Source organism: Callorhinus ursinus, unplaced genomic scaffold (assembly GCF_003265705.2).
Source record: "Callorhinus ursinus isolate GAN/ISIS: 27379988/994484 unplaced genomic scaffold, GSC_fseal_2.0 scaffold4, whole genome shotgun sequence".
NCBI classification, from domain to species: domain Eukaryota; kingdom Metazoa; phylum Chordata; class Mammalia; order Carnivora; family Otariidae; genus Callorhinus; species Callorhinus ursinus.
In genome coordinates, this window is record NW_027397066.1 from 98,598,316 (window position 1) to 98,734,147 (window position 135,832).

The 135,832-nt window shown below is 36.2% G+C and overlaps 2 protein-coding genes and 1 long non-coding RNA gene across 7 annotated transcripts in view; 2 read left to right on the plus strand and 1 right to left on the minus strand.

Moving 5' to 3' along the window:
- The window catches only part of LOC112825852 (uncharacterized), a 56,695-nt gene extending 38,276 nt beyond the window's left edge, over positions 1-18,419 (minus strand). For all 3 annotated transcript variants that reach the window (XR_003208801.2, XR_012378014.1, XR_012378015.1), the window contains exon 1: positions 18,289-18,419. This is a non-coding gene — a long non-coding RNA (uncharacterized lncRNA). The remainder of the gene's footprint in view (positions 1-18,288) is intronic.
- Positions 378-41,864, plus strand: MYOZ2 (myozenin 2). Its single transcript, XM_025873954.2, has 6 exons — positions 378-547; positions 1,105-1,193; positions 18,325-18,494; positions 23,964-24,093; positions 29,287-29,470; positions 41,436-41,864. The coding sequence occupies exons 2-6, from the start codon at positions 1,118-1,120 to the stop codon at positions 41,668-41,670; spliced, it is 795 nt and encodes a 264-aa protein (XP_025729739.1). The 5' UTR covers positions 378-547; positions 1,105-1,117; the 3' UTR covers positions 41,671-41,864.
- A 13,828-nt stretch (positions 41,865-55,692) lies between these two features.
- USP53 (ubiquitin specific peptidase 53) lies at positions 55,693-118,763 on the plus strand. 3 transcript variants are annotated; one of them, XM_073892188.1, is made up of 17 exons: positions 55,694-55,895; positions 58,484-58,577; positions 70,641-71,307; positions 82,938-83,030; positions 87,530-87,664; positions 89,821-89,934; positions 90,084-90,166; positions 92,808-92,913; positions 93,711-93,857; positions 94,654-94,803; positions 102,935-103,097; positions 103,677-103,829; positions 105,154-105,300; positions 106,343-107,081; positions 108,145-108,221; positions 115,693-115,795; positions 116,705-118,763. In XM_073892188.1, the coding sequence occupies exons 3-17, from the start codon at positions 71,164-71,166 to the stop codon at positions 117,687-117,689; spliced, it is 3,339 nt and encodes a 1,112-aa protein (XP_073748289.1). In that variant the 5' UTR covers positions 55,694-55,895; positions 58,484-58,577; positions 70,641-71,163; the 3' UTR covers positions 117,690-118,763. The 3 variants fall into 3 exon arrangements, with proteins under 3 accessions (XP_073748290.1, XP_073748289.1, XP_025729887.1); XM_025874102.2 differs by lacking the exon at positions 58,484-58,577; XM_073892189.1 differs by lacking the exons at positions 58,484-58,577; positions 94,654-94,803 and having other exon boundaries at positions 55,693-55,895.
- The last annotated feature ends 17,069 nt before the right edge of the window (positions 118,764-135,832 follow it).

A 135,832-nucleotide genomic window follows, 5' to 3' on the forward strand; every position in this document is an offset into this window, starting at 1 on the left:
CTTAAGGAATGGCTCTACTGGTTCATCCAACATTGCTTTCTTCATTCTTGAAACTCCATAGATATTATTACCCATACTTTCATTGTAATGGTTAATGATCTATCATCTGTTCTAATTCACATACGTGTCTCTTGCCACCTCAAGAAGATGCAGCACAAGATCTACATCTTAACAAGTTTTAAAAATCCCTTTTGGCTACTATCTCCTCATAGAGAAGGTGCTCCATAAAAACTTTCTGTATGTTCCTTCAACCATCTCACAAACTAGAAACACAATGGAAAGAACCTAATCTTTCTCTGTTCCTCCCTTTCGCCAGGAAGATATGAGTAGCTGAAGTATTTGGTGCTATATATAGTCAGTTGATGTCAGCTGGATGCCAGTCTCTTCAGAAAGGCTCAGTCCCCAGTTTGAGTCAGAGCTAGGGACCATGCCGTCCCAGGCTCAGGGATAAAAACCATCGGGCCCAAGTGCCATCCATATTCCATCACCACTCTTTCCTCCACAAACTGGGACTCATCCCCGCTGCAAAGCACAGCCTAAGAGCAAGGTGAGTATATTGTTTCTTAAAATGTTTTATTAGTCAGTTGTCCAAGGAGGTTCAGAGTGGTGACTCATAAATGGGCATTCTTTGCTTTAAAGGGCAGCTGTTGATGCTAATATTAAAATGCCACCACCAAAGAGTTCTGGTTTAATCTAGTGTCCTTTCTTCGTTCTTACAGTTTGCTGGAACTGATGTACCGTGATGCTGGTACAAATGAAGGCCAGTAAGGAAACGATGACAGATTAAAATAAACTGGAAAAGAAAGAGGGAGGGGAGAGGAGGCAGCTCTCTCATTGTTTCTCACTGCCTGGGGACCATTGTACAAGTGTATAGATAAGACTGGGACTGAAACTCTGAGTATTATCTTCTGTTCACTGTGACATTGCCTGTCAATGAATAACATGCTCTGTCACAAGATAGATAAGGCATATTAAAGTCACTCAGTAGAAACAATAATAAATTCCTAATAAAGAACGAAGATGCTCTCTTTCAAAAGGATGATTATAAAATACCCCAGAGGAGTTCTTCACATTGCCTCAATAACGTTCCTTTATTTTCCACAGGGAACGAAAGACCATGCTTTCACATAATACCATGGTGAAGGAGAGAAAACAGCAAGCATCAGCCATCATGAAGGAAATCCATGGAAATGGTATCAGTGAAAATCCTTTTTTAGCATTACTCTAGCTCAGCATTAACAAAGATCCTTCCTGATGATATTTAATATTCTATAGTTTACTTCCTTTAAATTCTTGCTATTCTGTCATAACAAACCTGGAGCTCTAGGGGATGTAGAAAAGCCTATGGTAACTAATCCTTTTGTAGTCATCCTTTCTCATCTGAAAGCTATTTTCAGATGAACAACTGCTCTAAAGGAATGAAGCAATCTGACAGCTGATGTACATTCTGCTTGGCTTGCCTTTCACATTTCACATTATAAGTTAATATCACTCTCAATTCCTTTTTTTGGACAGGTCTCATACTTGTCTTCATGGTCCAACCCACATGGCATATCTTGCTTTCTTTTACCTTATATATTACATAAAACATTAAAAATATATTTTATCATCTTTTTTGTACAAAAACTCTTAAGTTGGAATTCAGATTGTGAATTTCTATAACCCCTAAACCAGTCTTCATATTTAGTAATTGGTTTACTAAGATATTTTCAATAGAAATCTACTTTTATTTATGATGTCTAGGGAAATATAAAGTTTATGTAGTCTCAAAGCATATGACTCAAAAAATTTAATATAAATTAGATGCAAGATGATATTCCATTCTCCTTTTCCTTAAGTTCTAGCAAATACCTCTAGAAAGCAATGCTTTATAAATTGCATTTTGATTGTTATAAAGGAAACTTTATGAGCGAAGGATAGCATCAATTTTAAAAGTGAATGGGTAGAATATCCAGATGCTTTTAAGGGCTGATTTGAGCCATTCCAGATATATCTGTGGAGTTTTCAGAATGCCTCCTTATTTCCCCTCCATTGACAAGGAATGTAACCTTTCACCTGAACACTATTGAGACCTAGAGGCATGAGATCTGGTGGGGGCAGCCGGGAACAGGGGTAAGTATAGTGTTTTCATATTTCACCTTCCATAAAGCACACTGCATAGAACCAATCAAAGACTGCTTTAGATACTCTCCATACAATGTAGACATATCTGAAGAGTCCTGTTGTTAAGTTTCGTTTTCTATTTTCTGCAATATAAAATTAGCATACTGGATTCAACTTAGTTTTCATGTTTTACTATGATGTCAGACTACCTTGGAATAAAGTGAGAATAATTCTGAATCAGATTCCAGAACTAAACTTGTACCTGTCCAAAGTTCAGAAATTCACACTTCTTTTAAATTTTTATGCTTCTTTATAGTTCCTGGTTCAGGTAGTTTACTTGAAATTGCTTTTATAGTTTTCCTGATCAACAAGGAAAAACTGGATAACACTTGAGTTTGAGAATAAATTATTTACCTTAAAACTGGACTTGAGATAAGTTATTTTTTAATTGCATTCTAATCATTAATCAATTGATCCATTTAATGTATTCCCAGTTTAAATCATGTGTTGGATTCTACTCTATGTTAGTCCTGACATAGACCTACAAGGGTAAGAATATCTTTTTCTTTTTCTTATAACGTAAATTTTGTGTTTATGAAAATAAAGAAAAAATACAATTCTATCTCAAGGGGAAAAAACCCTCCAAACTATTATCTTACCACCAGTAGGTCCTGGCCATGTAAAGTCTGCTGAAGCCTCCCTCCCAAGTCATGGGTAGATTTCCAACCCCCTTAAGTGGAGTCACATGCTCTGCCTGTGTTTGGAGGTCAAGTATCCAGATAATGCAGAATGATAGCAGACTTTCTTAACTCATCCCAGATAAAATAGCTGTAGTACTTTATGAAACAGCTTAAATAATTTCCCTCTCTTATTTCCTCTGACATCTTATATGGAACTTTACTATTTGTGTATGATATGGTGTCCAGAGATCCAGAGCTAGGGAAGTGTCATGGATGCCAAGATGAGACAGACTACAAAGAAACCTTTTCGGGAATAATCCTCCAAACTTTCAAATACTTCACAGCAGTAAAAATCTGGATGTTTTAAGATAGAGCATGCAACTGTTTCGATCTTAATTATAACACAGTAAATCAAACTTGGGTTGGATCTTCCCTTATAAAACTGAACAGATAAGAATGTTTTCAAAGCCCTCCTTCTCTCCTTGTGCATCAGGACTTTTTTTCTTTTGTACATTGTAACTCCTTTATTTTTTATATCACTTCAAAAACATTTAGCCTGGAGAAGGATGAAACGTGACAATGAACTGACTAAATGGGTTGTCTTTTAACATGAACTGCAAGTTCACTCCAGTTCTTGTCGTTTGGGAGAGACACTATAGCTGGTGAAACTTTGAGATCAATCGGTAGGAAAATGTAAGAATCAAAAAAGGAGAGTTGTACATCAGAGCACTCATTCCATCTAAAGGAGAAATAACTGTCAAGAATTAATGAAAAATCCTACCCATCTAGACTAACATACATAGAACTGGATAGAATGAGTAAAAATGTAGATAACTACCAGCCTCTACTAACTACACCCCAAATTGTTACTCATTACAGATCCATTATGTTTGTTGTGTCAGATTATGTCCCAGCAGCAAATATACCACACTCCCAACAAATAATTAATAGAAAGTATCCCCTGACACTAAGGCTCTATTCTGTCACATCGTTACATCATTACCATTGTCATGATGATCATCATCAGTATTAGAAGGAATAGAGCTGATGGTAGCAACTGTCTTGCATTACTGCTGTGAAACAAAACTTCTGTCCTTTATACAGAAGTAAGAGAACTGTGTTGCTACCATCTAACAAGTGCTATTCTAAGACAGGCAAAAATACAAAAATATTTTGCCATTATCCGTGCATGAATTAGTTGTGGGGGCAAGAATAGTTGGCTTATCAAAGTTTCATGCCCACTAGCCCTGTGCCATTTACCTTTAGTTCGTACATATTCTCTGGTATTAATCCTGTTCCTCTTCTCACTAAATCTTTCAGACTTGAATACTGGAGGAGGAAGGAGAGAGATAGGGAAGCATAAAATGATAGCCAGTGATAAGTTGACAGAAAGAGGAGGGGGAGTAAGAAGAGAAGCAGGTGATGCTCTCTAGAGACACTGGCATCTGTCCCGACGTGATGGGGAGAAGGAATTGGAGTGACAATAACCATAAGAAGAACTGGGCATATGCTGACCCCCAGTCTTACACACAGATGTAACTGACAGGTTAGAAGAACTTCAGAAACAGGAAAGACCACAGTGCCTCAGAAGGCTGCTTCAGTCACCCTACAGTTTTTTCACTGGGGCTCTGTGAGGGCTTTTTGGGGATGTTTTTTGTTTATGTTTTTAATTTTTCCCTGCATGACTGGTGAACAGCTTTTCCCAGCACACAGAAGAGGACTGAGCAGCCTGTTTTTGTGACTTCAGGAAAAGAGTTTAGCTTTGTGGTCTGAAAACAGGAAGCCTGGGTTCTAAATGGAGTGCTGTTGTTGATATGGTACCAGGAGCCCTGGGTTCCAGACCAGACCTCAGATGCCTCATCTGAACACGAGGAGGTTGGATTTGCTGATCCATTTAATTCTAAAATTCCATGATTCTAATTTACTGAGCTCTGTGCTGCAGTCAAACATCAACATATCTGAGTTTCTCCAATAACAAAGACAATGCTAATACTGACATAAATTGCAAGGGCACTTTGAAAAGTATAGAGTGTAAAATCTAGAAATTCAGATGGAAGATTATGTGAAGACCCCTTTTGCTTTTCCTGCGTCGGCATACCTTAAACTATAATGTTTTAATCAAGCCATCAATGTTAAAATTAGGATACCGAGAAGGCCTTAAATACCACAGATCAAATATGAAAAGTTTGGGGAGAAAAAGAACTTAACCTAATGCTTCAGTGTACAAGTTTATTAGTCTTCCTTGGTTTAAATTTTCACATCAGCACTCCATAACCCCAAGAAAAAAGTGTGCTTTTTTGGAAAACTGGTGTGCAGTAACATCTTGTGAATTCATAAGATTTTTTGAGCATGCCATAGGTTTCTAAACTTCTATAAAGGTCCTTCTGGAAAGTAGCAGCAGAGAGCTAGAATAAATTCTAGTTACTGTCCAAGTAGAAATCACGGTATTAAGTCCAACCATACAATTCTATCATCCTAGTTTCTTTGTTGTCTTTTTCACTCTAATATGCTGTACATGTGCATTTCATAAACAGTACTAGATGACTGTGTAATTCCAAATTGTGTAATTCAATATATTGGTAATCTCATTTCTTAAATGTTTAAAAAGTTACAGTTATTAAATGATAATATTTTATAGTAAGTTTTTGAAAACTTTATAAAATAGCTGTAGAACTCAAATCAAAGCAAAGAGATATAAAATAGGAAATTAAAGAATCTCAGATGGATTTCAAAATCAACTTTTTAATGCAAAGAAAATTATTAATGACCTTATTATCAACTGTAGTCTTTTCAGGCATTATTCAAAATCACAGTCTGGACTATTATCTTTCATGTAATATGTATATGTGTATGTTACATTTTGAAATAAAGCATATTTTATTGACAATTATTCAATCCACTCAGGCCAACTATCTGTATACAAGCAGAAGAGACCTGTGCAAGTACAAAGAAAATCACTGGCCTCAGGCTTCTAAGTAAATCAATAGGACCACCCTAGAGCAAGTCAGTTTCGTTAACTCCCCTCCACTGGTTTTGCCCATTCTACCAGAATTGCAACTGCCAGGGAATTATGGGAAAATAGTTTTTTTTTTATTAAGATCTTTTGTCTTACTACAATTATGTGTAAATGAGTATCTTTATAAACTATGAATTAGATTCACTGATCTAAGTAAATATGTAACTTTTGGTAGGATTAAAATTTCACATTAAATATGTAGAACTACCTGTGCACACACAAATCATTCGATCAAGTTTCAGAACGTTAATGTATGAAATAAATATGAAAAAAAGAATGTTTCCTTTTGGAGGAACTTAAGTCCAGCATTTGTTCATAAGACCATGCATTAATGTAAGGTTTGAAAAAGGAACTCTTCACATTTTCAAAGATCACATGTTGTCTCAATAAAATGCCATTTTCCATTTGGTTTCTAATACTCATTGCAATGGGGCTCCACAGTATGAAAGGTAGAAGGAAAGTATGTACTCAAAAATAAAAATATTTGAACTTTTTAATGTAAGATTTTTTAAAATTTTTTATTGTTATGTTAATCACCATACATTACATCATTAGTTCTTGATGTAGTGTTCCATGATTCATTGTTTGTGCATAACACCCAGTGCTCCACGCAGAATGTGCCCTCTTTAATACCCGTCACCAGGCTAACCCATCCCCCCACACCCCTCCCCTCTAGAATCCTCAGTTTGTTTTTCAGAGTCCATCGTCTCTCATGGTTTGTCTCCCCCTCCGACTTACTCTCCTTCATTCTTCCCCTCCTGCTATCTTCTTCTTTTTTTCTTCTTAACATATGTTGCATTATTTGTTTCAGAAGTACAGATCTGTGATTCAACAGTCTTGCACAATTCACAGCGCTCACCGTAGCACATACCCTCCCCAATGTCTATCACCCAGCCACCCCATCCCTCCCACCCCCCACCACTCCAGCAACCCTCAGTTTGTTTCCTGAGATTAAGAATTCCTCATATCAGTGAGATCATATGATACATGTCTTTCTCTGATTGACTTTAATGTAAGATTTTAAACCTTAGTTTAACTACAGAAGTATTGCACATTTGAGGACACTACTGAGGAAGAATATTTCTAGTAGATTAAAAATTGTGGGTTTTTTGTGGAAATTAATTTGATTATGGCCAAGACCCTTAGATTATGTCTGTATCAATTTATAATTAGGTATTCAACTGTTCATAAATAATCATTGATTCTTGAAATAGTAGCCAAATACAATATATCAAGTCCTATAAAATCTTTAAAGAACAAAGGGAAAATTTTGGGTCACTATAAATGACATCAATAGGAAAGTATGCTTAGCAATATTATTTTCAATAGATGATCTAATGCCACAAAGACAACCTTTTAATCCATCAAGGCAAGGATATGTATCCTGAATAAGTTATATCATTTATCAGGCATCCAGATTAAAAACACTGTTAAGGCCCTGCAGAGGGGTTTGCACTCAAGGGCAGTGAACAGCTGGACTTGGATTCTATGTGTTCAGTTGACAGTGTTCTTCACTCTGTAAGTTTAAGTAATGAAAGTGTTCATACATTAGATTCCCCTTACAGATGGTTTGGAACTACTGCTCCAGTTATAAATTTAACTGTTGGAAGGGAAGGGAAGAAAACCCTAGAGAATTTAGATACGTCTTTTGCTATTTGTTTGTTTATGCAAAATATGTTGACTTAACATATTCCCCTGTCTAGTACCTTGCTAGTAAATACTTAACAACTGGGTCTTTGGGGCGGGGTGGGGGGGGAAACGCCTTGGTTTCCAGAGTTTGCCAATTTCTATGGTATAAATACACCCACCACGACCAATTTCAAGCTACCATCAGGAAGGCACTGAATGGAAATTTAGGAAAATATGTGCAATAATATGTTATACAGTATTTCCACCATACACATACAAACAGATAGAAATAACATTAGAAGCATAGGTAATAGCAAAATGCAGTAAGAAGACTTAAAAAGTGATACGTTTTGAGTATTTATTGCTTTGTTTTTAAATACTTTTTCTAATTATTAAATTTATATAATTTAATTTTAATTAGGGTTGTGTTTACTGAAGTTAACTACTGGCTCACAGAGTTCTTGAAAATTTATCAGTCAACGCTTGTGAGCCAGTAGAAGCTTGCTCTAGTGCTGACTTATCATCCAGTATTTCTGGCCCCAGAGGTCCTTAATACTTTCAGATGGCCACTCAAAGCCAGTTAACTCACTGTCTATCACAGAGTAGGAGGGAGAAAATGCAGGCTTAGAGGAAGTGGAATGGAGTATGATGAATAAGAAAAGAGGTTGAGTGCCCATTATTTTATGCACCTCCTCCTTTTTCCTTTTTGTCTCTTATTTCTCCTCTCTTATGATACAAATTTACTAGTAATAACAGACTGTGCCAGCTGATTAGTAGGTAAGTTCTTCATGGCTCTTACTGAACATCTATTCCTTGTAGGAGCTTGAGTCCCTGCTCGGTGGGGAGTCTGCTTCTCCCTCTCCCTCTGCCCTTCCCCAGCTTGTGCTCTCTCTCTCTCACTTGAGTGATGGTTCTGGTGCTTTGCTAAAAAGGAGTGAATGTATCTTACGAAACCAGATGAGTCCGTGACCAGCGGGATATCCATTTTTGTTATAGCCCTGCTCTCTGTTTTTTCCTCCTTGAGGCCCCTACTGCTGCGCTTTTAGGCTGGTCTTCCTCACTCTTCCTTATGACTCCCATCTTGATATAGTTTTTGGACCTACATCAGTGAAATGAAGATCTCGAGAGAATAACTATATCTGCATGCTTTTAGCTGAAAATAAGAGAAAGTCAGAAGCCAACTAGCTTAATAAAGGGAATTTATGGCTCATATATCTGAAAAGTTCAGAGGTGATCTGGTAGGGCTTCATCTAGCCACTCAAGTATGCTGCCAAGGAATCTCTGGTTTTCTGTCTCTGTTTAGATTTCCTTGGGGTAAGCTTCATCCCAAGCCTGGCTCTATCATTCTACCAAGTACTTGCCAATAGTTTCCTGGGCAATATATTTCCGTGCTTACATGCAGCAGGATAAAGAAAGCATCTTTGGCACAACATGCACAGAGAAAAGTCCTGATATTCACTCTCATTGACCTGGGTCAGGTCTCATACTTGTTTCTGAATCAATCACCAAGCTGATCAACTCTGGTCAAACACACCCCAGAAGACTATTGTAAATCACAGGGACCAGTGGGATGGAATCTACTTAAGTCATGTGGTTATTTCAGAAACGTTGGTGGAATCAGTTAATATCGGGGGGCCTTTAAAAGAGGGAAATGAGATAAAAACATTTTCTCAAATTTCTGTCTGGAGTCACAGAATTAAACTTATGCTATAGCTTAGAATTTAGAAGATATAGAAATTAATATAATAATATGTTATTCCTTTTTCTAACACCTCTATTTTCATTTAACTCTTTGTAATGACTCAAAACAGTAACAGAAATGGGGAGGAAGAAAAAAGCTGCATTTCTGTTTCAGTTTCTTTATGGAAAATCTTCGTAGCCTTCATTGTAAGGAGAAAGATTCTATAACTATGAAGATTGTCATCTCCACATTTTTTAGTGGTTGCCTGCTTTGGGGCATTTTTCATTTCCTGAAAATGTCCCATTAGAAAGGTTTTTCAGGAAAAACCTAAATGTGTTTAAAAACATTATTTGTAATATATCACATTATATAGAACATGTATTTCTAGAAAAGTTCAATGGAAAAAATCTGTAGATTTTGATTTTTTGTGTTACTATTTCATTCTCTCTCTCTCTCTCTCTCATTGCTAACTGAATTGTTTTGAGAAACATTTAAAGGAGATTCCCCCTTTCCATAACTGCACTAAGTATAAGCAATACTGTTTCTTCTATCCTTTGTATCTAAAGGGAACTTGCTATTTTGATTATAGAATCAAAAAGTTGGGCACCTAGGTGGCCCAGTTGGTTAAGCATCTGCCTTCAGCTCAGGTCATGATCCCAGGACCGTGGGATGGAGCCCCACTTGGGGGTCCCTGCTCGGTGGGGAGTCTGCTTCTCCCTCTCCCTCTGCCCTTCCCCAGCTTGTGCTCTCTCTCTCTCTCCTTCTCTCTCTCTCTCAAATAAACAAAATCTTTAAAAAAAGGATCAAAAAGTTGAAAGAGCCCACCTTGTCACTCTCTTTAGAATATGGAGGTATATATTCATAGGTATGTTGAAAAAGAACCTAGCTTCTCCTTCCATGTTCCAAGCACACAGTAACAAAGATTCCAAACACTTGCAAATAGATGAAGGCAAATATTCCCTGTAGAACTCAACAGGTTTGGCAAGCAAATCCCAGGCAACTGTTATAAAACACCCTCATTTATTTTGCTCTGTTCCTCCTATTCCTTTTTCGTAGGCAGTCCCTGCCATCCCTGGGGATTGTAAAGCATAGCTTTTTTTTTTTTTTTTTTTCATACTGGAGAGCAGACAAAGCTGCTCCTCTTGCATTAGAAGGGGCTATGAATTTTTTCAATTAAATTTTTTTTAATAATACACTTTTTTTAGAGCAGTTTTAGGTTTACAGAAAAACTAAGCAGAAAGTAGAGTGTTCCCATATACCCCTTCTCCTCCCAATACATAGTTTCCCCTATTATTGATGTGTGATGTACTGGTTATGGCTGATGAACGAATATTGATACACTATTAAACACTAAAGTCCAGGGGCACCTGAGTGGCTCAGCTGGTTAAGCATCCAACTCTTGGTTTCGGCTGGGATCATGAACTCGGGGTCCTGGGATCAAGCCCTGAGTTGGCTCTGTACTCAGTGTGGAGTCTGCTGGATGTTGTCTCCCTCTCCCTCGCTCTCTCTGTACCTCCCCTGCTCATGCACACACACACACTCTCTCTCTTTCTCTAAATTAAGTAAATAAAATCTTAAAAAAAAAAAAAAACACTAAAGTCGATAGTTTACATTAGGGGTCACTCTTTGTGTTGTAGTGTTCTATGGGCTTTCACGAATGCATAATGTCATATATCTGCCATTATAGTATCATGGGGAATAGTCTCACTGCCCTAGAAATCCCTTGTACTCTCCCTGTTTATCCCTATTACCTCCCCTCAAGCCCTTGGTAACCACTGATTCTTTTACCGTCTTCCAGAGTTTTGCCTTTTCCAGAATGCCATGTAGTTGGAACCATACAGTGTGTGGCCTTTACAGACTAGCTTTTTTCACTTAGCAATTTACACTTAAGGATTATTCATATCTTTTTATGGCTTTGTAGCTTTTTTTTTTTGAGATAATTGTAGTTCATATGCAATTGTAAGAAATAATACAGAGCTATCCCATCATGTACCCTTTCCTAATTTCCCCCAAGGTAACGTCTTGCAAAGCTATAGTATACTATCACAACCACAATATTGTCATTAATAGTCAAGAGACTCCTGCCAATTACTACTCTGTTCTTTATTTCTCTCTATATATTTTTTCATTTCAAGAATGCTATATAAATGATACACACACACACACACACACACACAGTGTATAACCTTTGGAGGTTGGCTTTTTTCCACTCAGTGTAATTCTCTGGAGATATGTCCAGGAGATGTATATTTCAATAGTTTATTCCTTTTTATTCCTGAGTACCATGATATGGATGGACCACAATTTTTTTAACCATTTACCCATTGAAGTACGTCCGGATAATTTCTGTTTTGTTTTTAATTAAGAATAAAGCTGCTATGAAAATAAAATTTAAAAAAAGAATAAAGCTGCTATGAATATTTGTACATAGCTTTTTGCGTGAACATGAGCTTTCATTTTACTGGAATAAATGCCCAGTATTACTGTTAGTTCTACAGTAGGTTTTTAACAGAAACTACTAAGTTACTTTCTAGAGTGGCTGTACCATTCTACATTTCCAACAGCAATATATAAGTGATCCAGTTTCTCCACACCCTCCCCAGCATTAGGAGCTATCGCTATTTTTCATTTTAGCCATTCTGATAGTGACATTGCCATTATGGTCTTAATTTGCATTTCCTTAATTTGAATTGACTGATGATGTTGAACATTTTTGTATGCTTATTTGCCATCTGTATTTCTTCTTTGGTGAAATGTCTCTTCATGTTTTGTCCCATGTTCTAACTGGATTGTTTGCATTTTTACTGGTGAGTTTTGAGAGTTCTTTATATATTCTAGCTTGTTGTCAAATACGCTTTCCCACTCTGTAGCTTGTCTTCTCATCCTTGTAAAAGTCGTTCTCAGAGCAAAAGTTTTTAATTTTGATGAAGTCCTATTTATCAATTTTTCCTCTAATGAATTGTGGTGTCAAGTTCAATAGTGTTTTGCCCAGCCCTCGATCCCAACGGTATAATCATGTAATTTTTCTTCTCTAGCCTGTTAGTATTGTGGAATATATTGATTTTTTGAATATTGAACCAGTCAGTATCCCTGGGATAAACCCCACTTATTCATGGTATAGAATAATTTTTATATATTGTTGAATTCTAATTATTAATATTTTGTTAAGGATTTTTACTTCTATATGCATGGAGAATATTGGTCTGTAGCTTTCTTTTTGTGTGTTGTCTTTAGTTTTGGTATCAGGGTAATATTAGCGTAATAAATAAATTGGGAACTGTTCTCTCATCTTCTATTCTCAGGCAGAGATTATGAATTGGGTGTTAATTTTTGAAATGTTTGGTAGAATTCTCCAGTGAAATTATCTACTCTAAAGATTTCTTTTTTGGGAGATTTTAAAATTATAAATTTGATTGTTTTGTATTTATAGGATTAATCAACTTCTCTACTTCATATTGGTGAGATAGGATACTTTGTGCTTTTCAAAAATTGGTGAATTTTTTTAAGCTTTCAAATTTATGTGAATTTATGTATACAATTTTTCACAGTATTCTCTTATTATCCATTTGCTATCTACAGTGTGTGTAGTTCCTGTAGTTCCTTCTTTTGTTCTTAACATCGGTAATTTGTGTCTTTTATATTTTTGTCTGTGTCAGTCTAGTTAGAGATTTGTCAGTTCTATTTATCTTTCAAAACTCAACTCCATGCTTAACTGGTTTTTTATTTCAGCGGTTATCTTTGTTATATCCTTCCTTCTGCTTGCTTTAGGTTGATTTTGCTCTTCTTTTTCTAGGGTTTTGTTTTTTGTTTTTGTTTTTTCTTTTGAGAAAGAGAGATAACACATGTGTACATGCGTGCAAACCAGCAGGTAAGTGATGAAGGGCAGAGGAAGAGGGAGAGAGAGAATCTTAAGCAGGCTCCATGCTCAAGGCAGAGTCCCCCTCGGGGTTTGATCTAGGGTCATGATCTGAGCCGAAACCAAGAGTCTGACACTTAACTGACTGAGCTACCCAGGTGCCCCCTTTATCTAGGTTTTTAAGGTAGAAGCTTAGATTATTCATTTAAGACTTCTTATTTTTTTTAATGTATACATTTAGTGCTATAAATGTCCCTCTCAGCACTGCATTAACTGTGTCCCATAAACTTTGACATGCTTTATTTTCATTTTCATTCAGATCAATGATTTTTTTTTATTTCCCTTGAGACTTCCTCTTTGACCCAGGGATTATTTAGAAATATGTTGTTTAGTTTCCAAATGCTTAGAGATTTTCCTGTTATCTTTCTGTTACTAATTTCTAATGTGATTCCGTTGTAAACAGAAATCATATTCTGCACAATTTTAACTCTTTTAAATTTGTTAAGGTTTATTTTATGGCCCCGGATATGGTCTACCTTGGCATATGTTCCACGGGCACTTGAAAAGAACGTGCATTCTATTGTTGTTCAGCAGAATCTAATTCTATAAATGTCAATTTGATCTTCCTGGTAAATGGTATTATTGAGTCCTCTTACAACCTTGCTGATTTTCTGTCTGTTGTTCTATCCTTTGTTGAGAGAGGGATGTTGAAGTCTCCAACTATAACTGTGGATTTGTCTATTTCTCCTTTCTGTCCTTTAATTCTTTTTGTTGTTGCTGTTGTTGTTTGTTGCATACACATTTAGAATTTCTAGATCTTCTTGGTGGATTGGTATTTTAATCGTTATATAATGCTTTTTCTGTCTCTGGTAATTGTCTTTGCTCTGAAATCCACTTTATTTGATATTAATATGACCACTTCTGATCTCCATGGATTAATATTTGCTTGATATATCTTTTTCCATCCTGTTAGTTTCTTTTTTTTTTTTTAAGATTTATTTATTTATTTGAGAGAGAGAGAAAGAGAGTGCATGTGTGCAAGTGGGGGAAGGGGCAGAAGGAGAAGGCAAGAGAGGATCTCAAGCAGACTCTCGCTGAGCACAGAGCCTGACACAGGGCCCAATCTCATGGCCCTGAGATCATGACCTGAGCCAAAATCAAGAGTCAGATGCTTAACCGACTAAGCCACCTAAGTGGCCATCCATCCTGTTACTTTCAACTTGCCTCTATTGTCCAACTCACAGCATATAGTTGGATCATGGTTTTTAATCCAATCTGCAATCTTTGTCTTTTAATTGGTACATTTAGAGCACTCATATTTAATGTGATTTTTGATGTGTTAGGGCTTAACCCTATCATTTTATTTTTTTGTTTTCTGTTTGTTGCCTCTGTTTTTCATTTGTTTTCTTTTTCCTATTTTTCTACGGTTTACTTGAACGTTTTTAAGATTTCTTTTTTTTTTTTCGTTTTTAAGATTTCCATTTCTATTTATCTATAGTGATTTCAAGTCCATCTGTAATAGCTTTTTTGGGAGTTGCTTTAAGAATTACATTACATATGCGGGGCGCCTGGGTGGCTCAGTCATTGGGCTCTGCCTTTGGCTCAGGTCATGATCCCGGGGTCCTGGGATCAAGCCCTGCATCGGGCTCCCTGCTTTGCGAGAGGCCTGCTTCTCCCTCTCCCACTCCCCCTGCTTGTGTTCCCGCTCTCACTGTCTCTCTCTCTCTCTCTCTGTCAAATAAATAAATAAAATCTTTAAAAAAAAAAAGAATCACATTACATAGGCATAACTTATCAAAGTCTATAGATGTCATCACTTTATCAATTCAAGTGAAGTATAGAAAACTTACTTACCTTCATGTCCCTTTATCCTCTTCTGTTTGCAATATAATTGTCTTAACTATTTCTTCTATATACATTTATAATTATATCAAAGAGTGTTACAGTTTTTGCTTCTAACGTCAAACATAATTTAGAAAACTCAAGAGGAGAAGGGAAGCTTATTGTATTTACCCACCCTGTTGCTCACTGTATTCTTTCTTTGCTCCATATTTTATTGTTTCCCTCCTGTTTAAAGGACTTCCCTTAGCTTTTTGCTATGGTCTGAATGTTTGTGTCCCCACCAAATTCATATACTGAAATCCTAATGCCCCTGTGATGGTATTAAGAGATGGAATCTTTGGAGATGATTAGGTCATGACAGTGGAGTCCTCGTGAAAGAGATTAATGCCCTTACAAAAGAGGTCCAAGAGCGCTATCTTGTCCCTTCCACCATGTGAGAACACAGCAAGAAATCTGCAATCTGCAACCCAGAAGGAGGCTTTCACCAGAACCCCAACCATGCTGGCACCTAGATCTCAGACTTCCAGCCTCCAGAACTGTGAGAAATAAATTTCTGTTGTTTAGAAGCCACTGGTCTTTGGTATTTTGTTATAGCTGCCCGAACCATTGTTTTAGGATAGGTCTCTAGGAAACAAATTCTCCTAGTTTCCCTGCATCTGAAGATGTTTTAAATTCTGCCTCATTTCTAAAGGATATTTTCACTGGGTTGACAGTTTTTTTCTTTCAGTAACTTTGTGCCACTTTCTCCTGGTTTTCATGGTTTCTGGTGATAAATTCACTGTCATTCTCATTTTTTTTTCCCTCCCTATAGGTAAGTTGTCATTTTTCTCTGGCTGCTTTCAAGGTTTTTCATCTTTAATTTTTAGAAGTTTATAATATATCTTGTGAAGTTCTATAAATTTATCTTGTATAAGACACTCTTAGCTTCTTGAATCTGTAGATTTATCTTTCTTGCCTAATTCGGGGAGTTTTTAACCATTATTATTTTTTTAAGATTTTATTTATTTATTTGAGGGAGAGTGAGAGAGAGAGAGCATGAGAGAGGGGAGGGTCAGAGGGAGAAGCAGACTCCCCACCAAGCAGGAAGCCCGATGCGGGGCTCAATCCTGGGACTCCAGGATCATGACCTGAGCCGAAGGCAGATGCTTAACGACTGCTTCACTGATTGAGCCACCCAGGCACCCCAACCATTATTTCTTTGAGTACTTTTCCAGCTCCACTTCCTTCTCCTCTCCTGGGACTTAAGTGACACAAATGCTCTATCTTTTGTTCTAGTCCCATTAATCCCTAAGGCTCTCTTCATCTTTTTTCAATTTATTTTTTCCTCAGTTTTTCTTATTGGATGATTTCTATTATTCTGTCTCCCAGTTCACAGATTTTTTTTTCCCATTCTGCCCTCTATTCTGCTACTGTCTCCATCCATTGAACAGCCATTTTTATCGTGGCTGCTTTGAAATCTTGGTTGTGTAATTTTAATATCTCAGTCATCTCATGTTGGCATCTGCCTTTTTATCCACTGGGTTTGAGATCTTCCTGTTTCCTGGTATGAAAAGATTTTCTGTTTGAGCTTGGAAATTTTCCGATTATGTTCTAAGACTCTTGCTCTTACTTAAGCCTTCTTTTTCATCTATATTGGTCTGACACTGCTTCAGCCAGGGAAGAATAGTACTACCTCATCACTGTCAGGTGGAAGTAGAAGAGCAGGCAATTTTTATGATTAGTGGAGTTCTCTTCATGTAACATCAAAATATGTGGACAAATTGATTTTTTTCCAAAACAAAATAAGGAGAAAATTCAAGTAATTCTGTTATTTCATCCCTAACACCCCCAAAAGCTTAATTATTAGGGTTAATTTGTCACATCATCAAAGAATGTTGCCCCAATCAATCAGAATAATGAATTATTTATTTTCTAATGGCCCAATTTTTCTTCCTGTGATTTACGAGCAGTCTACAATGGCAAGAGAATTCTGTGGGTTCCATAGAAATATATTCTTGATTAAAGGAGAAAATAGAAGAGTTTCATCTATTTTCAACTTTAAAAAAGTCCTTCAGGGGCGCCTGGGTGGCTCAGTCGTTAAGCGTCTGCCTTCGGCTCAGGTCATGATCCCAGGGTCCTGGGATCGAGCCCCACATCAGGCTCCCTGCTCAGCGGGAAGCCTGCTTCTCCCTCTCCCACTCCCCCTGCTTGTGTTCCTGCTCTTGCTATCTCTCTCTCTGTCAAATAAATAAAAAACTCTTCAAAAAAAGTCCCTCAGTACTAAAAATAGAAAATAACAGTCGTTTACTGGACATCTCCTCTATGTAAGAATGGGGGACACAAAGGCTAAAACAAAAACAAAAAAATACAAACCATTAAGTAAGTAAAATGGAATCAAGTAATTGTGGTTCATTGCTATGGAGATATGAAAAAGGCATGAATAGGGGCACCTGGGTAGCTCAGTTGAATTAGCAACTGCCTTCAGCTCAGGTCAGTCATGGTCCCAGGGTCCTGGGATCAAGTCCTTCATCAGGCTCCCTGCTGAGCAGAGAGCCTGCTTCTCCCTCTTCCACTACCCCTGCTTGTGCTCTCTCTCTCTCTCTCTCTCTCTCTGTTAAATAAATAAATAAAACCTTAAAAAAGAAAAAGAAAGAAAAAAGCATGAATAATTATGAATAGAGATTTAGTGAAGGGATTCACAGAAATAGCATTAAGCTGAATCGGGAAGGATTTGTCCATTCAGTACTTACCACCTGCCTACTTCATACTAGGCTCCTGGTGGTGGCTGCAGAATGAATGGTATTTTGACAGAGGTAAGGAAATGGAGTGGCATGGATGGAAGGGTAGGCATTCAAGCAACAGGGATAGCTCAAACACATAAAAACGTGGGGTGCCAAACAGAACTTATTAAAACAACTATAAGCAGTGCTGTTTGAAAACTCATTAAATTTGGAAACACTAAATTATACTAATAGTGTTATTAGCTAACTTTCATTCACTCTTTCTTTTTTTTTTTTTAAAGATTTTATTTATTTATTTGACAGAGAGAGACACAGTGAGAGAGGGAACACAAGCAGGGGGAGTGGGAGAGGGAGAGGGAGAAACAGGCTCCCCCGAGGAGCAGGGAGCCCGACGCGGGGCTCCATCTCAGGACCCTGGGATCATGACCTGAGCCGAAGGCAGATGCTCAACGACTGAGCCACCCAGGCACTCCTCATTCACTCTTTCTATGTGCCAGGTACCATAGCTAAGTGATTTCTATGAAGCATTTTATTTAATCCTCATATCAAGCATATTCAGTAGGTATTATCTGAACTTTAGAGATGAGGAGCCTCAGGCTTAGAAAAATAAGTAACATATCTATAATCATACATTCCCTTAGAAAGTAAGGGAGCTAGTATTCAAGCCAAACTCTGAGTAAGTTGTCTCTGTCTTACCCACTACACTAGCATATAGCAGGCAATAAATTATGGAATTTAGCAAAGCATTTAAAAATGCTTACCTTGGGGTTTTCATGCACATGAATGTTGTTTTACAGATGTAGATGGCATGCACCTGGGCAAAAAAGTCAGCATCCCCAGAGACATCATGTTGGAAGAATTATCCCATCTCAGTAACCGTGGCGCCAGACTATTTAAGATGCGACAAAGAAGATCTGATAAATACACATTTGAAAATTTCCAGTATGAAACTAAAGCACAAATAAATGTAGGTATAACTTGGTTATGTGGTATCTAAATAAACAGGTAGTACTTCTAAGTGTCTATGTATCACTAGATTCCCAAACAAGTATTCTACATATTCATTCAACATATTTTTTTCTGTTGATTCTGTTAGATTTTTTTTTATGATAGTAAATAGCTTAGATGAATAAACAAAGGAAGTATTATATATGTTATGAGTATCTTTTTAGTTCTGTAGGGACATTGCAACCCCGTAAATTTGGCACTGAAAAGCTGGTATGCTCTGCTAAGAGGAGGGAGAGGGAGTGGAGATTGGTGGAACTAAAAGTTTCCATGGTTTTATCTCTACTAGTTAAATGTTTGGGATGGAAACACTTCCAAAGCACACAGCACTCCACAAAGTAAGTGTACGCATTTTATTGGCTGAATACATCCTGGCACTGAAACATGCCTGAGAACTACAGACGTAGTTGAGCTTCTCTCACTCAAAGCATTTACGCCACATCGTGTAGGGAAGTCTGATTCCTATTAACAACAAAACCAAGGTGGGCAAAATTCTTTAGACAAAAGTTTTCCTCAGCTCAAAGTTAATAAACAAATGAATAAGTTAATTACATCATATTTTACATATTGCATTAAGACTATGTTCTTTTAAACTGTTGTGCAGAGAGATTGTCGAGGAAGAAGCTCATGGTAGAAAACAGCTAGCTTTGGGGAATTGCCTTTAAAAATAAAATACCAGGCATGAAGAATCAAAACGGAATGAAACATTGGTTCTAAATTTGAAGAGGTGGTGGAGACTACAATAAATTTCAGTTTTATTTACTGAGGGTTTCTTCTTACAGCTATGGGAAGTCTGTAAGTTTACTTGTGAATTTGAACCCAAACATTTGCCAGCTTCCATCACTAATAAGTTGTTTTGAATGGACATCTCACTTCTTTACAACAAACAGACTAGTTTCACTAAGCTCTTTTATCATAATTACTAAAATACATTATAGAACCAACAACTACACCTACAAACACAAAAATGTTAGTCATTCAAAATGTCTGTTTCTCTGGTTAACAATAAATATGGGGGGACAATTTAAATGAAATAATTTCTTTTTCACATTAATCAGCTTCCTTCAACATCCATAGATAAAGTTTAGTTATAACTATGAATTCAGTTAGACATTGTGAAGGATGATTTTTTGCTTGAAGTCATGGATAGATATAATGTTATGGTACTCTATAATTATGTCTAATATCTAGTTATTAAAAAATGTCTATAGCTAATACAGTGTGAGTCTAAAATAATCCCTATCCCAGCTGATGAAGTCTAATTACAAAATCATATTCTTTTAATAATGACAACAGCTTTAAGGAGTAGTATAAAATAAGGTGGCTTAAGGAAATTCTTTGAGAAGTCAACTACAAGTCTAGACATCTGAATAGATGAATAAATCCAGTTTTCATAACTTACACTTAACATCTCTAAGTCTATGCTTTAACTACAGTTCTGGAGGAAGGGACAATGAGTTTTTAAATGTCCTTATGAACACGACATATTCCCTCATCACCAGTATCTCAGATTATTGTCACTAACCTGTGGCCAAATGTTCTGATTATACATAAAATGTAAGAATATGCCTTGATAGTTTTTCAATATTCCTAGAAAGTTGAACACTAAATAAATAAAATAGTCAAAAACAGGCATATTGAAATAAATAAATGTTGATAAGTAACAGAGCAATAAACAATAATAATGTATGCAATGAACTAGTATGTCACTGAGCTACATAACATACTGTGAAGTCTGATGAAATCTATTCTTTCTTTAGAAATGAGGAAAGTAGTGTTCAAGGAAGTATATTATTTGTCTTAAGCAACACTATAATAAAGAAGATTGAAACCCAGCTCTCAGAATTCTAGAATTCTTGGTACTGACACTTAACATGGTGTAATCAAAGGAAACTGGGCTGGAAACCAGAAGACCAGGGTTCCGTTCCAGCTGTTCCACAAGCCACAATTTGAAGTCAATTTAAAAGTGTCTTTGCTTTCCTGGACCTGTTTGCTCATTTAGAAAATAAGAAAATGGACTCAAATGTTCTTTAAAGTGCCTTCTTTAATGATCTGTGTTTAATTCTAAAAATGACCTGTATAATAAATCATTGAGGAAAAGAGTGAGCCACATTATATAATGATATATTTGCTTTATCAAGGCACTAAATTGCAACTTGGAGCAAGCCTTGTTAATACGATAGGAATTTTTAAAACAATATTAGGTTCAGATCTATTTCCACTCATTTATTTATACTTTTGGCAAATATTTATTGGATGCCTACTGTGTTCTAGATATGATGCTGGGAGCTCAAAGATAAATAAATATAGCTTTTGTGTAGTGAAGTGGAAACAAAATAACATTGAAAGATAGAAAACAACTATTACTTATCGTCTACTTCTTGAATCATCTTTTATGATTTATATCACATTTTCCTAATTTATTGACTACATTTTCTGAAATGAACTTTTATTGCTTCCCTCAAGCTATATTGTCAAAATAATTATTTAACTCTATATACAAGTCTTATTTTATTATAATGTTTAGGACATCATTAGATGAAACTATAAACAAACTCCCTGGTAATTTAATGCCATTTGTCCAAATATTAAGTATCATTTTAAAAATTAAAAAATTAAGGGCAGTTTTGGTCTTATTCCACTGCTGAGAAACTGGCAAATTCAAGCGACACAAACCTTATGACATAAATAATAACAGGAAATGTACTTTCTTAACAAGAAATGAAGATACACAGCTTGCTACACAAGCCAATTTTGAAGCCCTAGTTCATGAATTGATCAAATTCTTTTTTTTTTAATTTTTAATTTTTTTTTTTTTTAAGTAGGCTCCATGCCCAGTGTGGAGCTTAATGCAGGGCTTGACTCATGATCCTGAGAGCAAGACCTGGGCTGAGATCAAGAGTGGGACACTTAACTGACTGAGCCACACAGGTGTCCCTAACTGATGAAATTCTTACACTAATAGGCAAAAAATGAAATGGATGAAGAAAATGAGCATAAGGAAAAATAAAAGAATGATTCATGATAATTAAAAATTATCTTCTATAAATCACTATAAAATGATACTGAGGAAAATAATCCACATTTTATAGTAAAAACTACATATGTATTTATTAACTATGGACTTTTTGAAATCCTTTGAAGTCTTAAATAATAGTGGGGAAAGGGGAAGTATACTATAAAAAGTAATTCTGAGATAAGACTAAACTATATATACTGAGATTCTCAAAATATATTTATTTTGTGCAAAAAATAACTTCTATGTGTTTGGCACAAATTATAGAACAGGTTTTTAAACAAATCCTCTTATTTCTATTGGTATTTCAACGGAAATCATGTAATAGACATTATCCACATGTTTATAACTTCTATGTTTATAACCTATAAGATGCTGCTTTAGTTTTATTTTGTTTAGGGTCAACTTAAATAAAAACAAACACATTTTCATTTATCTTTTCAACTTTTCATGAAGGGAATCACATATGATGGAACTCTGTAATTTAAGGCTTATGTCATAACTAAAGTAAGTTGCTACCCAACTATTATTAGGCTTTGTTTGTATACTTAACAATGACAATAGAGATACTGGGTGTCTCCTGATACTAGTGACTAGCTAGAAACAGTTGATTGTCCTGTTCACTAATCCCCAGGAAAAAGTCTCCAAAGAAAGTCAGTATTATAATTCTTAAATTACCATAGATAGAATGATTTGTAAGTTTAGGTGAAATGCATTTCATGGACGCATTTCAGGAACTCAGAAAAAGAATTCTAAATGCATGATATTCCTATATTTCTCTCAACTGGCTTTTTATTTATAATTAATGTTTTAAGAGGTGGTGTAGGTTCAGAGTGAAAAAAGATATTAATCTAGTCAAAGAAGTCTAATACTTAAGATAATAGTTATATTCCAAGTGCTAAATACCAATGTTTCTAAGGACAGCATTACACCAGTCTTTAGAAATTGTTCCTTATTGCCTATGGAATAAAATGTAAACTCCTCTGCCCAGTAATCAAGCCCTGCGCTCACCTAACAAACATTACCTCTCATGCCTTTTTGCACCTTTCCACAAGCCAGCTCACCATTGCTAACATGTGTCCTATTCATTTCCACAGCAGCTTTACCCATGGTGCTGCAGAGAATAAAGTGACTTTTGTAAAAAGCACCTAGAGAGTGGCTGTGGGTGGGTAAAGCCTGAAAATGAGGATAAACTTTATTTAAATATTAAATGCAAAATTATTTTTCACCATATCACTTTATAAATAAATGCAGAAGTGAAAAAGCATCTAAAAATATTTTCTGCTTATGTCATACAGAGAAAAGTCAAAACTGGTTTTTATTTGTTGTGCTCCTCACTAAATTTTTCTTTTTAAAGTTAAAAAAGATTGACTTTATGTACTTCTTAGATAGATTGGCTTCTTTCTAAAAAACACATATTTTGGGGTGCCTGGGTGGCTCAGTCGGTTAAGCATCTGCCTTCGGCTCAGGTCATGATCCCAGGGTCCTGGGATTGAGCCCCGCATCAGGTTCCCTGCTCAGCGGGGAGCCTGCTTCTCCCTCTCCCTCTGCCTGCCGCTTGCTTCCCCTGCTTGTGCTCTCTCCTCTCTCTCTTTCTCTGTGTCAAATAAATAAATAAAATCTTTAAAAAAATAAAGTAAAACACACAGATTTCTCAGATATAATTAAAACAATTCTTTATTAAAGAGATAAGGCCTAGCCACGCTTCTAAGGACATCACCTATTACAATGTCTTTTTTCTCTGTTAAAATGCCAATTTTTAAAAGTGCTATATTAATGTCATAGAATAAATCTTAAATTATAATAGTAAAACAAATTCACCTAAAACTTAAAAGACAAACATTTTTTTAAGCATTTTATTCCCTAGAAATCCCAAATTCTTCCTTTTACAAATCTATGCAGCTTCATATATTAATATTTTTTAATATACAGCTGGTATTCAAATTTCAGATTAAATTTTAAAACAAGACAAGTTAAAGAATATAATAAATATAAACACTATAAACAAAAACAGTAATGTAACAATGACTAAGCCAAATGTTTGGCCAGTATGCTCTATAATGTTAGATTAGTAAAGACTTAAAAATTAAATAGATTCACCTTTATAGGGACTTTGTGAATAGTACATTAAATAATTGATACAAAGCCCTAGACACTGCTTGGCACATAGTAAGGTTCAATTAATTATTAGTAACTGGAGTGTTATCATAAAACATATCTTAGGTTAATATTAGTAAAAGTTCTCATTCAATAGCTGAACCAATTACATATAAATTATTGAGGCCCCAAGAAACAAGGAAGTGGCACTGTACTTAAATTTTAAATATACAAATGGAGTTTTGCACATATGGTATCTCCATTAGTGTGTCTAGAATTTTTGAGTCTTCAGCAGAATTTACTTTTGATCACATACAGCACAACATTGCCATGCAGAATGGGAAACTGGATGGAAGCAACTTGGAAGGTGGCTCACAGCAAGCCCCATTCACCCCTCCCAACACTCCGGATCCACGAAGTCCCCCAAATCCAGAAAACATTGCACCAGGTAACTATTCCCTTAGAAACAAGAAATAAACAGTAAGTAAAATAAGTAGAATGAAATTGCTGTGCCCTTAAATATATGATCCAGGTAATTTGGATGCTTTAGTAAATGGTATCTAAATGACACGGCTTTACTCATTATGTATCTATTTTGTGGTTAAGTTCAAGATAAATATAAAGATTCAGATCTAAGGAGTCATGTAAAACATTTACTACGTTCTTTCAGATGGTTCATTGTATTTGTTGGCAATCACCTGTTATATTAAAAATTGAGTCACTTGTAATTACACTGACATTCTGTTTGTATAGGACTACAATTTATGAAGTGCTATGATACATCTTGTCTTCTTTAATTTCAAAATAACTCTGATAGATTTATTGTAATCTTCCTTTTACAAATTAAGAAACTGAGGTCATAAATGGCTATAAATTCATATTGATTGATCAAGAATTCAATCCAGATACCAAATTTACAGATGCCTCATGAAAGTGACCTTGTGGAGATTACTATCATTATTCTCTGCTTCCTTAAAGGACTTTAAATGCAATTCTTCATGATTGCATATTTGTTTATTGTCTTAAAAGAGAAACAGATCCTTATCTAGTCAGTATATGTTATTCAGAAATACTGTTAGATTTTGAAATATTAAATCTGTCACAAGGATTATCTATTTAGACAATACCTTTTCAAAATAATTGACAGCAAGTGTCTTCGAGTATTTCCTCGAGTAATGTACAAAGTAGATTTTTTAAAGGTTCAAGTACTTTTATCTTGAAATTAGCAGTATCTATGTCATATTTTTGCAAAATAAAAAGTAAATTTAGCAAAAGCAATTCTAGAATTCTTCTCAAACAGCAACAGTTTTTGAAAATATGTAAGTAAAACAACTGTATCATATTAAATCTTACCTAAAAATAAATAAACTGTCAGTCATTGAGGGGCTTAGATTTATTAGGACATTCTTATTGAACACAATGAGAAAAAGTATTGACAGACATAATAAAATATCGCTGAAGGAGACCAAGTACACACTTAGAATGCATAGAACTCTGAAGTGAAGCATCATAATTAAGTTCTCAAATAGCTTTCAAGTAGCATTTTTTGTGGCAGAAAAGCAGATAATCAGACCGACCTGGGTTCAACCTTCTGGCTCCGTCCATCCCTGCCCATTTTACTACTTTGTTGGGAAAGAAAGTAACTCTTTTTGAGTCTCCATTGCTTTCATCAGTTAAATAAGGAAAACAAATCTCACTGCCTAGGGTTGTGAGAATTAAGTGTGATAAGTATAATCCCAAACATATAATAAAGTACAGTAGTCCTCCTTATCCACAGGGGATACACCCAAGACCCCAGTGGCTTCCTGAAACTGCAGGTAGTATCGAATTCTATATATACAACGTTTTTTTCCATACATACGTACTTAAGATAAAGTTGAATTTATAAACTAGGAACAGTAAGAGATTAACAACAATAAAATAGAACAATTATAAAAATATTCTGTAATAAAACTTATGTGAATGTGGTCTCTCTCTCTCTCTCTCTTTCCAAAATATCCTATTGTATGGTACTTACTTTCCTTCTTGTGATGATGCGAGATGATGAAATGCCAGAGTGGTGAGATGAAGCGAGGCGAGGGACGTAGGCGCTATGACGTAGCATTAAGCTACTATTGACTCTGACCATGCGTCAGAAGGAGGAGCATCTCCTTCGGGACAGGCTCGGACTAGCCTTTAACTGAAACCACAGAAAGCGAAACCAAGGATAAAGGGGATACTACTGTACTTAGCTAAAGTTAATTCTTTCCTTATCAACTTTATTTCCAAAACAGAATAGAATACATACGTATTCTTTTAGCTCCAACCACTATTTGGCAACTTCTTGCTTTCTAATATTTGGAGTGTTTTTTGTTTGTTTTTTCAAATAGTGAAGAGAAGACATAAAGAAAAGTTTATGTTGGTTCAGTCTGGTACTCTCAACACTATGTTAGAACTTTTATTATATGGTCAGCATTGTAAACTATGTCACTGCAAAAGGAATAAAAAAAATTCATCTCTACCCTCAAGGAATTCATACACAAGGAGACAGTACAAAAGTTCATGTTACATTTGTTGTCTCGATTCCTCTCTGCATACATAATTTAATATCATATTTTATTTACTTAATAAATATATATACACATATGCATAAATATTTATGTATATATAAAGACAATGTTTAAAAGTATAAACTCATACAGTTCTTTAAATCTAAATATCCAATTATTAAATATTAGGAAATGTCTGTGTAATATAGACTAAGAAAAGGAGGAGTTTGGAGGTTATAAGTAGTTTGTCCTGAAACAATACTAATAGATCCTTCCTTCTTGGTTGATAAGTTGAAAAGTATAGCAAATTGAGAAAGCAAACTTCAGCTTATCCTAATTTAGCAAAAATTTTTATTGGTTAACATGCTATGTATCCAAAAGCTAACTTTTTTCAAACATGGATCAGTAAGAGTATTATGATGCCATAATATTGCAGGAATTAAGTTCCTTTGAATTAAAATCAGTTACGTTAAGGACATTATTTTGAAATTAAACAAGAAATGTTATCATGTAGCATTATTGAAATGTATTATATCTGAGAGCTTAAACATATGCACATTCTTTCCTGTACATAATTCAGCATATCAGAAAAGAGTTATTAGTTAATTATATCTATAAAAAGAAATTGGAAAACCAGGAATAGTAAAAAAAAAGTGAAAAGATTAGACCCTTTATCATATTTTAAGGTAGTAGGTTATTATGAAACTCTTATTAAAGTGATTATAAACATGACGTAGAAACATTGAAAAGCATTCCAAGCAAAGTTGGTTAGGAATCAAATATACTAGAATGTATACTAGAATTACAATTATGTGATCATTATGTTTATGGGTGAGAAAAAACTGAGAAAAAATACATCAAGGTAAAATAATTGTATTAGGGTAGTGGGATTTCAAGGAATTTTTAAAAATATAAAATTCTAAAATTTCCAGTTTCTAGATGGCTGACATCTGATCACTTTTAGGAAAGGAATGGGAAATAAAATGCTAGTTATGATAATGGAGTTATGTATACTATACAAATGGAAAGAGCAAGAAAAGTAACTCTGCTTTCCTGGGGGAGACAGGAAAGGCTAAATAGAAGAGGTAACCTCAAACTAAGGCTTAAAATAAGAATTTCCAGGTAACAAGAATTAGAATGAGCATTCCAGGCACAGGGAACTAATGGAGCAAGCATAAGGGGACACAACAAGTGTCAAGTAGCTCCAAGTTCTGGAGCATAAAAATGTGAGAGGAGAACGGTAGGAGACGAGGCTGGATGAGGGTAGGGCCATGTGTGCTGTGCTGAGTAATCTAGGTTTTTGTCATGGGGAGCCATTATAGCACCCTAGGAAAGGGAGGTCAATGACATGATCCAGTTTAGAAAGGTCACTCGGGCAGCAGTGTGGAGGGTCCGGGGGAGAGATTGGGGGCTAAAGGATGAGTATGAGGCTATTGTGAAAGCCCAGGCAAGAGGTGGTCAAGCCTGAAATAAGGCAGTAGTAATGGAAATGATGAAGAAAGAGGGAATTTTCCAGAGCAAGTTTTCCCAATATTCTGTTTGCAAATCTCTTGCCTAAGATTTGCAAGCCATATTTGAGACTTACTGAAGCCAAATCTCTGGAGGGAAGAACACATTTGGCCCAAAGTGACTCAGAAACAAAGTTTGAGAGCCGCTATTTTAGCATTCCTTAAGAAGTACAGCTGGTAATACTTAGTGATTTGCTGTGGGAAGGAGAGGAAGTTTAGGTTAATGCTTCTGTCTTGGGCATCTGAGAGTAGTGTTGGCATTCACTAAGATAACCAATATAAAAGAAGAAGCAAGTAGAGAATGGCTACATATAGGTCCAGACAGATTATTAAGGGTGCCAGGGGATATTCATTTGGACAAATATACTGGGTGGTGGAACAGAAGTGCCTGGAGATTAAAAAAGAGAGAGAGAATCATCAATATTTAGGTCACAATTAAAACCATGAATACAAATGGAATTTTTTAGGTAGAATGTATAGTATAAGAAAAGAGCTTTGAGTAACTAAGTGGCAAGCAGAAAAAAGAAGTCTATCAGAAGAGACTACCATGAGATACTGGAGGCAATCAAAAGAAAATTAAATTACTGCAAACAAATAACTGCCTAGAGGTGGCATTATCAGCAAGATATTTTGGACGAGATAAACTCTCTAGTGTAAAGAAAGGATAGGCATGATTGGACAGGAGAAAATAGAAAACATTTTAGAGAAGAGAAAGAGCATCAGAAAAACCTAAAAGTAAGAGTGATCAAATGGTAAAGGGTTTTGACATCATGGAAAAGAGAATTATGCAAAGGACACAATGAGGTAGTACAATGGTGTAGATGGAGAGTACACAGCTGCTTTTGAATACTTGAAGAATGTCACTTGATGCCTGTGAAAACAGTTTAAAGTTGATGCTAGAAATTTGTGTGATTTTTAAATGGCACTTACAAAAAATTTCCAGTTCCCAGAAGAAGTTGAGGAGGTGAGACTAGAAGCAGAAAAGTTAGGTAAGAAATCTTTAGGAACAAAGTAAACATGGGATGGGCACACCAGGGAATAAGACTGGTGCCTGATTAAGGCAATGGAAACAAGTTACTTCACCATTTTGAAGTTTTAATGGTTTGCAGATCACTCAGCAATTTAAGATAGACAAGACCTAAATATTACCTCTACCGAATCAGCCCCCAGAAGAGGGAGATTTTGTCTTCACTGCTCCTTCCCCAGCACCTAGACCACAGTAGACACTCAACATATATTTTTAACTTAATTCATTCACTATGGTATCTAAAGCTTACTATAAATTAACACAAGGGAAACAATTTTTCGAAATTAAATGAATAGTTTCACTGAACAAATACATACTAAGATAATCAAAGAAGAAATAACTGTATGATTTGGTATAAACATTGAGAAAAGTGGGTTTCTTTTGGAAAATTCCGTAAGTGTAAAGGGGTTAAAAATGTCTTACAGTTTCAGACTACTCTTTTCTGAGAGATCATAGAAAGGATGCATTCTTCATAAATTCACCCCCACTTGGAAAATTAAACATGGTAAAATGTTAGGTCGAGTTCAGTAACTCCTAGACACTCTGTATTTATTTATTCTTGCTATATTTTTCCAAAGGATATTCTGGACCACTTAAGGAAATTCCTCCTGAAAAGTTCAACACCACGGCTGTCCCTAAGTACTATCAGTCGCCCTGGGAACAGGCCATTAGCGATGATCCGGAGCTTTTAGAGGCTTTATACCCTAAATTTTTCAAGCCTGAAGGAAAAGTAGAACTGCCTGATTACAGGAGCTTTAACAGGTAATCCAATTATCCTGGTGACATTGTTGGCATGTAATACCAAGGATTTTATATCGTGGTATGGAGAACTGAATTCTCTGGTAGAAAAAGAAATTTTCTTTTAAGAATAGACTCAAGATAGCCATATAGGATAACTCCTAAGCCTAGGCAAGGACTGATTTTTGCAATATTACTAATATGGCAAGCCTTGTTTTTTTTAGTACAAAAATGAAGGAAATGATTCAGGAACTATCACAACATCAAGATTATCTGCTACATTATTAAATGTTTTTAAAAACAATTGATTAAAAAGTTTTTTTAATTAGTAATAATTTCTCATTCAAAAGTTGATATTAGTTTTTATGTGTTGATTCAAATGACAGTGCTATTCAAGAATTTCAGAAATAATTTACATATATGACTATGAGAATTACTGTGTAACTCCAGGCTCCAACTTACATTTTTTAAACCAGATTAAAGGTAATTTAAGGATTTGTGGCCCAAGACTCCAGTATATGTATAAACCAAAATGTATGCTACTAAAAATATTGCCAAATAATATCTGCATGATAATACAATAGATATCTATTTCTCCCTGTTATCCAATTTTAATAATTTCCATGGATATTTTAGATAATTTTTAATGGTCTCATAATCCATTCTTTGATCATTTAATTTTCATTTTAGAGTAAAGTATTTTTAGTATGGGGCGCCTGGGTGACTGAGGCAGTTGAATATCCAACTCTTGAGTTCGGCTCAGGACATGATCTCAGGGTAATGAGATCCAGCCCCGTGTCAGGCTCGTGCTGAGCATGGAGCCTGCTTAAGATTCTCTCTCTCTCTCCCTCTGCCCCTCCCTACCCCCCAACCCCCCCCACTCACACACACATTCTCTCAAATAAATAAATAAATAAATAATCTCCAGTATGCTGTTTGGCACCACAGAAATGTATTCCTAATTTATAGGCTGCTTAATGACTATTCACTTGAAAATTAATAAATTAAGGAATAAGTCTTTGATTTACAAAAGAATACCACAAAGCCTGGATTTAAATAGTGATCTTCTTTAGTACTTTTAAAATTATTGTACTATTGGAATGTTAGTTTTCACACAATACTATAGTGGGAGTATTAATATTATGTCTATCATTAGAAATAGATCTACTAGGATTTCACCTAATACTATTACTAATTAGTAATGCTAACAGTATTAGTACTATATCTATTGAATAAATGAGGTATACCACAGAATTTAAGGAGGGATTGAGGAATGTCTGGGAAAGGGGATTGGAGGGCCATTCTAATAACTTTTTTCCAAAATGACCATGTAGAAAATTATAAAAAGTTAAACACTAAGGAAAAATGGAAATAATGGAATACTTGAGGCTTGTTTTTGAGATTAGAGCTTTAGAGATGCTATGTGACTTCTTGTGTATCTTGTGGCTTTCCTACCCCATGCCTGCCAAGAAGCTTGCTTCCAGTTTTACGATACACTCGTATATTTGGGTTGGCTATCAAGAGATGCTATTGTTTGAATAAATACCCAGTGAGTGCTATTTCAGTGAGAGAGAGAAAAAGAAAAGTTAACCTGTTAATACTTTTCCTTTACTTGAGAAAATTTTATTTCTTTTTATATACACATCACTATATAATTAAAAACTTCAGAGCTTAACGTTAATATTACAGTCTATTCTTAGATTCTTTTATGAACATAGTTTGGTATAAGTCAATGTACATTTCATTATTATTTCAATGGGTACAAATGTCATTTCATACAGATATGCCAATATTTTAGCCATTGCACTGATTTTATGAGACAGTAAATAAGCACTGATCAATTTTTAAAGAAATTTTGAGTATGGTTGACACAAAATGTTACATGAGTTCCAGGTGTACAACATAGTGCTTCAGCCTCTCTATACATTAGGCAGTGCTCACAAGTGTAGCTACCATCTGTCACCATACAGCTCTATAATAATACTGTTGACTATATTCCCTATGCTGTACTTTTATTCACATGACATTCCTTCTATAACTAGAAGCCTGTATCTCCTGCTCTCCTTCACCCATTTTGCCCATGCTCCCAATTCCCCTCCCCACTGGCAACCATCAGTTTGTTCTCTGTATTCGTAAGTCTGATTCTGCTTTTTGTTTGTTTGTTCATTCATTTGTTTTGTTTTTTTAGATTCCACATATAAGTGAAATCATATGGTATTTTTCTCTGACTGATTTCACTTAGCATAAGTGAAATTCACTTTAGGTCCACCCATGTTGTCAAAAAATCTCATCCTTTTTTTATGGCTGCATAGTATTATATTGTGTATATTCCAATGGAATATATACCACATCTTCTTTATCCATTCACCTACTGAGGGACACTTGGGCTGCTTCTATATCTTGGCTACTGTAAATAATGCTGCAATATTCTTAGATTCTTCATCATTGTTAAATAACAGATGAAAGAAAATATGATGATACATAGGCAATCCCAAACAGGGAGCTTTAAGAGTCTTTTTGCCCTTAAAGTATACGTACCTGGCTCCACAAAATTTGAGGCCTTGTCTGTTGCATACAATGCTCTAAAAGCCTACTTAACAAAAAATTAAACAGTATAACCATATCTTTGCCTTGAATGCTTGCTAAATAAAGGAGAATATAAAAACTTACATAGGTAAGAAATGGAAATCCATTTCCAGCTACTAGTTTATATTAGAACAACTTCACAAAAATAACTAGAAAAGCAAGTTATTATAAAGTGTTTGAAAAGCTATCAAGGAAATAAGGACTTAAAGGCCAAGCTAGGCATGAGGTAAATTTAGAGATGTAAACACAACATTTGGTACCACTTTTCCCTGCTAAGGCATTTGCTGATTTATTGGCAACAAGTAATAAGCAGAGAAAGTGAGTGAACTTTTCAACAATCTTGAATCTGGGAAGGCCAAAAATAGGAACATAGGGTCTGCTAGGAGGAGAGGCCCAAATATTCTAAACTTTTAGTTGGGATTCTTACAGGCTATACCACTGGAATAAAGGTAAACAAGTAATAGACCAGCTTTCATGAAAATAAATGCTGGTCCTAATCAACGATTTCCTAGGTTGGATAAAAATCACCTCTTTTATGTCAAACCACCTGCCATGGCCAAAAGTAAATCATCTCTGAAAGAAAGAGAACACCATTCAGAGACTCAAAATATTTCTACAATTTTTTATACATAATGCTCATCAGTCAATTAAAAATTATGAAGCATACTATGAGACAAGACCAAATGACTAAAAATAAAGAGAAAAATAAAAAAAAACAAAAGAAACACATAAAAGATCAAATTTTTTTTAAACTTTTTTTTTAAGATTTTTTTTTTATTTATTTATTCATGACAGACAGAGAGAGAGAGAGAGAGAGAGAAGCCGAGGGAGAAGCAGGATCCCGAGGAGCAGGGAGCCCGATGCGGGCCTCGATCCCAGGACCCTGGGATCATGACTTGAGCCAAAGGCAGACACTTAACCATCTGAGCCACCCAGCCACCCACAAAAGATCAAATTATTGGAATGTTGGCTACTCTAAAATAATTGTGAGAAATATGTTCAGGAAAATAGATAACAAGATGAAGAATTTCAGCAGATTGGAAATACTTTTAAAGAAAGAATCAAATGGAGGGGCACCTGGGTGCCTCAGTCAGTTAAGTGTCTGCCTTCAGCACAGGTCATGATCTCAGGGTCCTGGGATCAAGCCCCATGTCAGGCTCCCTGCTCAGTGGGGAGTCTGCTTCTCCCTCTCCCTCTGCCCCTTCCCCCTGCTCATGCTCTCTCTCTCTCTCAAATAAATAAATAAAACCCTTTTTTTAAAAAAGAAGTAAGTGGAAATTGTACAAAAATGAAAAATATACAGAAATAACTTGGAGATATCATAAGTTCAGTTCTAGACCACTGTAATGAAACAAATATCACAATAAAGTGAGTCAAATGAAGTTTTTGGTTTCCCAATGCATATAAAAGTTATATTTACACTATACTGTAGAATATTAAGCATGCGATAGCGTTATGCCTAAAACAATATATACTACCTTAATTAAAATATACTTTATTGATAAAAAATGCTAACCATCATCCGAGCTTTCAGAAAGTCATAATCACTGATCATAGATAACAAGTTTAATAATTATGAAAAGTTGGGCGCCTGGGTGGCTCAGATGGTTAAGCATCTGCCTTCGGCTCAGGTCATGATCCCAGGGTCCTGGGATCGAGTCCCGCATCGGGCTCCCTGCTCCTTGGGAGCCTGCTTCTCCCTCTGCCTCTCTCTCTCTCTCTCTCTGTCTCTCATGAATAAATAAATAAAAAGTTTTAAAAAAAATAATAAAAAAAATTATGAGAAGTTTGTAATACTGTAAGAATTATGAAAATGTGACACAGAAACATAAAATGAACAAATGCTGTTGGAAAAATGGTGCCAATATACTTTGTCAACACAGGGTTGCCACAAACCTTCAATTTATTAAAATGCAACATCTGCAAAGCTCAGTAAAATGAAGCACAATAAAATGAGGTATGCATGTAATAACTGAAATTAAGAAGTCAAAAGATTAAGTGGTTGGATCCATATAAAATTTATAGAAAATACAAAGAACAGAGAAACATGTTAAAAATACCAAGGGAATGTAATCAGTAAAATTCAGTCTGTGGGAAACTCTACAGGAAATATGATCCAGTATTTTCGATAAATAAATGCAAGGAAGAGATTAAAGGAAAACTCCATAATGTAAAAAAGTTTTAAAAGATATTTTTAAAAGACAGGCAAAACTAAACCATAGTATTTGGAGATACAGAATTGGGTTATTAACATATAATGAAAGGTTTTTTTATATTTTATAAATTGGTATTACCATAAAAGTCAAAATATTGACTACAGCTAGGGTCAGGAGATGGCTGGGATTGAGCTGGGACATTTTGAGGGCTTCTGGAGGAACCCTTTTTTTTTTTTCAAAGATCTTATTTATTTATTTGACAGAGAAAGAGACAGCGAGAGAAGGAACACAAGCGGGGGAAGTGGGAGAGGGAGAAGCAGGCTTCCCGCTGAGCAAGGAGCCCAATGCCGGGCTCGATCGAGGCTTGATCAAGGCTCGATCAGGGCTCGATCAGTGCTTGATCAGGGCTCAATCCCAGGACCCAGGGATCATGACCTGAGCTGAAGGCAGATGCTTAACGACTGAGCCACTCAGGCACCCTTTCTGGAGGAACTCTTAACATGTGTAGTAGATACAAGGTTGTTCACTTTATAATAAGCTATTGTCCATTTTTATTAGGTTTTCTGTACTTCTGTTATATTTAATGATAGAAATGTTTTTAAATATTAAATAAATAGATTTCATGGCAGATTACACACAGCTGAAGAGAGGATTCATAAACTGATATGGAAAATGATCAAACTGAAGCAGAAAAAAGGATTCAAAATGCAGTAAAATGGCAAAAGATGTACCTGGGACAGTAATAAAAAATGCCAATATACATATGTGATTAGAGTCTCATTAAGGAATAAGAGAGAAAATTAGCCAGAAGCAATATTTGAGGAGTTAATAGCTAAGAATTTTTCAAAACTGACAAAAGATATCAAGGTTCAGGTTTAAGAAGTCCTACACAGCCCAAGAAGGGTAATGTAAAGTAGACCATGCAAAGGCACATGACTGGAAATCTGCTGAAAACCAAAGACAACAAGAAAATCTTAAAACCAGGGAATAAAAGACAACTATCTTAAAATGGTAAAAATAAGACAACAGGAATTTATAGAAGACAATGGAATAACACCTTTAAAAATGAAATAAATAGCTGCCAGCCTTTAATTCTATGTGCAGTGAAAATATTCTTTAAAGGTAAAAGTTAAAATGAAAACATACTTACACATTTTCAGACAAAGAAGTTGTTTTTTGACCCCTGCTAGACAATGAAAAAATAATAAACAGAAGGAGAAGGAAAGGAAAAATAAAATTATCCTTATTCACAAATGGCAGGATTATGTCCACATGAAATTCAAAAGCAGCAGGTTAGTAATTAGAATTAGTAAATAAATTTAGTGCAATTACAGAGTACAAGGTCAACATAAAAATTAATGACATTTTATATACTAACAAATAATTAGAAAGTAAATAATATTCATCAAGTTTTACCTTATGATTTGTATACTTTTTTTAATGTATCTTACACTTAAATTAAATTTAAAAATCACATAGGCAATATAATCTCATTAGGCATCTGGGCCATTTTAAGTCAGAAGTGATACAACCATTCTTTGAATTAGTCTAGGACACATTCCAGTAATTTAAAAGAGAGGTTAAAATAATTTCTAGGTACAAATTGGGTTAATGTCTTTCCTGCTATAGGTTATTTAATGGGACTTTATTTTATCAAACTACTCAAGATTGTGAGAAAATGATTTGACCAGAAATTTAGTTTTTCACACCATTATTATATGTTTTAAAAATAAAGTGTAATAGGAAATATTGTTACCCTTCTGTTTCAAAAATAATCAATGTTATTATATTAAGACTTACTTCTAATGTATTTTTTTCATTTTTGCAATAATAAGTGAAAGCAACACAGAGAGAAGGAAATAAGCAGTTTCCAAATATTCCCAAAGTCCTTTGCAAAGAGTAAAATAATATTATTTGGTAGCGCCATATTATTATATATAATTATTGGCTATTGTTAATAAGCATATGAGGGTAAGATACAGTCTACTGCATTCAGCGGTGATAATGACTGGATTAGAATTGGCTCCCAAGTCTAATCATATATTCAAAATGGCCCATGATTTAATACAACTTTGTATTCTTGTACTCATTTTGAGTTTATTTAAATATTATTCTTTGTCAAATAATACTATGTTCAGCCCTTATAACATGTGAGGAAAAGTAAAGTAGGAGCAAGGTTTCCAATTCTGTTTCAAAAAGCTGTATGACTTTGAGTATGTCACTTAACCTCTCCTTATGTTAGTTTCCTCATCTGTATATATCTATGATTATATAAGTCCCTTTAAATGTATTACATACATTATCTACTTAGTAGAATAATTTATTTTAATTTCCATATAACCATTTTACATAATTCTTCACCTTATAGAATAATCAGTAATTATTATGGGCACATTATATGTCCAGCACTATTAGTTTTAAAAAATGCAATCCCATTACTGATCAATCTATATAATCAGGAAAGCATCTATTAATTTCAAATCTGAGTGAAACACACTTCTTACTACATAGATAACAGGTGTAAAAATCATTTTAAGTCAGACCTATGTTTGAAGAATTTATGTTATGGGAATTATAGAGATGCACAGTTATCTTTTAATAGAATATTCCAAATCTTTTAGTAGAAATTTTTGCTTCACTAACTTTGAGTAACACTTGACACTGTTTTCAGAGATCTGAAGAATCTTACAGATAATCTTTCACTTTGAATGTTTAACATCTCTGTTAATGGACTTTATTTTGTGTGCTGAGGGCAATAAACATTCAAACAAACAGGATATAGTCTCTATGGTGCCAAGGAAAAGAAAACTCTGCTTTTCAAAAAACAACCTTTCACTGGATCAGTAGTAGGTAGGAGATGGGTGATGGAATGGAAGGGAATGTTTCCATTTAGAAGAGAAGAAAATGACCCACAAATTGGGAGGGAAAAACAAAACCAAACTGGATAAAATGGTAAAAAGTCATGCACTAAATGTCAAACTCAAATATTATATGTCAGTGGCAGAAGAACATTTCTTCTTTGAATTAATTTAGGACAAATAAATGAGTAAAATTCATTCTTGAAATTACTAAGTACAAGGTTAACTGGCCAAATTCAGCCTAACTCTAGAAATGTTGAACTCCAGCCTCTTGTATCCAATGGATAACCATATATTCTTGAGCTCCCACGAGTGGGTGTGAGGCTTGTGCAATTGCATGGGGTGCCCATGCTTTGAAGGGCTATGCTTGGTTTTCAATGCTTTGCTGTCTTTACCTTGAAATTCTTAACAATTTTTTAACAAGGAGCCCCAAGTTTTCATTTGGGGCCTACAAATTATGTAGCTGGTCTTAATCCGAGGCTCCAAGCTTAGGAAGTGGTTACTGACCAACCAGGCAGACTAAGGTGTTTTTTACCCTAAGCTTCTCTGCATGCAGGACACTCTTCCCTTGGAGCAACTATCTTATTCAATGATGTGTTGTTTTTTCCCTCATGTTTCACTCTTTACTTGTCTGTAAGATCTACTGCAATCTTTACATCTTTGAATTCTTAGCACATAGCAAGGTGTTTAGACATAATAAGCCATCAGTAATTTGTTGTGTGAATAAATGACTATTGATATCCAATGGCCACCTTCTGAAATGATAAAATATTGTCTTGGACATCTTGGACATCCAAGATAAGTTTTACTTATGTACTGAATCAACTTTGAGTCATAAAGGCTCTTCAATTCACTAAATCAAATGACAAAATGTGGGACATTGAATCAGCTATTTGCATCATGAATGGGGTAGCAACCTGGTTTGACATCCCTTAGACACAGCCCAAGTAGGCTAACATTCTTAAACACACTGCTCTACTTAGAAAGTGATCTTATAAGGCCCCATATTCCCCAAAAATTATCTTGTGGGGGTGTGATATAGAGTAGTGACTAGAAAAACAGGCCTCCCATGAGTCAGGCTGACTGGGTTTAAATCCTGGTTCTTCTACAACTTAATAGCTGGGTGACTTTGGGCAAGTCATTCAACTTAGCTCTGTCCCTACTTCATCTATTAAATAGGGATATAAGTAGAACCAGTTTATAAGGTTGTGAGGATTTAATGAAAAAAATCATATAAAACCTTCGTACACAAAGTATGATCCACAGACCAGTAGTACTGGCATTACCTGGGAACTGGTTAGAAATGTGGAATCTCAGGACACACACTAGACTGACTGAATTAGTGTTTGCTCTTTAACAAGACCCCAGTGTGACTCCTCTACCAATAAAGTTTGAGAAGCATGTAAAAAAGAGGTCTGTTATATTAGTACTTAGTCAATAAATAATAGCTTTAATCATTACTATGCCTTCTGAAGTTTAATAATCATAAAGGACCTGAAATGAGAATCTAAGTTCTTCAATTTCTTTTCTAAACTGATCTCTTTTACCTCCAGAGTAATAGTTTTAGGCCCTGGGTGTGAAAGCCTTTACTGATATGATTGCTAAGTACTACCTTGGACTGAGGTTACTGTACCAATCAGTGACTTGTTATTATCCATATCTTCCACAGCAATTTGGTGGAAATATCATCAGGTCAGTTATCCTGAAAACAGATGCAATAGAAAATAAAACATACTGTTCTTCAGAGAGGAGCAAATTAGAGGAAGACAAGAAAATTATGGGAAACAAGACAGAGATTCTATACCATGTGACACCATGTACCATCTGTTCAGCCATTGTTGAGATCTTCCATCTACTCTGTGGATGTTCCCTTCGCTGAGGATTTTAGTGTCTGGCTCCCTGTCTTCCTCCCCAGGACTATTCCTGTCATACTTCTTGGTAGCTTCACTATCCACATATGATTTACTGAACTCTCCACCCTTTCAAGTCTTTGACTGTCTCATTTTAAGGACTGCTTTCTCAATCCCACCTCAACGACTCTTGGCTTTTTTTTTTTCTTCTTTCTTTTTTCTTTTTTTTTTATTATGTTATGTTAATTACCGTGCAGTACATCATTAGTTTTTGATGTAGTGTTCCATGATTCATTGTTTGCGTATAACACCCAGTGCTCCATGCAATACATGCACTCTTGGCTTTTCTTAAAGTTTGTCATTACCAATACCTGTGTTGCCTTCAAAAATCTCAATTTCAAGCACACCCCCATCACATTGTATCTTTACCTTTCAACTTTTATTCAATAATACTTCAGCTCCACATGTCAAAGCCATCCCATATTTCAAAGTCCATCAGTCACTGTCTCCTTACTTAATCAGACTCCGTGGTCTCTCACTATTGTCACACAAAAATTAAGATATTCATGGAAGATCACAGAGTGGCTGAGCTACAAAGAAAATCAGATCTCTTCTTGGCTTTAAAATAATCTCCACAATATTGGACAGTCCCTATAGTCTTCCCAGTTCCATTGTCCAAATGTGTATGAGGATCTTCTAGGTACAATGCATTATACAAATATATTGTGATGAGTTACAAAGATATGTCAGAGAGAATTCCAGTCCTCTTGGAGTACAGTTTGGCTAAATAAATAAATAAATAAATAAATAAATAAATAAATAAATAATAAGGCAGATATATCAATGAATGTAATGGAAGATAGGAAATGGGGTTAACAGGGAAGGTAAAAATAGAGGCCATGGAAACTTAGAGGAGAAAGAGCTACTTCTGACTGTGGGAGATTAAGGAAATCTTCAAGAAGAAAGCTACATATGTTACTTAAATAACATACTTAGACCTTAAAGAACTTAAAGGTGATTTGGAAGTGCAAATTAGAACTTAAAGTTATAACCTAAAAGAGACTTAGAAATGTAGTAGTAAATGTCAGAGTACTCCAACAGAGAAAAAAAGAGTATGACTAAAGGTAGGAGAGCATAAAGGAGAAGAGTAAGCTGTGCATTCATTTTGGCTGGAATGAAGGAGGCATAAAAAGAGAACAGGGCAAACAAATGATTGACCTGTCCACTGGGATGTCAAAATCATTTTCCACCCACACACCAAACCTGTTCCTTTCTGTCTTCCACCAGCCAGTTGCTAAAACTCTAAATGTACAACTAATCCTTGATTTCTATATTTCTTTGACAATTTTTATCAATTCTACCAGAAAATCCTGTTGACTCTACTCCCAAAACCCATCCTGAAACCACCTACTTCTTTCCATCTTCATGGAAAACACCTGAAATCCAAGCCACCATCATTTCTCACTTGAATTGCCACAATATCTTCTCCTTCCACTCTTGTCCTCTTATAATCTATTCACAGAGTAACAGCAGCCAGAGTAACCTTTCCAAAAATTTAATCAGATTACACTACTCCCCTGCTGAACATTTTACAGTGTTGCCCTTCGCACTTAGAATGAAATTCATCTTCCTTACTTGGACAAAGTCCCATACAATCCACCTCTCTGTCCTCTCTTCTATCAACTTTTACCTACTTCTCTACCAACATAGGCCTTCTTTCTTTCCCTGAACATATCAACACTATCTCTTCCTTAGATTCTTTGCATTACCTACTCCCTATGCCTAAAATGTTGATGTGTTTCAGCTGTACTGCCCATGGCTAACTTCTTACCATCAGATGATTGTTTAAATGTCACCTCTTCAGAGAAGTCTTCCCTGACTAGCTAGTCATTCATTTATGCCCTAGTAAATTATACGATTTTAATTTTCTGCATAGTTCTCATTACTATCGGATGTTTTGTCTATATGTTTATTTTTTTATTGTCTGTCTTCTTCAGTGAAGTATAAGAGCTTGGGGCGCCTGGGTGGCTCAGTTGGCTAGGCATCTGACTGTTGATTTCAGCTCACGTCATGATCTCAGGGTTGTGAGATCCAGCCCCACATCAGTGTAGAGTCTGCTTATTCTCTCCCTCTCCTTCTGCCCTTCCCTCCACCCCATGCATGCATGCTTTATCACTCTTAAAAAAAAAGAATATAAGAGCTCAAACTTTGACTCCATTGTTCACTGTTCCATCCCTAACACTTAGAAATGTCTGGTGCTGAATAAATAAATTAATTAATGGCTAAATCAAAGAAAGCTGGAATGTTATGTGGGGCCTTGAATGCCAAGATAAGAAGTTGGACTTCTTCTTTTCTGTTTTATCATAAAAGCATAGTCCTTAAATAAAAATGCTTGCCTCAAAGATCAAAAACTGAAAATTGTACTAAGAATATACTATAACAACATGCCCATAGAATCATTAATTAAATTGTTTTCTATTTTCTGGCAAGTAAATTTGAAAATTAATAAACATATTCTTTTTCTTTTCACTTCCCACAGAGTTGCCACCCCATTTGGAGGTTTTGAAAAAGCATCAAAAATGGTTAAATTCAAGGTTCCAGATTTTGAGCTACTACTTCTAACAGATCCCAGGTTTACAGTTTTTGCCAATCCTCTTTCTGGCAGACGGTCCTTTAATAGGACTCCAAAGGGATGGATATCTGAGAATATTCCTATAGTGATAACAACTGAGCCTACAGAGGATACCACTGTACCAGAAACAGAAGACCTATGAAAAGAAAGTTGTATTTGCCACAAAACCTCTAAACATAAATGTTGCTGTTTTATTATTCTACTTACTGGCAAAGCCACTTACATTCTTCATTAGTAGCAATAATTTAATAGCAATTTAGCAATTTTCCTTTTATCACATTTAAATTCAATCTCAGATCAAACACTAATAAACAATTTGAAATCTTGTTTTAAAAACTTTCGACTCGCTTGTCTTTATTCATAATTTTGTTTTCACCTGGTCTAAACAATCCAGGCTTTTCACCGAGAAAGTCCAGAAGAGTAACTGACAACAAAAGGTTTCATCTTCTTTTCCTTTAATATGAGCTATTTTTTAATAGCTATTTTTAATAAGTTTTTCAAGTGGAATCTAGAATTAAAGTGCAGTGCAAGATATTTAGACTCATTTGGAGTTTTCTTTAAGGGATGAAAGCTATGGAAGCCAATATACAAACATTATTGATGGAGAAAAGGGTTGGAAAGGGTTCCTTTCTGGTGACCAGGATAAAATAGCATGTATGGATAAAGACTTTTCATTAGTCATTCTTAGAATCTAAACTGCTTGTATTTTTTGATCGGCTTTGAATCACTAGGTAACTATTCCAGATGACATTCTCCAAAGTTCAGTTGGGTTACTATATTCATTTAGTATTAAGTCAAGCAGACAGAGAGACAATGACTCAACGAACATCATACTTGTCTTAAAGGCCAGGGTGTACTTGGAATTCAAGCTCCATAAATCTCAAAGCTGTGCATTGATTAGGTTTGACTTTATGTATGCACTTTTAGAGGAGTAATAACAAATAAAATATATGCTTGAATATGTCTAAATCTCTCTCTCTCTCTCTTTCTATATATATATATATATATACATGAGAGAAAGATGTACGATTTGAATTAGCAGCACTTTTTTTTTTTTTTTTTTTTTTTTTTTACTGAAACTTTAAAGTCTACTTAGTCCTTAAATACTAGGGAGTATATGTTATAAAATGCAAACAAAAACAAGAAATGAAAGAGTACAAAAGCATCTGAAAGCAAGGTAGCACACATCAATCATGAGATATGTGAACATATTGATATACAAGGCTCAAACTAATATAAAGTTATAGATCTGTCTTAAAATATGATAGAGGGAGTAGATAGCATAGAGCTGGTAAGAAATAAGTATCAATTTTTTCCATTTCAATTCAGTTGAGAGTTCTGTGATAGATGTTTATTCCAGAGAAGGAACGCCTCAGTCATAGAAAACTATGCACCAGACTAAGTTTAGGAAGGAGAATGGATTGTAAAGAAAATGCCACCTAACAACATTACATATTTACAAAAGAATCTGTGTATGCAGTGTTGGAATTGGTGGTTGTTTTAATCATCCTCTAGTCTTGTAAGCAGAGAAATTTTTTTAAAAACTACTAATGACAAAATGCAATCTCTAGAAAGTAGCAATATCAAAGTATTGTACTAATACATACTGAAATTATAGAGAATTTGTATAATTTAAAATATATCTTTAAGATAACTTAGTTTTATTTAAGTTCTGGTGTTTATCTGTTTTAAAATAATAACATTGGCATCTGTGATAAACTAGATATAAGGCTCCCATCATGCCATTTTTTGGTCCATTTTTAATGTTTTAAAAAAATAAAAATTAGTCATATTCTATTATGTATTATGAAGAAATCATTTAGTTTTTATTAGCAGTTTGAAATGAGTTTCCATTTCTCATTAAATTGAAATTTTATTGCATGATTTCAAGCACCTCCAAGTAATTAAACTGTATGCTCAATGTCACCATTCTGTCAACCACCAAAAGGGGGCCCAGCGATTAAATATGCTAGCTAAAGAATACTCCCCGCTCTGCAACTACCATAAAGGAGTATTTAAAAAGGGAAAATCTTAAGTTTTTTTTTTTTAAGATTGGATAGAAAATGATGGAATAACTCTCTGTTTACTATTATATTTCTTCCTTTCCTGGAAGTGTGTATTAATTTAGCTCAGCTGTCTGACACCCTTAGAAATGCCAAAATTTCATACTCTGGTTGCTACACAATTGAGAATTTGAAAGGAATTTTGAATAGGTTTCCATTACCCTGAAAAACAGCTAAATTTTTCCAAGTCTGAAGAAATATGAGAGTCTATTTAGAACAGCAGAAAATCTGTGATATCTTTTCCAGTCATATTTGTATACATGAAAAATGGAATAAAGGAGAAAGAAAAAGTAAAAGAATAAAAAGAATTTTCATTGATGGACTATTAAATGCCAGGCACCATACTCATGGTATGGTAAAGGCTTCTTAACATATATTTGTAGTATTTTATTTGTATAATTATCCTGTGAGGAATGTATTAGAAATAATCTCAATGTTATATAAGAAAATTGAGCCTTAGAGAACTAAGGTGATTTGCTTAATTCTAGGAGGAGAACTTGGTAAAGTCTAGCTCTAAAATATATGCTTGGCATTGTTTATCTTCTCTTTCAGAATAAAATTCAACCTTAAGCTATTTTTTTACGTTAGACAAAATAAGAATAAATCTCCATTATCTTAGTTTGAGGGAAATACAGCTATAAACTGGACAAATTCAGAGTCCCCCTCCAAAGTCACTCAAGCACTCATGATCAGAGAAGGCTGCTGTCAGGCTATATTGAACGTGAACTCAATAAAACAAGCAACATGCATGTTTAATTTTGAAATTTGAGAACCACAAAAGCGAACTCTGTTTAAGTTTGCTCATTTCTGCTCAGGATCGTGCATCTTCCTTTTCTTTCCCCTGCAGAGGCAAAGGAGGAAAGAAGAGGAACGAAAGGCAAGGAGTGCATGACACTAAGAACCATAAGGTTGAAAGAAATCATCTAGTGTAATTAATTTGTTTTCTATTTTCATAGATAATACACCAAAGCCATTCCTTTAAAGGAGAATATTTTCTACTTTACAAAACTAGACAGAACTCTCTCAATTTCCATTATACTGTTCAACAGACTTCCAGATCATGAAATTATATCTCCTATTTTATGTAAGCCAATTTCCTGATGATCAGCTGGCCAATTGTTCTCTAGATAATAACTAGAGCCACATTAATAACTAGAGCTACAGTTAAAAAGACCACTCTTGGTTTTTAACTCTACTCCCTTCAATCATTTCTCAAAGTTGGGATTTTCCATTTCTTAACTCACTATTCAAAGGCACTTGATAATTAAAAATAACTAATTACCGCTCATTACAGAATCAAGGCAAATATAAACAATAATTTTGAATCTAAGTGACCATTTATTGAATCCATTTAAACTTTTACATTTTCTAAATAGATCCATTTATAAATGTTTTAGTCGCTTGGAAATGGAGGGAGCCAATTATTCTTGCAAAGGCTAATGTGGAGCAAAATGTCCAGTCGTGAGCATGAAAAGAACATCCTGAACTTTCCAACTCAGGGCACAGCTGTACCAGCAGACTTATTAATTCTGGAATGTCCTCACTCTGCTGCTTATGCAAGATAAAATTTACATGACATCATTGCAGATTCTCAGCCACAACTGCTTTTCATTTGGCTTAGGGAAGTATTGCTTTGAATGCTTCTTTTCTTATGAAAAATACTTTCGACTTCCACATGCTCTATTCTGCAGGAAGAAGGGTGGTTTGCTTTCTATGAAAGGTGGAAGAGTGACAGCTTCTGCCCAGAGAACAAGCAAGGGGAATCTACTGATCAAAGCACTTCACCAATATATCAACAAGTCTTTGGAAAATTATAATACTTAAAAAAGTTCAACTTTCCAGAGCCAAGAAAAAAAAAATAAGTAAAATTGTGTAAAGATTTCCAGGGCTGAAGCTGGAGTGTTATCAGATAAAGAATTGGGTGTGTCTCTATTTGAATTCCTTAGATAGAAGGGCTGGATTTTAATCCAGGAATAGAAACTTTTTCTGCTTTCTCAATATAATGTGATATCAATAGGAAGATTTGGTCCAAATGGGCAGACCGGGGGAAAATGCTAATTTTAAGAGGTTATGGTTCAGCTCCAAAAAGAATGTGCTTATTTTTCTGTACTGTGTTATATATTGTGAAACACATTTCAGTGACAGCTTAGGCACTGTAGGGGATGGAGATGTTTCAGGAAACAGGACCGGAAAAAGTCAGAAGGAAAAAAGATAAATTCAATGTCATACCCTATTTTAAAACTGCTGATTGAAGAACTAGTATAGAAGCTGCAGCACTAGCAAAATAAATATAAATGAAAGGGGCAAAAAAGGAATGGCAGAATGAGCTGAAAGGAAATCCATGCTAGCCTGGGCAGGAATTAATTGTGTCATTTAGTGCTTTCTGCAGGTTTCTCCTCATACCTTTTGAAGTACTTCTAATTCTACATGTACACAACTATTTTTTTACATTAGACAAAATAAGAATAAATTTCCATTATCTTAGTTTGAGGGACATACAGCTATAAACTGGACAAATTCAGAGTCCCCCTGCAAAGTCACAAATTCTACATGTACACAAATTGCAGTTAAGATAGCCTTTTTAGGATCTTGATAGAAAAGTCTTCCTTCCTGTGAGCTTTTCCATATTTTGTATGTCATTTAAGAATTTTTTTCTTAGTACTTGGACTCTATTTAATGTCCCACCAGGAACAAGAGCCAGCTTGGGAACCCACAGTCAGGACAGAGTCACACGGCTCATGGCTCACCAGGACCAGCATTCTCCCAGCCCACCCTGTGCCGGCATAAGCAAAGGAGCCTGAATAACGAAGGTGTAGGACTTAGAGGTTTTCACAGATCACTTACAGCTTTTTATTTTTATTTTTTAAAAAGATTTTATTGATTTATTTGAGAGAGAGAGAGAGACAGAACATGAGAGGGGGTTGTGTCAGAGGGAGAAACAGACTCCCCACTGAGCAGGGAGCCCGATGTGAGGCTCGATCCCAGGACCCCAGGATCATGACCTGAGCCGAAGGCAGATGCTTCACCAACTGAGCCAGTCAGGTGCCCCCACTTACAGCTTTTTAGAGCCCTCGTAAAATGAGCTCCCAAACCAGCCACTTTTCATAGACACTCAGACACCAGGTGGGTGGGTCAGGTGGACTCTGGTCTTCTTTTGTTTAAATCTAAGCTTGTTCCAAATCCTCTCCAGGGCCATTCTCCCCATGAAGAAGGTGATGGCAAAATTAGGCCGTGCCAGTCTCTTATAAATCATGTGTTTCTTAAAATTTTTACTTAAAAATTCCTTGTAAAAGTCAGCCATTTCTTCTACATTCAATGTCACTTTTTGACCTGATTCCACTTCAGTTCCCAGGCCTTTAGCTTTTAGTCTTGAGTGAATAAATTCTTTTTTCTTATGATAAAGTCAAATTCTGTTTTGCACAGAAATGTTGGTTACATCCTTCTGTATTTTGTCTTAACTCTCTTAGCCTTTGTTCCAATGGTGATTCAATTTTCAGGGATGTCAAAATGAACAAATCAAAGGTTTGCATTTTTATCTGGGATTCCTATCCAATCATGGCAAGATGTTCTTGGCAGAATCTTGAGACCCTGCTGCGCACCATGCTTGTGCTTGGGGGTGGGGGGTAAGCTGACAGCTGGGACCAGTGAAGTTGTTAAAGAAAGGAGAGAGGAAAGTCCTCTTGGGGGCAGCAAGACCTCCATGTCCCAGGCAGCCTGTCACTTAAGAGTTTTTAAAAATCAATATGGCGGATACTTTCCTTGATCAGTGTACCCTGCCTCTTCAGAAAACACATCATACAATCAGAATGGAGTTTCTATGTAATTGATGGCTACAAAACCTTTTTTTTTCCCAACTAAAACGATTTTTCCTTTAAATTCCTGTTTGGAATGTTTCAAATCACGGAGTATGTTGCCTCTGGGGCGCCTGGCTGGTTCAGTCAGTGGAATCATCAACTCTTGATCTCGGGGTTGTGAGTTTGAGCCCCATGATGGTGTAGAGATTACTTAAAAATAAAATTTAAAAAAAGCCATATTGCCCCTAGATTCTAATGTTTTGGCACAATTATCTCTAGACTATAGTGAATAAAAACAATCACTCCCATTCCCTTTCGGGGGTGGGCAAGGGGTAGAGAGGGTCCTGCCTTGCTTAAAGAAAGTAGGCATCTGGAATTCATAACCAGGGGAAAGAGTTGATTCCTCTATGAGCTGATGCTAAAATAATGAAAAATTCACCTAAACGCAATCTACCTGAGATAACCTTTTCTTCTTTTCCATCTTACCTTGTAAAGGCAGGCAGGAATACTTTCTAATTTCCACTCTCAAGCTTAATTTTCAAACTCACTTTCTAATATCCATTTTACCTTAATTCTACCTATGTAAAAAACTGGGGCTAATGAAGATTCTACAACATAGCTGATTTGCTTTAGGTCCCAGGCCTCCTGCACAAGGCTCTGTTCTAGGCCATGCAACACTCCAGGCTCAGCATCTATTTTGGAACATAAAGTCAAATGTGAACATGGGCCACACTTATTTAAGAAAAATATTCTTTTCTTCTGATACATAGAAAGAGATGTGAACATAGTATATGATTACAGTTTCTCACAAACTCATCAAAATAGTAAAAACACATTAAACTTATCATAAACTTACCAAACTTTTTTAGGTATAGACTGAATGTATGTGTCTCTTCTAAAATTCATATGCTGATATCCTAACCCTCAATGTGATGGTATTAGCAGGTGGAGGTTTTGGGAGGTGATTTGATCATGACGGTGTAGCCCTCATGAATGGGATTAGTGCACTTATAAAAGAGACATCAAAGAGCTCCCTCACCTCTTCCCCCACATAAGTATACAGTGAGATAGCCATCTGTGAATCAAGAAGTGGGCTCTCACTAGACACTGAATCTGCTAGCACCTTGATCTTGGGCTTCCCAGCTTCCAGAACTGTAAGAAGTAAATTTCTGTTGTTTATAAACTACCCAGTCCATGATATTCTGTTATAGTAGTCAAACAGACTAAGACACATAGCAACACAGAAAAATCATTGTATTTTCAGATGCATATATGTATAAATATATCAGTTATGGTTAATGATCATAATGATCAAAATTATTAGACTATGCCATTTGTACAATTCCATACCCTGATGTTTACTTAAGTGTTCTCTTGTTAGCATAGCAAAGGACATTAATGTTTTAGATATAATAAGAATAAGCAAAGATGTTATTATTTTCCAAATGTCATCCACTAGAATTATGTTAATAAGTGTAATAAAACACTCTCTTTGGTTTAAATGAACAACCATCAAAGAATCAAAGAACTTTATATGCTATCTTGAAATTTTCTAGATCAATTCCCTCATTTACAGAATGGAAACTTAGAGAAGTTAAGAAACTAGCCCAATCTCACACTGCACATCTAAAATTAGGACACAAGAATTCTGCTTCTGATCTCACATTCCTTCCACTATCTTATTCTCTCTCTCCTATCTCAGTTGAGAACATAGTCATCCACATAGACGTAAGCTGCACATCTTCTGGTGGCATACTGTAAATGATTTCATATTTATCTATAACTGTATGGATATAGCCTTATCTAATTTGTACATCTCGTTTATTAACCACAGAGGATTACAACTGTGAATAAGGGTAATGTTAGCAAAATGTGGATCCAAAGAGCAATGGCCTTTTTATGTTAGGAAGTTTTTAATGGGTGAAAAATTGTTAATGTGATAATATCAAACCAAAATGAATTATTTTTTTCTAACTGGAAGGGAGTAAATTTCCACACTATATTGAAGGGGGAACTGCTTCTTCTATTAAAAACCTCTAGCTCACATCTTTCAAACTATAGTTTTGTTCTGTTAGGGGGTCTAGAAATCAATTTCATTGGTTATGATCAGATTTTCAAATGAAGTAGAAATGAATAAAATATCAGAGTGCAACACTCAGTCATAATATTGTTTTAAGGAACTATTGATTTTGTTTTATACATGTCCATGTGAACTGGATAATAGTGTAAAATATATACTGCTTTCTCTAGATTAGTCTACAGTGTTAAAAGCTGCTCTTCTACCGCTAGCTGCTGTTTGAAATGGAAAGGTCAGCACAGTTTTAGCAACTGAGATGGCTTTTCTTCATCACATTAAAACTATTATAACTAATTCCATAAGAGTTATTCAGAATAAAAAGAATTTGAAACAGTAACAAGACAAAACTTTTAGAAAACAATTTAATCAAAAAACTTTGATTTTAAAATGTACAAAGTCTAGGGTGCCTGGGTGGCTCAGTCTGTTGAGCAGTTGAGTGTCTGACTTCGGCTCAGGTCATGATCCCGGGGTCCTTGGATTGACCCCTGAGTCTGGCTCCCTGCTCAGTGGGGAGTCGGCTTCTCCCTCTTCCACTCCCCCTGCTCATGCTCTCTCTCTCAAATAAATAAATAAACTCTTTGAAAAAAAATAAAATGTACAGTCTTTAACATACATTCCTGGGATATTATTTGCCAAGAGTTAGATTGTTTTCCCCCAGCACAATTTCAGTTTTACAGATAAGAGAATGAAAGACTCAAGAACACTAATAGTTGAGAATTAGAAATAAATTCAGTCCTTTCGAATTTCTGCTTTATATATACCTATAATTCCTTGAAGTATTTCTATCACTGAATATTTTTCAACAATTTTATTACTCTATTAAAAAGTGTTGTATTTCCCTTTTTCCTTTTGACTGTGAAGTGAATTTCAATAAGGAAGTTCAACTTGAAAACACTGGTGCCCTGAATATTTTTGTCATCTTTACAAAGAAAAGTGCTCTCCAGGGCAACTTCCTTTGGGCTCAGTGCTTCAGCCAATATGCTATGAGCAAAAGATATGGTGTTATTCTACTATTTATTTCTTAAAGAACTACTTTAAAAACAAGTCAGTCCGAGATGTAAAGTCGTGTGTGTGTGTGTGTGTGTGTGTGTGTGTGTGCGCGCGCGCGCGCGTGCGCGCGCACGCGTGGCTTAGAATTGTTAGGTTCCCAGGAGTGAGAAAACAAGTTTGGTAAATTTCCAAACTGCTTAGTATTTTTCATGAAGTCAAAGTACTACCATAGATATCACAATTCAGAAAAATCTTTACTTGTGAAATGCTCTCAACTTCCTTATGTTCCCCTTCCCTTGTCTTTCAAAAGGGTACAAAGATGCCAAGTATGTTTATCACCAATACTTGAATATAGAAGAAATTTCATTGTACTTCAAGAGACAAAAGAATACTATCTCTTATGAAACCTCAGAATATTTCAGGAAAAATATTTCACACAGGCCAATTCCAAGTGTTTCAGAATTGGGTTTCAGTTCTGGCTCTACTTAGCGTCCAGCACAAGCTTGGGTAACTTTACTTCCCTGAACTTAAGTTTCTCATCTGTACAATGAGAGACTTTAACAAACTAATCTCTAAGATCCTTTCCATTTCTAAGATTCTAAAGAACCTTATATGTAAAACATGTTATAAAACTTGTTTTATAAAAAATTAAAGAGAAAGAATATTTATGCACAAACCATAATTGGGCTAGTTGAAAAAATCTGTTCTTATTTTTCAGTGTCACATTTTCTCAGAAGTTGACAGCAAAAGTGCATCCTGAGCTCAGTTTCATGGATGGTACATGAAGCCTGTTACTACATTTTCCAGGGACATGTTGATGAGTCCATTGTCAGTGAACATAGATAAGAGCCTCCTTAGATGAAGGCCCACCCACATGCGGGAAAACAATTTTAGGTGATGACAGAAAAATGTTTTCCTGTCACCGATAGCTTAAATATCATATCCACTTTTGATTTTAGATCAGAGCCAAACAAGTTTAAGCTACAGGTTTGTGCATATTTTTGTTCTTTTGCTCTCATTCTTTATATTCTACTTGTATTTTAACTTCTCATAGCTCTGATTTGTCTTCTTATTTATATTTCATCACTACATTATATGTTTGAATTCATATTATTATTATTCTTTAGAATTCACTTTAAATATTTTGTAGGGTGATGCAAAATATTATGAATGAATGGATTGATTAGCTTAATATTAATTAGGCCTTCAAAAAATTGAGAGAGAACTGAGTATTTTTAGCTTGAAAAAACAAAAGTATTTTCAGTTTAGTGTCTTATGGAAAAGTGAATAGATTTCTGTTGTTACAAAGAACAGGAATAAGACCAGTGTGTGGAAATTACTGATAGAATTCAATTCATTGTGATGAAAATTTCTTAACAGTATTTTTTTTTAAAGATTTTATTTATTTATTTGACAAAGAGAGAGAGACAGCGAGAGAGGGAACACAAGCAGGGGGAGTGAGAGAGGGAGAAGCAGGCTTCCTGTGGAGCAGGGAGCCCGATGCAGGGCTTGACCCCAGGACCCTGGGATCATGACCTGAGCCGAAGGCAGACGCTTAACGACTGAGCCACCCAGGCACCCCTTAACAGTTAGTCTTAAAAAGGAATAGGGTGGGGGGCGCCTGGGTGGCTTAGTCGTTAAGCATCTGCCTTCGGCTCAGGTCATGATCCCAGGACCCTGGGATCGAGCCCTGCATCAAGCCCTGCATCGAGCCCTGAATTGGGCTCCCTGCTCCACGGGAAGCCTGCTTCTCCCTCTCCCGCTCCCCCTGCTTGTGTTCCGTCTCTTGCTGTGCCTCTCTCTGTCAAATAAATAAAATCTTAAAGAAAAAGAAAAAAAGGAATAGGGTGTACCACAAAGCATCAAGTTTTCTATCATGTGACTATATTTGAACAGAACCTGGACAACCACTGGTGGGGATAATCTTTCAGTGAATGGGAGGCTGGCCCAGACGTAATCTAAAGCCTTCCACATCTTTGAGATTGTAATAAAATACATAGTACAGCAAGAAAAACAATATATAGGTCCTAATAGCATCACATTATCATTGATGACAACAGTATTGGTAATCATAATAATAGCACTAATGGCTGTAATAATACAGTATGGGACTTTACTTGCTTTTATCTGGGTATCAAAAGACATCATATGTCAGTATTATTTCTCATCACAGTTTTACAGATAAGAAAATTAGAATGTTTCAAAGTGAAATAACATAAAAGGGTAATGAAATTGCCTAAGCTGACAATAACTCAGCAAAAATTAAGGAGGCCACTGGCTAACCACTAGCTGTGGTTAACTAACAAATGTTGACTCTGGTATAGCAGAGCCTTAGAAGGATTGGGATGTATGGCTAGTAAAGTTTTGACTAAGGAAGAGCTGGCTAAGATGCTAAGGATATTGAATTTGACCTTCTGATACTTAACAAAATGTCATGCTGCAGAGCTGAGGAGTCTGGTAAGCACTCAACTCCTGAATTTCCTATTTTATAAGAGGATAGAGGACTTTCAGGGATACTCTTCTCTCTCATACTTCCTCCCACATCTGCATTATTCTTTCAGACCAGCTATTCTAAATGGCAACATGCATTGCCACAAGCAGCTCTGAGCTCCCATCTTTACAGCTTTATGACCAGAGAAAAGATTCAATTTGAAACTGCTCTGAAAGGATGCTGATTAGCCTGAATCACCCATACACCAATCATTGGGCCAGTGAAGGGTGAAATACCCCACTTGGAATTATGCCCACCTTGTGGTTGTTATTAAAACCTGTGGGTGTGTTATTATTAAAAGCAGGAAAAGACATTCCTACCTACAAAGTTTTCTGGGTGGGCTATGTAGTACAATGTCAATTTTCCTTTTTCCCATCCGTTTGCTTCAGACTGCTTTTTTGATGCTTAACTTGTGACCTATTACAAGCCTATAATTTAAAACTCAGTACTTAGATAGGCCAAGAACTGGTAGAAAGTTTCAACTTAGAGGATTAAAAAAGTGTTCAGTCAGGGTTTAGTCAAATTCTCAAGCAGGGTGAACTAAAGGGCATTCTTCTGTAATTTTTAAATGAGGAGAGGAGATAGTATGAGTCTTTTTATTATCCACAGTTCAAATTATTTTTCAAGAGTGGAGACAGGGGTTGACTTGTCAGTTACATTTGCAAATAAATAATTACAGTACAATATAATTGTTATAACAGAAATAAGTCCAAAATGGTGAAGGAAAGGCAAGTCCGTCTTGGAAAATTATGAAAGGTTCCGTAAAGGAGGTAAGTTTTCAATTCAACTGAGACCCAAAGGATCCTGAAAGAACGTGGTAGGATCACAGAAAAGCAAGGAGTTCAGTATGGCTAGTATGGAGTAAACGGGCAAGAATGGCAGATGATAGCAGTCTGAAGCAAGATCATGAAAGGCCCTACTGGTGATGGGAAGCCCCTGGAAAAAAAATCTCTGCAGACGAATATTGTGATCATATTTTCATGTTAGAAAAATTATTAATAGAATATAGGCTGGAGTGGAGTGGGAAATTAACAAGAGGCTATTGCAATTGTCCAAGGGAGATGAGTCAGGAGAGGTGTTAATTACTTGGACTGACAGTGAGAGTGAAGATTGAAGAAGAGTGGATTTGAGGGATACTTAAGGAGATGAGTCAATAGAATTTGATATTAGGATAGAGGAAGTGAAGGAAATGTAATGTAGGGGTACTCCTGGATTTCTGTCTTGGGTAATTGGGTGCCATTATCTGAAATGAGGAATGAAAATGGGCTCGTTTCCAGATGGGTGGGGAGAGTCTCAGGAATAGGGAATGCTAAAGATACCAACATCAATTTAGGACCTATTTAAGGTATCTGCGTGATATCCAAATGAAGATGTTGCTTAAAAGTCTAACCTGAAGATATACATCTGGGAGTCCTTGGTGCACTGGGACACCTGGTAGAAGAGATTTTTCAAGGATATGAGAGGAGTAAGGTAGACAAGAAAAGAAAATGGAGAGCTTGAGAACACAGAGGGCCTTAAGAAAAATATTTAAAGTGTATCAGAAAGGTAGTTGCACAACCAATAGTGGTACTAGGGAAACCAAAAGGAGAGTTAATAGTGTTATTTTTTAATGAAATTTTTTTTCCTCCTCCTCCAGAAGTTTTAAATTTCTTGAAGGCAGGAACTATGTCTTAACTTTCACTATATTTCCTTTAGTGGCTTAATTCAGTGAAGGAAATATAGTAAATTCTCAATAAATTCACATTCAGTCTCAAGCAAAATGCACCTATACCAATGTAAAATGTTTCTTCATTCTAATTCTTCAAATAAACTTTTAGTTACCTAAGAGTTTACTTAAATCAATTTTTATAACCTGTATGTTCTACCTGCATCAGCTTTGAAATGAGTTTCAAAATTTTGTTTATTACTTATTGAGAGGGATCTTTAATACTAAAGATGGCAGTGGGTTTTTTTTTAAACTTCTATTAAAAAAAATTACAAAGTTTAGCCCAATTCCGAAGCAGTAGCTTCTAACTTAAAACTTGTTCTAACGCAGAGTAAGGAGGCAGCCAAATTTTTCTTACCACAATTAACTATTAACCGAGTCAACATGTTTATTAAAGCTTTCATTTTATTAATAGTCACGAAACAACCAGTTGGGGAATATACATTCATGCCAATGGAAGCTATTTAACTGTAAACAAATCATAATGATTCACAGAAAGCTAAAAGGAATTGCATACCCACATGCAGTTTTGAAGCCAGGCAGTACGGGCTGTTTTCTCTCAGGTAACAATACTTAACCCAGTCCTTCGTGGATTCGCGTTCCTGAGCTTAGAAAATACCGAATATATTGACCAAGAGCGCGGGAATAATCACCTCCGCTTGAGGAGAACTAACCCCTTCTTCCTTTTACACCACACAGCCAAACTGCACGCACCTTCCGCAACAGCTAAGCCCTAACGCTCCACTCTTGCCTGAGGGGAAATGTTCAAGTTCCTGCTCTCGCGGGATCTCGCGCCTTGGAGTAAGTCAACTGGATCGCGCGCCCAGTCGAACCCCCGCGGGAATACAGTTCGCCAGGTCCGGAAAGCCGGGAAATCGAGTGCGGGGCGGGGTTAGCTCGAGGAGCGTGAAGGCGGGGCCTTTCCCGAGGAGGCGGGGCCGGCACGAGGCGGAGAGTGGGACGGGTCTCCCGGGACCTGTTGATCGCAGGTGTCACTGCCCTGACTGGCCCTTGGTTTTGGGGCGTGTGCGCATGCTCCATGCGCAGGGTCGGGCTCTGGGCGGCGAGACCAGACGCCTCTGCTTCAGTTCCCAGTGAACCTCGGCTAAGGTGGCCGCTGTTAGTGTCAGACGGGTGTTGGCGTGAGGCGGAGCTGGGCCAGCGGGAGGTAGTCCTGTGGAAGTGGAAGGCCCGTATTTCTTTACCTGGACAGCACTCTCCCTCTCGTTAGGAAGGCAGAGCTCAAGGTAAGTCTCCGAAACTAGTCCCTGGATAGAGATCCAACGACTTGCGACCCCCGCCCCGGGCCTGAGTGGGAGACCCTCGTTCCAGCGTCAGACCTTGCTTCTCCCCTAGCAGCCCTGCGACATCCTTCGCCCCCGCTCCGCGGACTCTTTGCCGGGGTTCAGGCATCCGAGGTCACGCAGCCGTCCCTCCTCCTCCCCGCCCGGTCCCGGCCCTGGAGGAGATGCGTCTGGCCAGGCTGGAGGCGCGCGGGAGGAGGTGCTGTATTTACTGGGTCGTGGTTGTTCATTGCTGCTGTGTTTGAGGGCGGACACGAGGCAGAACCTGGAGTCCAGCTGGGTCGCTTAGTGCGTTCGGCTTATGAATATTACGCTTACTTGGTCCCTGCCCCTCACTTGCGGAGCAGCCACTGCCTCTCCCGAGCAGCCCCTTTTTAAAGGGGTCCGGATGGTTATGTTGCGCTCCTTGGAGAAGAGAGATGACAGGATTCGTGAGAATCTTTGGGCTGGTAGTTTCTGGGTGGTAGTAGTGATTTATAAAGTTAATGTTTAGCTTCTAAACGGCGACTTACGGGGCGTTTAACAAACTACTTTTAAAACATCGTTGGAGAACAGGAAGTACTTGCACAGGTGTACTAGGGAGGCTCTCTAAAGCCTGCAATCTGAGCGTGTTCTGAGGTTTGTTATCCTGCTATGGGGTTTTCTATATCAGTGCAAGGTCTGATTAATGCTTGCAAAATGTACTGCAAGTCTTTATTTGTTAGACAGCAGAGTATGCCAAAATGTTTCCTTATCTGGAAAAATATATGTATTTTTGCAAGGGATTTTCAAGGCTATTTGTGAGGGATGTTTAAATTTAGGAAGTTCTTTGTGATTAGGGTCTGAGTCGCTTTTAATTCTGTTCTTTAAAGAAAAGCATTGCTAATTCTGTGTTTAAAAGGAGTAGCAAGTGCTAACAAAATTCTAATTGAATGTACTTTTGGCCAAATTGATACTTTCTTGTTAGTTTAATCTTCTATTTTAAGTTTCCTGATGATGGCCTAGGCAAAGCTCCTTCATCCTGTGAAAGAAATTAAAAAAATAAAAACTTATTTAGCAAAAGTGATTTAGGATTTCTCTACCATTGTCGTGAGAATTCCAAATAGACACACTCACTGTAGGTAAGAGTTAACTGTAGTCTGGAAAAAACACAGTTTTTGTTTTTGTTTTACATTTTAGAGGCTCTTAAAATGAGCTTTTTGGACAGTTTGCCTAGGTTCGTGATTAGTGGTGATAAACCATGAAAGTGATTTATTTAAATTTGTTCATAAATTAAACTCATTGGTAGTTATGTGTATTTTTTCCTATAGTGTAAAAATAAGTGACCAAGAATAGGTCTTTTTTTCTCTATTTAAAAACTTTTTATAAATGCATAGTGTTCATGGAACACTAATAGTCACTCCATTAATATTATTTTCTCTAGAAGATACAAAAAGTAGTTTTTTAAAAGATAGCTATTTTAATGTGAGAGGGATACCCTTTTCCACCTAGTTTGTTCTTTTCCTTAAGAAAATCTCTTTTCAAAAACTCATAATTTTAGTATGCACTGTGATTCAAAATCTATATTATTTAGTGTCAAATGTTTCTTTTAGTCTCAAATATAATTTTGGAATTATGGTTTAGAAGCCAATTTTAACAAAACAGTTAAAAAATGAAAATTCTGATTTATTTTAAGGTGATGTACACATTAAAAAGTCAAAATCAGGGTTATTTTTCCTGTTGAAACTGTTTGGAATTCACTCACCTACCATGCTAGGGAGGATGTTGCTTTACCCTACAATTTTCCAAAAGTATGTTTGAAATCTATAAAGTGGTAGATTAGGCTATCCTACAAAGACATTTACTTATTACAATACTTAGCAGATCTTGTAATTTGACAGCTTTAACTATAAGGTGTTTCTTAATTACAGACCCCAAACACAACCTACAACAAGGTCGTTTATGTAGTGCGTCTGAAAGTATTTTGAATACAGTGTGTGCTAGGTATGTTAGGGCCCCCCAAATTGTCAAGCCTACTGGTTCTCATGAGCTCTTGGATTAAGGAAAGACGTGTACTAATTTATGTCATCTTTGGAGAACTAACTAGAAATTCCTGATGATACAAATGTAGCATTATTATATTATTTTTAATTTTGTAAAGATGTAATGATTTTAGAAAATTTTGCAATACAAAAGATGCACATAGTAGGAACAAGAAATGGATTCAACCTGTTCTACCACAGATAAAATCTTCAAAGGTTATTTAAACTTTAAATAACTTTATATAATATCCTAATCTTGGCAAGTTATGAGTTTCTTTTAAGATAATAGGAATATTATATTGTTATATCTATGTATCTATCTATAGACTATTTAGGTAAGAAGTATCTAGTCTTTGCTCTTCCAAGTTAACCCATATCCTCTACCAGGAGTTCTTAAAGTAGGGTCCATGATTAGAACTGTGGTCTGTGGTTAGAACTGAATTTTAATAGGTTTTCTTTGTGATCCGATTTTTTTTTCTTTCTTTCAATACCATGAATTTTATTTTATGCATTTACAAACATCATTCCAAGGAGCCCATAGACCTCATTAGGCCACCAAAAGTGTCTCTGACATTCACAAAAATGCTACAAACCATTTCATCTGGTTGAAGAATTTTTGTTTTAGGTAAGTCACTTAAGAAAATTTGCTGCATATATTCATATTTGTAATTCATCAGAAAATAACTATAATGCAATGTAAACCGTATTTCAATATCTTAGTTATCATTTCAGTCATCTGAGTTGTCGTGGCATTTTTTAATCTGTTTGGTATTGTTGAATACATTTTGTAAATTTAACTTCTATTTACTTCTATTTTGTAAATATTGATCTGCAAAAAGCAGTTTGAAGAAATACTGGTCCTTTGGAATTTGGAAACTTTTTTACTTTTTGTGATTTTCTGATTTAGCAGATTTACTCAATGAACATTTATTGACCTATTATGCTAGACACCAGAGATTCAAAAATTAATAAGACAACATTAAAGTAGTCAAAAATTTGAGTTCTTCCTTTTCAGAGCCTTATCTCTGGCTGTTCCCAGTCCTCCCCCCAACTGAACTGAGTTTCCAAAGATAAAATAAGTCTTTTTTTCTTATACCCTTGCGTTTGCAAGATGCTGCTTCTCCTCTTCCCATTCCCCTTTCAACTTCCTGATCACCCATACCACACCTGTGAAGTATTTTCTAATCCATCAAAAGACAATAGATTATCACTTCATTTTTGTGTTACCACTGTACTTTGATCTATATCGTACAAAGATCTATACTGTGTTGCTGTAGAGGGAAGACAGAATAAGGGAATCTGGAGATGATGTTATGTGTACTCTCATCTTAAGTGTAAGGAGAGTACCATAGGGACAGCACAAAGGATGGTAGGCAGGCAGAGGAGCTTTCTAGGGGACCCAGAGACAGCATGAGAGCAATGTCGTACGGTTTGGGTGCTCTAGTTATTTTTTATGGCTGGGTGGATCATGTTATTTATGAATCAAAATTGTCGTTGAGGGAGTTTGTAGTTACATTTCTGAAAAATGTTACATAGGTTGAATTTTTCTAAATCTCTGTTGTTTACTTTATTATTTCAGAGTTGCTTTCCATTGATTTCTAATGTTTTACCTCAGTTTCTCTTTCTCTAGTCCAAAAGTTTGTAGGTGAATGCTTAACATAACACTGTGATGAATCTGCTTGTAAAGTGAAGCATTCCCAAACATTTTCTTGTAAATTAGAATTTTTCATGTTAAATTTTCTTAAAGTAGGATATCTCTGTAAATGAAATCGCTTATTTTTTACTAAGAATGACTTATTAACCGATATTACAATTTAGAAATTGATACTTTATTGTACAGTATATCTGATCTAAGGTTATAATCAAGATTGATAAATCAGTTTAAGGAAATGGAGAAAGATAGGAAAATGAGATATAAAATACACAGCTTTTACTTTCTATTCAAATGTTTATATTATTAAAAATAATTTTACTTCAAAGATAGTGTTGCTATCATTATAATTAGCTTACATTTACTGAATGCCTGCTATATTTTGGGCATATATTAGGTATTTTATACATGGTTTGTGATACTTATAACTATGACCTTTTTATGTAATTATGATTATAGATTATGTAACTGATACAATTTTAATAATTGAATAGTTGAGTAATGTTCTGTGCTACTGAAAACTTCATAAGAGATAGAAGAAATAATTGTGGGGCACATGAGGTCAGTATCAGACCATAGATTCCAAACTTGTCAAGAACCTATCAGGGCATTATTTGTCCACCAGGTGCTTTATGCTTTGGCATATTTGAAACTTCTTAGCCTGCACAGTAAACTCTTGCCCCTCTCATGGTGGCCTTCCCTGTTTTTAGGCAAGCAGGCTGTTTGAACCCTAAAAGATTTTTCCTTCTATAATGTATGCGGCATAGGCCTGAAATAATCCTACCTCCTTGACCTAGCTGCCAAATGGCAGGAAATTGTCCTGAACTCTGATTGCCTAGGTCATCTTTGTTAGGAACACTGATTTGTTCATTAAGGTTTTATTTTATTTCCTGAGCTTCCTTCAATAAGTATTTAATGAGTACTTACCATGTATTTGGTACTGGTTTACATGCCTGGGATTCACTTAACATTCTAAGATGATTGGGAGGAGAAACAATAATAATCCTAATAAGTCAATTATATTGCATATAAGATGGTGAAGAATGCCAAGGAGAAAAGAAAAGGTAGAGCATGTTTAGGGGGATTGGGAGTGTGGAGTGGAGGTTGTGATGGGTTGCAGTTTTTTTTTTTGTTCTTAAAGATTTTATTTATTTATTTGACAGAGAGAGACACAGCGAGAGAGGGAACACAAGTAGGGGGAGTGGGAGAGGGAGAAGCAGACTTCCCGCTGAGCAGGGAGCTGGATGTGGGGCTCCATCCCAGCTCCTTGGGGTCATGACCTGAGCCCAAGGCAGACGCTTAACAACTGAGCCATCCAGGTGCCCCAGGTTGCAATTTTAAATCCATATAGTCCTCATTTAGAAGGTGATTTTTGAGGAAAGCAATCATGAAGGGTGCCAGGGAGAAGCCATGTGTGCATCAAGGGGAAGTGTATTGCAGTCAGAAGAATAGCCAGAGTAAGGGCTTTAAAGCAGGTGTTTGCAGGGTGTATTCAGAAATAAGAAGGAGGCTGATACAATGGCAATAGAGAAAGTGAAGGGAAAGTAGTCAGAGATGAAGGTGAGGGGATGGGCAGTTGTGACATAATAAGAAATTTGGTCTCTGGCCCCATTTCCTGACATACAGCTCCTAAAACCCTTGGAGCATCTCTGGAAGTGATTTTTTTTTCATGCATGCTAATGAGATGAATGCTGGTTGGGGGATCCTGGATAGCCTTAGATTGGGGACTGGTTGCCAGGGGAACCAACTCTGTGATTAGAGGAATTGAACTTTCCTCTTGCCTACCTTCCTCCACCTCCAGGGAGGGGAGTGTGGTGGAAGTTGAGCTAATCAGAAATGGCCAGTGATTTAATCAGTTGTGCCTATGTAATGAAGCCTCCATAAAAAATCCTAACTGGGGGCGCCTGGGTGGCTCAGTCGGTTGAGCATCTGCCTTTGGCCCAAGTCATGGTCCCAGGGTCCTGGGATCTAGTGCCATGTCTGACTGTCTGCACAGCAGGGAGCCTGCTTCTCCCTCTCCCTCTGCCTGCAGCTCCCCCTGCTTGTGCACGCTCTCTCTCTCTCCCTGTCAAATAAATAAATACAGTCTTTTTAAAAAAATCCTAACTGAAGGGGTTTGGAGAGCTTTTGGATTGGTGAACACGTGGAGGTGCTGAGAGGGTGGTATGTCTGGAGAGGGCATGGACATTCCATGCCCCTTCCCACATACCTTGCCTAATGCATCTCTTCCACCTGGCTGTTTGAGTATCTTTTTATAATAAACCCAAAGTCTAGTCAGTAAACTGTGAGCTGTGCTAGCAAATTAATCAAATTAGTCATCTGTGGAAAAGGTTGTGGGAACCTCCAAATTATAGGAGATTGACCAGAAGTACAAGTGACAGCTTGGGTCATGTGATCAGTGTCTGAAGTGGGACGGTCTTGTGGGACTGAGCCCGTGACTTGAGATCTGACACTAACTTCAGGTAGATAGTGTCAAAATTGAGTTAAATTGTAGGACACCCTGTTGGAGTCCACTGAGAATTGAAGCATGGCTTGTGGAAAAACACATGTGGTCTCAAGTGCTGTGAGAGTAGAGAAGAAAATGGTTTTTACTTCAGCAGGCAGTACAGGGCCTTGCAGGCCATTGTAAAGACGTTTGGGGTTTTAATCTGAATTTAATAAAGACTCATTAAAAGGTTGTAAGAAGAGGGATGACATTATGATTTTATTTTAGAAGGATCTTTTTGTCTGTCCTTGAGGATAGATTTTGAAGGGTGAGGGCAGAAGCGAGGAGGCAGTTAGGAGGCTGTTCTAGCAATCCAGGCAAGGTTTGAAGATGTGTGAGAAAGAAGAGCCAAAGACCGTTCCAGTATATTTGTTTTGAGCAACTGGAAAGACGAAGTTACCATAAACTGAGGTGGGGAAGGAAGTATACATAAAATAGGAGTTCAGTTTTGGGCTTTGTCAAGGAAAAGAAAAGTTAGGTTATGCCTGCTTTGGCATAGTTCTCTTCTGGAGATGTTATCCTAAAGCAGATTGCTATAATCCACTGTCCTTAATGTTCATACTCTATATTCTGGACACATAGGAACGCGTCTTTCTCTAGTTAGCTACCAGTGGGAACTAGTGAGTAGGTAAGAGCCATAAGAGATAAACGTAGTTCTTTTTTGGACAAAAAGAAATAGAGCAAAAAAGTGCAGAACATTGAAAATTATTTAAAATTTGCTGTTTTTGTTGGTGGCGGTGCAGTATTTTCTTATTATTTTAATCTCATTTTCTGTCTTTGTTTTATGAATTTTCTAGTATACTCTTCTCCAGTACCTCCATTTGTAGAGTAACAGTGGCTTTGTACATCAAAGGACGTTTATTCTTCAATTATATCTTCTTTTATCCTTCAACTTATAAAAGTGAAGATACTTCTATAATGAATTAGATTTTTAATTGCTTCAACTGCTATGCATCTGTACCTTGTTATCTAGTTATCGAAAATGAAACCTTAAACACTTTTACTAGTTAGATGAATTGTAGTATATCTGGTAAAAAGTCTTCAGGGTATCCTTGCGTTGCTCTATTTTTTACTGGTGAAAAGATATTAAAATGGAATTTTACTTTACAGTTTGATGACTAGGCCAGAATATATTTCCATAGCTTTATTAGCAGCAGTTCTATACTTCTGTAGGATTATGGGTATTTCTAATTTTCTTTAGTACTTCTATGTTGTTTTAAAAATCTAATAATATTTTATTGTACAACCAAAACAAAACCCAATAAATGTAAAAGAACAAAGTTTCCTAGCTTTATCAGCCATTATATTAGTTTTCTAGGGCTGCTATAATGAAGTACAACCAACTGGATGGCATAAAACAATAGAAATTTATTTTCTCAGAGCTCTGCAGGCTTAGAAGTCCAAAATCAAGGTTTGGCAGAGTTAGTTTCTTTCAAGAGCTCTGAGCAGAAGCCTTCCTTTCCCCTTTCTAGCTCATGGTGGTGGCTGTCAATCCTTGGTGTTCCCTGACTTGTAGCTGTATCACTCCAACCCCTGTCTGTCATTAAACAGTATTCTCTCTGTGTGTTGCTGTCTCTTCTTCTAATGATAACTGCTAGTCTTATTGGATTAGGGCTCACCCTAATGACCTCATCTTAACCTAATTACATCTGTAAAAGCCCTATTTCCCCAAATGTTCACAGGCACTGGAGGTTAGGAGTCTAATATACCATTTGGTGAACATAATTCAACTTGTTTTGTAGCTTAATGTTCACTTTTAAATCAAAGAGAAGGGAGCACTTCCAAACTCATTTTATGAGGCCAGCTTTACCCTGATACCAAAGATAAATAAGGACACTACAAGAAAAGAAAACATAGGCCAATATCCCTGATGAATATAGATGGAAAAGTTCTCAACAAAATATTAGCAAACCAAATTCAGTAGCACACTGAAAGGATCATATACCATGATCAAGTGGGATTTATCCCTGGCGTTGCAAGGATGGTTCAACATTTGCAAATCAATAAATGTCATATACCACATTAAGAGAAGGAAAGATTAGATGCAGAAGAAGCATTTGACAAAACTCAATATCCTTTCAGTGTAAAAATTCTCAACAAAGTGGGTATAGAGGGAATGTGTCTCAATATAATAAAAGCCATATATGACAAGCCCACAGCTAACATCATTCTCAGCTGTGAAAAGTCAAAAGCTTTTCCTCTAGTATCAGAAACAAAATGGTTGCCCACTCTCACTACACCTATTCGATATAGCACTGGAAGTCCTAGACAGTGTAATTAGTCAAGAAAAATAAATGGTATCCAAATAGGAAATGAAGAAGTAAAATTATCACTATTTGCAGATGACATTATATTATATGTGGAAAACCTAAAGACTCCACCAAAACCTGTTAGAACTAATACTCGAGGGGCGCCTGGGTGGCTCAGTCATTAAGTGTCTGCCTTCAGCTCAGGTCATGGTCCAAGGGGTCCTGGGATCAAGCCCCACATTGGGCTCCCTGCTCCAAGGGAAGCCTGCTTCTCCCTCTCCCACTCCCCCTGCTTGTGTTCCCTCTCTCTCTGTGTCTCTCTCTGTCAAATAAATAAACAAAATCTTAAAAAAAAAAAAAGAACTAATACTTGAATTCAGTAAAGTTGCAGGATACAAAACCAACATATGGAGATAGTTGCATTTTTATTCAATTTTATCTGACCCTAAAATTGCTACATCAAATTTCTTTTGGTTTATAGTTTTCTGATACATCATTTTAATTTTATATTTGTGTGTATATACACATATATAACTTATGTAATGCATAAATGTAACTAATATACATACTGTAGTTTTTTTTAGTACAGGCTTTTTTTTTTTTTCACTTTTATTTTCAAGCTTGGCTGTCCATCCCCATTTTAACAAGACATATACACACTTCTCTTTGTTCAGATGTTCATATAAAGCATATGTATTTTTTCACATATATTATTTTACCAAAATAGGATTATATTACATTTCTTTTTTTTTTTTTTAAGATTTTATTTATTTATTTGACAGAGAGAGACACAGCAAGAGAGGGAACACAAGCAGGGGGAGTAGGAGAGGGAGAAGCAGACTCCCCACGGAGCAGGGAGCCAATGAGGGGCTCAATTCCAGGACCCTGGGATCATGACCTGAGCCAAAGGCTGATGCTTAATGACTGAGCCACTCAGGTGCCCCAGGATTATATTACATTTCTGCATTTTGCCTTTGTCATTCAAAAACACCCTGTTATATAATTATGTCCCTATTTATGGACATTCATTTTGTTTCTTTTCTTATTGCACCTATCAGCTATATCTCAATAAGGTAGTACTTTTGGGGGGAGGCATAGATTCTCAGTATTGGGGTTTTTAGATTGAAGTGTGTTTTTAATTTTAACAGTTGTTGCCAGATTGATATAATATTGCTACAAGGGTATTATAGTATAATTACATTTTTTTATTAGTCAACAATAAGGGTAAGTACCTCTTTCCCTTTAGCTCCACCAACAGTGTTTCTTTTAAGTTTTTGCCAGCTGATGTGAAGAAAGAAATTACCTCTTAATTACTTTCATAATGCTTCTGTGTTGAGGTCTCCAAGATTCCTGACATTCCTAAGTTTGGTGCTTTTGCAGAATTTTGAGCATTCAGCATATAATTGTACTTGTTCCTATGCTTTTTTAATTATAGCAAAAGGAAATAAAGCAAAATCAGCAAATGGAGAAGGATCATGGGGTGAAGTCTGGTGGAAATCAGACCCAAGTTTCTCCTAGTTTTCTTCCAGTGGAGTCACATGAAATGCACAAATTCCTCCAGCAACAAATTGTGACATTGGTAAAATGCAGTCTACCAGAAAGCTGTGTAGAGACTCAGTCCTTAGAATTTTTTATTGGGAAGGGGTCACATGGTATCCTCTACCTCAAATGTTACCAGAATTCCAGACTTCCAGAAGGAAAGCAGGTGTTCAGGATAAACCACATTGTTTGCACAGTTTAGATACAGTGACCAACTCTCACTAGTTACTGTGGTGGAATCCTCCCAAAAATTTAAATTCTAAAAGCCTAAAACCTTGGAAGCAGGCTTTCTAAGGATAGCAATCTCTGGTCTGCTATGTGGTCCTTTCTTTTTTCTTGTCAGACAGTTCACTCATTGAAAAAGTACATTTCAGTGGTTTTTAGTGTATTTACAGGAAGGTAAACTTAACACAATTTTAGGACATTTTCATCACCTCAGAAAGAATCCTTGTACCCTTTAGTTCACACTCTTCCCGTCTCATCTCTACAGCCCCACTTCTCCAGTCCAAGCAACCACTAATCTCCTGGCTGTCTCTGTAGATTTCTCTGTTCTGGACATTTTGTATGAATGGAATCAATCGTAACATGTGGTCCTTCCTGACTGCTTTCACTTAGAATGTTTTCAATGTTCATCCATATTGTAGCATGTAAAAGTACTTCATTTCTTTTTATGGCTGAATAATATTCCATTTTATGATTATGTATACACACATACTCATACCGTATGTTGTTTATCCATTCATTAGTTGATAAACATTTGGCATGTTTCCACCTTTCAGCTGTTACAAACATTGCTGTGTTAGCTCTTTTCTCCATAACCTCCCAAGTATTTATTGAAAGAATAAATATAGAATGACATTTGCATTCCTGGAATAAACTCTCCTTGATTATTATTCTTTTAAAAAGTGTACATTATTCTTTTGACACATTGATAAATTATGTTTGCTAGTGTTTTATTTACAAGTTTTGTATCCAAGTCACATTAGTCTGAGGTTTATCATGTTTTGATAATAAGGTTATGTTAGCTTCATGAAATGATTTGGGATACTTTGTATATTATTTTCCCTCTGGTCTGCAGTAATATGTTAGAATTAACAGTTCTTTAATGTTTAGGTAAAATTGAATTTTGAATCCATCTGATCCAGATGCCTTTTTCAGTGGGAGAACTTTTGTTTCCATATTATTCTAGATTTTAAAAATGTTTTCTACTTAAGAATTGGGTTAATTTTGTTAATTTGTATTTTGCTGGGAAATTACCTATTCCTTTAGATTTTAAAAGTTATTGCCCTAAGACTTAAGTCATACTCTTTTTTTTTTTAAAGATTTTATTTATTTATTTGACAGAGAGGGAGACAGAGCAGGAACACAAGCAGGGGAGAGGGTTAGAGGGAGAAGCAGGCTTCCCGCCGAGAGCGGGGAGCCCGATGTGGGACTCGATCCCAGGATCCTGGGATCATGACGTGAGCCGAAGGCAGATACTTAACGACTGAGCCACCCAGGCGCCCCTTAAGTCATACTCTTAACAGTCTTTTGGTTGCTTATGTATGTGTGGTCATTTCTTATTTATCAATCTCTTTGGTGTTTATATACCTCTTTTCCTTTCTTTAATCAGGCTTGTGAAGATTTTATGTTATATTAGTTTTTACAAAAGTTTACTTTTGGATTTATTTTTTCTTTCTATTGTTTGCCTATAAATGGGCTTGAAAATCTGTTTTTCTCTCTCGCTTTTCAGTTTAAGCCTTCGTAATTTTCATCCTATTTCCTTCCCCGCATCATGTTTGGATTTTTTAAGTTATCATTTTCTATATCTCTCTGAGATATTTGGTCTTTAATCCTGGAAAAATCTTAGTCATTTCTAAAAGTATTTACTCAATTTACTTTATCCTCTTTCTGGGAATCTTTTTAGATAGTATTGATTTCATCCATGCCTTTTAGTTTTTTCAAAATGTTTATATTTTCCACTTCTTTATTCCTTTTTTAGTGCTTTGTAGGAAAATTTCCTGACCTGAACTTACTGCTCATTAATATGGTTTTTGCTTCTATTCATTTTGCTAGTTAATTCATTTTTTTTAAGATTTTATTTTATTTATTTGACAGAGAGAGAACACGAGAGAGGGAACACAAGCAGGGGGGGAGTGGGAGAGGGAGAAGCAGGCTTCCCGCCAAGCAGGGAGCCCAGTGCGGGGCTCCATCCCAGGACCCTGGGATCATGACCTGAGCCGAAGGCAGACGCTCAAGGATTGAGCCACCCAGGCGCCCCTAGTTAACTCATTCTTTTACAAAATTTCAGTAGTTTTTTAAAAAATTGCCATATTCAATTGGTGGATATTTATTTAGTTTATTTTAAATTTGTGTTCCCTTTGGTCTTTTCACTCTGTTTTCTCTGTTATAGAATGTTCAGCTTGTTGCCTTTGTTTCAGTGCTGGTCCCCCTCAAGTGTCTGTTTCTCTTTTTCTTGGAGTACCAAGTTACAAACTAATGATATTTACATGAAAAGGGTGAAAGCACTCCCCTCTCATTTGTGTTTCTTCAGATGATTTCAGTGAGTAGAGGTGGGAATGAATAGAGGGGCATTGATTTGGAGTGATGCAGCTTGAGCATTGGTTCCAAAAAGAACTTTGTTTCTGTGCCTAGCAGCGTGATATTTCCCCCAGATCCTACTGTCCTCTGTTCTATTTGAGAAGTACGGGTGAGGGCAGAACACCCAGGGTCCTTGCGCGTACTTGTTATCATTCCCAAACTCGCTGTGATCTAGTGCTTTTCTGCTGTTATGATCTCCCTTACCCTCCAGATGGCAGTAGGGTGGTAGCTGAACTTCCTGTTTCATTGCATTGTGTGAGGTGGGAATTCTCTGCCCAGAGAAATGTGGGGAATGGAAAAGGTCTTAACTAGAAAGATCTTTTCTAGTATGTAACACTTGGCCCTCTCTTTATCTTAGCTACCGTTTCCCTCCCACTTTAGAAGCCAGTTACTTTTGGTGTCCTTCAGGTTTCCTTCCTGTAATCTCCAGACTTGGGCTGGAGGTCGGGAACCAGAGAAGCATATACTAGTTCGATGTCTTGCACAAGAATGGAAGCCACAGTATTTTTAAATTATCTGTTCGTGTCTTTGCCTCTCACCGAACTAAGCTCAGTAAAGGTAGGGATTATTTCATGTACCTTAGGACAGTACATGGTGCAAACATGGTGCCTAGTAAATGATGAAAGAATGTCATTTCAAAAGGATTCTTTTATTAAAAATACAAATTTACTACCAACACAGAGCTCCCTTAATGTTGTAAAATTATGCATTTATTAAAAACTTAATTTGTATGAAAGGTTTGGGAATCATTTAGATCACTTTAGAGAAGGTTGCAACCCACAGAGTTAAAATAAAAAGAAAACAACTAACATAGTATAGTGTTTTAGAATTCCTGAAACATTTAACCTATGTTGATCAGGGCTATTATTGCTGTCCCCATTTTATAGATGAAGATACTATAAATCAGAGAGGACAAGGATTTATCTAAGACTAAGCAGCTGATAAGTGATGAGCTAATATGTGGGGTTGGGAACAAGCCCTGACTTTAATTCTTTAGATAAGATGCTTCTTTATTCCTCGGTGCTCTCCTGTTTTCGTGGGTATTTGACCAATGGTATTGAACCGATCTGTGCCATTCTGTCTTATCTTTCTGTGCTGTGAAAATGAAGCTCATGACTTTAAAAGAGTTTAAAGCTGAAGTCCTTAGAGAGGGCTTTCAGTACCCCCACATGATCTGTTTCCCATCCCTCCTTTTCATCTTTTCCTCTTTGTTTATATTTCTCATGCCACAATGGGCTGCTTACTATTTTTCCAACATGCCAAGCATGCTGTTCACTTTGCTAGAAACGCCTTCTCCCAGGTGACATCTTCACCTCCTTCAAATATTTGTGCAAAGGTAACCTGCTCAATTAGACTTTCCATGACTATCCTATTTAAAAGTGCAAGCTCCCTCACATATGCATTTCCCATCCTCTTTCCTTGCATTGTTTTTCTGTTAGCACTCAGCATGTAACTCTTCTAGTACAGTTACAATTTGTTATTTATTGTATTAATGTATGCCTCTCCTCATTATTAAATTAGTCCACTGCCTGGCACAGTACTTGGCTCAGTAAATGTTTGTTGAGTGAATGAACATAGGAAGGAAATTTAATTAGTTAAGCAAGACTTTGTTAGTAATACTTGTTTTTAATGAAGTTTAAAGTCCTTTTACTCAGGAGAATGCATTAGTGAATAGTGTAGAAATTTACTTCACTAAGTTCACTAAGATTTGTTTATCAATTTAAGGTTTCTTCTGAGTTTTAGTGTATACCAATTTATGTAAAATCTACAGAGTTTTTTGGAAAAATAATATGATTCTGTGCAAGACAGGTAACAACATAGAGTATCTGTACGTGTATTTGTTTTAATAAACAAAGCAATTTAGTGTTGACAACAAAGTTAGTACTTTTGAAAATACTACCTGAGATCTAATTTAATTACAGTGTTCTCTAGAATATTTTCCTTATGAAATCAATGACCACTGAAATCTTCAAATAGGTAGTGATTGATGTCACATTGATATTTTTAAAATTTTTTAATGAAGAATAATGTTTTCTTTTTTGTATTTTAGAACATTGTTAGTTATAATCCTTTTATGATTATATATTCAGTATTTGTGTTCAAATAGTAAAGTAGGAATTTTCTTCTTTAGCCATTCTTGATTAGCCTTTGCTTTTATTTAAACATTTATTTTCTTTCTTGTAGATTTGCTTTGAGGTCACATTGATAAGAAATATGGAACCACCTTTGATAACTTCACCTGTGAAAGAGAGAGTCTTCTTTCTTACTAAAAAAACATAAGGAAAACAAATGACCAAAGGAATCATGCCAGATGGGAACTCAACATCTTTTTGTATCATCTGTTTTTTAAACCATCAAGACCTATGGCTTGTGCTTTAAAGAAAATTGTTTGTTCATTGACATTGTTTTTAGCAGTTTAAAAAAAATATTTTTTACTTTAATTGTACAATTCTCTTACAAAATTTAATGCATATAAAAATCTTTAAGATTTCTTTTTTAGAACTTCAGTGTTTATGTACCCTACTTTTGCTTGACAAAGTCATCAAAAATTTACAGCATCAGGAAAGATATGGACTTGGAAACTTATGTTACTGTAATTGACTACAGTGAATTTAAGTGGACAATTCAAGACATCATCCCATTTATCATCAGAAATATCACATAAATATATAATTCTTACCTTTAATGTACACAAATTTTCTTGAAAATGGCATGGGTAAAATTCTTACGGAAACCTGGCGGCAATCTTGGAAAAGCTTATCAACCTGGAAGTATGCTATCCCTAGCCCCTACCAAAGGCTTATTAAATGAACCAGGACAAAACAGCTGCTTTCTTAATAGTGCTGTACAGGTGAGGCCATAATTTCTTATTAAATTTATAAAAGTGCTTATCAGGAAATCCTTTGTTTAATGTTTCTTATAGTGTAAGAATAAAGTTATTATTGCCTGGAATGACTTTTTAATATCACTTTTAATGGTATCAAAAATATTTTGGCTTGGAATTTTGTTTTTTTATTATAAACAGAAATAGATATTATTTATTTAATATAAATGGGAATGGCTTTTGCAACAGAATAATGTATTACTATGATATAAAATATTTTGACTTAAAATGTTTGTTTAGTAAATTAAAATTATGTTTCTAAAATACATAAAATAATTTCTTTGAACCAGCTAACCTACCCTCTTCTACCCCCCCCCTTTTTTTTTAAAGGAATCTAGTAGAATCCCCATAGATAGCTTGGGTTGAAATGAGAATGCAGTTTTAATTCTCAGGACTCAAACTCCTTTCAGCCTCCACTGTGGCCTTAAATCGCTTCTCTGGAATCATATTTGGACACCACTGTTTTAGTGGAATTGAAGATTAATCCATTTTGCTTTAATCCTTGTTGAAATTCTTTTAATTAACAAGCATGTGCTAACCTGCTTTTCTTCTTTAGATAAATATCCTTTCTTATGTAAGATGTGGTTTTTATTCAGTAGTTCTAGATTTTGCAGGATCGTATGTCCTTCTGACCATTGACTGTGTAGTAGTAAAGATGAGGAAGATTTAGAATATTGGAATGTTATTCTATTGACTGTAGAATATACCTTAAAAGAATTTATTTAAAATAAATCAGTTCTTACATATTTTCCATTGCCTTTTTTCCCCTCCTGAAAACAGAGTAGAAAGAGAAATATTGGTTAATTAACTCATATGATAAATGAACATCTCTAGAATGTGTCACATGCTCAGACATCTGACTCAGACTTGTTTTCTCAATTGTCCTCTGCCTGAGAGAGATGTCAAACTTGAAAGTTCTGTAATTCACCCAGGGAAAGAAATCTAATTGGCATTCTAATATATATTGCGACCCTTAAATGGAAGTCACTGTTCTGCCATGGCCAAAAGATCCTACTGATATTAAGTGCTATGAGAAGTGCAAGAAAACATTTATTGAACAGCACTGGATATAGGGAAATACTGTATACCAAAAGACTTGGAATTAAATGCTTTTGTTTAAATCAGGCTGTGAGAAAGGGCTTCTGTCACTTTAAATCTTTTTCTGTTAACCCTTTTCCAGTTCTTTTTTTTATGTTTATATATTTCCCTCTATTTCTGTCCTTTTCTTTGACTCCCCAAATCTGTGTGTAGTTAGTGAGACAGAAAGCATGTTATAACAGAAAATTCTAAGTAAGGACACTTATATGGTAAAGAAAATGGAGACGTATTCCAATGATGATCTATATCTATATGTATATCTATCTATATGTTTTAATGAACATTCCATTGATCTTTACCATGAAGGTTATTTATTAACATTTCTGCTGCTCATCACTCCTTTATGTAGAGCCAGCATTCCATCGGTATCACTTATTCTTCTTAAAGGACCTCTTTTAACATTTCTTGTAGGTCAGGTCTGTTGTTAGTGAGTTCTTTCAGCTTTTGTGTTTCTGGAAAAAATTCTGTTTCACTTTTGTTTTTGAAAGATATTTTTACTCATTAAAGAAGTCCAAGTTGGCAGTTTTTCCCTTTCAGTACCTTAAAGGTTTCGGTCCTTTGACTTCTAGCTTGCAGTATTTCTAGTGGAAACTGTTGTCATCCTGTCTTCTGTATGTAATGGTCCTTTCTTCTCTCTCCTTCTAAGATTTCTCTTTTCTCATTACTTTAAAACAGTTTGATATTGATGTGCCTTGACATAGTTTTCTTCCTGTTTCTTGTGTTTAGGTTTATTGAGCATCTTAGATCTGTGGATTTATAATTTTAATCAAATTTGGAAAGTCTTTGACCATTATTTCTTCAAATTTTTCTGTCTCCTCCTTTGAAGGACTGCAATTATATATAGTTGGTTGTCTGAGGTTGTCCCTCAGCTCACTGATGCTCTCTTAATTTTCATTCTTGGTCTTTTTTTCTTTCTCTCTGTTTCATTTTTTATGCTATTACTGTGTTTTCAAGTTCATTAATCTTCTCCTTTACAGTGTTTAATCTGTTATTAATCCGAGTATATTTTAATTTCAGACATTGTAATTTTAACCTCTAGAAGTTTGATCTGGGTCTTTTAAAAATCTCTTTCAAGTCTGTACTTAACATGTTCAGTCTCTTCTATAGCATCTTGAACATATGAAATACAGTTATAATAATTTTTTTAATGTACTTGTCTACGAATTCTGTCATTCTACACATTCTGGGTTTCAACTGATTTTTTTTCCTCATTTGGGAATATATTTTCTTGTTTATTTTAATGCCTGGTAATTTTTGATTGGGTGTCAGACATTTTGAGTTTTATCTTACCGGTGATAGATATTTTTATATTCTTAGAAATATTCTTGAACTTTGTTCTGGGATAGGGTTCCTTTATTTGGAAACAGTTTGATCATTTTACTTTTAAGCTTTGTTAGGCAGTCCCAGAGTTGTGTTTATTCCAGGATTACTTTGTCTACTCCTGGGTAAGACCCTTCCTTCTTTAGCTAGTGCTCTGTGGATTATGAAGCATTCTACATTGGCTCTTAGGAGCAGGCACTATCCTATATCCTAGGCGGGTATGAGCTCTGGGCACTAGTCTCTGTAATTTTGGGGGGTGTTTCTGTCCTCAGCCTCAGGTAGTTTCCTCACAGTATTTGCCTGAATACTCAGGGGGGACCCTCTGTAGAGCTGTGGTATTCAGTCTGTGTGCGGCTCTCTTCTCTGTAGCACTCTGCCTTGCCAACTCTAGCTGTTTTAGAGTCCCTGAACTTCCACCTCTATCTCTTCAATTCAGGAGATCTGTTGGCCCAGATGTTAAGATGTCTGCCATCTAAACTAATTTGCAAAGCCAATCTTCACTAATAAAACAGGTATTCAGATATAAATTTTCTGGTAGAAAAAGCCTGACTTCATTTTTTAAAATGCAGACTGTAAATATTATTATGCAGTTTGATGCATAGTTTTTAAAACTGCTAAGAAATAGTGGAATATGTCTTGTAAGAAATTATTAAAAGTGGACCTTATTAAAATGTACTGTTTGCAGTAGTAGCTGCGCTACTTTGCATTCCCACCAACAGTGCCTGAGGGTTCCCCTTTCTCCATATCCTCACCAACACTTGTTTCTTTTCTTTTTTGACAATAGCCAATCTGATAGGTGTAAAGTGATATCTTATTGTGGTTTTGATTTGCATTTCCCTGTTGAACATATTTTCAGGTGTCTGTTGGGTCTCTGTATGTCTTCCTTGGAAAAATGTCTATTCAAGTCCTCTGCCATTTTTTAATCAGGTTGTTGTTGATGTGGTTGATATTAAGTTCTATAAGTCCTTTATATATTTTGGATAACAACCCCTTATTGTGTGTATGAGTTGCAAATATCTTCTTCCAGTAAGTAGGTCGCCTTTTTGTTTTGTTGATCGTTTCCTTTGCTGTCCAAACGCTTTTAGTTTAATGTAATCCCATTTGTTTGTTTTAGCTTTTTTGCCCTTAGCCAAAGGGACTGGTCAAAATATGTGTGTGTGTGTGTGTGTGTGTGTGTGTGTGTGTGTGTGTGTGTGTGTGTGTGTATTACTAAGACTGATGTCAGAGAGCTTACTGTGTTTCTTTTCTTCTAGGAATTTTATGGTTTCAGGTTTTACATTCAAGTGTCTAATCCATTTTGAAGTTATTTTTATATGTCATGTAAATGTGGTTTAGTTTCATTTTTTCACATGTAGCCATCCAGTTTTCCCAACACCATTTGTTGAAGAGACTCCAGTATTTTCTCCATTGTATAATCTCGGCTTCCTTTGTTATACATAAATTGACCATATAAGCCTGGGTTTATTTCTGGGCTCTCTTCTGTTCCATTGACTTATGTGTCTCTTTTCCTGCCAGTACCATACCATTTTGATTACTATAGCTTTGTAGTATAGTTTGAAATCAGGAGGCATGATGCCTCCAGCTGTGTTCTTCCTTCTCAAGATTACTTTGGCTATTTAGGGTCTTCTGTGGCTCCATACAAATTTTGGGATCATTTTTTCTACTTCTGTGAAAGATGTCATTGCTATTTTGATGAGCATTGCATTGAATCTGTAGATTGCTTTGGGTAGTATCGATATTTTAACAATATTAATTCTTCCAATCCATGAACATGGAATATCTTTCCATTTGTGTCAGTTTTGATTTCTTTCAACAATGTCTTATAGTTTTCAGAATACAGTCAGACCTTGTTTTATTGTGTTTCACCTTACTACACTTTGCAGATACTGCACTTTTTACCAATTAAAGGTTTGTGGCAACCCTACATCAAACATGTCAGTGGATACCATTTTTCCAATAGCAGTTGTTCACTTTGTGTGGCTTTGTCATATTTTTGTAATTCTTGCAGTATTTCAAACTCTTTTATTGTTACTATATTTGTTATGGTGATCTGTGATCACTGATCTTGATGTTACTATTGTAATTGTTTTGGGGCACCACAAACTACCCCTGTATAAGATGGCAAACTTAATTGATAAATGTTGTGTGTTCTGACTGCTCCATTGACCAGCTGTTCTCTCATCTCTCTCTTTCTCCTTGGACCTCCCTATTCCCTGAGACACAACAACATTGAAATTAGGCCAGTTAATAACCCTATAGTGCCCTCTAAGTGTTCAAGTGAAAGGAAGAGTTCATGTCCTCTTACTTCATTTATATTTTTTAAAAGATTTTATTTATTTATATATTATTTGAGAGAGAGCGAGCACAAGTCAGGGGAAGGGGCAAAGGGAGAGGAAGAGGGTGAGAATCTCAAGCAGACTCTGAGCTGAGCATGGAGCCTAACATGGGGCTTGATCTCACACAACTCAGACCACGAACTGAGCCGAAATCGAGTCGGATGCCAACTAACTCAGCCACCCAGGCACCCCTATACTCTCACTTTAAAGCAAAAGCTACAAATGATTAAGCTTAATGAGGAAAGCATATCAAAAGTTGAGATAGGCTGAAAATGAGGCCTCTTGTGCCAATCAGTTAGCCAAATAGTGAATACAAAGAAAAAGTTCTTGAAGGAAATGAAAAGTGCTAGTCCAGTGAAAACACAAATGATAAGAAAGTGAAACAGCCTTCTTGCTGATATGGAAAAAGTTTTAGTGGTCTGGATAGAAGATCAAACCAGCCACAATATTCCCTTAAGTCAAAGCCTAATCCAGAGCAAGGCCCTCACTCTTCAATTCTATGAGGACTGAGGAAGGTGAGGAAGCTGCAGAAGAGAGGTTCAAAGCTAGCAGAGGTTTGTTCATGAGATTTAAGGAAAGAAGCCATCTCTGTAACAGAAAGTGCAAGGTGAAGCAGGAAGTGCTGATATAGAAGCTTCAGCATGCCATCCAGAAGATCTAACTAAGATAATTCATGAAGGTGGCTACACTAAACAACAGATTTTCAATGTAGACAAAACAGCCTTCTATTGAAAGAAGATACCATCTGGGACTTTCATAGCTAGAGAGGAGAAATCAATGCCTGGCTTCAAAGCTTCAAAGGACAGGCTGGCTCTCTTGTTATGGACTAATATAGGTGGTGACTTTAAATTGAAGCCAGTACTTATTTGCCATTTTGAAATTTCTAGGGCCCTTAAAAATTATGCTAAATCTACTCTGCCCACGCTCTATAAATGTAACAGCAAAGCCTGGATGACAGCACATTGTTTACAACATGGTTTACTGAATCATCCTGCTGATGAGACTTACTTTTCAGAAAAAAAGAATCCTCTCAAAATATTACTGCTTATTGACAATGTACCTGGTCACCCAAGAGCTCTGATGGAGATGGACAATGAGAGTAATGTTTTTATGCCGGCTAACACAATATCCATTCTGCAGCTCATGGATCAAGGAGTAATTTTCACTTTCAAGTTTTGTTATTTAAGAAATTTCATAAAGCTATAGTTTTCATAAGGCCTAACTTCCATAAGTAGTGATTCCTCTGATGGACCTGGACAAAGTAAATTGAAAACATTCTTCAAGACTACAAATCTAGATGTTACTAGAAACATTCATGATTCATGGGAAGAGGTCAAAATATAAACATTGATAGGAGTTTGGAAGAAGTCGATTCCAACCTTCATGGATGACTTTGAGGGGTTTAAGATTTCAGTAGAGGAAGTAACTGCAGATGTGGTGGAAAAAGTATGAGAACTAGAATTAGAAGTAGAGCCTGAAGATGTGACTGAATTGTTGCAATCCCATGATGAAACTTTAATGGGTAAGAACATCTTGTGGATGAGCCAAGAAAGTGGTTTCTTGAGATGGAATCTACCCTTGTGAAGATGCTGTATACATTGTTGAAATGACAACATAGGATTTAGAATATTACATAAACTTAGTTGATAAAGCAGCTGCAGAGTTTGAGAGGATTGAGTCCAATTTTGAAAGTTCTCTGGGTAAAATTCTATTAAACAACATTGCATGCTATAGAAAAATAGTTGGTGAAAGGAAGAGTGAATTGATGTGGCGAACTTCATTATTGTCTTATTTTAAGAAATTATGACAGCCACCCCAGCTTTCCACAACCGCCACCCTGATCAGTCAGCAGCCATCAGTATCAAGGCAGGACCCTCTACCAACAAAATGATTATAACTCTCTGAAAGCTCAGGTGATGGCTAACATTTTTAGCAATAAAATATTTTTAAGTTAAGGTATGTACATTGTTTTCTAGTCATAATGCTATTGCACAGTTAATAGACAACAGTATAGTGTAAACATAACTTTATATGCACTGGAAAACTAAAAATTTTATTTGACTGACTTACTGCAATATTAGCTTTATTGTGATGGCCTAAAATTGAACCTGCAATATCTCAGAGGTATGACTGTACAAGTCTTTCACCTCCTTTGTTAAATTTATTCATAGGTATTTTATTCTTTTTGATGTAACTGTAAATGGGATTATTTTCTTAATTTCTCTTTCTGATAGCTCATTATTAGTATATAGAAATACAACTTATTTCTGTATGTTAATTTTGTATTCTGTGACCTTACTGAGTTCATCCTAATAGTTTTTTGGTGGAGTCTTTAGGGTTTTCTATATATAGGATCATATTATCTGCAAATGACACTTCTTTTCAATTTGGATGCCTTTTATTTCTTTTTCTTGCCTAATTGCTGTGGCTAGAACTTCTTGAATAAGTGATGAGAGTGAGTACTTTTGTTTCTGATTTTAGAGGAAAAGCTTTCAGCCTTTCACTGTTGAGTATGATATTAGCTAGGGGTTTGTCATATATGACCTTTATTATGTTGAGGTATGTTTCTTTTATACTCACTTTGTTGAGAGTTTTTATCATAAATGATGTTGAATTTTTGTCAAATGCTGTTTCTCTATAAAGATCATTATATGATTTTTGTTCTTTGTTTTGTTAATGTGGTGTAATATGTTGATTGATTTACAGATGTTGAACCCTTGCATCCGTGGAACAAATCTCACTTAATAATGGCATCTGATCCTCTTCATGTACTGTTGAATTTCATTTGCTAATATTTTGTTGAGGATTTTTGTATCTATGTTCATTGGGGATATTGGCCTGTTATATTCTCTCTCCTTTTTTCTTTCTTTCTTTCTTTCTGTTTGGTTTTGATAGGGTAATATTGGCCCTGTAAAATGAGTTTGGAAGTGTTTCTTCCTCTTTAATTTTTTGGAATAATTTGAGAAGGATAATTACCACCTCTTTATTTTTTTATTATTATTATTTTTTTATTAATTTTATTTTACTATGTTAGTCACCATACATTACATCATTAGTTTTTGATGTAGTGTTCCATGATTCATTGTTTGCGTATAACACCCAGTGTTCCATGCAATACGTGCCCTCCTTAATACCCATCCCTGGGCTAACCCATCCCCTACCCCCCTCCCCTCTAAAACCCTCAGTTTGTTTCTCAGATCCATAGTCTCTCATGGTTCATCTGCCCCTCCGATTCCCCCCCCTTCATATTTCCCTTCCTACTATTTTTTTTATTAACATATAATGTATTATTTGTTTCAGAGGTACAGGTCTGTAATTCATCAGTCTTATGTAATTCACAGCATAGCACACACCTTCCCCAGTGTCCATCACCCAGCTCCCCCATCCTCCCACCCCACACCACTCCAGCAACTCTCAGTTTATTTCCTGAGATTAAGAGTCTCTTATGGTTTGTCTCTCTCTCTGGTTTCATCTTGTTTCATTTTTTCCTCCCTTCCCGTATGATCCTGTCTTGTTTCTCATATTCCTCATATCAGTGAGATCATATGATACTTGTCTCTGATTGACTTATTTCGCTTAGCATAATACCTCTAGTTCCATCCACGTTGTTGCAAATGGCAAGATTTCTTTTTTTGGTGGCTGCATAATATTCCATTGTATATATACACCTCATCTTTATCCATTCATCTGCTGATGGACATCTTGGCTCTTTCCATAGTTTGGCTGTTGTGGACATTGCTGCTATAAACATTGGGGTGCATGTACACCTTCAGATCTCTACATTTGTATCTTTGGATTACCAACTCTTTAAATGATTAGTAGAATTCACCTGTGAAACTGTTTGATCCTGGACTTTTGTTTGGGGGAAGTTTTTAAATTACTGATTCAGTTTCATTACTTGTAATCATTCTGTTCAGATTTCCCATTTCTTTGTGGTTTGATCTTAGAAAGTTGTTTTTTTCTAGGAATTTATCCATTTCTTCTAGGTTTTTCAGTTTGTTGGCCTGTTATTATTTGTAGTAATCTTTTATATCCTTTGTATTTCTGTGGTGTCAGTTGTAACTTCTGCATTTCTGATTTTGTTTATTTGGGTTGTCTCTTTTTTTCCTAATGAGTCTGGTGAGAGGTTTATTGATTTTATCTTTTCAAAAAACCAGCTTTTAGTTTCACTGTTCTTCTCTAATTTTCTTTTTTTAAGTCTCTCATTTATTTCTACTCTGATCTTTATTATTTCCTTCCTTCTACTAACTTTGGGCTTTGTTCTTCTTTTTTTAGAGTCTTTAGATGTAAAGTTAGTTTGTTTATTTGGACTTTTCTTATTTCTTGAAGGAGTCAAGTTCATTGCCATGAACTTCCTTCTTAGAACTGCTTTTGCTGCATCCAATAGATTTTGGGAAGTTCTATTTCCATTTTCATTTATCCCAAGGGTCATTTATCCCAAGTTGTTCCCCTCCCCCTTCACATTTCTAAGCACTTTTTTCCCCCCTGTCTTTTTATTATTCAAGTGCATAACATGTAGTGTTATATTAGTTTCAGGTGTATAATATAGTGATTGAACAGTTCTGTACATTTCCCAGTGTTCATCAAGGTAAGTGTACTCTTCCCCTTTATCAAACCCATCCCCCAGACTACTTAAGAGTCTTTTTTTTTAGTTTGGCTCTTTTTTTTTCTTGTTCATTTGTTTCCTAAATTCCACATATGAATGAAATCATATGATATTTGTCTTCCTTTGACTTATTTCACTCAGCATTATGCCCTCTAGTTCCACCCCTGTTGGCAAGATTATACTTAAATTTTTTTCTTCGATTTGTCTACCTATTGGTTGTTTATAATCAACATTTTAAAATGAAGTAGGATAAGGATTAACAATTAGAACAACTTTTGATATGGATTTGTTAAAAGAGGGGATAAACTGTTATACTGAATAATGTATAGAGAAGTCACAAATATTTTTTCTGTAGTTTGGATCCAGTATAACTTAACATTTTGCTCATCTAGAAAACATTCCAGGGGCGCCTGGGTGGCTCAGTCATTAAGCATCTGCTTTCGGCTCAGGTCATGACCCAGAGTCCTGGGATCCAGCCCCACATTGGGCTCCTTGCTCAGCAGGAAGCCTGCTTTTCCTTCTCCCACTCCCCCTGCTTGTGTTCCCTCTCTCGCTGTGTCTCTCTCTGTCAAATAAATAAATAAAATCTTTAAAAATAAAAAAAATTTAAAAATTTAAAAAAAAAGAAAACATTCCAGTTACATTTGAAGAGTCACTTCACTGGCCTTATAAACATTATGGAGGGTATTCGCTTTTGACTGAATATTTTCGAATTTTATCTGACATATAAGTAGTTATGACATATGCTGTGGTTTTAAATTCTCCAAGTTAAAAGCAAAGTTATTTAATAGCTAGCATTTATTGTGTTCTTACTTAATGTTGGTACTTACCTGAACACTGTATGTTCTCTCTAATCTAATTCTTACAACAATCCTAAGAGGTAAGTCCTGTTTTAATCTTCATTTTACTGATGAGAAAATTGAGTTTTAGAAAATATTTTGCTCAAGCCAACCCAAGAGCTGGCAAGCATTAAATCCAGAATTAATACCTAGGCAGTCTGCCTTCAAACATTTATTACTAAGCACAGTGCTATGCTACTTCCCAAGGTTGTGCTGTCCTGTTCTTCATCTTGATAGATGAATGAATTCCAATGTCATGTATTTTATGGTGTGAGCAGATATGTATGATATGCAAGAAAATTATTAGACATTTTCAAGTGCTTTGCAAAAACACTGAATTATTTGTGATACTTAAATGGATCCTATTTTCTTTAAGAAAAAGCAACTGTCAAAGGGAAATTCTGAAATGGCCTTTAGTTATTAAGTAATTGAAAATATAGGATATTTATTAAAATCATTTATTTTTCTTAATCTTTGTTTCTAATTGGGAGAAATGAGAGATCATGAATGGATTTTCTAAGTTACATTGTTTGAGGAAATGACTGAACAATATAGGGAAACTTGGAGATCTGTTTGTTGTAATAGTAATTACAGCAATAAATAGGAGCTGACATTCATTGCATTCCAGTTATGTACTGGGCGCTCCTCTAAGCACTTTATATGTTAATACATACTGTTTAATCCTTACAAGAATGCCATGAGGCAGGCAAAATTGTCCCCACTTTATAGTTTTTAGATTTTTTTTAGAATGATTTTAAATAGGCTGATTTTATTTAAACAATTAGTGTTTTTTTTTTCTTTTAGTAGCAAATGATGAATGGATAATTGCAGCAAATATATTCATATTATTCCTTAACTGATGCTTTTTACCGTACTGTCCTCTGTTACCACACAGCTGGCTGCTTTGTCATTCAGTATACAAGGCCACAGGCCTCATCAGCTCACCTTTTTTTTCTGGCTGTTACATACTGACCCTTATTTGATACACCCTGGCTTTCAACTCCAATTATATTTCCTTCCTAAAGTTCAGTCTGTTCCAAGTATTATAATCACTTCCTCTTTCATGTCACTGCCAAGTCCTCTGTTCAGTGTCCCATGTTTCCTGCTCATATAAAATCCTTAACTGAGGAATTAGTTTTTTCTTAACTCTCTGCCTGTCAGTTTTTACATGTGAATCAATAGGAATATCTTCTAAATCCCTCTTTTATATATTCACTACATGTATATAGCAGTTTCATCCTTGCCGTTAGTTTCAGTGCTTATATATGTCTGATTGTGCACAAGAGATTAAAAGAAGTTATTAGCCTTCTGCAATTTAAATCAAATCTGTCTTTTATCATAGGGAGAAAAATTTTACTGTATTTTTTTCTTCAGTGTTTCTTTCTTACAATTTTTTAGGTCTTATGGCAATTGGATATATTCCGAAGAAGCTTGCGGGTTCTAACTGGACATGTTTGTCAGGGAGATGCCTGCATATTTTGTGCATTGAAGGTAACCTTTTAATAGTACTGAAAAATTACTATTAATTGTTTTGCCAAAAATTTAATTTTGATAGTTGGATCAGTTTACTTGAAGTTAAAATTCATTGTCAAGTGACTTAGAGCTTTGAGGTGAATTCTTAAAGTGTGATTTATTCAAGTTTATGGATTTTTTCCCACTTTTATGTATGGACAGTTAAAATTAATATTCTAAATAGTGTAGGAACATTACATTTTTCATTATTTTGGAAAAATTCTTTATTCATTTTATGAGATGGATTTTGAACTACTACTGGATTTTGTGCACTGCTGTAGTTACTGATGATACAGCAGTGAACAAGGTGATAAAACCTCTGTTCTCATGGAGCTTATGTTCTTGTAGGGGAGGAGAAAATAAGTAAGCAACATATAAAGTATGTTAGATGGTAATAACTACAAAGGGGGAAAATAAATCAGGGAAAGGGAATAGTGTTGAATAGTCAGGAAAGCCTCACTGGGACAGTTTAAACCATTACCTGGAAAAGGTGATAGAGTGAAGCTTTCCAGGCAAACAGGGAAACAGTAACTGCAAAGGCCCTGAGGTGAGTATGAGTGATTCGAGGAAACCTGGGTGTCAGAAGCTTTGTGAGCAAGTGGGAGAGTGATAAGAGGTGAGCTCAGAAGTAAGGTGAGTTGTGGTGATTTTAAAACATGTCTGCAGGGGTGTGTGGGTGACTCAGTTGGTTAAGCGTCAGACTCTTGATTTTGGCTGGGCTCATGATCTCAGTGTCATGACATCGAGGAGCCTCACCTTGGGCTCCATGCTCAGCGGGGAGCTGCTTGAGATTCTCTCTCTCCTGCTCTCCCTCCCCCCACTCCTGTGGACGCTCTCTAAATAAATAAATAAATAGATAAAATCTTTAAAAATAAAATAAAACATGTCTGCAAATTCTTCTGCAGTTTTTTTGTTTTTTGTTTTTTTTAGAAAGAGAGAGAGCATGAGCAGGGGAGGGGCAGAGAGAGAGAGAGGGAGAGAGAGAATCCTGGGCAGGCTCTCATGCCCAGGGCGGAGCCCAACACAGGGCTTGATCTCACAGCCCTGAGCTCATGACCTGAGCTGAAATCTAGAGCCAGACAGCTAACCACCTGTGCCACCCATGTGCCCCACTTCTGCACTCTTCCTATCAAAAGGTGGAGTCTAGTTCTTTGAATATGGACTGACCTTAATGATTCATCCCCACCAAATAGAATGGCAGAAATGACACAGCAGACATCTGAGGTTAGGTTAGATTAGAAAAGGTGATAAAATTTCCATCTGGCTCTTTCTGTTGGGCTGTCTGTCATTCTTGGGAGTGAGCTGTCATAGGGTGAGGAAGCCAAGTTGGCCACAGCTAAAGCAGAAGTCTAAGCAGACAGGCAGCACCAACAACCAGCATCAACTGCTCAATGTAAGTGAGCAACCTTCAGATGGTTCTAGGTCCCAGCATTCAAACTGTCCTAGATAACTCCCAGTGGAGCAGAGTTGAGCTGTCCTTACCAAATTAATGATTTGTAATCATAATAAATGTTATTTTTAGTAAATAAGTTTTGCGGTCGTTTGTTATGCAGCAATAAATAACTGGAACAGGAGTCCATATTGTGTAGGCCCTTCTAGGCTTTTGTGAGGACCTTGGCTTTTTCTCTTGAGTGATTTAGGAAGTCTCTGGATTGTTTCAAGTGGAAGAGTGCTATAATCTGTTTTAACTAGATAGAATGTTTGGACTAGATCTCTTTGGCTACTTGGATGAGAATAAATAGAAGGGAGACAAAGGCAGAAACAGGGAGTCGCAATGAGTTAGCATCTCATTTATGTCATTGAAATTTGCCCAAGAATTTAAGGTTTTATTAACACGTTTCAGAGATAAACATTTCATTCTTTTACATTCTTGAATATTCTTACACACACACATACATGCAAGAAAATGAAGAGCCATTTTCCTGCTTTATTTTGATTTATACTCCTGAATATAAATCACCAAAGAAGGCAATTTTATATTCTCTTTCTTAGAACATGGCAAAATAGGGTTATTGTTAGGGGATGAAGAATGAACTTAGATCAAATTACAGTATCACATTTTATTTACGCCATAATTTTGGATATTTTGTCCAATTGTAAAACGAGTATAGTTAAAATTTCTAGCCTGAATCTTTCATAGCCTTACACAATCACCTGCCTGCCTCCCCACCAGCTACCCCAAACACTCTCTTTCTCACTCTCTCTCTCTCTGTCTCAGGTACTGCACTTTAGCCAGACTGGCTGCATCTTGCAATTTCTCAGAGCTGGCTTCCATCTCTGACTCTTTTCATTGTTACTCCTTTTGTCTAGAATGCTTTTCTTCTAGATGTTTTTGTGGCTAACACCCTGTTTCCTTTATGCCAATCCTCAAATGAGGACATCAGTAAGACCTTCCCTGACTACCCTAGGTAACAGTTAACCTCCTTCCTACTCTCAGTATCTCTATTTCTATTTATAATACTTTATTTTTCTCTCTTATATTTTATTTCTTTGTTTTTCTCTATTGTGTTTACCACATTCTGATATACTATATATGATTACTTACTTGCTTTCTCCTGACTATAACTAGAATGTGTGCCCCATGAGGGCAGGGTTTTTGTTTGTTTTCTAGTGAAGATGCCTCACATATACTAAGCAGTCAAAAAAACAGATAACAAATGATTGAAACTCAGGTGTAGGATTAATATCTTAAGCATTATCTTGAAAAGTTAATTAAATAAGAAATGACATATGAAAATATTTTTTATTTTTTCATATTTGTAATTATAGCTAAAATATGATAGTTCTGGATATCTAATATCATTTGGCATCTTTATTCTTCAATTTTTAAATTTATTTATAAATTAGATTTTCTTGCAGTAATGGAACAGATTTTTGAAATATTTTCCTAGCCTACCATATATTGATCTGAAAAAAAAAAAAAATGTTTTTGAGATGACATACCCCTTGAGCTAATTAAAAGTTTAATATGGTCAATCCTTATTCGGTGGGTTGTCACTGAAAACTTTTTTCCCTCCACTTTCCCCCACTTAAGATGATTGTCATAAAACTGGAACTTATTAAAAAGTTTTTCTTATTTAAATTCAATAAGGAAAATGGAAAACCAGATTAACACCTATAAATCACTTGTTCTTGAATGTTTCCAGTATTTCTTTTCTTTTTTTTAAGATTTTATTTATTTATTTAATTGACAGAGAGAGAGAAAGAGAGAGAGACAGCGTGAGAGGGAACACAAGCAGGGGGAGTGGGAGAGGGAGAAGCAGGCTTCCAACCGAGCAGGGAGCCTGATGCGGGGCTCGATCCCAGGACCCCGGAATCATGACCTGAGCCGAAGGCAATCGCTTAACCAACTGAGCCACCCAGGCGCCCCTCCACTATTTCTTCAGCTTAGGTTAGAACTAACATAATGCTCTAAGTGAGGAAAACTGATAATTTGAAGAAAAAATTTTCTTTAAAAATTAAAAGTAATCCTCTTGGGCGCCTGGGTGGCTCAGATGGTTGAGCGTCTGCCTTCAGCTCAGGTCATGATCCCAGAGTCCTGGGATCGGGTCCCGCATCGGGCTCCCTGCTCCTTGGGAGCCTGCTTCTCCCTCTGCCTCTCTCTCTCTCTCTGTCTCTCATGAATAAATAAATTAAAAAGTCTTTAAAAAAAAAGTAATCATCTTTTCAGACTTCATGCAGATTGTACAGTGTCAGTTTTTAAAGGCAAATTTAAATAGCGGAAAATTTTCATTGCATTGAAGTTATTTAATTTTTGTTTACTTTTAAACCAGAGTTTGTCATTTTCTGAGGTTTATTTAGGAAGAAACAAAAAAATTGTAGAAGTTCATTTAAGCTACTTTTTTTTTTTTTTTAAAGATTTTATTTATTTATTTGAGAGAGAGAAGCCAGGGGAGGGGTAGTGGGAGAGGGAGAAGCTGACTCCCTGCAGAGCAGGGAGCCTGATGCCGGGTTCGATCCCAGGACCATGAGATCACGACCTGAGCTAAAGGCAGACAGGCAGATGCTTAACCAGCTGAGCCACCCAGGCGCCCCAAGCTACTTTTTTAAAAGACTAGTGAGTTTCTACTAATTTTTGTGTGATTATATATTTATTTTTGGTTAACACAATTTTAATTCCTATAGCATACTTTTAGATTTATGGCAATTTATCTCAGAACTCTTCCTTAAACAGTTTGGATCAGAATTAGCTGGGGAACAGTTTAAAACTTGCCCTCACTTCAGCATACTCAATTAGATTCCCTGAAGATAGGAACTCAGCACTTACTTAATTCTGTGCACACTAACATTTGATTTCGAGGCTGGGGCAACCATTTCTATACATTACTGATACAAATAATCTTTAGATGGAATTTTGGAGCAAAAGACTATTAGTTTCTGGGTATAGTGTTGTGAGTTTCACTCTTTTATGATGAAATTACTGACATGTTTCTTTAGTCGTTGGCTTTAAACTTACTGATGTACTTGTTGATCCCCAGACAATATTTGCACAGTTTCAACACAGTCGAGAAAAAGCACTTCCCTCGGATAACATAAGGCATGCTCTAGCAGAGAGCTTCAAAGATGAGCAGCGATTTCAGTTGGGCCTTATGGATGATGCTGCAGAGTGCTTTGTAAGTATTTTTGATAATCCTTAAATCAGAATACTAGCTTGTTTTCCTTAAATGATACGAATTTCGAGACGAATGAAACATAAATTTCTAACAATGGAAACAAATCATAACTACTCATTGGATCCATGCCTTACCTGCCCTGAATTCAGAGCTCAGTTTAAGTCCATCTGTGTCTTATGACTTTTGATTTTGGTTATTGTGCTGCTGTCATTTTTATTGGGTATTAGAGTACTGAAATATTTTAAAATTTATTTATTGGAGAAAACATTTATTAAATATAAATTATGTCACTTAAGTCAGTGTCCTGCCTCCACAGGGTTTAGATGTGCAACGCATTCCCAGCAGTAGCATTTCTCATTACATGCAGTGATTCTTTGGGAGAGAAGTTCTTGGTGGGCAGCTATCAGGGGCAGCAGTTCTGATACACCTCTCACTCTGGGTTGAGAATCATGACGGGTTGATGTTCTATGTTACCACAATATTGATAAGTAGAACATTCCTTTGAATAGTAACTAAACCTTACATACTTTCTAAAATGTATGTTGATTATTAAATGTGTTAGTGTTATAGATGTTACCTACATTTAAAGAGGTAGCCATTTTTTTCATAGTCTTATATCTATTTAGTAAATTCTGTACATTCTTTCATCAGAAAACCTTTTAAGGTTTTCCTTGACACATTATTTTCCTGAAACCACTTACTAGTTCAGGCCCCTACTCTCAGCGTTATTTAAGCCTCCTCACTTGTATCCTTTCAGCCTATCCCCTTACAGTGTTTTTTAATAGCCAACAGATTAATAAAATTTTCTTCAGGTTAATCTTTGCCCTTCAGATATTCTTGTGATTCAAATCTGGACTCTCTCCTGACATTTAAGGCCATTTACAGTTAAACTCCAGTTTACCTCTTTATTTCCTCCTGGAATTTTCCCTCCTATGAGGTGGGTCTATTCCTCAAGTATGTCTTTTAAATTCACTGGATTTCTGTAGAATTTACTATCTATAGAATTCATTTGGCATTTGTATGTTATTGTTTTTTTAAAGATTTATTTATTTGAGAGAGAACGCGTGCACGTGCACACACACACAAGTGGGGGGAGAGGCTGAGGCACGGGGAGAGAGAAAATCCACAAGCAGACTCCCCGCTGCGTGTGGAGCCCAATGCAGGGATTAATGCCAGGACCCTGAGATCGCGACCTGATTTGATACCAGCAGTCAGCCACTTACCTGACCGAGCAACTCAGGTGCCCCTGTTATTTCCTCTTTACTGTTTCCTTGGACAGATGGAAAGCTTTTTGACTAGTGCACTGCATAGCATGCTTTCCATGTTGATTAAAATGTGTCAAAAACAGCACACAGTCATAAAATATGCTTTACATATTTCTCATGTTCCTAATTGATCCATTACTTAAAATATAAATATATTTTGTACAATACCAAACTTTGTAGTTTATTTTCACTTAAATGAAATGTACTAATACATGAGAGGATAATTCATAGAATACCTAGAAATTTAGGTTTAAATAATTGAATGCTTTTAAACTTCCTAGGGCAGAGGAGAGAGGTAAGTTAGTTAATTAAAAGAATCCATTGGATAAGCTTTGCTAAAAAGAAGGCTTCTTTGTTAAAGAAATAAATACTCCTTATTGACCTGTATTACAAATTTGAAATTTGTTTGCAGGGCAGATTCCTCGCATTAGGATGTTAGTGTAGGTATTGTAAACCTTTATCATTGCTATTTTAATGTGAGTTATAGAAACTATAAAAATGTTCCAAGTAGGATTTTTGAAAGATTAACTGCTTTTCCCTAATGTGAGAATGCTGGAAACACAGGAAACTTACGTTTTCTAATATTAAATTCTAGATGTTAACCACCATGAATTGATTTTTTAAAGGATTTTTAAAATATTTATTAAAATCATATGTTACATTATAATGTTTCTTTCATTAATTTTTTTTAAAAGCTAATACTACAAAGGGTGAATAATTGAACAGCATTTGAAGGGTTGATTAAAGAGGAAAGCTGACAGTATGTATGGCACTGTTCAAATTGGAAAATCTTAAAAAGATTTTTAAAATTTGTAAAGTTAGAAAGAGTTATATTGTATAGTGTCATCTGTAAGATTCACAACTCGTTTGTCTTTTAATTTTTTAAATTAGGAAAATATATTGGAGAGGATTCATTTTCATATAGTGCCAAGCAGAGATGCAGACATGTGTACCTCTAAGTCTTGTATCACTCACCAGAAGTTTGCTATGACTCTGTATGAACAGGTGAGATGGCTTAACCACTTTATTAGTTATTCTGTTTTTTACTATTATATTTGCATACATTTATACATATATATTACATATTTAAATATATGTGTAACATGTTTTATATTTATGTTTTATGGTTGATAAACATATGTTTTTACCTGTAGTGTGTATGTCGCAGCTGTGGAGCATCATCAGATCCTCTGCCTTTTACAGAATTTGTGCGGTACATTTCTACAACAGCCCTGTGGTAAGAACCTACTAAAGCATGTTTACCAAAGATGTTAATAACACATTTAAGCACATTGAGCATTTATTTTATAAAACCATAACATATGTGAGTATCTATTCTCGGTCTTAGACCTGAAAATATACAACCATCAGAGGTACTAAGTGATGTCTGTCTCAGCTAGCTGTTTCTGATTTGGCCAGAAACCGTACACTTGATGAAATTTCCAAATATTAGTCAAAATTTGTATCTCTTTATATTTATAGCAAGTTTTGGGAATTGTAAAGGAGACCTTAAAATGACAAGTTCAGTGGTAAATGGAGCTGCACGCGATTTCTTCATTTTTACTAAGGTGTTATCTTTGTAGTAACAGTGTTTCCTGTCACCTCCATGTCCCTTCATGGTGATGGAAGCCAGGGTAAGAAGAGAAGAAAGAAAAAGGTGAAATTAATTCTCCATTAGATTTATTTCATTTAAGGCCTCAACATTCACCTGAAATAAAAATTTGCCATGCTTGCCTGTCCCCTCCCTTCCTACCCATGAAACATTAGTGAGTTAGGGATCCAAAATGATCCCTAGACTTTACATAATAAGAGTAGTTTTAAACACTTTCTAACAGGTATTAGAAAATATAAATATTTCATATATGATAAACATTGAATAAAATCATAAATATTTATAGGTATTTTGATACAAAAAACAAAACATGGATCAATAATTATCAGTACATTAGTACAAAAGTTAACTACCAATATTTTTGTCATTGTGCAAAATGAAATTCAGGTGCTTATCTGTTTCATTATTAAACTTCCTGGCCTTTTTGGATATGACACAATATTTCTTGAAGATTATTGAATAATAGCAATTTGATTATTTGAGTGCGTTTAGTGTCTTAGTATATACAGAGTTGGGGAGCATTGTTTTAGGGAAGCATTCCCTAAACTTCAGTCACTTACAGATTCATTTTTTTTCACTTTTTATGAAAAGTAGGATGGTGTTTGAACAAGGATAGGCCACACATTAAAAACCATAAAACTTTTAAGTCTACTCTGAAACTCTTATATAAAATGACAGTGCTCTGATTCAGTATCTTATGTAACAAGAGTTGGAGCTCCATTAGTCTGTCCCTGGTCCACACCACCAATTGCAAGAAACCAGACTTTGAACTCTAATTATGGTTGACCCTTCAAATAACACAGGTTTGAACTGCACAGGTCCACTTAGATGCAGATTTTTCTCAATAAATATATGTACAGTACTGTAAATGTATTGTCTCTTCCTTAGATTTTCTTTTTTTTCTTAAGATTTATTTATTTGAGAGAGAGAGAGAGCGTGCACGCGCAAGCAGAGGGAGGGGCAGAGAGAGAGGGAGAGAGAGAATCTCAGGCAGACTCCCTGCTGTTTGTGGAGCCCAACCCAGGGCTCGATCTCATAACCCTGAGATCAAGACCTGTGCCGAGATCAAGAGTCTGACCCTCAACCAACTGAGCCACCCAGGTGCCCCCTTTATGATTTTCTTAATAACATTTCCTTTTCTCCAGTTTTTTGGAAGAATATAGTATATGATACATATAACACAAAGTGTGTGTTAATTGACTGACTATTATTGGTAAGGCTTCTGGTTAATAGTAGGCTTTTAGTAGTTAACTTTGAGGGGGGTGTCAAAAGTTATATGGTAATTTTGGATTGTTTGAGGGTCGGGCGCCCCTTACCTCATGTTTAAGTGTCAACTATAATCACCTTCTTTGTATTGGATACCAATTACAGAATTCCAGGCTTTACATAAATCACTTTTAATGTTAACAAAAACACTATTTTGAATGTACAATTTGAATAGGCCTATCAGATTTAGTGCTTTCTAATATACTTGTGAAGTGCTTTAGAAGAATAGGTGCTTTAAGTTGTCATTGAATACTGTATATTAAACCATGGAACTGTAAAATATATCCAGCTCTAAGACAGTTAATATTACCACTAAGCAGAACCAGAGCATCTAGAATGGAAAGTAGTAAGGATATTTGAGCTTTTATTACGTTTGTTTTTGGAAATGTTTAAATAGTTATTTAAAGATAATACCTTGATATATAAAAATTTGATTCTAAAGTAGACTAAACAAAAAGTGGCACAGATATCCTGCCTAGGCTCTGCTGAAATGGTTAGCACTCATAAGGCACAAGCCTGGCCTAAATAGTTTTGGTTTTGACTTCTGCGTTCATCAGCAAAGGACCCCTCTGTTAGCTGAAAATGATACCTTTGTTTCTGAGAACTTTAGGCCAGAGAGGAAGCCTTTCCAACAATTTGTTGTTCTTGTTAGGCCAAAGTTTAAACTCAAGTCCCTACTTGTTAAATAATAATAGAAACATTTGACTTAGAACTACCTCCAGATGGATCATCTTATCACCTCGTTCATGTAGTTCCAGACAGTGGTAAAATTTAGTGTTATTCTATTCTTGACCTAATTTTTTTCATCATACACCTGCCAAATCTCATAATTTTTCACTGTATGGAAATTTACTTTATGATTAATTTCTCAAACAGAGCCTGTTTTAAGACAGAAAAAGCAACCATACCCATATGGATAACTTGGTATTTTTCATGCATAATTTGTTAGATCTTTTTAAAGTTCATAGGACACTTTTGAAACTGCTTCTTTCTTTTGTAGCAATGAGGTAGAAAGAATGATGGAAAGGCATGAACGTTTTAAGCCTGAAATGTTTGCAGAATTGCTGCAAGCAGCAAATACGACTGATGACTATAGGAAATGTCCTGTAAGTATAATTTGGAGAATATTAGTGTGCTGCTATGTTTGTAAATTTGAAAATAGATACTCAGAAATTACCATGTAAATACTAATTATACATGGACTTGATTTTAAGAATTTATTTTTTCAGTGTTATTTTAGGCAACTCTTTATACCATGTGAGTTATTTATTTGAGCACTATTTCTTTAAAAACTCTTTGTGAAGGATTTAAGTTAGTGTATGCTGATTAATTTTTTTTTTTGAGAGAGAGCGAGCGAGCAAGCAGGTGTGGAGGGGAGGGGCAGAGGGAGAGGAGAGAGAGAATCTTAAGCAGACTCCCTGCTGAGCATGGAGCCCTAGGTGAGGCTTGATCTCATAACCCTGAGATCATGACCTGAGCTGAAATCAAGAGTTGGGTGCTTAAGTGACTGAGTCACCCAGGTGCCCCCTGATTAATTTTTTTAAGTTCTGAAATCTATTGTTTGACTAAAGAGAAAGTTTATTTTCATTTAAACATTACAAATGGTACCATTCTTTTCTAATGTAATATTATTAATGACTTCAGTGTTCTATTTCTCATCTTTTTAGACTGAATTCTTGTTTTAACAGATTTAAAAAATACCAAAGAAAAGTACTTTGATTTAAAATAAACTTACTTTTAATCAGTAATTAGACAATTTGATAAAAGTGAATTTTAGTATGCCGAACAAATAATTTTCTGATATATGTAAAGATTGTTACTGTTAATGCAAACTGTATAAGGCATTACCTATGGTATATCTATTTCAGTAATTTCAAAATTTGCCTTTTGTGTTTTTCTTCAGAGTAACTGTGGCCAAAAAATAAAAATTCGCCGTGTTTTAATGAATTGCCCAGAAATTGTTACAATTGGTTTAGTATGGGATTCTGAGCATTCTGACTTGACCGAAGATGTTGTTCGGAATCTAGCAACACATCTTTATCTTCCTGGGGTATCTCAGCTGTTTTCATTCTCTTCCTTTTTGTTTTTAAATTCTTTTAAAACATATTCATGTTTTATAATACACTTGTTTTTCAGAACTAAACTTTCTAAAGGAAATAACATTCAGATATAATGCTGATAAAGTTCATCAGATCAGGCTAACTGAAATGTCTTTCTTGCATAGACTAGGAATAGCTTTCAATTATAAACTGTCTCATGCTCTAATTCTGTATCACACTAGAATGATGATAATGATGAGTGTCCGTGTGTGTGCGTGTGTGTGTGTGTGTGTGTGTGTGTGTGTGTGTATGGTAATGACAAGTATAAATATTAACCTAGAAAGGTTTAAGATTCAAAAATCATCTACAGCACTGATCTCTTAATATGCTTATTAACATTTTTAATATATTTTGAATTGGTTTATATTACAATTAAACTTTTAGATAATATGTTTCATGTATGTTCAAATATGTGATTCAATCAAAAATTATTAGGAATTGTGTAATTTATCCCACATTTCCAGTTTATGTATATAAAGTGTCAAGATACTGGGTTACTGAACTAAATTGTAGTGAATTCATTTTATTGGAGGAAAAGTAATAGTTATAGTTAATAGTAAGTAATAGTTAATAGTAATTCTACTCAGTACAATCTGAGTGATACCTTCTGTACTAATATAATATTGAATTAGGGAAGCTTGCATAAGAAATTTTTTCATAGATAGTCAAATACATAACTCATCAAATTATTGTTCCTCATTTTTAAAAAGATACAGTATTAAATATACATGGTTATTTTTTAAACAGCTTTTTTATAGAGTTACTGATGAAAATGCCAAAAATAGTGAACTTCACCTAGTTGGTATGATCTGCTACACCAGCCGACATTATTGTGCCTTTGCTTTTCATACCAAGAGTTCCAAATGGGTATTTTTTGATGATGCAAATGTGAAAGAGGTAAGTGACACTTTCACTAACTGGGATAATTATTGTGACTTTTACTTTTTAGGAATAAATGAAATAATATATAAAATATGTATTACATAATATTATGTAAAAAATGATTGTATGTAAACATTTCTTATATAAAATAATAACCTTAATGATAATAGTATTGTTAAGTTCATACTTCCTTTTAATTTTTGAAATCTGGTTTATTTTAAAGCCAACTTTTAAGCCAGTCCATTTCCAGAATATTAAAAAAGTGACTAATAAATGTTAGAATGCAAATATGTAACTGTCAGTGATCCATATGTCTGATACATTTTGTCTGATACATAGTTGCTCTGTGTATTTCTTTGTGAATGATTCGCAGTTGCTTTGTATAATTAGTGATGAAAATCTGCTTGTTTTTAAAATTATTATGACTGCCCTTTCAAACTTTGTATATGGTATTCAGAATTAGATATGCTTATTATATCTTTTGGTAAATAACTTATTCAAATATTATAATATCTAGAAAACTAGTGAATAATAGTTTGTAGTAAGGAGTATGTATGAGAATCACCTTTGGAACTTTTGAAAAGACTGGTACCTGCCTGCACTCTTAAATTCTCAATTCAGAGGTGTAGAAGCCAATACCTGATTTTTTTTAAAAAGTTCTATAGGAGATTCAGATTTTTCCACATTTGAAAACTGTTGATCTTGTCAATACTATGCCTCGGCCTATTGGCTTTGAGAATCCTATTATTAAGCAGTAAATGGATTTAAAGTACAAGTTATTTCATTGTTATAAGCAAATGATGTACAATTCCATTTGCTTTCATTTTAATATAGAAGAAAGGGCCATTTATCAGCATTATGAATTACTAAGTCAGGAGAAGTTCAAATATTCAGTATTTAGTGGATTTCTAATTGTTTCTGTGAAGGATGAACTGCTATGGAAGTAGCCCCTCCAGTATTAAAAATTAGAAAACCAAATAGATGAAACAACTTTTTTAGACATTGGATAGCGGGCAGTTGAACAGAAAAAAGGAAACAAATAAGATGAGCCCTATTATTCCCATTTACTGCCTACAGGTAGTTTTTACACTGCAGGGAAGCGGAACTCAGACAAAGCCTAGAAGTCTCACTGCGTTGAGGAAACTGAGACTGGAGTTCAGGAAGGCTCAGATGGCTAAAATTCACTGGACAGATTACCAGAAAGAATGCTGCACAGAGGGAAAGTTCTGGAGATTGGTAGATGGGTCCCCTTTAATCTTTGGCTGAATAGTGATCTGATGTGTGGAGCAAACCTGCACAAGGTGGGGGAAAGAATTACTGGAAAACAGAAGGTCAGGTGATTTTCAAAATTCATACAGGGCTAGGAATAGTTTGCATCCACACCAGCAAGAGTGGAAAGATGTTGTAATGCATAGAGCAACAAATAGAATCCTCAGAAAAGTACCACCTTAATAATGGGGCTAAATTATACATAGACTGAATACTGCTCTGGACCTGGCATAAAAAGCTTAAAATGAAGTCTTCAAAGGACCAAGATGATCCTACATAACTTAACAAATGCCAGAATGAAGTCCAGTACTTTTTAAAGGAACACAACAAAATTCGCCCAAAAATATAAATTTCAATTAAATTTCAATATGCCATTTCAAGATAGTATTCAATAAAAAATTACCAAATATGTGGAGAAGTAGGAAAATGTGACCCATACCCATATTAATAGAAACAGACCCATTCCACCACTCCATTTCTTCCAATCACATGATACGGGGGTGAGGAAGCAAGGTAGAGAAATGAAGCACACCTTCTATTCTCTCAGGAACTTCATCAACTTCACCATTCCTACCCTCAAAAAAGAGGGTTCTGGGTAATAATCAGGTGATCTCCAAGGTCATGTCCAGGCCAGCTCGAATATTGAATCATTAAAAAAAAAAAAAGACTTAAAATGGCAGAGATGGAAGTATCAGACAATGTTACAACTTCTGTTTCAGTGTGGAGAGAGTTATTGGATAACAGTCAATAAATATGGACCATAAAAATAATCAATAAATTGGATTTCATCAGAACTTTTGCTCTTCAGTAAGATACTGTTAGGAGAATAAAAAGGCAAGCCATAGACTGGGGCAGAATATTTGTCAAGCATATATCTAATAAAGGCTATATCCAGAGTATATAAAGACTCTTAAGACTCAATAAAGAAAGACAAATCGATTAAAAATGGGCAAAAAAGATAATAGGGAAAGATAGTGGAGTAGGAGGACCCTACGCTCACCTCGTTTCATGGATCCAATTAGATAACACTCACATCAATGTAAATAATCCAGAAAACTGCCTGAAGACTGGCAGAACAAACTCCACAACTAAAGGTAGAGAAGAGGCCACCTCAAAGAGGGTAGGAAGGGCAGACATGGTGGGGAGCTAAACAGATCACAGGCTGTCTGCAGAAGGGAGGGACTTGTAAGGTGAGGAGAAGGGAGAGAAACAGACTATCACACTGGGAAAACAAATCCCTATAACATTTGGCTTTGAAAACTAGAAGGGCCAAATTCTGCGAGTTCTGACTTAATACTAACAAACTGAATCCAGCAATACACTAAAAAAAAAAAAAAAATTCACCACAGTCAAGTGGGATTTATTCCTGGGTTTGCGAGGGTGATTTAGTATTCACAAGTGAATCGACATGACACACCACATTAATATAAAAGAAAGGATAAGAATCCCATGATCTTTTCAGTAGATGCAGAAAAAGCATTTAACAAAGCACAACATCCATTAATGATAAAAATCCTCAACAAAATAGGTTTAGAGGGAACATACCTCAACATAAGAAAAGCCATATATAAAAAACCCACAACTAACATCATAGTAGGGAAAAAAAGAGCTTTTACAGTCAGGAACATAACAGGGATGTCCACTCTCATCACTGTTAATTTAACATAGTACTGGAAGTCCAAGCCACAGCAATCAGACAACAAAAAGAAATAAAGGCCTCCAAATTGGTAAGGAAGAAGAAAACTTTCACTATTTGTAGACAACATGATACTCTATATAGAAAATCTAAAAGACTCCACCAAAAAAATTGCCTGAACTGATACACAAATTCAGTAAAGTCACAGGATACAAAATGTACAGAAATCTGTAGTATTTCTACTTACCAATAATGAAGCAGCAGAAAGAGAAATCAAGAAATCAATCCCATTTACAATTGCACCCAAAACAATAAGATATATAGGAATAAACATAAGCAAAGAGATGAAAGACCTGTGCTCTGAAAACTATAAAACACACATGAAAGAAATTAAAGAAGATGACAGAAATGGAAAAGCATTCCATGCTCATGGAAAGACAATATTGTTAAAATGTCCATACTACCCAAAGCAATCTACACATTTAATGCAATCCCTATCAAAATACCACCAGCATTTTTCACAGAGCTGTAATAAACAATCCTAAAATTTGTATGGAACCACAAAAGACCCCAAATAGCCAAAGCAACTTTGAAAAAGAAAAGCAAAGTAGACACATCACAATTCTGGACTTCAAGTTATAATACTTGAAGTTATATTACAAAGCTGTGGTGGTCAAAACAATATGGTACTGGCACAAAAATAGACATAGACCACTGCAACATGATAGAAACTTTGGAAGGGAACTCACAACTATATGCTTAATTAATCTTTGACAGAGCAGGAAAGAATATGCAATCGGAAAAAGTCTCTTTAACAAATGGTGTTGGGAGAAGTGGACAGCAACATACAGAAGAATGAAACTGGATCACTTACACCATACAAAAATTAAAAATGGATTAAAGACCTAAATAGACTTGAAGGCATAAAAATCCTAGAGGAAAACACAGGCAGTAACCTCTTTGACATCAGTCAAAGCAACTTCCTTCTACATATGTCTCCTGAGGCAAGGGAAACAAAAGCAAAACTATTGGGACTTCATATAAATAAAAAGCTGTACAGCAAAGGAAATGGTCAATAAAACTAAAAGGCAGCCTACAGAATGGGAGAAGATATTTGCAAATGACATATCTGATAATGGGTTAATATCCAAAATGTATGAAGAATTTATAAAACTTACCACCTGAAAAAATGAATAATCCAATTAAAAAATGGGCAGAAGACATGAGCATTTCTCCAAAGAAGTCATACAGATGATCAGTAGACACATGAAGAGATGCTCAACATCACTGATCAGCAGGGAAATACAAATCAAAACTACAATGAGATATCACCCCCCACATGTCAGAATGGCTAAAATCAACAACATAGGAAACAACGGATGTTGGTGAGGATGTGGAAAAAGGGGAACCCTCTTGCACTGTTGGTGGTAATGCAAACTGGTACATCCACTCTGGAAAAGTGTGGAGGTTCCTCAAAAAATTAAAAATAGAACTACCCTATGATCCAGCAATCGCACTACTAGGTATTTAGCCAAAGAATACAAAAATACTAATTCAAAGGGATACATGCACCACAATGTTTGTAGCAGCATTATCAGCAATAGCCAAATTATGGGAACAGCCCAAATGTCCATCGACTGATGAATGGACAAAGAAGAAGTGGGGTAGACATATGCATGCATGCAATGGAATATTACTCAGCCATAAAAAATGAAATCTTGCCATTTGCAATGACATGGATGGAGCTAGAGAGTATTATCCTAAGTGAATAAGGAATGCATGAAGGGCAGTCTGGAGGGCTGGCCTGACAAGGTGAGAGAGTACTCCCAGTATCATTCTTGCTTCACTCAGTCAGGAGAATCCCCTCAGGGGCCTTGCTTTTCTCCTGTCATATGAAGTGCAGTTTGTGAACCTTTATAATACACATCAGGAACTGAGTAGCCAAAGCAGCTAGCAGAAGGCAAACAGCTACTGACCATAGGAAGAGAGCAGCATGGAAAGAAGAGAAGGGTGAGAGACACGAGAGCCTTCCAACTTTGAGTTTGTCAAACAAGGTCTTTTTGGAGTTTGGGATGAAAGAGAATCCAGCCATAGGTGTGAAAGAAGGAAAGAACGAAATGAAAAAAAAAAAGAATTGCAAGGTTTTTGTGTGCATGCATTATTAGTTGTAATTGCTTTTTTTTTTGGCATAACTAAAATGTTTAGTTTTCTATTAAATAAAAATTTGGGAATTTAAAAAAAAAAATCTGTGGGCTCAGTGTGCAAGAAACCAAGAGTGGAAAACCATAGGAAGCTGAGTCCCTGCCCTTAAAAAATGATACTCAGTAAATTATTAGGTATAAAGTAAATACAAATTCAGTTCACAATGAGATTCTATTACTCATGTGTAGGATAGCTAAAATTAAAAAGACTGACCATACCAAGAGTTGGTGAAGATGTGGAATAGCTAGATTTCTCACAGAAGACTGATGGAAATGCAAAATGAACAGTCACTTTAGAAAACTGTTTATCAAATTCTTACAAATTTAAACATGTACTTCCATAGATACTAGTAATTTCACTCCTGTAAAAACATTATGTACACACAAAACTTGTACTTGAATGTTTATAGTAGTTTTGTTCATAATAACCAAAACTGGCAACAACTCAAATGTCCGTCAACAGGTGAATGGATAAACTGTGGTATAACCATTCAATGGAATATAATAGGAATATAATACTCAGCAGTAAAGAGTAATGAACATTGTGGAACATTGTGGAAAAATCTGAAAAGCAACATTGTGGAAAACACTGTGGAAAAATCTGAAAAGCAATATGGTAAATGAAGGAAGTGAGACATAAGAAACTATGATTCTGCTTATCTAAAATTCACGAAAAGGAAAAAACAGTGACAGAAAGTAAATCATTGGTTGCCAGTCACTGCAAAGGGGGTACAAAGGAAGTTTATTGGGGAAGATACATGATTGTATGTATATATTTGGCAGAATTCATTGGTGTACTGTAACTGTTAGTTTTATTTCGTGTAAATTATACTCAATAAAGCCAATGAAAAAGTTGGGGTATTTATATTCTAAAATAAACACTTTGCTAAAATTATGTAGTACTTTTATATAGCAGTTTATCAACAAATTCCATGTTGAATCAGTGTGTGGTAACATTTTGGCACTCCTTTCTGTCCACATAGTTTAAATGGTCAAAATTTGAAGGAAGAATTTTGAGTCACTCTGAGTTTTAGGTTTGTTTTGTTTTGAGATTACTCTAGTTCCTCAAGTATCTCAGATTCCAAGGTAAGAAGGGTAAACAGCTAAATATGTGTGGTTTGAAAAAGCTCCTTAGCACTTTTAAAGATCCCTTCCTTCTCCCCCAAAGCCAGTATTCTAGAATGCTTTGTTTTTTATTTGGTTGGGTTTTGTTTTGTGTTGTTTTAAATCAGTTTTATAGAGGTATAATTTACAAACATTAAAATGCACCCATAACATAGGTATGGACAAATGTGTACATACCTGTGTAACCTACACAATTATTATACAGAACACTTTCATCCCCCAGAAAGTTCTCTCATGTCCGTTTAACTGCTAATACCCCCCCACCCTACCTTTGGCCCCAGGAAATCACTGATCTCCCTATAGATTAGTCTTGCTCTTTCTACAGTTTTGTAAGAATGGTGTCTCATAGTCTCAATTCTCTGTGTTTGGTTTCCTTTGTCAAGCATAATGCCTTTTAAGACTCATTCATGTTCTATCAGTGCTTCATTTTTATTGTTGTGTTCCATTACATGGCTATATAACAATTTATCCATTTACCTTTTGAATTATTGAACATGATTTTTTTCCCCATTGCTCTTAGCTAATACTCAGAAATGGGGGCACCTGGGTGGCTCAGTCAGTTAAGCGTCAGATTCTTGATTTTGGCTCACATCATGATCTCAGGTTCGTGAGATCAAGCCCCACATTGGGCTTTGCACAGGATGTGGAACCTGCTTAAGATTCTCTTTCCCTCTGCCCTTCCCCCCAATTAAAAAAAATATATAAATATATATATAAAAGATACTCAGAAGTGGAACTTCTGGGTTGTATGATAAGTATAGTTAAACTTTATAGGGAACTGGTAAAATGATCTTCAAAGTGATTATACCAATTCACATTCCTATTAGTGTATGAGAGTTCCAGTTGCTCCACATTCTCAGCAATGTTTTATGTTGTTAGTCTTTAATTTTAGCCCTTTTAATGAATGTATAGTGTTATCTCTGTGGTTTTAATTTGCATTTTCCTTATGGTTAATAATGTTTTGAGTACCTTTTTGTGTGCTAATTGGCCATTCTTTTATTTTTTTGGTGAAGTGTCTTTAGATGTTTTGCCCATTTTAAATTGAATCATCTTATTAATGAATTGCAGGAATTCTTTATTCTGCACAGCAGTTCTTTATTAGATGTTTGTGGCTTGTTTTTTTCATTTTCTTAATGGGTAACCTTTAAAGAGCAGAAGTTATTAATTTATTTTGATCTGAAGCCCATTTTACAACTTTTTTCTTCTGTGGTTTGATGTCCTTTTTTTATTTTTCTGAGAGCGTGTGTGTGCATGCAAAAGTGAGGGGAGGGACAGAAGGAAAGGGAGAAAGAGTCTCAAGCAGGCTCCACACTCATTGCGGAGCCCTTGACCCCATGATCCCCAGGTCACGGCCTGAGCCAAAACCAAGAGTTGGATTCTCAACCAACTGAGCTCTCCAATCGCCCCTGTTTGATGTCCTAAGAAATCTTTACCTTCGCCAAGGTTGTTAAGATTTTCTCTTGTTTTTTCCTATAAGCTTTAAGTTTTTGTGTGACTCATTCTGGTTTAATTGTGCTTTATGTGTAATGGTGTCAAAGTTCATTTTTTTCGTATGGCCATCCAGTTGTTCCAGCACCTTGTTGAATAGAATCTTATATTTCTCCATTAAATTAACCTTTAAATCTTGGTCAAAAATCAATCAACCATGTATGTAGAAAAGCTTTTTAAAATTTGTTAGTCTAAATCTTGGTATAGTAAGTGTATAATTTTGCTCAATTTTTTAATGATAACATTTAAAAGATGTTTATTAGACTAGTTTAAGACAAAAGTAATCATATAATATGAACAGTTGAACTGCTAGCGTCTGAATTCTTTAAATCTTTTTAATATACAAATTAGTCTCTGCTGTTCAAATATATAACACCTCGATTACAAGATTTTGTTTTGTTTTTATTCACTGTGGGTTTTTTTAAAGGTTGGGACTAGATGGAAGGATGTGGTCTCCAAATGTATCCGATGCCATTTCCAGCCACTGCTTTTGTTTTACGCAAACCCAGATGGCACAGCAGTTTCTACTGAAGATGCACTTAGGCAGGTCATCAACTGGTCACATTATAAATCCGTTGCAGAAAATATGGGTAATTTTTAAAAGTTCTTTTTAGTGTTCTTTATAGTATCATAGTCATACTAAGTATTAATATAGTAAAGATAAAATGAATTTTGAGGATAATTTCAAAATTCAATTTCAGTAAAGCAGCGTTCAGGAAAATTCTTACTTGGAGTTAATCTTTATAAAGAGGCCTTTCCCCACCAGTGGCCTCCAAAGCACCTTCAGGAGCCACCCACTTCTGTGGTCACACAAGCACAGAAGGGGATACTTGACTGGAAGCTCTTTTCTAACAGTAAAAATTTGAGAGTTAAAGTGAGTTATACACTGAAGAAGTCCAAAGGAGCCAGGCCATTTTTGGATGCACTACAAAGCAGATAGAAATCCTTTAAAAATGTCAGTCCTTCGAGTTTATAAGCAGTTATCCACAATACTAAAAATGATTCAGGGGAGCCTGGCTGGCTTTGTCAGTGGAACATGTGACTCGATCTCAGGGTTCTGAGCTTGAGCCCCACATTGGGTGTAGAAATTGCTTAAAAAAAAGATTCAAACTTCTTTTCTTCTGGTGGGGAGGAGGATGGGAATAATACAGTTTTGTTTGTCTTTTAAGGATGTGAAAAGCCCTCAATTTATAAGTCAGATAATTCAAAAGAAAATGGATTTGGTGATCAGGCAAAACAGAGAGAAAATCAGAAATTTCAAACAGATAATATTTCATCATTTAATCGGAGCCACATTCAAACAAGTGGCAGTAGAGGACCAGGTATGTGTTTAAATTGTTATTTTCACATTGTCCCTGAGTGATTACGTTTCCCCCTTTCCTCTTTACTGAATCTGCAGTTTCTGGTAAGTACCATAGAAAAGGAGGGTGCTTAACTAAATTTGCTTGGCCATGAAGAGAAAATAACAACTAGATAGCAAAATTTTATCTTTTACGCATTTCTCGCAGACTTACAGTTTGATCTGAACAGTTGGACTCGACTACTGTCTGGGTTTCTCCATACACTCAGAGCTGTAGTAGGCTGGAGGCAATCTGGACAGTTAACCAAAGAAAGTCATAATATGGCCTTCTAGGAGTTAATTATTAACTTGGAGAGGAAAAACATGAGTTAATAATTTGGCACATGTGCTAAATTTAAATTTACCATTAGTTAATGCAACAGTAATAGTTCAAAGTTATTATAGTTGTACTTTATACTTAACCTCATTTTTATTCAACTCTGTCTTGTTATTGTCATCTCACAACTTTAATTTTCACAAACCAAGTTCTGTGACATGGATCCAAAATGAGACATTGCAGCATGGTGTGTATAGTTATGGTTTAGAAATACATTGAACTCTGAGTAGGTGGATGTTCAGGATGATTTTATAAGTGGCTTTAAAATGCATTAATGATATAATGTCTAACCATAAAAGAAACCCATTTAATCAAGGGTGGTAGGATCCAGAATTAACAATTGTCATCAACAAAGAATTATAATAAGTTCTTTTAAAAGTTCTTAATGGAACTATACCTTTTACCCTCTGTATTGTCATACTCTTAGATTAAGCTCTTTGTCAAAAGATAACTACTTTTAAGCCCAGCAACTGTGTATGTGATTACAAACACAGACATTAGAACCAGACAACTTGGGTTCATAATCCTGGTTCTACATTTACAAGCTCTGTGAACTTGGGCAAGTTTTCAACTTCTCTGTGCCTTAGCTTCCTAATCCACATGGAGGCAGTAATTGTACCCACCTCAAAGAATTAAATGAGTTAAGACTTATAATAGTGTCTGACACATAGTGACCACTCAGTTACCTTTAGCTTTTATTATTTCAATACAAGATCTCTTTTTTCCTTTTACACTAGCTTTAGGAGCAATACAAGAAGTTTTAAAAGCCAACATGCATCTCCAGTGTCAGGATAATCAGAATAAATACATTGAGTTTTTTGGTTAAACATAAAAAAATGAGTTCATTGTATACTTTATATTTTGTTTTTAATACGTAGCATCTTAAAATTTTTATATAGTTCAATATGTACTTTTGTTGAGCAATTTGAAAAATGATCTTTATCATTTATAAGAATGATTTCTTTTACAGTTAAGTTAAGTCACAGTGATCAAAGGGAAAAAATAAAAGACATTTCCAGAGAATGTGCTTTAAAAGCCATTGAACAGAGAAACTTACTTTCCTCACAAAGGAAAGATTTGGAGAGGGGACAAAGGAAAGATTTGGGCCGACATAAAGGTAAGTTAGAGCTTATAGTGTTCATTTGAAAAGGAGTTGCTAAAATCTTATTTTTAAACTAAATTTTATAACTTTAATACAACTTAATATAATTTATATTTATTATATATTTGTTTACATGTTATGTTATATATCTCAATATTATTTCTTTAATACACCTATTATATCTATAAATATAAAACTTTTCTGGTTCTTATTTAATTGTGGTGTGGAATACTTGTGCTTGTTCTAATGTTTTAACTTTCCTTTTAATTATAAATTCAACTCACCCATATGGTACATTCAAATAAGAAGGAAGGTTATAAAATTAAGTGAGAAGAGCAGCCCCTCACCTTCCCTCTGTTTCACTGTTAATAGTGTGCAGTTCATTATGAGCATATCTTACTCTTTATGGCTTTATCCTCTTTATGGACATACCACAATTTAAATGATACTTGCTAGACTTTAAAACTTGATTTAAGATTTTTGCTGCAGTGATATCCTTTTACATGTACCTTTGTGTCCTTTTTTGTGTATAGCCAGAGCATAAAATTATTTCAGGAGAATTGCTGGGTTGAGGGGTGTTTATTCTTAATTTTGATGGATGTGGCTCAGTTGCTCTCCTAAAAGACTGAGCCAGTCTGCACTCCCACTGACTGTGATTAGATGTCTGCTTCTTCACATTCTTAGCAGCAGGTGGCTTAACAAACTTTAAATCCTTACCAGTATAAGAGATGGAAAATACTTTTATTATTATGACTTTCATTAATGATGAGTGAGATAGAATACTGGCTTCTTTTTTTTTTAAAGCTTTAATTATGATCTACTTTAGAGGTCATTTTCTAAAATCAGTATATAACTACTTACCTTATAAATGCCTCTCATTAAGCATAGAGAATGAGGAAAATGCTTTTCAGTGTCAAATCACTATGTGATATAATATAAATCTTATAATTATTATTCACTTATTACTGCTTAACATTTCTCAAACAAGGTATTTGGCTTATAACTAAGAAATGTCTCTGAAGAGTATTCATTTGTATCTTTATTTAATTATTTAAAGATTTGGTTGATGAAGACCTTCCACATTTCAAGTCTGGATCACCTCCTGCCCCAAATGGCTTTAGACAATATGGAAACCCACATCTCTATTATAGTCAAGGAAAAGGACCATGTAAACATGACCGAGTTGCCCATCAGAGTCGAGCTTCTGCACAAATACTGAGTTCAAGTAAATCCCAGATTCTTGCCCCAGGAGAGAAAGTAACTGGCAAACTTAAGAGTGACAGTGGCACTGGATATGATACAGACAGCAGCCAAGATTCTAGGGATAAAGGAAGCAGCTATAGTGGCAGCAGTAAAAGCCGGACCCGAGGTTGGAAACCTATGAGAGAAACGTTAAATGTTGATAGTATTTTTAATGAAAGTGACAAAAGACAGCATAGTCCAAGACATAAATCAAATATCAGTAACAAACCTAAATGTAGCAAAGATCAGAGTTTTAACAACTGGCCAAAAGAAAACCCAAAGCAAAAATGTTTAATGACCATATATGAAGATGATAGGAAGCAGGAAATAGGAAGCAGGAGTTCCCTTGAATCTAATGGAAAAGGAGCAGAGAAAAATAAAGGCGTCAAAGAGACTAAAGTTCATGGTGACAATTGGCAGATGCAAAGGACCGAGTCTGGATACGAAAGTAGTGATCATGTCAGTAATGGATCTGCTAATTTGGATTCACCTGTTATCGATGGAAATGGTACAGTAACGGATATCAGTGGTGTTAAAGAAACAGTATCCTGCAGGTAATGCACAAATTAAATGAATGATTTTCCCCCATCATTCTCTCCTGTTATGTGAAGTAATTTCAAAGTCTGGGGTCAATTAAGTGTAATGGAAAGAGCTTGACTTCAGAGTGAAGAGACCTCTGGGATATTGCAGGTTGATAGTTCAGGTTTCTGTTTTTAATAGTTATTTCCTGATCCAAAAATATTTTTAGGAAATTTTAAAAGTACAGAAATACATTGTTATTGTTGCCACTGATAACTATTAATACATACTACAGGTTTTAAAGCATCGATTTAAATTGGTGGCGTCTCAGTCATTAAGCTAATTATTTAATTCTTCAGTCTATTTAATGTTCATTATCCCATCTGTAACTCAGAGCTGGGGATATTTTCTACTTTCATAGCCAGTTCCATTGAAAAGAGATTTTTTCCTTTAGCAAATATAAAAGAACGCAGCCAAATAACTAAGTCTGTGTTCAATTAATTTTTAATTAATTCTGAATATATTTGTATGTTACTGTTAGCAGTACATTTGCCTTTTTCTGTGTAACCTCTAAAGCATGTCAACAGCTTAATTGGCTGATTTCTTACATCAGTCTAGTCACAATTTCTGCTTTTAATCCACCTAAAACATCTTAATTTGTTATTAGCTGGCGTTTTATCACATTTATTATTAAAAAGCCAGATTTGCAAAAATCAACTGCTTGTATTTTATTAAAATAGTCATTGCAATAAAGACTTAAAACTTTTATTTGGCAGGATAATATCATAACACATCTTGGAAAGGGGTAGCCTACGGTAGTAGAAAGATCAGGACTTTGCAACCAGATAGACTTGGATCTTAACTATTGGGCAAATTAATTTGACTTTGACAGCCTTATAAGCCTGTTGTAAAATGAGAATAATAACTACTTTTAAGTGTTGCTGTGGCAATGTAAATTAAATAATGCACATTAATCCCCTAGAACACGTCATATAATTGCTTAACAAATGTTATTTCCTTTCTTTTTCTTAGATTCTAACTAAAATAATAATTCACGGTAGCTGATGTATTTGGTGTATGTTTTCTTCTGTTTTCTAGTGACCAGGTAAAGACAAACAACGTAAATATAGAATGTGTCAGCTCTTCCTCCCAACAGAGCAAAAACTACTTAGAAGGTAAAATTTTATTTACATATATTATAATAGTAGCTATAAAGAATAAATTGTGGTAATAAGGGGCGCCTGGGTGGCTCAGTTGGTTAAGCGACTGCCTTCGGCTCAGGTCATGATCCTGGAGTCCCGGGATCGAGTCCCGCATCGGGCTCCCTGCTCGGCGGGGAGTCTGCTTCTCCCTCTGACCCTCCCCCCTCTCATGCTCTCTATCTCATTCTCTCTCTCAAATAAATAAATAAAATTTTTTAAAAAAAAATTGTAATAAGAGTAAAGAAGCTAGGAATAGTCCTGTTACTGATAAGATTATGAGTAATGAGGATGGAAGTTAAAGAGCGTTCATGCTTTTAAAGGCTTTGAAAGGATGGGAATAGCTACTTCAGGGAACTGGCAGAGAGGGGAGTGTCAGTCAGGATAGGCTAGGTTCTAGGCTACGCAGTGGTAACAACTTCAAAATCTCAGTGTGTCAACACACATTTGATTTTTGCTGATGATATATGACCAGTGGAGGCCCGCATGGAGTCTCTTCCTAGAAATCACTCAGTGCCCCAGGCTAATGAGACTCCATCTCCATAGATGCTTCTCTGAACCTTGCAGTGTTGTGGGGAGAGGAGATTGAGGGAGGACACAACAGTCACTTAAAACTTCAACACAGAAGTGATACATGTACTTCCACTCACATCTCATTGGCCGAGGCAAGTCGTATAGACAAGCCTAATTTCAAAGAGTGTGGAAAAGTACAGTCTTTCCTGTGCCTGGAAGGTGAACTGAAATGTGTGTGGACAGTCCTGATGTCTGCCACAGGAGTTAGGGACAGAATAGAAACATGGATAAGCAGCCTGTTGGAAAAGTTCAGTTTGGAAACAGAGTAAATATATTAATGGGGTGGCATTATTATAGGTGATTCACTACCCACACAAAGCAGCCCAGAAACAAAATTAGATGTTTGAATGTATATAGAATTCAGGGCTGCTAATGAGAGGATATACCTGAAGGATCTGGGGGAGAAAGATCGAGGCAAAGGATGAGCAAGGGGATTATTGAGGTTGCAATCAAAACCATTATTTTCACATGTTAGAATTCAGAGGATTAGAAGAGATACAATTTTTCACAATAAAAAGCCATGAAGAACAAATTTTAAAGCTTGTTTTTAATCTTTATCATTCTTAAGGCTTTTGTGGAGATTATTTTAAGGTTACAGACTTTGAATATGATTAAATGTTAAATCATTTTGTTTTTATCAAGTGGTATAATATCAGAAGGAAACACTTATATTAAGGAAATAACCTTCCTTTCCTATATAAAATGTCTTGCCTCTTTTAAAAATCTGATAAAAGTCTGGTAAGCAAGTATTACAGGAAACAGTAAAGGGCTGGCCAGAAATCAACAGCAGAAGTCGGTGAAATTGAACAATAACCACAAGTTCAGTGCTTTTTACAAAACGATGCTTGCTTCCTGATGGTAATAAAAACACAACGTCATAGAGATTTTGATGGTCAAGAATGCATTGCTATAAGAGCTTTGCAGTGGTTTTCCCCATTTAATACGAAAGAGTATGTATGTAACCTACTTAAAAATATTTTTTTATTGTGAAAAAAACATATTTTTTATTGTGGTAAAATACACATAACAAAATTTGCCATTCTAACCATTTTTGAGTGACAGTTCAGTGGTATTAAGAACATTCACATTGTTGTACAACCATCACTACCATCTACCTCCAGGTCTCTTTCAACTTCTCAGACTGAAATTCTGTGCCCATTAAACAGTTCTCTATTTCCTCCTCTCTCCCAGCCCCTGATAACTACCAGTCTACTTTCTGTCTCTATGAATTTGACTACTCTGGGTACCTCAGATAAATGGAATCATACAATACTTGTTTTTTTTGACTGTCTTATTTCACTTAACATAATGTCTTCAGAGTTCATCCACGTTGTGGTATATGTCAGAATTACATTCCTTTTTAAGGCTGAATAATGTTATGTTGTATGATATAACACATTTTGTTTATCCATTCATCTGTTGATGGACATTTGGGTTGTTCCTGTCTTTTGGCTATAGCGAGTAATGCTCTTATGAACATTGGTGTACAAATACCTGAGAATTCCTGCTTTCATTTCTTTTGAGTATATACCCAGAAGTGCAATTGCGGGATTCTGTGGTAATTATGTGTTTAATTTTTTGAGGAACCGCCACACTGTTTTCAACAGCTGCTACACTATTTTACATTCCCACCAGCAATGCACAAGGGTTCCAACTTCTCCATATTTTCACCAACACTTGGTGTTTTCTGGGGTTTTGTTTTGATAATTATCATCACTAATCACTAATAAGTGTGCAGTGGTTTCTTACTGTGGTTTTATGTAACCCACTTATTTAACCACATAAATTACATTATGTCAAAATTATTTCTTATTTAATTAATGTCAAAGTCTACCATAGTTCTTTAAGCTGGTCTTTGGTTTGAGAATCTTTGTTAATGTTCCTGCCTGATGGTGTCTCTATGTATTCCCCTCCCCGACACTTTGAGAACATGTTAAAGTAGTATAGGAATTTTTTTTCCCAAGCCAAAAACATACCCTGTGTGGATTTTTGTTTTCGGTAAGACACAATTTAATTTAATTCTTTGTGATTTGGGATGACTTTCTTTATTTTCTCCTACTTATTTGTAAAATGGGGGCACACTTATATTATTGGCCTGAAGAATCACTTTCTGTAAGTAGCTAACAGATTTAGAAAGTTAAGGAGCTTCAGAAATTTTTTTATTTTCATATTTTGTTTGATATTTAAGTGAGTTTTTACTACAATCCAAACAAATTTGTTTTATGTCAGAGAACGAAAAATCTATAGTAGTGCCATCGTAATTATTTCTTGGTATTTTTTCATTGACAAAGATATTACGTAGATTTCTCTGCCAATGTCATGGGTTCTGCTGCCTAAAGCTATTATTTGGGAACATTGTTGAAATTTCACAGTGCCATTTAGATCATTTTAGCTTCTCTTTTAAAATGGGTCACTGATTAGGAGAATTTCAAATGCCTTGAATTACATTCAGGACAGACTTTATATGTTCAAAAGTACATGGTTGGGAGAAAGTATCACATATTGTAATAATGCAGGTAGTTTGGTCTATGCAGGGCTGAGTGTGTTTGTGGAAATTGTGAGATAATAGAGGGTAGAGATAGAAGCCAAATTATGATGAAACTTTTATGCTATTTTTAAATCCTACAGTAAGTGGAAAGGCACCAGAGGACAAGGAGAGGAATATATTCCAGTTGGCATTTTTGAAAGACTGGTGGCAATCTAGAGGGTGAATTTGGAGCAATGAGAGAAATATTAGTTAGATGACTATTTGAACAGCCTGGAGAGAAAAAGTGGGGGCATGAACTAAGGCAGTACCAGTATCACAGAAGATTTGAGAGTTTATAAGAATGTGTAGACAGTGGAGTCAGTTTTTATAACAGATGTACAAAAGGGAGGAAAAGGAGGAAGCTGGGGATAGCTGTTATCTAAGACTGGCATAAGTAGATACACCATTTACCAAATCAAAGAATATAGGAAGAAGAAACAACTTTTGGGGGATGAGAGGAGACGCCAAATTTATTTTTGGATTTGTTTATCATCTAGGTAAATAGATTTTTCAGGCAGTTAAGGACATATGTCTACAACTCAGGAGAGATGATATATCTGATAACCAGTCGCATATATGGGAATTGAATGCCATAGACGTGGGCTGCATCACTCAGGAAAACTGGAGACAAAGGAAAAAACTTGGGGTTTGCTGAGTAAGAGAGATGAGCTAAGGATAGAAAGAGCAACTTTGGGAAAGTGTGAGGAGTAGCTAAAAGGTATGAGAAAAGGAGAGAAGATTATCACAGGGAAACCAGGAAAATGGGGAGCTTCAAGAAGACAAGTTGCCACAGATTGAGCAGAATAAGGATAAAAAATGTGGATTTTTTTTTTAAGGATTAAAAATTTGATTTAGCAGTTAGTAAGTCATTAGTGATAGAGGAAAAGCAGTGTTAGAGGAACATTAGAAATGAAGCAAGCTTGAGGTAGGACTGAAGTATTTAGAAGTGAAGGGCCATGATGTTTGTAACTTAAAGTGGTTCAGGAAAAAATGTTAATGGGTGAATCTGGGTAAAGGGTATACAGGTATTCTTTGTACTAGTTTTAATCTTTCAGTTTTTCTGGACTTTTTAAAATTATTTTCAAATAAAATGTCTTAGAAAATTATAGTACAATAAAAAGTTAATAAAAGAGAAGTAAAGAAATGTCTGTTTAAAGAAGCAACCAAGAGCTTAGTTTTGTATTTATGTTACAGAGGGTAAGGAACTAATGATGTACAGGGCAAGAGAAAGGTGCTAAGATAAGACTAGAACAGAATAGTAATTGATGAAGTAAGATCTCCGGAGGTAGAAGGAAAATGAAACAAAGAAGATAAAGAGGCCAGTTAAAGTTCTGTGATTTTTCCCAAGTATTCAAATTTTATTAAAAGCAATTATTTTATTGTAAATCAGATCATTGATTAGATTACTGCTCTTGAATGCTTAAGCTTTGTAACTGTAGTTTTACCGTTATATTTTGAAATCTCCCTATACAACAAGAGTGAAGATTACATTGTCTAGACCAGCAGTTTGGTTTTATTGCTACCTAAGCCTATTTTAAACATAGGTCATCTTTTCAGATGAAATATATGTTTTGATTTCTTGACTGTTGGGCTTTTTTTAAAAAAATAAAGTATCAAAATTAGCATTATTAATTAAAGCTTCTTGCCTGATGTGAAGGTGTCTTCTGTGCCAAGTGTAAAAATGAGACTATTTTAGATTTGCAAAGAACCTGGAGCCAAAATTCCCAGTAAAGATACATAGATGTCTGTGTCAGCAGAAGAGAAAAATAACACATCTATTTTTAAGTTAGTTGGAATTCTGAAGTCAAACCACTTGGTTGAACGCCTGCCATAGTGCTATTAAAATTTCAAACATGTTTATAAGACCTCTGCTGCCTCCTGCTGTCTGTTCTTGGATACGTTAATAATAGTGAAGAGTTTTTTAAGAATTAAGTGTTTTTTCTGGTGTTTGTGAATAATAAACCCGAAATCAGGCTGAAAAATTATTAAAGTTCTTTTTGTTGACATTACTTTTTTTTAATCCCCCCCCATCATAAAGTAGCTGTTGAAGAGAGAGGCTGTTTTTGAACCTCAGCAGTGGGTCAGGCTTACAAGCAACTAACACTCTCTGGAATAAATTATACTGCCTTTTATTTTTAAGATTTGTGTAAGTGTGGCACTTGATAGACTCAAGATAGGTCAGGGGGAAAGGTAAGAAGAATTTGTCTCAGTTTATACTTATCTAGTCCTGGTTCTGTGAGTTGGGAACATGGTGGACAGGGTGGGGATGATTTAAAAGAAGAAAAACAGTTAGGTTTTCCATGTGATTGCTTATTCATTCTCTAGACTTTCATTGAATGTCTTTTATGTGCTAGATGTTGTGCAAGGGGAAACAATAACAAAAAGGGGACATACTGTCCAATAGAAAGAGCTTACTGCAATCTAGTGATGTAGGAGTGTGAAATCCTAAGCAAATAAATGCCAGACTTATAGTTCCCCTCATTCTACTATCTTAGGCTTTTATTAGAAGGTAACATTTACTGTGTAAGCAATATTGCATATAGGGTATTAAATTCTCTTATGTATTATACAACTGTTTCTTGGAAATTCAAGATTTAACTTGCAGAGGCTGATGATAATCGAATATAGATTTTTCACAGGATAATATTTAGATTTTAGATCAACTATAGATTCCAGTTGAATTTTGACTGACAGAGTAGTTTTTAAAAATGTACCCAGAAGATCAATTTAGGGATAAAAGCCATTAAAGATAAAGTTCTTTGTTATTGTTTAAAAAATAAAGTTCCTGCTTTAATAACTTTTTGTTTTGTTTGCAATCTTCAATTCATAGACTTGGAGTACAGTCAGAAGCATGAGAATGAAAGGAAATGTAAATGAACATGATGAAAATGCCATCTAAAAATAAGGGAGGATACTGAAAACTTACTAGAATTTTACAGAAGCATGGGGAATTGAATATTCAAGCTAAAGCCATATATTTTGATATCTTCTGTGGGCCTAGTTTCATCAGGAGGAGATTCAGTATGACGATCTAGGATTTTAGTGGCGTATGAGAAAGAGAGCTTGCAGGTAGTGGAAAGAGCACCGGCTTTGGAGTTAGCTCTGGACTGGTTTAAATGCTGTCAGTTACCCAGTTATATAGCATCACTTGGGTCACCCAACTTCCTTGGGTAGAAAAAGGAAAATTATTTCACAGAACAGTTGTGACTGAGATTTTTTAAAGACTGTTTTCAGTCAACTGAAGCAGTGCTTTGACCTCAGGATATCTTTATACTTTTAAAAAATATTGAGGACTTCAAAGAGTTTTTGTTTTGATGGGCTATATATGTTAATAATTACTGTATTAGTCTTTAAAATGGAAAATTTATTCATTTAAAGAATGATTTACTTATGCATGATTTTCTAACATCAGTATATCCTTATTTGGAAAATATTGGTTTGCTAAATTATGCAAGTCTTCCAAATGTTGATACATTTCTTTATATTGTTTTTTTAAAAAAAACCTTTGTTAATATTACCACAAATATTAGCAGAAAGCCTTTATAATTTTTGGGAAGCTAAAACTCATGGTGGTGGATACAAGTTTTCCAAAATTCTTATTTTCATCTAAAAATTTGAATTTTATCAGTGGCAATAAATAACTCTGGTTGTTTTCCGTGAAATGACAGGTTCACTTTTTTAATTTTCAAGAAAATTTCTGCCAGATACCCAAGTCTGAATAACCAGAATCTATCTGTTATCTTTCAAGTAAAAAATAATGTTAATGAAATAATTATTATGAGCCTCTTACAACTTGAGTCAGCAATCAGAAAATGGTAGCTACAGAGTGATGATCTTAACATTTTACATGTTAATCATAATACCTTCCCACATGTTTTAATTCAGTTGACGTTCCTAATGTTCCTGTGAGGAAGGTAAAATAGGTGTCATTACCTCATATAAATGAGGAAACTGAGATTATAAGGAATTGAGAGGTTTGCTTAAAGCTACTAGCCAATAAGTAGTGAATCCAGACTTCAACCCAAGCCATCTGTCTTCAAATGCAGGATTTCCCCACCATTTTGTCAGCAAAGACTATGTCTTATATGACAGGGGAAACACATAGCTCCCCACAGTCAAACATCAATAGCGTTATTTGGACATTGCTAACGTTTTCAAGTAATGATAGAAACAGCCATTTATTTTGTATGAAGTATTCAGAAAAGACATATTATTTGAGCTGAATCTTGAAGAATTAATTTTGTTAGTTTTAAGAGAATTACCTATTTGTAGGAAACGTAAATTATGGAGAAGTATATGCGCAGTAAATTAAAAAAGATCATTTAAATAATTTTTTCTCTCTCCTAGCCTCAGGCTTTAGAAAAGAACTGAAGAATTTGGAAGTAGGCTATAAATCTCATGAGTTCCACCCAGAGTCACATCTACAAATAAAAAATCCTTTGATGAAAAGGTAATCGAAGATATTTAGAAACACTAAAATATTTCATATTAAATGCATGTATTATGGGAACTCTTTATCAGGCTAAAAATCCATATTACTACTCTGAAAACAATGGGCCTACAATGTTATGATGCCTGTATTATTGGGGATCATTAAAAGGATATAGGCCTAAGGATAGAGGGCCTACAGAGTACCAGGTACAGTACATGATGGTTATAATCCTCATAGCATTCTTATGAGGTGGGTGGTATTTAATAAGAGAAAATTAGGGGCTTTTATTAAGTAATTTGCTCAAAGCAGTGGAGCTGAAATTTGAATGCAGCTCTTATCTACCTAGCAAAGCCTCTACTCTTTTCATCATTTCACTCTAATTGAATTCCATGCAATTCATGTGAGAAAAATAATTTTCATGACAAAAATAATTTGCAATGTGATATGATTTATCTTCATCTCAGAAGTTAATTATTACCTAAAAAAGGTAATCTTGATTAAATTATTTTTAATTTGTATACCATCCTTATAGCATTGTATATCAAAGTTGTCTCTATTGGTATAAGCTTTGTAATGTTGGTCAAGAAGTGTTTTAGGGTATTGAAGTGTTTGCTTATAACATTTTAAGTCTATGCTACTTTTTATTACAAATAAATGTAATTTCAGTGTTTGTAAGTTGAAATGAATTTTAATTATGCTTCTAATTATTAGAGATCTAATTTTGGTAATGACAGGTGTTTCTGGCATTCATGTATTTTGGCATACATTTTGGAGTCAGTATAAAATGATAATGGTTACAAATATCTTCCCATTTCTGTTATGTTACAAAAATAATATCAGGTATATATTGAGAAGTTAAACTACGGACAAATGTTTGTTTTTCCTCCAGTTTTGCCTTTTAGCTTTGTTCTTGTTTTTATGCTGCAGGTCACAGATACGTGAAACCAATGGAAAGTTATTCCCTTCATCAGGTCCACAGATACTCAAGGACAATGCAGCAAAAGAGCATATCCACCAGTCAGGTGAACAGAAACTTGAAACCCCAAGTGAATGCAAATTTTCTGAGTGGCTTAATACAGAAAATTCTGAGAGAACAGGGTTATTTTTTCATGATGATAATTCTCCTGGAAAGAGAATGAACAGTAATGAAGTAGTCTCATCATCCTCATTGTGGTCTTCACACATGAGATCTCTTGGGGTAAAGCCAGAAACTTCTCCCCTCATCCAGCAGCAAACTATGATGGAACAATGTTGCTCTGAGAACTCTCTGTCCAGGGAACATACCATTCAGTCAACCTGCAGGTCTGATGGTTGTCAGATGCCGAAACTTGTTAGCCATAATCCACCACCTCCTTTGCCACCAAAGAAATATGCTATAACCAGTGTGCCACAGTCAGAGAAAAATGATCCCACACCTAATGTAAAACTTACAGAGATGTTTAAAGCTAATTCCTCTAGTCTTCCAAAGCACAGTTTAAATTTGGATTCAGAACCAGGTTCAGAAGTAGGTATGTATATGAATGATCAAAGACTTAATGAAACATTTCAAATAAAAGAGCATGTTGGCAACACACCAAACTACCTGTCAAGCTTTTCAACTAAAGATTTTCAGGCAGACTTGGGTACAGTTGTTGATACATTTTGCCAACCAGAAATAGACTCTAGTTCTGTCTGTCCAAATGAGACCATTTCATTAACTACCTATTTTTCAGTTGATAGCTGCATGACTGATACATACAGACTGAAATACCATCAGAGACCCAAGCTCTGTGTTCCAGAAAGCGGTGACTTTTGTAATGATCATGAAATATCTCAGAGTGAAAGAGGGCTAGCACCTGTGTTACACAATAGTCTTGGTTCAAACTGCCCTTCTGAGCAGAGATATAAACCTAGTATACACTGTAATAGATAAGTGATGAAACTGGTAAGCTTATACTTCTCAGAGGCCATGAAAATATAATAGGAATTGACTGATGAAACCTGGTGATACATGAAACTAAAACTGTGGCATTTTTAAAGTCATTAATCACTTTAATTTTCTATATATATTTTTTATTTTGTGATCAATTTATTGGATATTTTAGAAATTCTCTTTGAATAGTCTTGGCATGCCTGCAAAACAGAAAATCAGAAGGTATGCAAAAAGTCACTGCTGCAGTTGAATAAAAATGTAATTTGTTCCTTTATATGTGGCTAGTAGACCCATAAGTATTAAACTAACCAGTACACACATTTGTAGATTGGTAAACTATGCTAATTGAAAAATACCAGGTGATACATAGTTTGTGTAGTCAAAGCAGTATTTGCTTTATGAAGAAGCACTTTCTCTCTAATGGGTAACCAACCAAAAGAGGGCTTCACCCATTTGTTTTTGACTTCTATGATAGTCTACTACATGTGATCCCTTTAAGTGTCTTAAAAAATATCAACCCATGAAATTGATAGCATTTGTGGGGGGAGCCTTAATGATAAAGCAATTTTTAAATTCTTAATGTCAGAACAGAAGAAACTTAATTTTGCTCCTAGAACTTTAATCTTCATAATGCCTCGTTAACATAAATTAGGACTTTGTTGTATCATAAACTTACTTCAGCCATGTAAGCTAAAAATAAGTGAAATTCTTAACATTAGTATATTTATTTGTTACATTTTTTTCTAATTTTATATGAAATGTGAAAGGTTTTATTTTGGTTTGGTTTATTTGGGGCTGCTAATAACCAGTGTTAGGAATTTAACTTAAGGCCCACTGGGGATGTCACTGTGACTGCCTAAATTTTCCCTGCTATCATCTTAACCTCTCTTTATAGGTCGTCAACCCATTTTAATGATTTTCAGATTCTTGAATCCGAGTACTTCTGGGTTCCAGATTCAATTTCAACTTTCATATAGAGGGTTTAATTTTAATGAAATGTATTAATTTTAGCATCCCTCCCATTTTTCTAAACAGTCATTTTACCCTACTTTCACGGAGAGGCCTTTTTTTTTTTTAAATAAAGGAATTTTCCATTATCATTATGACCTTATAAATGCAATTAAGTTACATTAATTGCTTTATTTCATTAGTTGTCATTTTATTTTATACTAAGTTGGTAAATGTATTGTGGCTAAGTGTTGTATTGTCCATGTAAGAAAATTGAAAATTACAGAATTAAAAATTTTTTTACATTAATAAACTTCATACATATAACTTAATTCTATAAACTGATTAGTCAATTTAATGTTTTGACCAGCTCCACAAATTGTTAAAATATTCCAAAATGTAAATGATTAAAAATAAGTATTCCTAGATAAATATAAAATAATTGCTTGTAAAAACCTAATCTCACCCAGTTAAGAAATCTTGCTCAATTATTGTCTTCCACCTAGAGAAGTTTTTACTAGCCTTTTCTAACTGTAACAGTAGGGTTATTAGTTTATATTCTCTTAATTTTACTTGAATATGAACTATATTATATTAAACTTTTATCTTTTAAGAAAGCTTATTTTTAAATAACTTTTAGTATGGAGGGTTTGTAAATACTGTAAAGTTTCTAAAATTGTATTTGAAATATCATTGTATTTAATTACTGCTTTTATAACATTGTAAAATACTAAAAAATGGGTTTCAATATTTTTAATAACTTTGAAAATCTTTGTCTAGCTTTTTTTTAAGATTTCTCTTTGGTCAAGATGTCCAGTTAAAAATGTATTATTTGAAACATATAAACTAATTTCTGGTATTTAACAACAGTCTCATAGATTTGTATTTTCAACTCACAGTTGAGTTGCAACATCAAATAGAAATATCTAATTTTGGCTCTTTAAAAAGAGTAATGTCCAGTTGAAACCACCTGAATCATGTAATAGTACTAACAAACTAGGAACTGTTTCTGTTGATTCAACACTCCAAATACAGATTTGAATACATAATTACTAACTATTCACATGTAAAATTTTTATTTCTAGAGTACCTAATTTTTATATGTGTTTTCTTCTGGTTATAAAATTATGGTAACTTCTGAAATAATGCAACCAATAATTATTGTAATGTTCAAAATACTTATCTTCAGACTGTTGATTTTTCTGTGAAATCAGTTTCTTCCGGTTCAGAATTTTTTTTTAAGATAAACTGATTTTTGGGGCGCCTCAGTGGCTCAGTCGTTAAGCATCTGCCTTCGGCTCAGGTCATGATCCCAGGGTCCTGGGATCGAGCCCCACATCGGGCTCCCTGCTTGGCGGAGAGCCTGTTTCTCCCTCTCCCACTCCCCCTGCTTGTGTTCCCTCTCTCGTTGTCTCTGTCAAATAAGTAAATAAAATCTTAAAAAAAAAAAAACTGATTTTTATGTTAACATGGTTGGACTTTTCTGTGTATTCATGAATTGTGGCTTCCTCTCCTCACATGTTGATTATGTATTTTATGAGAAATTAAGTCACCTTAAAGTTCAAGGGTACTTGGAGTATCACTAATCATAAAATGTCATCACTACAGGCTCCTAAAAATGTAGCTGCAGTGAGGTCTAAAGCAGGGCTCCAAAGGAGTTGGCAAACTTTCTATAAAGAGCCAGATAGTAAATAATTTGATCTTGGTGGACCATAGGGTCTTTGTAACAAACTACTCAATTCTGCCACTGTAGCAAAAGAAGTATGTAAATGAATGGCATGTCTGTGTTCCAGTAAAACTTTATTGACGTTGAAACTCGATTTCATATAATTTTCGTATGTTATGAAATAGTCACTTGATTTTTTTCAACCATTATAAAATGTAAAAATCATCCTTAGCTCACAGGCCTGATCAAAAGAGGTAGTGGGTCAGATTTGGCCCATTGGCCATAGTTTGATGATCCTTATCCTTGAACATAATATACATTAAGTAACCTTAATGACCTTAAATCAATTGTCCTGTAGTCTCTGAATGATTCCCATGCCATTTTGGGACTAGATACACGGAGAGGTTTCTGTCCTGAATTTTCAGGTTCATAGACTCCTAAATCCTAAAGACTTTGTCACAGTTAACTGGTCAGCCAGTTCATTTCAAATGGTTATTAAAATAATCATTTCATTTATATGAAATTGTCTGAAATTTAAAAAGGAATTTATCAGATTAAAATCACATTGATGTTATTATTTGTTTTCATCATAGCAAGCTGGCCAACTTTTCTTGGTGTCCCATTCATCCTTTCACTTTACCTAGTTAGCCTTTAAGTGTGGGTGCTGTAAGCACTCACTATACTTGAGATGGCACAGTAGGTATAATTTCTTATTCATCCGCTGTAGAAAAGATTCACCCTCATACTGGAACCATTTCTGTATACCATTTACAGTCATGTCATAACACCAAGACCTTGCTACCTTCCCTCTACTAGAAATTTTCAGAATATTCAATAGTTGTGGTAGTGGGCTGATTTTAGCCTCAGAAACAAAATTATAAATCTTTGTAACACAACATTAAACTACATGAGAACTGTTAATCCTTTCAAAACCCTGCTACCTACCAAGTAATTTGTTTAAACAAATGCAAAATCCGAATCAGACGAAATTTAGCTATACAATAAACATTGATTGGACAAAATTATTAGCAAGCAGCAGAAAAACAGTTCATATTGTTTGATATGCTCAATGAAATTCCAGTTTTGTGTTTCTTTAGATGTATCAACCTTTGCATAAAAGGTTCTCTCCAAGTAGATGAAATAGTACCCTGGAGGCATAACTGTTACCTTGTAGTGGGCAACAGGCAACTAAAATCTTCCAAAATCAGTCCTGGACTTCATTCTAACGCCATGGAGAGGGTGTAGAGTTTACCAGATCTATGCTCTTATTTCTAAGGGAGGTGAATATCCTCAAAATATTTAGGCAATTCACATGTATCAAATGTCACCAATTTCAACAAGAGCCCATATCTTTTTTTTTTTTTTTAAGATTTTATTTATTTATTTGACAGAGACACAGCGAGGGGGAACACAGAGGGAGAAGCAGGCTTCCCGCCGAGCAGGGAGCCCGATGCAGGGCTCAATCCCAGGACCCTGGGATCATGACCTGAGCCAAAGGCAGACGCTCAACGACTGAGCCACCCAGGTGCCCCCACAAGAGCCCACTTCTAACATCTGTTACATAAAGGAGTATCTGTTATATAATAGGACTAGCTTCTGAAGGGCTTTTAGTAGCTGCTTTGGGAGCGTGACCTTTCTGATTTAACACCAGCTGTTCACTCCTAGAATGTAAATTCTTACTAACATTTAGATATAAAAGAATGTAAGCTCCATGAAGGCAAGGATTTTTTGTCTTTTTTGCTTACTACTGTACCTGGCCGAGTAAGTGATCAAATATTTGCTGAAATGACTTTGCTGAAGTATTTAAGGTAAAGACATTATAAAAACAAAAACATATTTTAGCTACAAGCATTCTTAATACAATCACAATAATAAAAAATAGGTTTCAAACACAGTCCTATTTTAGGGAAGTTCGGGAACTTAAAATGAAGCAAGGGGAAGCATCCAGGTAAGAGGACATGCACACTAGATTTCCAATGTTGGATATTTATACTTTCTCTGAGATTGTATCAATCTGGCAACCATAACAGAGGCCCACTTAATCTAAAAATTAAATTGGTACTTAACAGCCAATACATTTTGGGCCTGCACTTTCTGTACAGCCCTTAACTCCTTTTTCTTCCATTGCTTTTGAGTAATTTATTTTTAAATACGTCACCTTAATATTTCACCACATTTTTGCATCATACTAAACCCTGGCTAATCCTTAAAATGTTAAAGGCAAGACATTACCATATTTGTTAATGAATACATTAAACCTTTACGTATAAATGCTTTAATATGCAGCCCCTATAAAGCTATCAGATGTCTGAAAAGTTTTTAAACATGAATCAAAGAGTAGTTTTAAGAACTTAAGCTATGAATGGGTGAGATTACCCATTTAATATAGTCCCCAAAAGGAATAACAAGAGTATGTAAAATGAAAGAAAGTCCCTCAGAGTTTAAAATTCTGTTGCACAATCCTGTCTTCTATGTTCAAGAAGTTTGTAGTCATTTTCAGAATCCACTCCAGGAGCCAACTTCTTAATCTAGACATCAGGCAAACCATTCTGTAAAAACCAAATATTTGTCAACAATGTCTCCTTCCAGTTGTTTTTTTTTTTTTAAGATTTTATTTATTCGACAGAGAGAGACCCAGTGAGAGAGGGAACACAAGCCAGGGGTGGGGTGGGAGAGGGAGAAGCAGGCTTCCCGCAGAGCAGGGAGCCCGATGATAGGGCTCGATCCCAGGACCCTGGGACCATGACCCGAGCCGAAGGCAGATGCCCAACGACTGAGCCACCCGGGCGCCCCTGTCTCCTTCCAGTTTTAATACTTTACCCCAATATCTGAAAATCTAGATTGTCTCAGTCACTTTCCTATTTCTAAATGATTTACGTATTGTTAAGAAAGAAAAAAAAGGCCTGGAGTATTCCTCCTATGGCTTACATTTTCTACCCAAAGCTGAAAACTGTCATTTTTTTTTTAAGATTTTTATTTATTTATTTCAGAGACGAGAGTGGGAGCAGGGGGCAGGGAGAGGGAAAGAACTCTGCACTGAGTGTGGAGCCCAATACGGGGCTCGATCTCACGACCCTGAGATCATGACCTGAGCCGAAACCAAGAGTCAGACGCTCAACCAACTGTGCCACCCAGGCGCCCTTGAAAACTGTCATTAAAAAAAAAAAAAAAAAAAAAAAAAACACTATAAATGAGGTATCAGTCTCTACCAAAAAAGGAGGGGAAGTAGAGGAGAGTGAAAACTCTACAAATAGTTTGGCAGAGTATTTTACAGAAATACCCATCTCTTCCATTCACCCACTCAACCCTCTGCCTTTTTTTTTTTTAAGATTTTACTTATTTATTTGACAGAGACAGAGAGTACAAGTAGGCAGAGGGGCAGGCAGAGGGAGAGGGAGAAGCAGGCTCTTCGCTGAGCAGGGAGCCCGATGCGGGGCTTGATCCCAGGACCCCGGGATCATTACATGAGCCAAAGGCAGATGCTTAACCAACTGAGCCACCCAGGCGCCCCTCAACCCTCTGCCTTCTAATCTGCCACATTATCCAAGAAATCAGCGACAATGGGGCCTTAGATACAATGAGCTCATGCCCAAATCTTTGCCAAAATTTTGGGGGTGGGGAAAGAAGACATAATTGCCTATCATGGATTGAGAAAAGTTAATTTATGATAAGTCAACAACTCCAAAGTCCAAGAGAGCTCCCTGATGCCCAAATGAGCTGCCCCGCTTTTCTTCCACAGGCCCTCCCCTTCAGCTCACCGCTTCTCTCCTGAACTTTTCCCTTCCCATCTCAGTCCTGTGTCCCTCTTCTTGTTCTGCTCCCCTGCCCCTTCTCTACCTTTCCTTTCCTTATCCCCTTCCAAAACTGTCTTTTCAGAGTGGGTGGCAATGAAAATGGAGAGCAAGGATTTTGCAAGTGGAACCTACAGAATTTTGTTATTTTAACAGTTGGTGTTTTGGCATGTGTGGGTGTATGTAAAAGGAGAAAATGAAAGAGTCCCAGGCTTCTGGGAGGGGTACTGAATGAATAAAGTTAACATTTACTGAAATAAGGACACTGAAAAATAAGTACATTTTGGTAAGAAGTTACTAAGAGTTCAGGCTTGGACCTGTTCGAGATACCTACCTGGCCTACTCGAGGTCAAACTGTAGTTATAGTAACAACACCTTTAGTTAAGGGCTTACTGCTGCCAGGCAAAAATGCGAATCGCTTTTAGATAAATTACTATCTCATTTAATCCTCACTACACCCCTATGACCTGGTTACTACTGGTCCCAAATGGTAAATGGAAAAATAAAGCTCAGAAAAGCTAAATAACTTCTTTAATTCCTTTGTGGTAGTGCAGGAACTCAAACCCAGCTGGTTTCATTCCAAAACATAAGAAAAAAATTATGAAGCCAAGTTTCTTCCACACCTCTTTGAAGACCCTCGCTGAGGTGCAAGGAAGAACACTTTCATTCCAGCCTCATCTCGACCCCAACACCACCCGCCCCTCGACCCCGCCATTAACCAGCTATATTATTACCATGGGCATACCATACTCTGGAATTCAGTTACCTTGCCTCCCCCCAAATTGTAGTGGTAAGCTCCCTACCGGTTCAGTTCTGCGTTCCGAGTACTCACCATGGTAAAAGATACACGAAGATAAACAACACTACATCCAAGAGGATGAAGAGCCAGAGATCCAACCAGTAGGAATGCTTTGGAAACCGGTCGGCCTGGGATTGAGACCGCACTTCGTGGTTCTGCTGCTGCCTCCCAGCTTCACCCAAGCCTAGCCGCTCCCGGGGACCGTCCCGACCATCAGCCGCAGCTGCGCCCTCTTCCATCTCGCACCAGTCGCCCCACCACGGTCGGAGCAGCCAGCACACCCTCACGTCCTGTACTTCCGCGTTCACCTGGCCCTAAACTGGCCCCAGTTTGCCCGCGTACGCATGCGCGCTCCCCATCCCCGGAAACGGGCCCCGTGCGCTCTTCTTCCAGCGCGCAGGCGCTGCCGGGAGGTCCGCGGACTCCGTGACAGCCGGCAGGCAGTGCGGCCAGTACCCGGAAGCGGAGTAAGCTGGTTAGACAGGTTTCGCTAGAAGGAAAAGTCTGTGGCCGCGCCGAAAGTCACCGTCAAGTCCCATTCCTGTCAGGTGATGGATTCCACCCCGGAACTGCCCACGGCGCCCTTTCCTTATCGCTGTTCCTTGGGGTCCTAATGCCAAAGGTTTAGGGCCCCCTCTGATAGGTTTTGTATTGTGTATATAGCACGTTACACTTCTTTAATCCTCAAACAGCTATAATGAGATGGACGTCATAATTATGAGCATGAGTTTCTAAGGGGGCCGGAGAGCAGATCGTGAGAATGTTGCATGTACCTCATGAGAGTGAATAAAAGAATAACCCAAAGGTTTGGGAGTGTAATCCCCTACGAGATTAGAGTGCTAGCGGAAAAAAAAAAATGACCATTGTAAGGGAGGAAAAATTCTCTACCTACCATCTTTGGGTCTCCAATAGGGCCTAAAAATTAAACTGACATAAGACAGATTAACAGGAGAAAAGCACACACGTTTTATTAATTTTTTTTACATGTACATGAGAATCTAGGCAAGAGAATGAAGACTCGAAGAAGTGACCAGAACAGAAAGCTTTTATACCTTTTAAACAAAGGGGTTTGGGCCAGGGGTAGTAAATTGTGGAGAAATGCCTAGGAAGATAAACATTAGTGTAACAAGGTTGGTTTGTACAGATTTGTCAGCCTGATTTCCCCATCTCTGGTGATAAGACTGTTTTTCTTCCTCCTGGTAGAGGGAGGGCACCTTTCACATGGGAGTTTTATCTCCTGTCAGGAAGAATTAAGGAAGGTCAGAGTGCCCCTCTTGCACCTGCTGTTTCTCAAGCTCCTTTAACTTAAAATAATCAGTATGACAAAGCAGCATATTTTGGGGTGACATGCTGTGAACTCCTTCATTTCCTCTGTCTGAAAGTTCCTTAGAAGTTTCACATAAAAGCTGAATTGGTGGCTGTGGAAAGAATTAAGTTAGCAGCCAAGTGGCAAGGGATCTATCTGCAAAGGGAAAAAAGAGCATAGATTAGAATAAGAATAAATAGGTAATAACAAATCTAAGCATATTTCCTCATACCCCATTAAATCAGTCTCCTATCCCTGGAAATAGATCAGTCCAACAAAATGGCTGGACTTCATTTATCTGATGGAGAGTGTTTATCTTGTCTTTCAAAGGATGCAGGTTAGACATTATTTGTCCCACGCCATTTACATAGAAGCAGCATTCTTCAGCAATGACTACATAAGCTCCTCCTTTTGGACTGTCAGTGTGTCTAGGGTGAGGCAGCTTTGGAGTGTAACAGAGCCTAAACTATTAACTTCTGATAGAACGGCTTCCCATGTTTGTGTAGTGATACGGAACTCATGTTCTATTTCTATGGAAAGATTTAGAACTGCCTTTCCAACTCATAAGTTCCAAAGCCTGGGAAAAGGGAGGTTAATATTGATAAAAACTTAGAATTGTGATGCACAAGCCAGTTTTCTGTAACATCACATATAGTATATTTATGTGGCACTAATTTATGATCAAAGGAACCCAAGTTTGTAATTTGGCTGGCATTTAAGGTGGAGTACCTGGTTACAGAGAGTGTCAGGAATCTGAGTCCACATCATCTTGACCATCTAGGTGGAACTCTTTAACCTTATCATCACATAAGATAAAAAGACCAGTATTGTTCATGGATGAGGTCAGAATGAAACTTGTGACCTACTAAGTTGGGGTTTGGTGTATCTTGTCACCTGTCATGTTGTCATCTGCACATTTCCAACTTCCGTGTATCCCTGTCAGTCTATGGGAGCAGAACAGGTTGTGAAAGATCAGATAGAGGAGGCCTGCAATTAGGCCTTAGGAGCTGTAAGGCTTGGTTTTGTTACGTGACCAGGTGAGTGCAAATTTTTGGGCTCCGCATATGTAATCTTTGGCCTTTGGCAGTTCAGCTGCTCCCAGGTTACACAAGGGTGGCTTGTGAGCCTGCTGTAAAATCTGGTGGTTTGTCAAGTGTCAGTACCGTAAGAGTCAGCAATGAGACCATTTCTGACCTTCATGAGAGGCTCAAGGATGCTACCTGTGGAATCAGACCACAAGGTTTGATTGTAATATTGCCTTGGTATGTCATGTGGGAAAGGTCCAGTACCACCGCAATTTTCAGTGCAAAGGGAAAAAAAGTCCCTTCTAATGTCTTTGAGCAAAGGACAGTTCCTGAGCTTCCATAGATGTTTTTCCATGTACAACTGACTCACAAAAAGAGAAGAATGATGTGGTGTTTTGGCCATGGGTGCCATGACCTGTCATGCATCCAGTGATTAGTTAATGTGGCTAGTATTTAGAAAAGTGGTTTAAGGGGGTGTCAGGTCTATGCATAACCTGCTGAGGAAACAGTAAGAGTTACTAAGTGAGACCCTGTTTGAAGGACAGTCCCAAGTAGAGGATCAGAGGGAAAGTGGAATAGATTGAGACAATCAATATCCAGTCAGCCTTTTTTTTTTTTTTGAAGATTTTATTTTTAAGTAATCTCTACACCCAACGTGGGGCTCGAACTCACAACCCTGAGATCAAGAGTCGCATGCTCCACATACTGAGCCAGCCAGGTGTCCCTCCAATCAGCCTTTTAATAAATGGCTAAAGAAAGGGGAGACTTTGTTAAAAGGAAGTTTTTTTATTTCCTTCTGGGAGTAGGGAGACCCAATGGGGGAGAAAATAGGTAGAAGTGCAGTTTCTTGATCTGTGATCTTGAGAAAAGCTGTCTACTTCATGATTTTGTCTGCTTTTGGGACCTGGGAATTTGCCTGGGAAATCCTTACTTTAAGGTCACCCTAGGGATGGTCTTCCAGTTGTCCTGGGAGTGCTGATCCTCGACTAACTTGGCAGGGCTTGTGTGAATCCAGAAGGATTTTTCTTTTATTTTGATAGCAGTGTGAGGGGTTAGTAGTACTTGATAAAGATCTTCTCAGTGAGATGATAATGTGTACTTTCCTCTAAAAACGGTGTTGTACATCTAATCTTCTGGTTAAAAGGATGGCAAAGCTTGCCAGTCATCAGAGGCCATGCCATTTTTACCTATTGATGATATGCTCCATTTATACTAGTTAGGTCTTGTATACAGCTAGTCATAAGGACATGGAGAACAAAGGCAAAAGAATTGTAGATAAAATTAAACCTCTTTACAACTTGCAGTCCATTGACAAATACTTGAGGCAGGCAGAGTAGGACATTCCTCAAGGAACCCACAACTGCTCTAAGGTTCATGTTTTGCTAGAGGCAAAAAGCAACCTTAGTTTGACACTAGACTGACCTCCAGGATCCTGTAAGTCTTCTTTAATATATGAAAATCCTTTTGGAAACTTCCTTTATCTCTCCCCCTCCCAACTTAAAGCATATAACCAGTTGTTGTTCAAAATCACATTGCAGGTCTTGTTTGCCCACGGGTCCTGTCCCCTGCCATCATAAAAACATCTTTTTGCACTGTCTCAAGAATTCGTTTTGCCCATTCACTCCCAGCCCACGTTACATCAAAAGCATCAAATTTTTCACTTACACCCCTATAATATTCACTCAATCCAGGAATAGAAGGTTTAGAGATGCCAGTAGGAATGGGTGAGCAAACATTATTTCAAAAGATGTAATGTTTTCTCTTTGGAGTATTCCAGATGTTAAAAGGGCCAGAGGTAATGCTCCTGGCCATTAAATCCAGTTTCTTGACAGATTTTTCCTAAAGTCCTCTTGATGTCTGGATTTTTATGTTCTCTTTGCCCTGAGGATTAGGGATGGTACAGAGTGTGAAATATTAATGAGTACCCCAAAGTTTTTGCAAGCAAGTGGTTAATTTCTGCTGTAAAATTAGTTCCTTCCTCTGACCCAATCCATAAAAGAATGCCCAAACAAGGAATACTCTCAGTTATTAATTCCTCACCACTGTTGTGGTATTGGTACTCCTGGCTGGGTAACATTCAGTCCATCCACTAAATATACAGACGATAACCAAATAGTGGGAATAGCTTGACACTGGAGATAAATCTATGGAATCCATTTTGGGGTTCCATAAGGGGGAATGTGGGCCTTGGAGGATTTCCTGAGGTATGTTGGTTTCCTCCAGAAATTTGATGAGATTTATAAGTAGTACACTGGGAGATAATTTGGTCAGAAATTTTGTGGATGCCAGGGAAGAACCAATTATCTTTTAGTTCCTTAACTATCTCCCATCTACCCATATGTCCCATCTGATGGGATATAAGTGCAAGCCAAAAGGACAGAAGAAAGGGGGCCACAGGAGGTCTGTTTGACCCAGTGTATAATCTGTCTAATTGTTTGGCACCCCTTTGTATCCATTTGTCTTTTTCAAGATTGTGGGGTATTTGCCTGAATAGTTAATAATATCAGTCAGGGATAAAAGGTTTATAAATTGGGTGGGAAAAGGAAAGGAGTTCTATTTTGGGCTGCATATTTAGCACCCTTGTCAGCCCTATTGTTCCCTAGAGATACAGTATCTGTCTCCTTAGTTTGGCGGCACAAGGAACAATAACAATTTTAGTAGGCAAGTGAATAGCTTGTATACGGCAGCAATTATATGCCCATTGGCAAGAGGAATACCAGCAGAGGCTAAGAATCCACAGGATTGTGGCAACAGCCTGATGGGCTCCAAAGCCATATCTAGAGCTGGTGTAAATTGTGGCAGTTTTTCCTTTTGCCAGTGTTCAGGCTCTGGTAAGAGCTAAACATTTAGCAGCTTGGGCTGAGAGTGTGGCTCAAGGGTTTCACGTGGGTAAACTATGGCATGGCCAGTTACTATGTTTCCCCAGAAGTTTCCTCTGTAGGAATGATCACAAAATAGAACTTAAATCTGGGTTGTGTAAAGGGGGTCTCTAAGAGATTCCTCTCCTGGCTTCTATATTTGCAGAGCAGTCCTGTGGAATGGAGTTGTGCTGTCCCTTATCAAGGATGGGATGATTGTGTAGTCAGATTTAAAGTGTTCCAGCAAGGGAAGATGAAAGAGGGGGCGGATAGTAAGGGCCTGTTCGTGGGTGATTTGCCACCAGGTGAAGAGGTTGTCTTATGAACTTGTAAGAGAGCAGACGTAGCACGAGGAACATAAAGGTGAATGGGAAGCCTGATCTAAGGGTACTGGCTCCATCAGGGAGGCAGCTGTGGCTAGTACAGGCCGGCAAGATGGCATGCCTGCCCTCACACGACGCAACCGACAGCAAGGACTTAGCTGAGAGGCAAAGGTTTTCCTGAAATTCCCCTAGCAATCCCAGTATTTTCATAATATAGGTGAAAACTTTTGTCAAAATTAGGTAAGCCAAGAATTATGGGTGCAGACAGTGCTAATTTTGGCCTTTAAAGGAGGTTAAGGAGGGCCTGGAAATGGGCTCAGAAGTAGTATTTGGGAGGGTAGCAAGGGCAGCCAACTTAGGAATTCATTTGCAGCTGTAGCCTGCTGCCTCTAGAAATTTATGTAGTTGTTTTTTGGGGTTTTGTTTTCATCTGTGGGAGAGGGATAGACAAAACTGACTGATGGCATTTGGGAGTGAGCTTTGGAATGTCTTGAGATACCTCCTGTCCTAAGTAGGTAAGAGTTGTTTGTACCCCTTTAAGTTTAGATTAAGAGTCCTTATGGCCTCTTTCAGCTCCTGTAAGAGCACACTGCTTAGTCTGGTTACAAGGTAAAAGACCATCAACATACTGGGCAAGAGTGGATGGAACCTTGGAATCTAAGTTGGCTTTAAGGACTTGGGAAAATATTGAAGGGAGACTTGCAATATCCCTGAGGCATACCAGTCTATGTTAACTGTCTCCCTCTAAATGTGAATGAAAAGAGGAATTGTAAGTCAGGGTACAATGGAATTGAAAAGAAAGCTGAGCAGAGGTTAATTACTGTAAATCAGGCTGTGTCAGCTGGAATTGAGATAAGAATGGTAGCTGAGGGGCGCCTGGGTGGCTCAGTGGGTTAAACATCCGACTCTTGGTTTCATGCTCAGGTCAAGATCTCAGGGTTGTAGGCTTGAGCCCCACATGGGGCTCTACGCTCAGCACAGAGTCTGCTGGTCTCCCTCCCCCTCTGCTCCTCCCCTCTGCTCATGCTGTCTCTCTCTCCTTCTCTAAAATAAATAAATAAAATCTTAAAAAAAAAAAAAGAATGGTAGCTGAATTAGGGACTATGGGATGTTGAGGAATTACAAAGGCATTAATGGCTCTCAGACCTTATACAAATCAATAGATCTGATTCCAGTCTGAATCAAATTTCCCTTTCTTTACTGGTAAGATTGCAGTGTTAACAGAGCAAGGAAATAAAGAATACCCTGCTGAAAAGAGAATAGGTTCAATGCTTCGCTGTGCACTCATGGGGGCAGCACTGGGCTACCGGTAGGAGAGGTTTATTCTTTCTCCAGGTAATGTGCACAACTTGCGTTGCTGTAACAGTCCAATTTTATTTGCATGTGAGGCCCAGGCGCTAGTTGGGACATCTTCTAAGGCTACATCCTCTTCAGAACAAGAACAGTGGGGTATTATCCCCCAGAAGGGGAAAACGAGGTGAACCCTCTGAGGGTGCTGAGGTCTAGGGAGATTGTTTTTTAAGCTTTACTTTTTTTTTTTTTTTTTTTTTTACAGCCATTAGAAATCGAAAACAGGAATACTCATAAATCACCGTGCCTGAAGAACTAGTTCACACCAGTTTTCTCCTGCTAATCTAAATTTGCAAAAGGAAAAACATGAGGAGAGACTCTTACCACTTGGCTTTCATTAGATCTTACAGGCAGAGACCGAGGACACTGGTACCATTTACCTTGTGTTGGCTTATGTCAGAGGTCCCAGTGATGTGAAATGTTGGGATCCAGGAGTGAATGGTCAAGAAAGAATTCTTGAGATGTCTTTGGTGCAAAAAAGGTAGTTTTATTAGAGCACAGTGATAGGATCTGTGGGCAGAAAGAGCTGCATCGGGCGCCTGGGTGGCTCAGTCGTTAAGCGTCTGCCTTCGACTCAGGTCATGGTCCCAGGGTCCTGGGATCGAGTCCCGCATCAGGCTCCTTGCTCAGCGGGGAGCCTGCTTCTCCATCTGCCTACAGCTCCCCCTGCTTGTGCTCTCTCTCTCCATTTCTCTCTCTCTCTGACAAATAAATAAAATTTAAAAAAAGAAAAAAGGGAAAAAAAAGGATAAGGTCATTTACTACTGTCTAATAAAACCTTATTCATGAGACCCTTCAGATGTATATCAGTGGGCCATATGTTTGGAGGATAAGTGCTAACATACATCCTGGGGGTGGGTGGGTAGAGATAAAGGAAGTTTCCAAAGGGATTTTTATGTGTTAAAGAACACTTAAGGATCCTGGAGGTCCAGCTAATGTCAAGCCAAGGTTGCCTTTGCCTTTAGCCAAGTATTAACACTGAGGCAACTGAGTTCCTGGAGGAAGGTCTGCCTGTCCCAGGTACTTGTCAGTGGGCCGTAAGTTATAAGGAAGTTTGATTTTTTCTATACTTCTTTTGCCTCTGTTCTCCACATCAGCAGGATCTCTCCGCTGCAACGCAGCTCTGGAGTGAGCAGTGAACCAGTGACATCCCATCCTTGTCAGCAGAACTGTAGGTGAGGAAAAATTCTCCTCTACCTACCCTCTTTGGGTCTCCAGCAGGGCCTAAAAATTAAACTGACATAAGACAGATTAACAGGAGAAAAGCACACATGTTTTATTAATTTTTTTTTACATGTACATGAGAATCTAGGCAAGAGAATGAAGACTCGAAGAAGTGACCAGAACAGAAAGCTTTTATACCTTTTAAACAAAGGGGTTTGGGCCAGGGGTAGTAAATTGTGGAGAAATGCCTAGGAAGATAAACATTAGTGTAACAAGGTTGGTTTGTACAGATTTGTCAGCCTGATTTCCCCATCTCTGGTGATAAGACTGTTTTTCTTCCTCCTGGTAGAGGGAGGGCACCTTTCACATGGGAGTTTTATCTCCTGTCAGGAAGAATTAAGGAAGGTCAGAGTGCCCCTCTTGCACCTGCTGTTTCTCAAGCTCCTTTAACTTAAAATAATCAGTATGCCAAAGCAGCATATTTTGAGGTGACATGCTCTGAACTCCACTATACTGCCTGGATTTTCCCTGATGACTCCAATTTTAAATATTTTCTCCCTTGTCACATAATGAATCTTGGATTGTTCAGAAAGCACAGGTATGTATTACTGGTTCTTTTAGTATATGAATGAAGATATGACTGTGTACCACGAAATCTTCATGAAACCTCTTTGAAGCTGTGATTACTCCATTTTACAGAATTCGAAAATGAGACACAAAAGGAGTACATAGTCTAAGGTTACTAAAAAAAAATTATAAAGCCTAATATTGATTCCAAATCCAGCATTTTTAATGCTGTTCTACAGATGCCTCACCCTTGCTTTCATTTACCTCCAAATCTGTTAGCCAATAATAGAGACAAAGACAGTATACTCCCTTAAAGAAAACTACCATTGTCCTTTTGCTTTGTACATTCGGGGAATGAGAAGACCATTACCTGAAGATTAGCTAGACTGTGTGTTGTAGGCCAGATTATAGGCTGGTGTAGACTGGCAAAGGCCCTGATCGTAAGTGACACGGAAGCTTTACAGAAATTAGGGGAGGCAAGTCACCTATTGCCCCATGCAAATGATGGAAGCCTTCTTCTCAGTAGCAAGGTTGAATCAATTGCTTCTAACTTTTGAAATAGGATCGATAAAAAGTATTGAAATTATTAGAAGTAGCCTGACATAAACTGAACAAGTTCTGAAATGGTTTTAAATTTGTCCTTGGCGAAGAATCACATGCTCATCTGTGAGAGGACGTTGGTACTAGAGTCTGATCTCTTGAGTCAAGAAGGTCTGTCACATTTGGGAGAGCAGTTAAGGCAAACAGGGAGGGGTCATTTGGACTCAATTCATTTGAAAGAGCTTGTCACCTCTTCTGGCTTCACCCCTGTTAAAATTCCAGTAATTCTTGATTATTCCGCATGACAGAAATGAATATGGAGTATGTGGTAGAATTTGCTATGTCCTTAAATTGAAAGCAGTTTAATTTCAAAAAGTACTTTACTGAAACCCAGGCACACTGTTAGTGAGGCAGGAGCTCAGCATTTTCCCCACCCCCTTAAATCTTTCTGCCCGATATGTCCAAGTGAAAAAGATGCCCCAGAAGCCACAGAATGAGTTATTACACTGCAACCACGATCCAGCACGTTCAAAATTCTGTCAACACAGTTAATCTGACTGGAGCTAGGGTCGAGAAGATAGTGTATGAGAATGCCATAACAATCAGATCAAAGGTATGTTTAGGAAGACATTCCAAACTTCTGAAGTTCAAGTGAAGTACAGTAAGTTCTTAAGAAGGAGGTGATAAATTATGCTTTAACCTAAGGTGATAATGCAGATTTCTTCAGGCAGCAGTCAAGATTGTATGTCCATATAATAAATCATCCTCATGATCATTCTAGGAATTAATTTTATAGAGTAACCTCTCCAACAGCAAAAAACTGCAAATTTGCCAAATTTCCTCTGAAAACATGGGTTTTCTTAAGTTATCCCTTTCTTATCTTCATTCCATTTTTGTCTCCTTTCCAAATTGAATGAGTGTTCCAATAACCCTGTTGACTGGTACAACAAGTTATTTCTGTCTTCTGGGAATTTTATACATTTGTTTTGTTTTGTTTTTTCTCTTCCATCATCACTGCTATACACTTCTATTATAGTTTCCTCTGAGAATTGAGTCATCATCATAGCTAATTGCTATGATGATGTAGCTCTTTGTAGCTTCCCTTTTATCTTCGTCTTGGCCTGCAGCAGCTGCCATCCATGTACCCCACCATTAATCGGTCTCCGCCCTACTCAGCCAGCCTCGCATCCAGCAGACACCCTTTGTTGCTGCTGTCTTCCATATTTTTTTTTTTTTAAAGATTTTATTTATTATTTGAGAGAGAATGAGAGAGCACGAGACGGGGGAGGGCCAGAGGGAGAAGCAGACTCCCCACCGAGCGGGGAGCCCGATGTGGGACTCGATCCCGGGACTCCAGGATCATGACCTGAGCCAAAGGCAGCCGCCCAACCGACTGAGCCACGCAGGCGCCCAGTCTTCCATCTTTCTTACGGAGACTGTTCTCTTCTTGGCCTTTGGGCTTTGGTGCACGTTGTTCTCATTACCCTGTAATGCTTCCCCACCCACCCTAGTCCTACCCTTCCTCTTTCAGTTCAAATGCTGACTTCATGAAGTTTCCCTCTCGAATTCACACTGATCTCTCCATTCTCAGTATTTCTAACATACTAGTTGTGAAAACTTCACATTTAATTTGTCTCTACCTATTTTGTACACCAAGTTTTCTTCTTGGGGGGAGGGTTACCACCTCAAGATCAGTGAAGTATTTGCTTTCATTCTTTTCTTTTCTTTTTCTTTCTTTCTTTCTTTCTTTCTTTCTTTCTTTCTTTCTTTCTTTCTTTCTTTCTTTCTTTCTTTCTTTCTTTCTCT

Excerpts from the sequence above, each read along its gene's own strand:
- MYOZ2 (XM_025873954.2), top strand. The coding sequence starts at position 1,118 with ATGCTTTCACATAATACCATGGTGAAGGAGAGAAAACAGCAAGCATCA. Across the intron at positions 1,194-18,324 it reads GAAGGAAATCCATGGAAATG|ATGTAGATGGCATGCACCTG; the intron begins GTATCAGTGAAA and ends GTTGTTTTACAG. Across the intron at positions 18,495-23,963 it reads AAACTAAAGCACAAATAAAT|CACAACATTGCCATGCAGAA; the intron begins GTAGGTATAACT and ends GATCACATACAG.
- USP53 (XM_073892188.1), top strand. The coding sequence starts at position 71,164 with ATGGCATGGGTAAAATTCTTACGGAAACCTGGCGGCAATCTTGGAAAA. Across the intron at positions 83,031-87,529 it reads GCATATTTTGTGCATTGAAG|ACAATATTTGCACAGTTTCA; the intron begins GTAACCTTTTAA and ends GTTGATCCCCAG. Across the intron at positions 105,301-106,342 it reads AGATTTGGGCCGACATAAAG|ATTTGGTTGATGAAGACCTT; the intron begins GTAAGTTAGAGC and ends AATTATTTAAAG.